We start from the raw sequence: 142,532 nt of genomic DNA, 5'->3' as shown, positions 1-142,532 counted from the left end.
ACATCCTAATACATAACATGGTATCCATGATGCATGAACATGTTTAAAGGTTTGATTGCTTTGAAAATAAAAGAGTTGTGTTCTACTCACCTCTGGCTGATACTCAACTGACTCTGAAGCAGCTAACTCACTGCTAGTCTCCTCGGTTCCTCAGGTCCGATCCTACATAGGTGGACTCAAATAAGGGACCAAACATACTCTATAAAGACTCTAAACATCTCCCCAAAAACCCCCTAAAACATCATAACACATGCATAGAAAACAGGCAAAGGAAGGCTGGGCAGGGGATTTTCAGCGGCAGGTTCGGCGGTCGAAGGTCCCTACAGATCCGAAAGTCAGGCACTTTCGGGGGCAGGTTCGGCTGTAACGACCCGGAAATCCGACCCGTTACCGGCGCTAGGATCCAGATCGGCTTAAGGCCGCCGGGACCCGTAGCAAGCCTACATACCTCCTGTAAACCTGTGGAATCCCATACATAACAACATATACATGATCTGTAAAAATTTTTCTTTCCTCTTATCCAAGCAAAACCTGTGCATGCACAAAATCATACATAAACCCCACACTGGAGTTCTCATCAAATACTCCAATGGGGTATCATCATCATACATATCAGCTTGGATAATCATGGTCATTAACATCATTACTCGTTAAACACTCTGTACATAATGGGGACTCACACACCTCTAGGTCAAGCACTACTATAATCCTCAATACATCATCAAATCATTCATTACATCATGTTCATGTCCACTACTATCTATTACAACATGCATGACTTAACTTCACTCTAGCCGACTTCCCGATCTATCCTGTACCTGCAACTCTGGGGATAAAGGGAGTGGGGTGAGCTACTAGAGCCCAGTGAGCAGAATAATAAAACATCAATTTAAATCATGCTTTCATGTATGCGCCATAACACAAACATTTCACAACAAGGATGAACTTGTCACCATTTAGCCCCTATCTTTCTTACTTATGCATGCCGGGGGCGTAGAGCCGTAGCAGGCACACCCGGACTTCCATAATCTGTCATAGTGCCAGGGGCGTAGAGCCGTAGCAGGCACACCTGGACTCACATAGGCTATCATGACATACAAGGGCTAATGGATCATTCAACATTCATCCACATCAACAACAAAGTATGCAATGCAACATATTCGTGAATTCTAATGCAAACAACCTAATATATCTCATGGCGTTCGTGATGCGTGAATCATGCTAAAACATTTCATAAATTGGCTGTAAAACTTAGAGTTTATTCCACTCACCTCTGGCTAGCTCTGAAGAGACTCTGAAGCAGCTGGCTCACTGCTGGGGGTCTCGGTTCCTCGGGTCCGAACCTACACAGGTGGACTCAAATGAGGGACCAAACATTCATGAATATGACTCTAAAATACTCCCCAAAAAACCCCCTAAAACATCCTGAAAACATCACATGAAAACATGCAAGAAATGGCTGAACAGGGCACTTTCGGCGGCAGGTTCGGCGGCCGAAGGTCCCTCTGCAGCCGAAAGTCATGCAGGTTCGGCGGCACTTTCGGCGGCCGAACCTCCCAGACAGAGACGAAACTTAAGTTTCGGGGGCAGGCTTCGGCAGCCGAAACTGCCTCCACAAGGGGGTTCGGCGGCCGAAAGTCACTTCGGCGGCCGAACCTGAGTTTCTGCCGAAGGGCAGAAACTTGGCTCCCTTGTGTCCACAGCCTCCAAAACGCCTCAAAACATGCATAAACTTGTTTCTACACATGCATACACATCATACATCACACCTAGGGGTCTCAAACTATAATATACCCCAACTACAACACTTCAAACAACACATTTCCAACATACATTGTTCAAATCACAACATAAACCCATAAACCTAACAACAAGCCTAAACATGCATTCTACCCCATCAACTTGCATAAAACTTTCATAAAACATAAAAGAAGCATAGATCGAAGCTTACCTCTTGAAGATCGAGAGGAAGAACGACCCTAGCTCGGAAAATGGAGGGATTTAGCTCCAAGACTTCCAAGCTCCAAACTTGCTTAAAAACACTCAAAAACTTTTGTGGAACCTTAAAACTCAAAGAAAATGGTGGGGATTGAAGGAAAAACACAAGATTTGGGAGAGGGAGGTCGGAAGCTTGCTGTGGCTGAAAATGGGAGAAAACTCTCCCATTTCGGCTAAGTGCCCCTTTTATAGGTGGCTGGCCAGGCCACGTTCGGGGGCCGAAAGTGCCTCCGCATGCATGCAAGGTTCGGCGGCCGAACTTGGAGTTCGGCGGCCGAACCTGCATTTCCCTCACTCAAAATTTTCGGGCGCCTAAAGTCCCTCCGAAAGCATGCATGTTCGGCGGCCGAACCTCAAAGTTCGGCGGCCGAACCTGGGTTTTCCTCCAAGGATTTTTCATGTAAAAACTCATTTAATTTCTTACTTAAAAACATGAAATACATGAAAACATTTCATAAAATCATAGTTTTACCCTTCTAGAGGTTTCCGACATCCGAGGTCCCACCGGACGGTAGGGATTCCGATACCGGAGTCTAGCCGGGTATTACATTCTCCCCCCCTTAAGAACATTCGTCCCCGAATGTTCCTCAACTAACATACAAAGCATGGCATCAATCATAACATACAACATATTATACATGCAACACATAGAACAACTAACACTCACCTCAAAACAGATGGGGGTACTGCTGGAGCATGGACTCCCGTGTCTCCCAGGTGCATTCTTCAATATTGTGGTGGTTCCAAAGGACTTTCACCATCGGGATTTCCTTGTTCCTCAGCTTTCTGATCTGAGTGTCTAGGATCCGCACTGGCTGTTCTACATAGGTGAGATCCTCATGGATCTCCATATCAGGCTCACTAAGAACCTTTCCAGGATCCGACACGTACTTCCGTAACAGAGAAACATGGAAAACCGGATGGATTCTCTCCATCGAAGCAGGCAAGTCTAGCTTGTACGACACATTACCGACCCTCTGAAGCACCTCGAAAGGACCGATGTACCGTGGAGCTAACTTACCCTTCTTCCCGAACCGAACCACTCCTTTCATAGGAGACACCTTGAGCAAAACCAAATCCCCCTCCTGAAACTTTAGCTGTCTTCTGCGGATATCTGCATAACTCTTCTGCCGACTAGCAGCAGTCTTGATCCTCTCTCTGATTATGGGTACCACCCTGCTGGTAAGCTCTACTAACTCCGGACCCGCAAGAGTCCTCTCTCCTACTTCCTCCCAGCAGATAGGTGATCTGCACTTCCTCCCATACAAAGCTTCATATGGAGCCATCCCTATGCTAGCATGATAGCTATTATTGTAGGCAAACTCCACCAAAGGTAGATGCTGCCTCCAAGAACCGCCAAAATCTAGCACACACATTCTGAGCATATCCTCTATTGTCTGGATGGTCCTCTCTGACTGTCCGTCTGTCTGTGGGTGGAAGGCAGTACTGAAGTCTAATCTGGTACCCATAGCGTTCTGCAGACTTCGCCAAAACCTGGAGGTGAACTGGGGCCCTCTATCTGACACTATAGATACCGGGACCCCATGCAGTCTGACAATCTCATCTACGTACACCTGCGCCAACTTGTCCACAGAGTAACCACTCCTGACAGGGATGAAGTGAGCAGATTTGGTGAGTCTGTCCACAATCACCCATATGGAGTCCAATCTGTTGGACGTCGCCGGTAACCCCACTACGAAGTCCATAGCTATATTCTCCCATTTCCACTCTGGAATCGGTAGTGGATTTAACATTCCAGCCGGCTTCTGATGCTCTAGTTTCACCCTCTGACACACATCGCAGGCTGACACGAACAGTGCCACGTCCTTCTTCATAGCTGGCCACCAATACACTCTCTTCAGATCCTGATACATCTTGGTGGCTCCAGGGTGAACACTATACCTGGTATTATGGGCTTCCCCCATAATATCTCCCTTCAGACCAATGTCATCTGGCACACATAATCTGTTCCCGTAGCGGAGGATCCCCTTATCATCAAACTTGAACTCATTACTCTGGCCTGACTGAACCGTTCTGGCTATCCTGACCAACTCTGGGTCCTCATGCTGTTTCTGAGCTACCTGCTCCAGAAACACGGGTGTCACTCTCATCTGAGCCACTAAGGCACCTGTGCCAGACAACTCCAACTGTAATCCCTCACTCATAAGTCTGTGGAACTCCTTCACCACCGGCCTCCTCTCTGCTGAAATGTGGGATAGACTGCCGAGTGATTTCCGGCTTAGGGCGTCTGCCACAACATTCGCCTTACCCGGATGGTACTGAATCTTGCAATCATAGTCACTCAACAGCTCTACCCATCTCCTCTGCCTCAAGTTCAGTTCTCTCTGACTCAGGATGTACTGCAGGCTCTTATGATCTGTGAAGATCTCACACTTTACCCCATAAAGGTAATGCCTCCACATCTTGAGTGCAAAGATCACTGCTGCCATCTCTAGGTCATGTGTGGGGTAATTCAGCTCATGCTTCTTCAGCTGTCTAGAAGCATAAGCGATCACCCTCTCATTTTGCATTAGCACACAACCCAGTCCCACACGGGACGCATCACAATATACTGAGAAGTCATCATCACTTTTTGGCAGAGCTAACACCGGTGCCGAAGTCAACCTCCTCTTAAGCTCCTCAAAGCTTTCCTCACACTGATCGGTCCATATGAACTTCTGATTCTTCTTTGTCAATTTGGTCATAGGAGCAGCAATCTTTGAGAAGTCTTGAACGAACCTCCTGTAGTAACCTGCTAAACCCAGAAAACTCTTGATCTCGGTCACTGTGGTGGGTCTAGGCCAGTTAGCTACAGCCTCTACCTTCTTGGGGTCTACTTCAATACCCTGTTCTGACACAATGTGCCCCAAGAATGAAATGCTCCTAAGCCAAAACTCACACTTGGAGAACTTGGCATACAAGCCATGCTCTCTCAAGGTCTGTAAAACTGTCCTCAGGTGATGGGCATGCTCCTCTGCATTTCTGGAATACACTAAGATATCGTCTATGAAGACAATAACGAAGTGATCCAGATACTGACTGAATACTCTGTTCATGAGGTCCATGAATGCTGCAGGGGCGTTGGTCAACCCAAACGGCATCACAAGGAACTCATAGTGCCCATACCTGGTCCTGAAAGCTGTCTTCGGTACATCTTCATTCCTTATCCTCAACTGGTGGTACCCTGATCTCAGATCTATTTTGGAGAAACAACCTGCTCCTGCTAGCTGGTCGAATAGATCGTCGATCCTCGGCAAAGGGTACTTGTTCTTGGTAGTGACCTTGTTCAACTGTCTGTAGTCGATACAAAGTCTGAGGGATCCATCCTTTTTCCTCACAAACAAAACCGGAGCACCCCAAGGTGAAGTACTCGGTCGGATGAAACCCTTATCTACCAGCTCTTGCAACTGTTCCTTCAGTTCTTTCAATTCAGCTGGTGCCATCCTGTAGGGAGGGATAGAGATCGGTCTGGTACCGGGCATTAACTCAATCTCGAACTCTATCTCCCTAGCAGGTGGTAACCCTGGCAGCTCGTCTGGGAAAACATCTAAGAACTCACTCACCACAGGCACTGAGGCGGGCTCTCTGACATGACTATCTAACTCCCTCACATGAGCTAGAAACCCCTGACATCCCCTCCTAAGCAACCTACGAGCCTGAAGAGCTGAGATCAGACCTCTAGGTGTACCCCTCTTGTCTCCTCTGAAGACGACCTCTGACCCATCCTGATCTCTGAATCTGACTACCTTGTCTCTACAGTCCAAGGTAGCACCATGGGTCGATAACCAATCCATCCCTAGAATGACGTCAAAATCTGTCAAATCTAGAACCACAAGGTCGGCGGAAAGGCATCTTCCCTCTATGAAAACTGGACTACATTGGCAGACTGCCTCTGCCACTGACGGGTCACACTTGGGTCCACTGACCCATAGGGGACACTCTAACCCAGAGACCATCAATCCTACCCTCTCCACGACTCTCGGAGCAATAAAAGAATGAGATGCACCCGGGTCCATTAAGGCATACACATCAGAATAACCAATGATGAGATTACCTGCCACCACAGTGTTGGATGTGTTGGCCTCCTGCTGAGTCATAGTGAAGATCCGTGCCGGAGCTGATGGACCTTCACCTCTGTATCCTGCTGATGAAGAGGCTGACCCTCTCCCTCTGCCTCTGCCACTGGCCTGTGTTGCGGCTGGAGCTACTGGCTGCACCACACTGCCGGAGGCTGTCTGCTGAGACGGTGCTGCAAAGGCTGCTCTAGGACAGTCTCGAGCCAAATGACCCGCCTGTCCGCATCTGAAACATGTGTTTGTCCCTGCCAGACATACTCCCTTGTGTGGTCTCCCACATCTCATACATGCTGTAATCTCTGCGCCAGAGCTTGAGCCACTGCCTAAACCCAGACCTGACTTGATCTTGTTCCCTCCAGATGAGGTAGGTTTGGGTACTTGTATTTCCGGGACAGTAGGTACTGGTGGTGGTGGAGGTGCAACATCCCCTGGGATAGGGTTTGCTGTACCTTGATAGGGAGGTGGAGGTGGGTACATGGGGTACTGAGAGTATGGTGGGTATGGCGTATGTGGAGGATAAGGGCTAAAACTGGGGTAATCCGATGTACCTCCCATCGAATACCCTGGATGGTGTGAATAGGGTGGGTAGTGATGTGGCTGGACATAACTCGAGGCTTGAGTGCCTCCTTCTGATTCTCCCATGCCCTCTTCCGGCATGCTCACACCGAGACTGCCATCCCTCCTCTGATCTACTACCATATCCTCAGACATTCCTCCCTGCACTGTTCCCCTTACTGATCTGCTTCTTCCCAGATCCAAAGACCTTCTAGGGTCTCTAGCTACTCTGTCTCTGTTGGACCTACTGGACATTGCCCTAGGCAATGCTGGAGGACGGGCATCAGTGCCCTCGTCCTGACGTGGCACTCCAGTCAATCGTGCAGATCGACGAGTTCCTCTCATTCTATCTTCTGAAAAACAGCACATAGTACAAGCAATCATTAGCATCATATGGTTCATGTGGAAACACATGAACCCTCATCATATACATAACATCACATCATAGCATTTATGCACATGCATATCATCATGGCATATCATATCATCATATAGACAGGACTCTACATCCTATCCTAGTGGACATGATTTTCCTAGTGTGCTTGACCTTCTAGAACATCTATGAGCCCGACACTCTAGGTCCGACCATATGAACCTAGGGCTCTGATACCACTCTGTAACGACCCGGAAATCCGACCCGTTACCGGCGCTAGGATCCAGATCGGCTTAAGGCCGCCGGGACCCGTAGCAAGCCTACATACCTCCTGTAAACCTGTGGAATCCCATACATAACAACATATACATGATCTGTAAAAATTTTTCTTTCCTCTTATCCAAGCAAAACCTGTGCATGCACAAAATCATACATAAACCCCACACTGGAGTTCTCATCAAATACTCCAATGGGGTATCATCATCATACATATCAGCTTGGATAATCATGGTCATTAACATCATTACTCGTTAAACACTCTGTACATAATGGGGACTCACACACCTCTAGGTCAAGCACTACTATAATCCTCAATACATCATCAAATCATTCATTACATCATGTTCATGTCCACTACTATCTATTACAACATGCATGACTTAACTTCACTCTAGCCGACTTCCCGATCTATCTTGTACCTGCAACTCTGGGGATAAAGGGAGTGGGGTGAGCTACTAGAGCCCAGTGAGCAGAATAATAAAACATCAATTTAAATCATGCTTTCATGTATGCGCCATAACACAAACATTTCACAACAAGGATGAACTTGTCACCATTTAGCCCCTATCTTTCTTACTTATGCATGCCGGGGGCGTAGAGCCGTAGCAGGCACACCCGGACTTCCATAATCTGTCATAGTGCCAGGGGCGTAGAGCCGTAGCAGGCACACCTGGACTCACATAGGCTATCATGACATACAAGGGCTAATGGATCATTCAACATTCATCCACATCAACAACAAAGTATGCAATGCAACATATTCGTGAATTCTAATGCAAACAACCTAATATATCTCATGGCGTTCGTGATGCGTGAATCATGCTAAAACATTTCATAAATTGGCTGTAAAACTTAGAGTTTATTCCACTCACCTCTGGCTAGCTCTGAAGAGACTCTGAAGCAGCTGGCTCACTGCTGGGGGTCTCGGTTCCTCGGGTCCGAACCTACACAGGTGGACTCAAATGAGGGACCAAACATTCATGAATATGACTCTAAAATACTCCCCAAAAAACCCCCTAAAACATCCTGAAAACATCACATGAAAACATGCAAGAAATGGCTGAACAGGGCACTTTCGGCGGCAGGTTCGGCGGCCGAAGGTCCCTCTGCAGCCGAAAGTCATGCAGGTTCGGCGGCACTTTCGGCGGCCGAACCTCCCAGACAGAGACGAAACTTAAGTTTTGGGGGCAGGCTTCGGCAGCCGAAACTGCCTCCACAAGGGGGTTCGGCGGCCGAAAGTCACTTCTGCGGTCGAACCTGAGTTTCTGCCGAAGGGCAGAAACTTGGCTCCCTTGTGTCCACAGCCTCCAAAACGCCTCAAAACATGCATAAACTTGTTTCTACACATGCATACACATCATACATCACACCTAGGGGTCTCAAACTATAATATACCCCAACTACAACACTTCAAACAACACATTTCCAACATACATTGTTCAAATCACAACATAAACCCATAAACCTAACAACAAGCCTAAACATGCATTCTACCCCATCAACTTGCATAAAACTTTCATAAAACATAAAAGAAGCATAGATCGAAGCTTACCTCTTGAAGATCGAGAGGAAGAACGACCCTAGCTCGGAAAATGGAGGGATTTAGCTCCAAGACTTCCAAGCTCCAAACTTGCTTAAAAACACTCAAAAACTTTTGTGGAACCTTAAAACTCAAAGAAAATGGTGGGGATTGAAGGAAAAACACAAGATTTGGGAGAGGGAGGTCGGAAGCTTGCTGTGGCTGAAAATGGGAGAAAACTCTCCCATTTCGGCTAAGTGCCCCTTTTATAGGTGGCTGGCCAGGCCACGTTCGGGGGCCGAAAGTGCCTCCGCATGCATGCAAGGTTCGGCGGCCGAACTTGGAGTTCGGCGGCCGAACCTGCATTTCCCTCACTCAAAATTTTCGGGCGCCTAAAGTCCCTCTGAAAGCATGCATGTTCGGCGGCCGAACCTCAAAGTTCGGCGGCCGAACCTGGGTTTTCCTCCAAGGATTTTTCATGTAAAAACTCATTTAATTTCTTACTTAAAAACATGAAATACATGAAAACATTTCATAAAATCATAGTTTTACCCTTCTAGAGGTTTCCGACATCCGAGGTCCCACCGGACGGTAGGGATTCCGATACCGGAGTCTAGCCGGGTATTACATCGGCGGCCGAAGGTCTTCACAAATTCGAAAGTCACTAACCTTCAGGGGCAGGTTCGGCGGCCAAAACTCCCCCACAGATCCAAAAGTCCAACTTTTGGGAGCGAGTTTAGGCGGCCTAAAGCTGCCTCCACAGGCAGGTTCAGCGGTCGAACCTTGCTTCGACGACCGAACCTGGGTTCTCCAGATTGGCAGAACCCGATTCTGCCTTACTCATCCAGCCACCAAAACTTTCCAAAACACACATCCAGCTATTCTACAACATGCATATATATTTCAACACGCAATAGGGGTATAAAACTAACCTAAACCCCAACAAACAACAACATAAACATACATTAAGCATAAAGCTAATATAAACCTTATCATTCTAGATCTAACCAACACATGTATTAAAACTCTTAAAAACTTCATAAAAACTTGATTAAAACACAAAAGGAACAAGGATCTAGGCTTACCTCTTGGAAATCTAAGGGTCTTATCAACCTAATTTGAAGGAGAGGGAGAAAACGATCTCCAGAGGTCTCCAAACTTTAGAACCTTGATCGAAGCTTAAAAATCTTCAAAACGAAGTAAAAGCTTATCAAAAACTTGAAAGATTTGAAGGAAATCATAAAATTAACCATGGAAGGGCAAGAACTCACCTATGCCCGAAAATGGAGGAAAAACTCGCCCATTTTCGAACAGGGAGCCTTTTATAGGTGGCTGGCCAGACCACTTTCGGGAGCCAAAGGTGCTGCCACAAGAACACCATGTTCGACGGCCGAACCTAGGCTTTCCTTCCAAGGCTTTTTTCTTTCAAAAATCAATTTTCTTTCTTCATTAAAACCATAAAACATATGAAAACATTTTGTGAAAACCTTATTTTCACCCTTCTAAGGGATTTCGACCTCGGGATTCCGGATTCCAACGGAGATTTCGCCGAAAAGTTGAAATTCCGATGTCGAAGCTTAGCCGGGTATTATATTGATTACCATTTCATCCATGAGAAGATTCAAGAAAATTTAATTTTCACGTTATATGAAGACAGGAGAGCAACTAGGTGATCTACTCACCAAAGCATTATATGGGTCTCGAATATAATATCTTTCTAGCAAGTTGGCCAGGATAAACATTTATACTCCAAATTGAGTAAGAGTGTTAGAGTGTGAACATAATCTGTACATAATCAAAGGATATTACATAATCATAGGCTAATTGATATTAATTGATTAATAAAAGATTTTTAGGAGTTGCCTTAATAAGGTCTTATAATCTGTATATAAATGTACTTACTTCAATAGAAAAGACACACAATATTGCCTAACTATTCCTTGTATTGTTACAAAAATAAAACCAAACTAATAATCAGAAGACAAATAGACATCACCCGAACCCCTTGATCACTGCCCAACTGTAATACCCGGCTAGACTCCGGTATCGGAATTCCTACCGTCCGGTGGAATCTCGGATGTCGGAGACCTCTAGAAGGGTAGAATCATGTTTTATAAAAATATTTTCATGTTTTAATGATTTTAAGTATGAAATTAAATGAGTTTTTGCATGAAAAGTCTTTGGAGGAAAACCCAGGTTCGGCCGCCGAAAGTCAAGTTCGGCCGCCGAACATTGCATGGATGCGGAGGCACATTCGGCCCCCGAACGTGGCCTGGCCAGCCACCTATAAAAGGGGCACTTAGCCGAAATGGGCGAGCTTTCTCCCATTTTCGGCCACAGCAAGCTTCCGACCTTCCCTTTGCAACTCTTGTATTCTTCTTCCAAATCTCTTCCATTTTTCTTGAGTTTTAAGCTTGCATTGAAGATTTTGAACTTTTGAAACAAGTTTTGGAGCTTTGGGAACTCAGGAGCTCATTTTCGTGGATCTCTAAGTTTAGGTCGTTTTCCTCTCGATCTTCAAGAGGTAAGGGCCGATCTTAAGCTCCTTATATGTTTTAATTAAGTTTTATGCAAGATCTATGGTGTAATACCCGGCTAGAATCCGGCACCGGAATTCCTATTGTCTGATGGAATCCGGGGTGTTGGGATTCTATATAAGGGTAGGAGTTACGCTTTCTCAGTATTATGAGGTGTTTTCTGGTTTTACAGTTCTTTAGTTTTGAGTTTTGAGTTGAAATGAATCAAGGCAGAGGAGCCAAGTTCGGCCGCCGAAGATAAGTTCGGCCGCCGAAAGTGCCCAATGTTCGGCTTCCGAAGTTCAGGTTCGGCCCCCGAATGTGGCATGGTTTTGCATGCGATTCGGCAGCCGAAGCTGAGTTGCTTAGCCAGCAGGTTTGTATCCCTGAGTCAGCCTTTTGGACAGGTGTGATCACCAGATCATGTCCAGAAGTTGGCCACGTCTCCTATGCTGTATTTGCTGAGTTTGAGCAGCTCATGCAGAGTGTTTTGAGCATTCACAAGGGGTTTGACTGTTTTGAAGCAAAAGTGAGTTTGAGAGAGTTTGAGAGTTTGAGAAGAGTTGGTTCGTTTTCCTTAGTTCAGAGTGTTCAGCTTCTTACTACAGGAGGTAAGTGATGTTCTTGAATATGTTTTCTGAAGGTTTTAGGGGGATTTGTGGAAGGAGATGCATGTTTAGGTTCTTAATGATAGTTTTGATGAGTTATGCATGTATACATGTTTATGTGTTATGTTTGATTTGTTGTTTGGGGTTATTAGATAGTTTTGGACCCCTGTGGACATATACATGAGTATATGTGAGTTGAGTAGAGGAGGTAGGCATGTTTGGAGAGCTTGAAGGGAAGGAGGAGATGGTTTGCCGTTGAAGCTGAGTTCTGAATGAACTCAGGTTCGGCAGCCGAAGGATCATTCGGCCGCCGAACCTCTTGCATGGTAGCTTAGGCTGCCACAGCTTGCCCCCGCGAGTTGTGCATGTTCGGCTCTGTTTGGGGGATTCGGCCGCCGAAGGTGCCGCCGAAGGTGCTTGAGTTTCGTCTCTGGAGAGGACTTTCGGCCGCCGAACCTGCCGCCGAAAGTGTTCTGTCCAGCTTTCCTTTGCATGCTTTGCATGAATATTAGAGTGAGTGTAAGGGGATTCTTGGGGAGTTTAATAGAGTTGGTCATAAGCTTGTTTGGTCCCTCATTTGAGTCCATCTGTATAGGTACAGACCAGAGGAACCAGAGAGAGCAGCAGTGAGTACTGCTCCAGAGGTTCAGAACCTGCAAAGTCAGTCAGTCCAGATAGCCAGAGGTGAGTGGAACTAAACTTATGACTTTTAATTGAACTACAAACTGCTTTTAGCATATCTCATGCATCATGTTTATGCCATAGGCTGATTGCATTAGTATACACGAATATGTTGCATTGCATTGTTATTTGGTGATGTGAGTGAATGCTGAATGATCCAATAGTCTCAGACAGGAAGTCCAGGAGCCTTTGACTACGCCCTGGCAGGTATAGCAAAGTCCAGGAGCCTTTGACTACGCCCTGGCAGGTATAGCAAAGTCCAGGAGCCTTTGACTACGCCCTGGCAATGGTAAGTACAGAAGTGTTATATACACATATACATATATGACAGGAAGACCAGGTGCTCGATTCTACGCCCTGGCACAGAGTTACTGGGACTATGTGGTGACAGGTTTACTCTTGATGTGGCTTGTCTGTGATATGGTGCATTCCATGAGACCATATTTTACTGAGATGTTTTACTGTTCTACTCACTGGGCTATAGAGCTCATCCCACTCCCTTAACCCCAGTTTTGCAGGTTCAGTGTACAGTGTACAGGGACAGTCCAGCAGAGTACAGGAAGAGTGAAGAGATCTGTAATAGCTTAGAGTGGACATGTAATATTAAAGAGATGTAATAGTTGTTGCTTGACCTAGACCTAGTGATGTATGTTGTGTACATGATCTGTATATGTATATATGTTTTCCTGTATGTGAAAACCAGGCTTAACAGGTATGAGTTAACCCATCTAGAGCAAGCTCTAGTCAGGGATACAGAGTACAGAGTACATGAGTACAGAGTACAGAGATAGTGCATGCACAGGTTGAGCCTTGGTTCAGAAAAGAGTTTTATTTTCACATAAAATGTATGATCATGTATGAGGTTTACAGGTACACAGAGAATATAGCAGGCTTGCTACGGGTTCTGGCGGCCTTAAGCCGACCTGAATCCTAGCGCCGGTGACGGTCCATTTTGGGGTCGTTACAGATTGGTATCAAAGCCCTAGGTTCACATGATCGGACCTATAGAGACAGTGTTGGGCTCAGACAGGTTAGAAGTGGTCAAGCACAATAGGAAATCATGTCCACTAGGATAGGGTCTTGAGTCCTATCTGCTATGATATGCCATGAGTATTGTATGTGTATGATATGTGATGTTTAAGTGGTATGTTATATGTTGTGTTTCCAGAGTAAAGATGCGAGGAACTCGTCGATCAGCTCGATTGACTGGAGTCCCACCAGAGAGTGAGAGACCAGCTGCTCGTCCTCCTGCATTGCCAAGGGCAAGGTCGCAGAGATCTAGCAGGGAAGGCATGTCAATAGACCCTAGAAGGTCTGTAGACGAGAGCAGAAGAGGAGTAGTTAGAGGAGGAAGATCAGAGGAAGAGAGGGAGGCTATGGAGACTGATCCGTCTATGGATGAAGGTATGGGCGATTCCGAGGGAGGCGTTCAGGCCTCAGGTTATGGCTATCCATCCTTGTTTCAGGAGCCAGAGTATCCTATGGAGGGTATGTCGGAATACTCTCGTTTTGACCCATATCCTACATACATGCCATATATGCCATATCCTCACTACTATCCACCATATCCTATGTATCCATCTTCCCCTACCCGTCCAAGTGCAGCACACCTAGAGCTAAATGACCCAGTATTACCACCAGAACCAGTAGCCCCTGTTGTTGATAGACATGAACCTAGCTCATCTGGAGGTAAAGTCCAAATGACGGAGTACTTGAAATTGGATGCTCCTAAATACAACACGGGAGATGATCCATTTGATTACCTCAGAGCAGTTAGGATGATCACCAGTGAATTGGGAGCAGATGATAGGAGAGCCATTGAGATGGCAGGTTTCACATTAAAGTGTAGGAAAGCCAGAGAATGGTTTAAGAATTATGTGGAGCCGAGAATGGACAGCATGTCATGGGGAGAGTTCGCCAATGAGTTTGCAGGGTGGGCTTTTCCTGATAGTTCGAGGGAGATGAAGATAATTGAGTTTGAACAGTTGAGACAAACAGATGAGATGACTGTTGATGAATTCACAGATAAGTTCCTAGATCTGCTTCAGTACGTGGGTCAGGCCTATGATACTGATCAGAAGAAGGCGAGGAGATATACCATGAGACTTCATCCCAGGTATTCTTCTTTGATCCTTCCAGCAGAAAAGGAGAGTTTTCACTCTATTATAGATGCAGCCAAAAAAATGGAAGCTAGTGCCAATATTCAGAAACAGTCACAGGCACAGGCTTCGGGTTCTAAAGCCCCCACACCAAGCAGTAAAAGATGGGATAGAGCAAAAGGAACAAAGAGTAAGTTCTGGAGTAAAGTCAAGTCAGGTCTGGGAATAGGTAGTGGCTCAAGCTCTGGCACAGCTCCAGTCTGCAGACGATGCGGAAAACCACATGGAGGAGTTTGTCGGTTGGGATCTACAGCTTGTTTTCGATGTGGACAGGAAGGGCATATTGCTCGGGATTGTCCGCAGATGACTTTTGCACCATCCCAGCAGATGAGTTCAGGCAGTGTGGTACAGCCAGTTGTACGGCCAGTAGCTCCAGTCATGCCTCAGACTAGTGGCAGAGGTAGAGGGAGAGGGGTAGCCTCTACTTCAGCAGCAGGTTCCCGAGGTGGAAATCCGGTAGCCCCAGCACGGATTTTCACAGTGACACAGGAGGAGGCTAACACGTCGAACACAGTGGTGTCAGGTAATCTCATCATTGGGTGTTCAGATGTGTATGCTTTGATGGACCCCGGTGCTTCTCATTCCTTTATTGCTTCGAGAGCCATAGAGAGGTTGGGTTTGATCAGTTCTGAGTTAGAGTATCCTCTCTGGGTCAGTGGACCTAGATGTGACCCATCAGTGGCAGTGTCAGTCTGTCGTTTCAGTCCAGTATTCATAGAGGGTAGATACCTTCCAGCTGACCTTGTGGTTCTAGACTTGACAGATTTTGATGTCATTCTAGGGATGGATTGGTTATCTACATATAGTGCTACGTTGGACTGTCGAGAGAAGCTAGTGAGTCTCAGAGACCAGGATGGGTCAGAGTGTGTCTTCAGAGGAGACAGGAGAGGTACACCCAGAGGTATGATTTCAGCCCTTCAGGCTCGTCGTTTGCTTAGGAGGGGTTGTCAGGGGTTTCTAGCTCATGTGAGAGAGCTAGACAGTCAGGTTAGGGAACCAGCCACAGTACCAGTAGTCCGAGAGTTTCTCGATGTGTTCCCAGACGATTTGCCAGGACTACCACCTGATAGGGAGATAGGGTTTGAAATTGAATTATTGCCAGGTACCAGACCTATCTCTATACCTCCCTACAGGATGGCGCCAGCTGAGTTAACAGAGTTGAAAGAACAGTTGCAGGACTTGGTAGATAAGGGTTTCATCCGCCCTAGTACCTCACCTTGGGGTGCTCCAGTACTCTTTGTCAGAAAGAAGGATGGATCCCTCAGACTTTGTATCGACTACAGACAGTTGAACAAGGTCACTATCAAGAATAGGTATCCCTTACCTCGGATTGATGATCTATTTGACCAGCTAGCTGGAGCAGGTTGTTTCTCGAAAATAGATCTGAGATCTGGGTATCATCAGTTGAGAGTCAGAGAGGCAGATGTGCCTAAGACAGCTTTCCGGACCAGATATGGGCATTATGAGTTCTTAGTGATGCCGTTCGGGTTGACTAACGCCCCTGCAGCATTTATGGATCTCATGAACAGGGTATTTAGTGAGTTTCTGGATCACTTTGTCATTGTGTTTATCGATGATATCTTAGTGTATTCCAGAGATGCAGAGGAGCATGCCCAGCATCTGAGAGTCATTCTGCAGACACTGAGAGAGCATGGTTTATATGCCAAGTTCTCAAAGTGTGAGTTTTGGTTACGGAGCATTGCCTTCTTGGGACATGTGGTATCAGCAGAGGGTATTGAGGTAGATCCCAAGAAGATAGAGGCTGTAGCTAACTGGCCCAGACCCACGACAGTAACTGAGATTAAAAGCTTTCTGGGACTGGCAGGTTACTACAGGAGGTTCGTTCAGAACTTCTCAAAGATAGCAGCTCCTATGACCAAATTGACTCAGAAGAACCAGAAGTTTATCTGGTCAGACCTGTGTGAAGAGAGCTTTGAGGAGCTCAAGAGGAGACTGACTACAGCACCAGTGCTAGCTCTGCCTGTTAGTGACAAGGATTTCACAGTGTTCTGTGATGCATCTCGAGTGGGATTGGGTTGTGTATTGATGCAGAGTGATAGAGTAATAGCTTATGCTTCTAGACAGTTGAAGAAGCACGAGTTGAATTACCCTACCCATGACCTAGAGATGGCAGCAGTTATCTTTGCACTTAAGATGTGGCGGCATTACCTCTACGGGGTTAAATGCGAGATCTTCACTGATCACAAGAGTTTACAGTACATCTTGAGTCAGAGAGAGCTGAATTTGAGGCAGCGGAGATGGGTAGAATTGCTCAGTGATTATGATTGTAAAATCCAGTATCATCCGGGTAAGGCGAATGTTGTCGCAGACGCCCTAAGCCGGAAGTCACTAGGCAGTTTATCTCATATAGCAGCAGAGCGGAGACCGGTTGTGATGGAGCTTTATAAGCTCTTTGACGAGGGATTACAGCTAGAGTTGTCTGGTACAGGTGCGTTGATAGCACAGATGAGAGTGACACCTGTGTTTCTGGAACAGATAGCTCAGAAACAGCACGAGGACCCTGAATTGATGAAAATTGCCAGGACTGTTCAGTCAGGCAACAATGCAGAGTTCAGATTTGACAGCAAAGGGATCCTTCGCTATGAGAGTCGACTTTGTGTACCAGATAGGGGCAGTGTGAAGGAAGACATTATGAGGGAAGCTCATAATGCGAGGTATAGTGTTCACCCAGGAGCTACCAAGATGTATCAGGATCTGAAAAGGATCTATTGGTGGCCAGCCATGAAGAAGGAAGTGGCGCAGTTCGTGACAGCCTGTGAGGTTTGTCAGAGGGTGAAATTAGAGCATCAGAAACCAGCAGGAATGCTTAACCCATTACCGATTCCAGAGTGGAAATGGGAGAACATAGCCATGGATTTTGTAGTGGGTTTACCAGTAGCATCCAACAGGATAGACTCGATATGGGTGATTGTGGACAGACTCACGAAATCTGCTCATTTTCTTCCAGTACGGAGTAACTATTCTGTGGATAAGTTGGCACAGGTCTATCTGGATGAGATAGTGAGATTACATGGAGTTCCAGTATCTATAGTTTCAGACAGAGGACCTCAGTTTACCTCTCGCTTTTGGCGGAGTCTGCAAAGTGCAATGGGCACGAGATTGGATTTTAGTACTGCTTTCCACCCACAGACTGATGGACAGTCAGAAAGGACCATCCAGACCATAGAGGATATGCTTCGACTATGTGTGTTAGACTTTGGCGGTTCTTGGAGGCAGCATCTACCTTTGGTGGAGTTTGCCTACAATAACAGTCATCATGCTAGCATTGGGATGGCTCCTTATGAAGCTTTATATGGGAGGAAGTGCAGATCCCCTGTTTGCTGGGAAGAGGTAGGAGAGAAGGCTCTTGCAGGGCCAGAGTTAGTAGACATTACCAGTAGAATGGTGCCCATGATCAGAGAGAGAATCAGAACAGCTCAGAGTAGACAGAAAAGTTATGCAGACGTTCGCAGAAAGCAGTTAGAGTTTCAAGAGGGTAATTGGGTATTGCTAAAAGTGTCTCCAATGAAAGGAGTGGTTCGTTTTGGAAAGAAAGGTAAATTGGCTCCACGGTACATTGGACCCTTTGAGGTGTTGCAGAGGATCAGAAATGTGTCGTATAAGCTAGATTTACCTGCTTCTATGGAGAGAATTCACCCGGTATTTCATGTTTCTATGCTACGACAGTTTGTGTCAGATCCGAATCAGGTTCTGAGTGAGCCTGAGGTGGAGATTCATACAGATCTCACCTATATCGAGCAGCCAGTGCGGATTCTGGACACGCAGATCAGACAACTAAGGAACAAGGAGATTCCGATGGTGAAAGTCCTATGGAACCACCATAACCTAGAAGAGTGCACGTGGGAGACGCGGGAGTCTATGCTCCAGCAGTATCCATATCTGTTTTGAGGTTAGTTTCCTCCTTGTGTTTTGTTTTTGTGTGTTTTAGGAACATCCGAGGACGAATGTTCTTAAGGAGGGGAGAATGTAATACCCGGCTAGAATCCGGCACCGGAATTCCTATTGTCTGATGGAATCCGGGGTGTTGGGATTCTATATAAGGGTAGGAGTTATGCTTTCTCAGTATTATGAGGTGTTTTCTGGTTTTACAGTTCTTTAGTTTTGAGTTTTGAGTTGAAATGAATCAAGGCAGAGGAGCCAAGTTCGGCCGCCGAAGATAAGTTCGGCCGCCGAAAGTGCCCAATGTTCGGCTTCCGAAGTTCAGGTTCGGCCCCCGAATGTGGCATGGTTTTGCATGCGATTCGGCAGCCGAAGCTGAGTTGCTTAGCCAGCAGGTTTGTATCCCTGAGTCAGCCTTTTGGACAGGTGTGATCACCAGATCATGTCCAGAAGTTGGCCACGTCTCCTATGCTGTATTTGCTGAGTTTGAGCAGCTCATGCAGAGTGTTTTGAGCTTTCACAAGGGGTTTGACTGTTTTGAAGCAAAAAGTGAGTTTGAGAGAGTTTGAGAGTTTGAGAAGAGTTGGTTCGTTTTCCTTAGTTCAGAGTGTTCAGCTTCTTACTACAGGAGGTAAGTGATGTTCTTGAATATGTTTTCTGAAGGTTTTAGGGGGATTTGTGGAAGGAGATGCATGTTTAGGTTCTTAATGATAGTTTTGATGAGTTATGCATGTATACATGTTTATGTGTTATGTTTGATTTGTTGTTTGGGGTTATTAGATAGTTTTGGACCCCTGTGGACATATACATGAGTATATGTGAGTTGAGTAGAGGAGGTAGGCATGTTTGGAGAGCTTGAAGGGAAGGAGGAGATGGTTTGCCGTTGAAGCTGAGTTCTGAATGAACTCAGGTTCGGCAGCCGAAGGATCATTCGGCCGCCGAACCTCTTGCATGGTAGCTTAGGCTGCCACAGCTTGCCCCCGCGAGTTGTGCATGTTCGGCTCTGTTTGGGGGATTCGGCCGCCGAAGGTGCCGCCGAAGGTGCTTGAGTTTCGTCTCTGGAGAGGACTTTCGGCCGCCGAACCTGCCGCCGAAAGTGTTCTGTCCAGCTTTCCTTTGCATGCTTTGCATGGATATTAGAGTGAGTGTAAGGGGATTCTTGGGGAGTTTAATAGAGTTGGTCATAAGCTTGTTTGGTCCCTCATTTGAGTCTTTATGTGCTTATACAGACCAGAGGAACCAGAGAGAGCAGCAGTGAGTACTGCTCCAGAGGTTCAGAACCTGCAAAGTCAGTCAGTCCAGATAGCCAGAGGTGAGTGGAACTAAACTGATGACTTTTAATTGAACCACAAACTGATTTTAGCATATCTCATGCATCATGTTTATGCCATAGGTTGATTGCATTAGTATTCACGAATATGTCGCATTGCATCGTTATTTGATGATGTGAGTAAATGCTGAATGATCCAATAGTCTCAGACAGGAAGTCCAGGAGCCTTTGACTACGCCCTGGCAGGTATAGCGAAGTCCAGGAGCCTTTGACTACGCCCTGGCAGGTATATAGTAAAGTCCAGGAGCCTTTGACTACGCCCTGGCAATGGTAAGTACAATGGTGTTATATACACATATACATATATGACAGGAAGTCCAGGAGCCTTTGACTACGCCCTGGCACAGAGTTACTGGGATTATGTGGTGACAGGTTTACTCTTGATGTGGCTTGTCTGTGATATGGTGCATTCCATGAGATCATATTTTACTAAGATGTTTTACTGTTCTACTCACTGGGCTATAGAGCTCATCCCACTCCCTTAACCCCAGTTTTGCAGGTTCAGTGTACAGTGTACAGGGACAGTCCAGCAGAGTACAGGAAGAGTGAAGAGATCTGTAATAGCTTAGAGTGGACATGTAATATTAAAGAGATGTAATAGTTGTTGCATGACCTAGACCTAGTGATGTATGTTGTGTACATGATCTGTATATGTATATATGTTTTCCTGTATGTGAAAACCAGGCTTAACAGGTATGAGTTAACCCATCTAGAGCAAGCTCTAGTCAGGGATACAGAGTACAGAGTACATGAGTACAGAGTACAGAGATAGTGCATGCACAGGTTGAGCCTTGGTTCAGAAAAGAGTTTTATTTTCACATAAAATGTATGATCATGTATGAGGTTTACAGGTACACAGAGAATATAGCAGGCTTGCTACGGGTTCTGGCGGCCTTAAGCCGACCTGAATCCTAGCGCCGGTGACGGTCCATTTTGGGGTCGTTACATATGGGTAGAAATGCATGTTAGGTTATATGTGGAGTTATGGGTTAATCTTGATGTTTTGAACAATGTGTGTTGTTTGGGTGTATTTGAAGTGTTGTAGTTGGGGTATATGCTTGTTGAGGCCCCTAGGAATATGTATGCATGGTTTAGAACAAGTTTATGCATGATTGGTGAGTTTGGAGGCAAAAATGCACAAAGGAGCCAAGTTTCTGCCCTTTGGCAGAAACCAGGTTCGGCAGCCGAAGGCACTTTCGGCCGCCGAACATGGCTGGTGAGGCAAGCCTTTCGGCTGCCGAAGTTGCCTCCGAAAGGAGACTTTCGTCTCTGTCTGGGACTTTCGGCCGCCGAAGGTGCCGCCGAACATGCATGAGTTTCGCCTCTGTCTGGGAGTTTCGGCCGCCGAAGGTGCCGCCGAACCTGCCTGACTTTCGGCTCTGGAGGGACTTTCGGCCGCCGAACCTGCCGCCGAAAGTGCCCTGTTCAGCCATTTCTTGCATGTTTTTATGTGATTGTTTATGATGTTTTAGGGGGTTTTTGGGGAGTATATTAGAGTCATGTTTATGTATGTTTGGTCCCTCATTGGAGTCCACCTGTGTAGGTTCGGACCCGAGGAACCGAGGACCCCAGCAGTGAGCCAGCTGCTACAGAGTTTGTCAGAGCTAGCCAGAGGTGAGTGGAATAAACCTTAAGTTTTAAATTAAATGAAATATGAATTTTGAGCATGATCCATGCATCATGAATGCCATGAGATATAATAGGTTGATGCATTAGTATTCACGAATATGTTGCATTGCATTTATGATTTTGACGTTGATGTGGATTGGTTATTGGATGACCCTTTAGTCCTCATATGATATGATGATGTTATGGCATGATATGGTATGGAAGTCCAGGTTGTACCCATTCTACGTCCCTGGCACAGTTGGTCCATATGATATGTTATGATAAGGGAAAGACCGGTTGACCCATTCTACGTCCCGGCACAGTTGGACCTATGTAGAGGACTATTGGTGACAATACCATCCGAGATGTGATTTGTTGTGATGTGTTGCATTCCATGAAAGCATGAAATTTTAATATATTATTTTCTACTATTCTGCTCACTGGGCTTTGTAGCTCACCCCTCTCCCCTAACCCCAGATGTGCAGGTACCGGGTAGACCAGAAGGTTAGCCAGAGTTTATTGAAGTATGTTGATGTAATAGTTAGATTGTGGACATGACAAATGTATTATGATGTAATGTAAGAGATTACAGTATGTTGTGTATTGAGATATATATATATTTTTGAGGTTATAGATGTGCTTGACCCTATGAGTATTGTAATCCCTTTTGATACATAATCTATAGAAATGTTTTATAATGTTTATGTTTAAGCCAACTCATCTCATGTAGTATCGCCCGTTGGGGCATTGAAGAGATCCCACAGAGGGATCATGATTATGATCAAGACTATGTACATGTATGTTCAGGTTGAGTTGGATGTTAAAAGAAAAGTTTAAATTTTTATGCATATTGTTGATCATGTATGGGATTATACAGGTTTACAGAATGTATGTTTGGCTTGCTACGGGTCCCGGCGGCCTTAAGTCGACCCGGATCCTAGCGCCGGTAGCGGTCCGATTTTCGGGTCGTTACACCAACCATCCACCACCAGCAAACATGCATCCCGTCCAGCACAAAATCAAGGACTACACAGGCCAACAATGGAACCCACAAAGATGATGACAAGAAAGTAGAAAACGACAACATGCAAACACAATCAGCCTCAAGAATAATACTTGCATTTCGATCTACTCCGATAGGGAGAGATGCGACAGAGCGTAGCCGGTATTGTAACAGCCCGGAAATCCGGACCGCTACCGGCGCTAGGATCCAGATCGGCGTAAGGCCGCCGGGACCCGTAGCAAGCCTGACATATAACCTGTAAACCTGTAAATCCCATACATGATCAACCAAACTCAAAAGAATCTGTAAGCATACTCATATCTCAACCAAGCTCAACCTGTACATTACATAAGCATAAACATAACTATACATTAATCCTCTAGGGATCCCATCAATGCCCCAATGGGCAACATACATGTGTTGAGCTGGTTTACATTCACATCAGGAAACATCTGAGATCATGTAATAAAAGGGATAACAACTCATATGGTCAAGCACAATCTCTAATCCTCCATACATAATACATAACATTACACCATAATACAATTTGTCATGTCCACACTTTATCTATTACATAAGCATAACTTTACTCTTCTTGACTCCTCTGTCTACCCTGTACCTGCAAGCCTAGGGTTAGGGGAGAGGGGTGAGCTACAAAGCCCAGTGAGCAGAATAGAGAAAAACGTATATTAAAATTTATTTCATGCTTCCATGTAATGCAACACATCACAAACAAGTCACATAAGGATGGTATTGTCACCTATAGCCCTCAACATAGTCCAATCGTGCCAGGGGCGTAGAATGGGCCTCACTGGTCTTTCTCTTACTATATCTGTAACATAACATTCCAATATGCCAGGGGCGTAGAATGGGCCTCACTGGTCTTTCTCTACCATAACCACATCATATCATAACATAAGAGGACTAAAGGATCATCCAATAATCAATCCACATCATCATCAAATATGCAATGCAACATATTCGTGAATACTAATGCAAACACCCTAAAATATCTCATGGCATATATGATGCATGAACATGCTCAAAAATTTATATTTCATTTATTTAAACTTAAAAGTGTATTCCACTCACCTCTGGCTGAAGCTCTAAAGACTCTGACAACTCTGTAGCAGCTGGCTCACTGCTGGGGTCCTCGGTTCCTCGGGTCCGAACCTATACAGGTGGACTCCAATGAGGGACCAAACATCATAAACATAACTCTAGAAACATCCCCCAAAAACCCCCTAAAACACCTCAAAACAATCATGCAAAAACATGCAAAGGAAGGCTGAACAGGGCAGGTTCGGCGGCACCTTCGGCGGCCGAAAGTCCCTCCAGAGCCGAAACCCAAGCAGGTTCGGCGGCACCTTCAGCGGCCGAAAGTCCCAGACAGAGACGAAAGTCTCTTTTCGGGGGCAACTTCGGCAGCCGAAAGGCCTGCCTCCCCAGCCATGTTCGGCGGCCGAAAGTCCTTCGGCTGTCGAACCTGGTTTCTGCCAGACGGCAGAAACTTGGCTCCTCTATGCACATACGCCTCCCAAACTTTCCAAACATGCAAAAGCTCATTTAAATCATGCAAACAAGCTCCTAGGGGTCTCAAAATACCTTAAACCCCAACTACAACACATCATCAACACACATTCAAGCCACATTGTTCAAAAACATAACATTAAACCCATAAACACAACCTAAGCTTACTCATGCATTCTACCCCATAGATCTTACATAAAACTTACTTAAAATACATAATGAGCTCAAGATCGGCTCTTACCTCTTGAAGATCGAGAGGAAAACGACCTTAGCTCGGGAATGGGAGAGAGAGAGTTCCTTGAACCTCCAAGCTCCAAAACTTGCTCAAAAGTTCAAAAACTTCAAAACAAAGGTAAAAAGCTTGTTAAAATATGAAATATTTGAAGGAAAATACTCAAGATCGGTGAGGGGCGGCGGAGAGCCCACCTTGGCCGAAAATGGGGAGAAAACTCGCCCGTTTTCGGCTAAGGGATCCTTTTATAGGTGGCTGGCCAGGCCACATTCGGGGGCCGAATGTGCCTCCGCATGCATGCCATGTTCGGCGGCCGAAGGTTAAGTTCGGCGGCCGAACCTGGACTTCCCTCGCTCATGCTTTCGGGGGCCTAACGTGCCTCCACAACGCATGCATGTTCGGCGGCCGAACTTGACTTTCGGCGGCCGAACCTGGGTTTTCCTCCAAAGATTTTTCATGTAAAAACTCATTTAATTTCATACTTAAAAACATTAAAACACATGAAAACATTTCATAAAAACATGATGTTACCCTTCTAGAGGTTTCCGACATCCAAATCCCACCGGACGGTAGGAATTTCGATACCGGAGTCTAGCCGGGTATTACATTCTCCCCCCCTTAAGAACATTCGTCCCCGAATGTTCCTCAACTAGTACAAGCATAACTCAAAACATAACATTCATGCTAAACACATAGATACTAACCTCTAAAAGAGATGGGGATATTGCTGGAGCATGGACTCCCGTGTCTCCCAGGTACACTCTTCGATGTTGTGGTGATTCCAAAGGACTTTCACCATCGGGATTTCCTTGTTCCTCAACTTTCTGATCTGTGTGTCAAGAATCCACACTGGCTGCTCTACATAAGTGAGATCCTCTTGGATCTCCACATCAGGCTCAATAAGAACCTTGCTCGGATCTGACACGAACTTCCTTAACATGGAAACATGGAAAACCGGATGGATTCTTTCCATAGATGCTGGCAAGTCCAGCTTATACGATACATTCCCAATCTTTTGCAAGACTTCAAAGGGTCCGATGTATCGTGGAGCTAGCTTACCCTTCTTACCAAACCGAACCACCCCTTTCAATGGAGACACCTTGAGCAATACTAGATCCCCCTCCTGAAACTCCACCTGTTTCCTGCGAAGATCTGCATAACTCTTCTGCCTGCTTGTAGCAGTCTTGATCCTTTCTCTGATCATGGGCACCACCCTGCTGGTGATCTCTACTAACTCAGGCCCTGCCAAGGCCTTCTCCCCTACTTCTTCCCAACAGACGGGCGATCTGCACTTCCTCCCATACAAAGCTTCATATGGAGCCATCCCTATGCTGGCATGATAGCTGTTATTGTAGGCGAACTCCACCAAGGGTAGATGTTGCCTCCAAGAACCGCCAAAATCCAGCGCACACATTCTGAGCATATCCTTTATTGTCTGGATGGTCCTCTCTGACTGTCCATCAGTCTGGGGATGGAAGGCAGTACTGAATTCCAACCTGGTACCCATAGCACTTTGCAAACTCCGCCAAAACCTGGACGTGAACTGGGGCCCTCTATCTGACACTATAGACACTGGGACCCCATGCAATCTGACAATCTCATCAACATACACCTGCGCTAACTTATCCACAGAGTAGTTGCTCCTAACTGGAATGAAGTGAGCAGATTTAGTGAGTCTGTCCACAATCACCCATATGGAGTCTAATCTGTTGGATGTTGCCGGTAACCCCACTACGAAATCCATAGCTATATTTTCCCATTTCCACTCTGGAATAGGTAGCGGGTTAAGCATTCCAGCCGGCTTCTGATGTTCCAGCTTCACCCTCTGACATATTTCGCAGGCTGACACAAACTGTGCCACTTCCCTCTTCATAGCTGGCCACCAATACACTCTCTTTAGATCTTGATACATCTTGGTGGCTCCAGGGTGAACACTGTACCTGGCATTATGAGCCTCTCTCATAATGTCTCCTTTTAGCCCTATGTCATCTGGTACAAATAATCTGTTCCCATAGCGGAGGATCCCCTTACTGTCGAATCTGAACTCACTATCTTTGCCTGACTGAACAGTCCTGGCAATCTTCACTAACTCTGGGTCCTCATGCTGTTTTTGAGCGACCTGCTCCAGAAACACGGGTGCCACTCTCATCTGTGCAATCAAAGCACCTGTACCAGACAACTCCAACTGTAGACCTTCACTCATGAGCTTATAAAACTCCTTCACCACCGGTCTCCTCTCTGCCGTGATGTGGGATAGACTGCCTAGTGATTTCCGGCTTAAGGCGTCCGCTACTACATTAGCCTTACCCGGATGGTACTTGATCTTGCAATCATAGTCACTGAGCAGCTCTACCCATCTCCTCTGTCTCAAATTCAGCTCTCTCTGACTCAAGATGTGCTACAGACTCTTATGATCTGTAAAGATCTCACATTTTACCCCATAGAGGTAGTGCCTCCACATCTTGAGTGCAAAGATAACCGCTGCCATCTCGAGATCGTGTGTGGGGTAATTCAACTCATGCCTCTTTAACTGTCTGGAAGCATAAGCGATTACCTTACCATTCTGCATCAACACACAACCCAAGCCTACTCTGGATGCATCACAAAATACTGTGAAGTCCTCATTGCTGTTTGGCAGAGCTAACACTGGTGCTGAAGTCAACCTCTTCTTAAGCTCCTCAAAACTCTCTTGGCACTGGTCTATCCATACAAACTTCTGATTCTTTCTGGTCAATCTGGTTAGAGGAGCTGCAATCTTTGAGAAGTCTTGAACAAATCTTCTGTAATAACTAGCCAAACCCAAGAAGCTTCTGATCTCTGTCACTGAGGTGGGTTTTGGCCAGTTAGTCACAGCCTCTACTTTCTTGGGGTCTGCCTCTATTCCATTCTCTGACACTACATGCCCCAAGAATGAGATGCTCCTCAACCAGAACTCACACTTGGAGAACTTGGCATACAAGCCATGTTCCCTCAAGGTCTGTAGTACTATCCTCAGATGATGGGCATGCTCCTCTGCATTCCTGGAATACACTAAGATATCATCTATGAAGACAATAACAAAGCGATCCAGGTACTGTCTAAACACTCTGTTCATGAGGTCCATGAATGCTGCAGGGGCGTTGGTTAACCCGAACGGCATCACAAGGAACTCATAGTGCCCATATCTGGTCCTGAAAGCTGTCTTTGGTACATCCTCTTCTCTGATCCTCAGCTGATGGTACCCCGATCTCAGATCTATTTTGGAGAAACAACCTGCTCCTGCTAGCTGGTCAAATAGATCATCGATCCTTGGCAAAGGGTACTTGTTCTTGGTGGTGACTTTGTTCAACTGCCGGTAGTCGATACATAGCCTGAGGGATCCATCCTTTTTCTTCACAAAAAGTACTGGAGCACCCCAAGGTGAGGTACTCGGTCGGATGAAACCCTTGTCCACCAACTCTTGCAACTGTTCCTTTAGCTCTTTCAGTTCTGCTGGTGCCATCCTGTAGGGAGGGATAGAGATAGGCCTAGTTCTAGGCATCAGCTCTATTTCAAACTCTATCTCCCTAGCAGGTGGTAATCCTGGAAGCTCGTCTGGGAAAACATCTAAAAACTCTCTGACCACTGGCACCGAGGCGGGCTCTCTAACCTGACTGTCTAGCCCTCTCACATGAGCCAAATACCCGTGACATCCCCTCCTAAGCAACCTACGAGTCTGAAGAGCTGATATCAAACCTCTAGGTGTACCCCTCCTGTCTCCCCTGAAGACTACCTCTGACCCATCCTGACCTCTGAACCTGACTACCTTGTCCCTGCAGTCCAAGGTAGCACCATGGGTAGATAGCCAGTCCATCCCTAGAATGACGTCAAAATCTGTCAAATCTAGAACCACGAGGTCGGCGGACATGCATCTTCCCTCTATGAAAACTGGACTACACTGGCAGACTGACTCTGCAACTGACGGGTCACACTTGGGTCCACTGACCCATAGGGGACACTCTAACTCAGAGACCATCAACCCTAACCTCTGAACGGCTCTCGGTGCAATAAAAGAATGAGATGCACCCGGGTCCATTAATGCATACACATCAGAACACCCAATGATGAGATTACCTGCCACCACGGTGTTAGATGCGTCTGCCTCCTGCTGTGTCATTGTGAAGATCCTTGCTAGCGCTGACGGACCCTCACCTCTGAACCCTGCTGAAGAAGAGGCTGACCCTCTCCCTCTACCTCTGCCACTGGCCTGCATAGCAGCTGGAGCTACTGGCTGCGCCACACTACCTGATGTTGTCTGCTGAGGCTGTGCTGTATGAACTGCCTTAGGACATTCCCGTGATATATGTCCCTGTTGCCCACATCTGTAGCAGGCTGTCGTCCCAAACTGGCACACTCCCCAGTGTGGCTTACCACACTTAGCACATACAGCATTATCTGCACCAGAGCTTGAGCCACTTCCTAGTCCCAGACCTGATTTGATCTTGCTCCAGAACTTGTTCTTCTTTGATTTCTTGGTGGTACTGCTCCACCTCTTACTGCCTGAACTCAAGGATGAAGGATCCACTTTTCCCCCACCTGGGGTCTTGGAACCAGAAGACTGTGCCACTGACTGTTTGACTTTTCCCTCAATAATAGCACTAGCCTCCATCCTTCTGGCCATATCCACTATGGCGTGGAAACTCTCTCTATCTGCTGACTGTATCAAGGAGGAATACCTGGAATGGAGCCTCATGATATACCTCCTTGACTTCTTCTGATCTGTATCCAGACTTTGCCCTGAAAAAGGCAACAACTCCATAAATCTGTCCGTGTACTCATCTACACTCATATCATCCGTTTGTCTCAACTGCTCGAACTCTATCATCTTCAGCTCTCTGGAGCTTTCAGAGAAAGCCCATCCTGCAAACTCGTTTGCAAACTCCTCCCAAGACATACTGTCCACCCTTGGGTTCACATAGTTCTTGAACCATTCACGTGCCTTTTTGCATTTTAGTGTGAACCCCGCCATCTGAATGGCTCTACTGTCATCCGCCCCTATCTCATCTGTTATTGTAACGCCCCGAAAATCGGACCGCTACCGGCGCTAGGATCCGGGTCGACTTAAGGCCGCCGGGACCCGTAGCAAGCCTGACATGTAACCTGTAAACCTGTTTAATCCCATACATGATCAACAATCATACATAAAAATTTAAACTTTTCCTCATACGTACTGACATCAACTAACTCAACCTGTGCATACCCTGAACATATACATAACATAGTCCCTCTGTGGGATCTCATCATGCCTTAAGGCAAAACAGCCTGTGTTGAGTTAGTTTACATAACCATCATAACATAAGATCATGTATAGACAAAAGGGATTAACAATACATTATGGTCAAGCACAACTCTATCCTCAATAACCTCATTACATAACATTCTGAATATTTTTACATTTCATCAATTGTCATGTCCACATACTAACTATTACATACATAAGACATACTTCAAAACTCTGGCTAACCTTCTGATCTACCCTGTACCTGCACATCTGGGGTTAGGGGAGAGGGGTGAGCTACAAAGCCCAGTGAGCAGAATAGTATAAAACAATATATTAAAATTTTTATGCTTTCATGGAATGCAACACATCACAACAAATCACATCTCGGATGGTAGTGTCACCTATAGTCCTCTACATAGGTCCAACTGTGCCGGGACGTAGAATGGGTCAACCGGTCTTTCCCTTATCATAACATATCATATGGACCAACTGTGCCAGGGACGTAGAATGGGTACAACCTGGACTTTCTCTTACATCGTGCCAGGGACGTAGAATGGGTACAACCTGGACTTCCATACCATATCATGCCATAACATCAATCATATCATATGAGGACTAAAGGATCATCCAATAACCAATCCACATCAACATTAACATCATAAATGCAATGCAACATATTCGTGAATACTAATGCAAGCAACCTATTATATCTCATGGCATTCATGATGCATGGATCATGCTCAAAATTCATATTTCATTTATTTAAAAACTTAAGGTTTATTCCACTCACCTCTGGCTAGCTCTGACAAACTCTGTAGCAGCTGGCTCACTGCTGGGGTCCTCGGTTCCTCGGGTCCGAACCTACACAGGTGGACTCCAATGAGGGACCAAACATAGATAAACATAACTCTAATATACTCCCCAAAAACCCCCCTAAAACATCCTGAAACAATCACATAACAACATGCAAGAAATGGCTGGACAGGGCACTTTCGGCGGCAGGTTCGGCGGCCGAAAGTCCCTCCAGAGCCGAAAGTCAGGCAGGTTCGGCGGCACCTTCGGCGGCCGAAACTCCCAGACAGAGACGAAACTCATGCATGTTCGGCGGCACCTTCGGCGGCCGAAAGTCCCAGACAGAGACGAAAGTCTCCCTTCGGGGGCAACTTCGGCAGCCGAAAGGCCTGCCTCACCAGCCATGTTCGGCGGCCGAAAGTGCCTTCGGCTGCCGAACCTGGTTTCTGCCGAAGGGCAGAAACTTGGCTCCCAAATGCATTTTCGCCTCCAAACTCACCAATCATGCATATACCTCAGTTAAAACATGCATACAAGTTCCTAGGGGCCTCAAAACATCAAATACCCCAACTACAACACTTCAAACACACAAAAACAACATACATTGTCCAAGACATCAAGATTAACCCATAACTCCACATATAACCTAACATGCATTTCTACCCATCGATCTAGCATAAAACTTATTGAAAACACATAAGGAGCTTAAGATCGGCTCTTACCTCTTGAAGATCGAGAGGGAGACGACCTAAACTTGGAGATCCAAGAAGATGAGCTCCTGAGTTCCCAAAGCTCCAAAACTTGTTTCAAAAGTTCAAAACCTTCAATGCAAACTTAAAACTCAAGAAAAATGGTGGGGATTTGGAGGAAGAACACTAGGTTTGAAAAAGGGAAAGTCGGAAGCTTGCTGTGGCCGAAAATGGGAGAAAGCTCGCCCATTTCGGCTAAGTGCCCCTTATATAGTGGCTGGCCAGGCCACGTTCGGGGGCCGAATGTGCCTCCGCATCCATGCAAATGTTCGGCGGCCGAACTTGACTTTCGGCGGCCGAACCTGAACTTCCCTAACTCATGCTTTCGGGGGCCTAACGTGCCTCCAAAACGCATGCATGTTCGGCGGCCGAACTTGACTTTCGGCGGCCGAACCTGGGTTTTCCTCCAATGCTATTTTCATGCAAAAAAACTCATTTAGTTTCATACTTTAAAACATTAAAATACATGAAAACATTTTATAAAACATGTTCTTACCCTTCTAGAGGTCTCCGACATCCGAGATTCCACCGGACGGTAGGAATTCCGATACCGGAGTCTAGCCGGGTATTACATTCTCCCCCCTTAAGAACATTCGTCCCCGAATGTTCCTCAACTAGCACAGGCATAGCAAACAACACAACATATATAAGCACATAAACACATAGGGATCTAACCTTAAAAGAGATGAGGGTATTGCTGGAGCATGGACTCCCGTGTCTCCCAAGTGCATTCTTCCAAGTTGTGGTGGTTCCATAGGACTTTCACCATCGGGATTTCCTTGTTTCTTAACTTTCTGATCTGGGTGTCTATGATCCGCACTGGCTGTTCAACATAGGTGAGATCCTCTTGGACCTCCACATCAGGCTCACTAAGAACCTTGCTCGGATCTGACACCAACTTCCTCAACATTGAAACATGGAAAACCGGATGGATTCTCGCCATTGAAGCAGGTAAATCCAGCTTGTACGACACATTCCCAATCTTTTGCAAGATTTCAAAGGGTCCGATGTATCGTGGGGCTAGTTTACCTTTCTTCCCGAAGCGAACCACTCCCTTCATTGGAGACACCTTGAGCAATACCAACTCCCCCTCCTGAAACTCTAACTGTCTTCTGCGGACGTCTGCATAGCTCTTCTGTCTGCTTGCAGCAGTCTTGATCCTTTCTCTAATTATGGGTACCACCCTGCTGGTAATCTCTACTAGCTCAGGCCCTGCCAAGGCCTTTTCTCCAACTTCCTCCCAGCAAACAGGTGACCTGCACTTCCTCCCATATAAAGCTTCATATGGAGCCATCCCGATGCTAGCATGATGGCTGTTGTTGTAGGCAAACTCCACCAAAGGTAGATGCTGCCTCCAAGAACCGCCAAAGTCCAGTACACACATTCTGAGCATATCCTCGATAGTCTGGATGGTCCTTTCTGACTGTCCGTCGGTCTGGGGGTGGAAGGCAGTACTGAAATCCAACCTAGTACCCATGGCATTCTGCAGACTCCGCCAAAACCTGGAGGTGAACTGGGGCCCTCTATCTGACACTATCGAAACAGGAACCCCATGCAACCTGACGATCTCATCCACATATACCTGCGCCAACTTGTCCACAGAGTAGCCACTCCTGACAGGGATGAAGTGAGCAGATTTGGTGAGTCTGTCCACAATCACCCATATGGAGTCCAATCTGTTGGACGTTGCCGGTAACCCCACTACGAAGTCCATAGCTATATTCTCCCATTTCCACTCTGGAATAGGTAGCGGGTTAAGCATTCCAGCCGGCTTCTGATGTTCCAGCTTCACCCTCTGACACACTTCGCAGGCGGACACAAACTGTGCCACTTCTTTCTTCATCGCTGGCCACCAATAAACTTTCTTCAAATCTTGATACATCTTGGTGGCTCCGGGGTGAATGCTGTATCTCGCATTATGAGCTTCTCTCATAATGTCTCCTTTTAGCCCAATGTCATCTGGTACACATAGTCTGCTCCCATAGCGGAGGATCCCCTTACTGTCGAATCTGAACTCACTATCATTGCCTGACTGAACAGTCCTGGCAATCTTCACTAACTCCGGGTCCTCATGCTGTTTCTGAGCCACCTGCTCTAGAAACACGGGTGCCACTCTCATCTGGGCCACTAAGGCACCTGTACCAGATAACTCCATCTGTAGACCTTCCTCAAAAAGCTTATAGAACTCCTTCACCACTGGCCTCCTCTCTGCCGATATGTGGGATAAACTACCGAGTGATTTCCGGCTTAAGGCGTCTGCCACAACATTCGCCTTACCCGGATGGTACTGAATCTTGCAATCATAGTCACTCAGCAGCTCCACCCATCTCCTCTGTCTCAAATTCAAATCCCTCTGACTCAAGATGTACTGCAGGCTCTTATGATCTGTAAAGATCTCACATTTCACTCCATAGAGGTAATGCCTCCACATCTTGAGTGCAAAGATTACTGCTGCCATCTCAAGGTCGTGTGTGGGGTAATTCAACTCATGCTTCTTCAGCTGCCTAGAAGCATAAGCAATCACCTTCTCATTCTGCATCAGTACACAACCCAGTCCCACACGGGACGCATCACAAAAGACTGTAAAGTCCTCTCCACTAGATGGCAGAGCTAACACTGGTGCTGAAGTCAACTTCTTCTTAAGCTCTTCGAAACTCTCCTCGCACTGGTCGGTCCACAGAAACTTCTGACCCTTCCTGGTTAGTCTGGTTAGAGGAGCTGCTATTTTTGAGAAGTCCTGAACGAACCTCCTGTAGTAACCTGCCAAACCCAAGAAACTTCTAATCTCTGTCACTGAAGTGGGTCTAGGCCAGTTAGCCACAGTTTCTGTCTTCTTGGGATCTACCTCAATACCATTCTCTGACACTACATGCCCCAAGAACGAAATGCTCCTCAGCCAGAACTCACATTTAGAGAACTTGGCATACAAGCCATGTTCCCTCAAAGTCTGCAAGACCAACCGCAGATGATGGGCATGCTCCTCTGCATTCCTGGAATACACTAAGATATCATCTATAAAGACAATAACAAAGTGATCCAGGTATTGATTAAACACTCTGTTCATGAGATCCATGAATGCTGCAGGGGCGTTGGTTAACCCGAACGGCATTACAAGGAACTCAAAATGCCCATATCTGGTCCTGAAGGCTGTCTTCGGCACATCCTCATCCCTTATCCTTAGCTGATGGTACCCCGATCTTAGATCTATTTTGGAGAAACAACCTGCTCCGGCTAGCTGGTCGAATAGATCATCGATCCTTGGCAATGGGTACCTATTCTTGGTAGTGACTTTGTTCAACTGCCTGTAGTCGATACAAAGTCTAAGGGATCCATCCTTCTTCCTCACAAACAAGACCGGAGCACCCCAAGGTGAGGTACTCTGTCGGATGAAACCCTTTTCTACCAGCTCCTGCAATTGCTCTTTTAACTCCTTTAACTCTGCTGGGGCCATCCTGTAGGGAGGGATAGAGATCGGTCTAGCTCCAGGTACCAACTCTATCTCGAACTCTATCTCCCTAGCAGGTGGTAAACCTGGAAGTTCATCAGGAAAGACATCCTGAAACTCTCTGACAACTGGCACCGAGGCTGGCTCCCTGACCTGACTGTCTAGCTCTCTCACATGAGCTAAGTACCCCTGACATCCCTTCCTAAGCAACCTACGAGCCTAAAGAGCTGATATCAGACCTCTAGGTGTACCCTCTTGTCTCCTCTGAAGACGACCTCTGACCCGTCATGATCTCTGAACTTGACTACCTTGTCCCTGCAGTCCAAGGTAGCACCATGGGTAGATAGCCAATCCATCCCTAGAATGACGTCAAAGTCTGTCAAATCTAGAACCACAAGGTCGGCGGAGAGGCATCTTCCCTCTACAAAAACTGGACTGTACTGGCAGACTGACACTGCCACTGACGGGTCACACTTGGGTCCACTGACCCATAGGGGACACTCTAACCCAGAGACTATCAGACCTAACCTCTCAACGGCTCTCGGAGCAATAAATGAATGAGATGCACCCGGGTCCATTAATGCATACACATCAGAACACCCAATGACGAGATTACCTGACACCACGGTGTTGGATGTGTTAGCCTCCTGCTGTGTCATGGTGAAGATCCTGGCTGGAGCTGATGGACCTTCACCTCGGGAACCAGAAGAAGAGGCTGCCCCTCTCCCTCTACCTCTGCCACTGCCCTGAGTTGTGGCTGGAACTGCTGGCTGTGCCACACTACCAGAAGCTGTCTGCTGGGGCTGGCCCATAAAAGGTGCTCTAGGACAATCCCGAGCCATGTGTCCCTCCTGTCCACATCTGAAACATGTGTTAGTCCCAGCTCGACACACTCCCCTGTGCGGTCTTCCACATCTCTGACATTCTGTACCATCTGAGCCTGAGCTCGAGCCACCGCCGAATCCCAAACCGGATTTCAACTTGTTCCAAAACTTATTCTTCTTCGACTTCCTGGTGGTGTTATCCCACCTCTTCTTGCCTGAACTCTGAGAAGAGAACCCTGGTCCTCCTCTGCCTGGGGTCTTAACCCCTGAAGACTGGGTCACTGACTGCTTCACTGACCCCTCAACTATAGCACTTGCCTCCATTCTTCGAGCCATATCCACCACAGTGTGGAAACTTTTTCTCTCAGCTGACTGAACCAACGAGGAGTACCTGGAATGCAGCTTCATAACATATTTCTTGGCTTTCTTCGTATCTGAATCTAGAGCTTGCCCTGAAAAAGGCAATAGCTCCAAGAATTTATCCGTGAACTCCTCTACACTCATGTGCTCTGACTGCCTCAGTTGCTCAAACTCAATCATTTTCAGTTCTCTAGAACTGTCTGGAAAAGCCCATCCAGCGAACTCATTCGCAAATTCTTCCCACGTCATACCGTCTAGTCTCGGGTCCACATAACACTTGAACCATTCCCGTGCCTTCTTACATTTTAAAGTGAACCCTGCCATCTGAATGGCCCTACTGTCACTTGCCCCTAGCTCATCAGTTATCGTCTTCACCACTCTCAGATACTCAAAGGGGTCATCCCCTGACTTGTATTTGGGAGCATCTAACTTGAGGTAGTCTGTCATCTTTACCTTGCTCCCATCAACTGAGCTAGGTCTAGGAGGTTGAGTAACTGGGGCTGCTGGTTCTGTAGGTGGTGGAGGTGGAGGTGCAGCATTCCCCGAGGTGGGGTTTGCCGGGTTTGGATAGAAGGGTGAGGGTGGATAAACTGGGTACTGTGTGTAGGGTGGATAGAAAGGTGGATAAGGCATGTAGGTAGGGTAGGGGTGAAAGCTGGAGTAATCCGATGTACCTCCCATCGGATACCCTGAACCCTGTGGGAAGGGTGGATAATGGGGTGGAAAACCATACCCCGAGGCCTGAACGCCTCCCTGTGACTCCCCTGTCCCTTCTTCCTGCATGCTCACATCCAGGTTCCCATCCCTCCTCTGATCCTCTTCCATAACCTCCCTCACATCTGAAGAACTTCCTCCTCTATCAGTCCCCCTTCTGCTAGCATCAAAAGACCTTCTAGGGTCCCTTGACACTCTTTCTCTGTTGGCTCTACAAGACATTGCCCTAGGCAATGTAGGAGGACGGGCGCTCGTGCCCTCATCCTCAGGTGGCACTCCAGTCAACCGTGCAGATCGACGAGTTCCTCTCATCCTGTTTTCTGAAAACAGTACACAACATACAAACATTAGCATCATATGGTTCATGTGAGCACACATGAACCCTCATCACATACATCACATAGTATATCATATCATTAATGCACATGCATAAAGTCATGGCATTTCACATCATCATGCAAGACAGGACTCAACATCCTATCCTAGTGGACATGACCTTCCTATTGTGCTTGACCTTCTATAACATCTATGAGCCCGACACTCTAGGTCCGACCTTATGAACCTAGGGCTCTGATACCATTCTGTAACGCCCCGAAAATCGGACCGCTACCGGCGCTAGGATCCGGGTCGACTTAAGGCCGCCGGGACCCGTAGCAAGCCTGACATGTAACCTGTAAACCTGTTTAATCCCATACATGATCAACAATCATACATAAAAATTTAAACTTTTCCTCATACGTACTGACATCAACTAACTCAACCTGTGCATACCCTGAACATATACATAACATAGTCCCTCTGTGGGATCTCATCATGCCTTAAGGCAAAACAGCCTGTGTTGAGTTAGTTTACATAACCATCATAACATAAGATCATGTATAGACAAAAGGGATTAACAATACATTATGGTCAAGCACAACTCTATCCTCAATAACCTCATTACATAACATTCTGAATATTTTTACATTTCATCAATTGTCATGTCCACATACTAACTATTACATACATAAGACATACTTCAAAACTCTGGCTAACCTTCTGATCTACCCTGTACCTGCACATCTGGGGTTAGGGGAGAGGGGTGAGCTACAAAGCCCAGTGAGCAGAATAGTATAAAACAATATATTAAAATTTTTATGCTTTCATGGAATGCAACACATCACAACAAATCACATCTCGGATGGTAGTGTCACCTATAGTCCTCTACATAGGTCCAACTGTGCCGGGACGTAGAATGGGTCAACCGGTCTTTCCCTTATCATAACATATCATATGGACCAACTGTGCCAGGGACGTAGAATGGGTACAACCTGGACTTTCTCTTACATCGTGCCAGGGACGTAGAATGGGTACAACCTGGACTTCCATACCATATCATGCCATAACATCAATCATATCATATGAGGACTAAAGGATCATCCAATAACCAATCCACATCAACATTAACATCATAAATGCAATGCAACATATTCGTGAATACTAATGCAAGCAACCTATTATATCTCATGGCATTCATGATGCATGGATCATGCTCAAAATTCATATTTCATTTATTTAAAAACTTAAGGTTTATTCCACTCACCTCTGGCTAGCTCTGACAAACTCTGTAGCAGCTGGCTCACTGCTGGGGTCCTCGGTTCCTCGGGTCCGAACCTACACAGGTGGACTCCAATGAGGGACCAAACATACATAAACATAACTCTAATATACTCCCCAAAAACCCCCCTAAAACATCTTGAAACAATCACATAACAACATGCAAGAAATGGCTGGACAGGGCACTTTCGGCGGCAGGTTCGGCGGCCGAAAGTCCCTCCAGAGCCGAAAGTCAGGCAGGTTCGGCGGCACCTTCGGCGGCCGAAACTCCCAGACAGAGACGAAACTCATGCATGTTCGGCGGCACCTTCGGCGGCCGAAAGTCCCAGACAGAGACGAAAGTCTCCCTTCGGGGGCAACTTCGGCAGCCGAAAGGCCTGCCTCACCAGCCATGTTCGGCGGCCGAAAGTGCCTTCGGCTGCCGAACCTGGTTTCTGCCGAAGGGCAGAAACTTGGCTCCCAAATGCATTTTCGCCTCCAAACTCACCAATCATGCATATACCTCAGTTAAAACATGCATACAAGTTCCTAGGGGCCTCAAAACATCAAATACCCCAACTACAACACTTCAAACACACAAAAACAACATACATTGTCCAAGACATCAAGATTAACCCATAACTCCACATATAACCTAACATGCATTTCTACCCATCGATCTAGCATAAAACTTATTGAAAACACATAAGGAGCTTAAGATCGGCTCTTACCTCTTGAAGATCGAGAGGGAGACGACCTAAACTTGGAGATCCAAGAAGATGAGCTCCTGAGTTCCCAAAGCTCCAAAACTTGTTTCAAAAGTTCAAAACCTTCAATGCAAACTTAAAACTCAAGAAAAATGGTGGGGATTTGGAGGAAGAACACTAGGTTTGAAAAAGGGAAAGTCGGAAGCTTGCTGTGGCCGAAAATGGGAGAAAGCTCGCCCATTTCGGCTAAGTGCCCCTTATATAGTGGCTGGCCAGGCCACGTTCGGGGGCCGAATGTGCCTCCGCATCCATGCAAATGTTCGGCGGCCGAACTTGACTTTCGGCGGCCGAACCTGAACTTCCCTAACTCATGCTTTCGGGGTCCTAACGTGCCTCCAAAACGCATGCATGTTCGGCGGCCGAACTTGACTTTCGGCGGCCGAACCTGGGTTTTCCTCCAATGCTATTTTCATGCAAAAAAACTCATTTAGTTTCATACTTTAAAACATTAAAATACATGAAAACATTTTATAAAACATGTTCTTACCCTTCTAGAGGTCTCCGACATCCGAGATTCCACCGGACGGTAGGAATTCCGATACCGGAGTCTAGCCGGGTATTACAGTTATCACCTTGACTCTCTCAAGGTACACAAAGGGATCATCACCCGTTTCAAACTGTGGAGCACCCAACTTCATGTAGTCGGTCATCTTGACCTTGCTCCCTCCAGATGAGGTAGGTCTAGGTGTTTGGGTTTCTGGGACAGTAGGTGCTGGTGGTGGTGGAGGTGGTGCAACATCCCCTTGGGTAGGGTTTGTTGTACCTGGATAGTATGGTGGAGGTGGGTACATGGGGTACTGTGCATAAGGTGGGTAGAAAGGTAGGTATGGCATGTGTGTGGGATAAGGGCTATAGTTAGGGTAATCCGATGTACCTCCCATCGAATACCCGGGATCTTGTGAGAAGGATGGGTAGAAAGGTTGCTGAACAAAACCCGAGGCCTGAGTGCCTCCTTGGGACTCTCCCATGCCTTCCTCTAACATACTCATTCCCAAACTGCCATCCCTCCTCTGTTCTACATCCATGTCATCTCCCACATCCTCTGACATACCTCCCTGAACTGTTCCTCTAACTGATCTGCTTCTTCCCAGATCTAAAGACCTTCTAGGGTCTCTTACTGCTCGGTCTCTGCTGGACCTACTTGACATCGCCCTAGGCAATGCTGGAGGACGGGTGTAACAGCCCGGAAAACCGAACTGCCACCGGCACTAGGATCCAGATCGACTTAAGGTCGCCGGGACCCGTAGTAAGCCTGCTATCCTGTCTGTATACCTGTGAAATCCCATACATGATCATACATCTGCTGTAAAAACATAAAACTTTTCTTCATTCCAAGGCTTAACCTGTGCATGCACTCTTTCTGTTCTCTACTAATCCCTACTAGAACTCCTCATGGCTCTAGGCGGATCAAACTCATCATGTTAAGCCTGGTTTTGCTCATAAACATACAACAATAAAGAAACATACATAAACTGATCATGTGACTCCACAAAGGGATTACACCTCTTATAAGTCAAACACCATTCTATACACTATATAAATACATTTACATGTCCACACTAGCTATTACACTACTCTGTACTCTTCCTGTACCCTGCTGAGTTGTCTCTGACCCCTGAACCTGCACAACTGGAGTTAGGGGAGAGGGATGAGCTACTATAGCCCAGTGAGTAGAATAGTAATCAAATAACAGGTGATAAAACATGCTCTCATGGAATGCAACACATAAGCACATCACCTCGGCCGGACGGATCAAAATTCCCTCTATCTCATCTGGGGTACCGGAGTACCATGTGCCTGGTCCCCGTAGGGCTATTCCAGGTCTTTGTGTGCCTGGTCCCCGTAGGGCTGTTCCAGGTCTTTCCTCTGAGGGCTAATGAATCCTCACGAAGTCCGTGCCGTCTCATAGAAACAATGTACAAGGAGCAGTGCCAAGTACAAGGATAAATGCAATGCATCATCTTTGTGTACACTAATGCACTCACCCTATAGCATTTTCATGATGCATGAAGCATGATAAAATAGTCAGGTCTCATCTTAAAACATTAAGTTAAATTCCACTCACCTTTAGTTATCTCTGAACTGACTCTGCAGGTTCTGACACTGGACTCACTGCTGACTTCCCTGATTCCTCTGGTCCGTACCTACACAGGTGGACTCAAATGAGGGACTAAACTCACTTAAGAACATCTCTAAGAAACTCCCCAAAACCCCTCTAACCAATCCTAAAACCATCACAGAAAACATGCAAAAGAAAGCTGGACAGGGCACTTTCGGCGGCAGGTTCGGCGGCCGAAACCCCACTCCAGAGACGAAACTCATGCATGTTCGGCGGCACCTTCGGCGGCCGAAGGTCTCGTCCAGAGACGAAACTCACACACTTTCGGCGGCCGAACTCCCTCTTTAGGCGGCCGAAAGTCTCTGTCTAAACCGAAAGCCTAGCTTTCGGGGGCAACCTTTGGCAGCCGAACTGCCTCCACAAGGGGTTCGGCGGCCGAACCTTCCTTCGGCGGCCGAACCTGGTTTTGCCCGAAGGACAGAACCCTGCTCTGTTTCATGCAAACTTTGCCCAAAAACCTACAAACATGCATATCAACTACTCCCAACTAGCATATACACATATATATGCACAAAAGGGTCTAAAACTACCCTAAAACCCCAAACAAACATAGCACATAACACTTAAACATGTTTGAACACCACAAATCACCAAAAACCTCACCTAAACCTAAACATGCATACTACCCATACAAACTTCATAAAACCTTCAAAATCATCAAAGAAGCTCAGGATCTTCACTTACCTCTTAAAGAACTTGAGGATGAAGGATCCTAACGTGGAGATATGAAGAAAAGCTCTTCCAAAGCTCCAAGCTTCAAAACTTGGTTCTTTTGCTCAAAACCTTCATAAGTCACCAAAACTCTTAAAACTCTTGAAAGATTTGATGAAAATCATGGAAAACATGAAAGTCAACGTAGGAGAGGCTGAAACTCACCTCTGGCTGCAAGTGGAGGAGAAATAACCTCCTTCCACCGACCCTTGGCCCTTTTATAGGTGGCTGGCCAGACCACCTTCGGCAGCCGAACGTGAAGCCGCAACCATGCAATGTTCGGCGGCCGAAAGTGACCTTCGGCGGCCGAACCTTTGCATTTCTCCCTTATTGCTTTTCTTTCAAAACTCAAGTCTTTTAACCCTTCAAAACATGAAAACAAGTGAAAATACCTTGGAAAACATATGCATTACCCTTCTCGAGGGTTCCGACACCTGAGATTCCACCGGACGACAGGAATGCCGATGCCGGACTCGAGCCGGGTATTACATTCTCCCCCCTTAAGAACATTCGTCCCCGAATGTCCCTAACACAACATAAAACACATAGAAAAGGGGAAAAACTAACCTCAAAACAAATATGGGTATTGCTGGAGCATGGACTCCCGAGTCTCCCAAGTGCACTCTTCTAGGTTGTGGTGGTTCCACAGAACTTTCACCATTGGTATCTCCTTGTTTCTCAGCTTCCTGATCTGGGTGTCAAGGATCCGCACGGGCTGCTCTACATAGGTGAGATCACTTAAGATTGCCACCTCAGGTTCACTAAGAACCTTCTCTGGATCTGACACAAACTTCCGCAACATAGAAACATGGAATACCGGGTGAATTCTTTCCATAGAAGTCGGTAAATCTAGCTTATACGACACAGGTCCGATCTTCTGCAAGATCTCAAAGGGACCAATGTACCGTGGGGCCAGTTTACCCTTCTTTCCAAACCGAACCACTCCCTTCATCGGAGACACCTTAAGCAATACCATATCCCCCTCCTGGAATTCTATCTGCTTCCTACGGATGTCTGCATAGCTTTTCTGTCTGCTTACAGCTGTTCTGATCCTTTCTCTGATGATAGGCACTAACTTGCTGGTTATCTCAACTAACTCTGGCCCTGCAAGAGTTTTCTCTCCGACCTCTTCCCAGCAAACAGGTGTTCGGCACTTCCTCCCATACAGAGCTTCATAAGGGGCCATCCCTATGCTAGCATGATGGCTGTTGTTGTAGGCAAACTCCACCAGAGGTAGATGCTGCCTCCAAGAACCGCCAAAGTCTAACATACACATTCTCAGCATATCTTCAATGGTCTGGATGGTTCTCTCTGACTGACCGTCTGTCTGTGGATGGAAAGCAGTGCTGAAATCCAACCTTGTGCCCATTTCATTTTGCAGACTCCGCCAAAACCTGGAGGTGAACTGAGGTCCTCGATCTGATACGATCGACACTGGAACTCCATGCAACCTTACTATCTCGTCTACATACACCTGCGCCAATTTGTCCACAGAGTAGTTACTCCTGACTGGAATGAAGTGAGCAGATTTAGTGAGTCTATCCACAATCACCCATATGGAGTCTAATCTGTTAGACGTCGCCGGTAACCCCACTACAAAATCCATAGCTATGTTCTCCCATTTCCATTCTGGAATCGGCAGTGGGTTAAGCATTCCAGCCGGCTTCTGGTGCTCTAGCTTCACCCTTTGACATGTCTCGCAGGCTGACACGAACTGTGCCACTTCTCTCTTCATTGCTGGCCACCAATACACCCTTCTCAGATCTTGATACATCTTGGTGGCTCCCGGGTGAATGCTATACCGCGTATTATGAGCTTCCCTCATAATGTCTGCCTTCAAACTGCTATCATTTGGTACACATAACCTCGTACCGTGCCGAAGAATCCCCTCACCGTCAAATCTGAACTCTGCACTGTTGCCAGACTGAACAGTCCTGGCAATCTTCACTAACTCGGGGTCTTCGTGCTGTTTCAGAGCCACTTGCTCTAGAAACACTGGTGTCACTCTCATCTGTGCGAGCAAAGCACCTATACCAGATAACTGCAACTGTAACCCTTCTTCCACGAGCTTGTAGAAATCCTTCACCACCGGTCTTCTCTCTACTGCAATGTGGGATAAACTGCCAAGTGACTTTCGGCTTAAGGCATCAGCTACAACATTAGCCTTGCCCGGATGATACTGGATCTTACAATCGTAATCACTGAGCAATTCTACCCACCGTCTCTGCCTCAAGTTTAACTCTCTCTGACTTAAGATGTGCTGCAGGCTCTTATGATCCGTATAGATCTCACATTTTACCCCATAGAGGTAATGCCTCCACATCTTAAGTGCAAAGATAACAGCTGCCATCTCAAGATCGTGTGTCGGGTAATTCAGCTCGTGCTTCTTCAGCTGTCTAGAAGCATAAGCTATCACTCGGCCATTTTGCATCAACACACAACCTAATCCCACTCGGGATGCATCACAGAACACTGTGAAATCTTCATCACTGATCGGCAGAGCTAACACCGGTGCTGAAGTTAACCGTCTCTTCAACTTTGCAAAACTCACCTCACATTCCTCTGACCACACAAACTTCTGATTCTTTCTGGTCAGTCTGGTCATAGGAGCAGCTATCTTCGAGAAGTCCTGAACAAACCTCCGATAGTAGCCTGCCAAACCCAGAAAACTCTTGATCTCTGTCACTGTAGTGGGTGTAGGCCAGTTGGCTACTGCCTCTACCTTTTTGGGATCTACTGCTATACTTTCCTCGAATACAACATGTCCCAAAAAGGAAATGCTCCTTAGCCAGAACTCGCACTTGGAGAACTTGGCATACAAGCCATGCTCTCTCAAGGTTTGAAGCACTATCCGCAGATGCTGGGCATGGTCCTCTGCATTCCTGGAGTACACCAAGATATCATCAATAAAGACGATCACAAAACGATCCAAGTACTCCCTGAAAACCCTGTTCATGAGATCCATGAATGCTGCAGGGGCGTTAGTCAACCCGAACGGCATCACAAGGAACTCATAATGCCCATATCTGGTTCTGAAAGCAGTCTTGGATACATCTCCTTCCCTAATCTTCAACTGGTGGTATCCGGATCTCAGATCTATTTTAGAAAAACAACCTGCTCCTGCCAGCTGGTCGAAGAGATCATCGATCCTGGGTAACGGATACTTGTTTTTGATAGTGACTTTGTTCAACTGTCTATAGTCGACACAAAGTCTCAGAGGTCCATCCTTCTTTCTGACAAATAATACTGGAGCACCCCAGGGTGAGGTACTCGGGCGGATGAAACCCTTAGCTACCAACTCCTGTAACTGCTCTTTCAACTCTCGCAACTCTGCTGGTGCCATCCTGTAGGGAGGAATAGAGATCGGTCTGGCATTGGGCATCAACTCAATCTCGAACTCTATTTCCCTATCCGGTGGCAGTCCTGGAAGCTCTTCAGGAAACAAATCTGGGAAGTCTCTAACAACTGGTACTGAGGATGGTTCCCTAACCTGACTGTCTAGCTCTCTCACATAAGCTAGGAACCCCTGACACCCCTTCCTTAACATCCTACGAGCCTGGAGGGCTGATATCAAACCCCTAGGTGTCCCTCTCCTGTCTCCTCTGAAGACACACTCTGACCCATCCTGGTCTCTGACACTGACTACCTTGTCTCTACAGTTCAGGGTAGCATCATACGTAGATAACCAGTCCATCCCTAGAATGACATCAAAATCTGTCAACTCTAGAACCACCAGGTCAGCTGGAAGGTATCTACCCTCTATGCACACTGGACTGAACCGACAGACGGACTCTGCCAAAGATGGATCACATTTGGGTCCACTGACCCATAGAGGACACTCTAACTCAGACACCATCAGACCCAACCTCTTTGCAGCTCTAGAAGAAATGAAAGAGTGAGAAGCACCGGGGTCCATTAAAGCATACACCTCTGAACACCCAATGATGAGATTACCTGACACCACCGTGTTCGACGTGTCTGCCTCCTGCTGAGTCAGGGTGAAAATCCGTGCTGGGGCTGACGGACCTGCACCTCGGGAACCCATCCCTGATGCAGAGGCTGCCCCTCTTCCTCTTCCTCTGCCACTGCTTGGTGGTATGGCTGAAGCTACTGGCTGTACTACACTGCCCGTACTCATCTGCTGGGATGGTGCAACTAAGGTCGCCTGAGGACATTCTCTGTAACGACCCCAAAAAGGACCGTCACCGGCGCTAGGATTCAGGTCGGCTTAAGGCCGCCAGAACCCGTAGCAAGCCTGCTATACTCTCTGTGTTCCTGTAAACCTCATACATGACCAAACATTTTATGTGAAAATAAAGCTCTTTTCTGAACCGAGGCTTAACCTGTGCATGCACTATCTTTGTACTCTGTACTCATGTACTCTGTACTCTGTATCCCTGACTAGAGCTTGCTCTAGATGGGTTAACTCATACCTGTTAAGCCTGGTTTTCACATACAGGAAAACATATATACATATACAGATCATGTACAAAACATATACATCACTAGGTCTAGGTCAAGCAACAACTATTACATCTCTTTAATATTACATGTCCACTCTAGGCTATTACAGATCTCTTCTCTTTTCCTGTACTCTGCTGGACTGTCCCTTCCTGTACACTGTACACTGAATACTGAACCTGCAAAACTGGGGTTAAGGGAGTGGGATGAGCTCTATAGCCCAGTGAGTAGAACAGTAAAACATCTCAGTAAAATATGATCTCATGGAATGCGTCATATCACAGACAAGCCACATCAAGAGTAAACCTGTCACCACATAGTCCCAGTAACTCTGTGCCAGGGCGTAGAATCGAGCACCTGGTCTTCCTGTCATATATGTATATGTGTATATAACACCTGTGAACTTACCATTGCCAGGGCGTAGTCAAAGGCTCCTGGACTTTGCTATATACCTGCCAGGGCGTAGTCAAAGGCTCCTGGTCTTTGCTATACGTGCCAGGGCGTAGTCAAAGGCTCCTGGACTTCCTGTCTGTGACTATTGGATCATTCAGCATTTACTCACATCATCAAATACCAATGCAATGCAACATATTCGTGAATACTAATGCAAGCAACCTATGGCATAAACATGATGCATGAGATATGCTAAAAGCAGCTTGTAGTTCAATTAAAAAAATCATCAGTCTTACGTTTAGTTCCACTCACCTCTGGCTAACTGGACTGACTGACTCTGCAGGTTCTGAATCTCTGGAGCAGTACTCACTGCTGCTCTCTCTGGTTCCTCTGGTCTGTATAAGCACATAAAGACTCAAATGAGGGACCAAACAAGCTTATGACCAACTCTCTTAAACTCCCCAAGAATCCCCTTACACTCACTCTAATAGTCATGCAAAGCAAGCAAAGGAAAGCTGGACAGAACACTTTCGGCGGCAGGTTCGGCGGCCGAATGTCCTCTCCAGAGACGAAACTCAAGCACCTTCGGCGGCCGAATCTCTATGTTCGGCGGCCGAACCCTTTCGGGGGCAAGTTTCGGAGGCCACAAGGCACTCCAGAGACGAAAGTCTCTCACCTTCGGCGGCACTTTTGGCGGCCGAATCCCCCAAACAGAGCCGAACATGCAAAACACTCGGGGGCAAGCTGTGGCAGCCTAAGCCACCATGCAAGAGGTTCGGCGGCCGAATGAACCTTCGGCTGCCGAACCTGAGTTCATCCAGAACTCAGTTTCAATGGCAAACCATCTCCTCCTTCCCTTCAAGCTCTTCATACTTGCATATACCAACTCCTCAACACACATATACATAAGTATATGATCACAGGGGTCCAAAACTATCTAATAACCCCAAACAACAAATCAAACATAACACATAAACATGTATACATGCATAACTCTTTAAAACTACTATTAATACCCTAAGCATGCATCTCCTTCCTTTATCCCCATAAACTCAGAAACATATATACATGTTCAAGTGCATCACTTACCTCCTGTAGCAAGAAGCTAAACACTCTGAACAAGGGAAAACGAATCACCTCTTCTCACACTCTCAAACTCTCTCAAAAACGTAACTTTAGTTTCTCTCAACTCTCAACACTTTTGCAAGCACCTCAAGCTTCTGTATGATCACCCAAAACATGTACAGGTGAGTCATAGAGACGTGGCCATTCCATGGCAAGAATCTGAGGCCAACACTTGTCAAAAACCATGACTCAGCTCACCAGCCAACTCATCGTCGGCTGCCCAATCACATGCAAGACCATGCAATCGTTCGGGGGCCGAACTCACCTTCGGAAGCCGAACACCTTCGGCGGCCGAACTTACCTTCGGCGGCCGAACTTGGCTCAACTGCCTTAGGTCATTTCAACTCAAAACTCACTTCCCTTAACCTTAAAACATTGAAACACATCATAACCCTTAGATAGAATCCCAACACCCCGGATTCCGCCAGATAATAGGAATTCCGGTGCCGGATTCTAGCCGGGTATTACATTCTCCCCTCCTTAAGAACATTCGTCCTCGGATGTTCCTAAAACATACAGAAACAAAACACAAGGAGGAAACTAACCTCAAAACAGATATGGATACTGCTGGAGCATAGACTCCCGCGTCTCCCACGTGCACTCTTCTAGGTTTTGGTGGTTCCATAGGACTTTCACCATCGGAATCTCCTTGTTCCTTAGCTGTCTGATCTGCGTGTCTAGAATCCGCACTGGTTGCTCTATATAGGTGAGATCTGTATGAATCTCCACTTCAGGCTCACTCAGAACCTGATTCGGATCTGACACAAACTGTCGGAGCATAGAAACATGAAATACCGGGTGAATTCTCTCCATAGAAACAGGTAAATCCAGCTTATACGACACAGTTCCGATCCTCTGCAACACCTCAAAGGGTCCAATGTACCGTGGAGCTAATTTACCTTTCTTTCCAAAACGAACCACTCCTTTCATTGGAGACACTTTTAGCAATACCCAATTACCCTCCTGAAACTCTAACTGCTTTCTACGAACATCTGCATAACTTTTCTGTCTACTCTGAGCTGTTCTGATTCTCTCTCTGATCATGGGCACCATTCTACTAGTAATGTCTACTAATTCTGGCCCTGCAAGAGCTTTCTCTCCTACCTCTTCCCAGCAAACAGGGGATCTGCATTTCCTCCCATACAACGCTTCATAAGGAGCCATCCCAATGCTAGCATGATGACTGTTATTGTAGGCAAACTCCACCAAAGGTAGATGCTGCCTCCAAGAACCGCCAAAGTCTAACACACATAGGCGAAGCATATCCTCTATGGTCTGGATGGTCCTTTCTGACTGTCCATCAGTCTGTGGGTGGAAAGCAGTACTAAAATCCAATCTCGTGCCCATCGCACTTTGCAGACTCCGCCAAAAGCGGGAGGTAAACTGAGGTCCTCTGTCTGAAACTATAGACACGGGAACTCCATGTAATCTCACTATCTCATCCAGATAAACCTGTGCCAACTTATCCACAGAATAATTACTCCGTACTGGAAGAAAATGAGCAGATTTCGTGAGTCTGTCCACAATCACCCATATCGAGTCTATCCTGTTGGACGCTACTGGTAAACCCACTACAAAATCCATGGCTATGTTCTCCCATTTCCATTCTGGAATCGGTAATGGGTTAAGCATTCCTGCTGGTTTCTGATGCTCTAATTTCACCCTCTGACAAACCTCACAGGCTGTCACGAACTGCGCCACTTCTTTCTTCATGGCTGGCCACCAATAAACCCTTTTCAGATCCTGATACATCTTGGTGGCTCCTGGGTGAACACTATACCTCGCATTATGAGCTTCCCTCATAATGTCTTCCTTCACACTGCCCCTATCTGGTACACAAAGTCGACTCCCATAACGAAGAATCCCTTTGCTGTCAAATCTGAACTCTGCATTGTTGCCTGACTGAACAGTCCTGGCAATTTTCATCAACTTAGGGTCCTCATGCTGTCTCTGAACTATCTGCTCCAGAAACACAGGTGTCACTCTCATCTGTGCTATCAACGCACCTGTACCAGACAACTCTAACTGTAATCCCTCGTCAAAGAGCTTATAAAGCTCCATCACAACTGGTCTCCGCTCTGCTGCTATATGGGATAAACTGCCTAGTGACTTCCGGCTTAGGGCGTCTGCAACAACATTCGCCTTACCCGGATGATACTGGATCTTACAATCATAATCACTGAGCAATTCGACCCATCGTCTTTGCCTCAAATTCAGCTCTCTCTGACTCAAGATGTACTGTAAACTCTTGTGATCGGTGAAAATCTCGCATTTAACCCCGTAGAGGTAATGCCGCCACATCTTAAGTGCAAAGATAACTGCTGCCATCTCTAGATCATGGGTAGGGTAATTCAACTCGTGCTTCTTCAATTGTCTAGAAGCATAAGCTATTACTCTATCACTCTGCATCAATACACAACCCAATCCCACTCGAGAGGCATCACAGAACACTGTGAAGTCCTCATTACTAACAGGCAGAGCTAACACTGGTGCTGTGGTCAATCTCCTCTTGAGCTCCTCAAAGCTCTCTTCACACTGGTCTGACCAGATAAACTTCTGGTTCTTCTGAGTCAATTTGGTCATAGGAGCTGCTATCTTTGAGAAGTTCTGAACGAACTTCCTGTAGTAACCTGCCAGTCCCAGAAAGCTTTTAATCTCAGTTACTGTCGTGGGTCTGGGCCAGTTAGCTACAGCCTCTATCTTCTTGGGGTCTACCTCAATACCCTCTGCTGATACTACATGTCCCAAGAAGGAAATGCTCCGTAACCAAAACTCACACTTCGAGAACTTGGCATATAAACCATGCTCTCGCAGTGTCTGTAAAACAATCCTCAGATGCTGGGCATGCTCCTCTGCATCTCTGGAATACACTAAGATATCATCGATAAACACAATGACAAAGTGATCCAGAAACTCACTGAATACCCTGTTCATGAGATCCATAAATGCTGCAGGGGCGTTAGTCAACCCAAACGGCATCACTAAGAACTCATAATGCCCATATCTGGTCCGGAAAGCTGTCTTAGGCACATCTGCCTCTCTGACTCTCAACTGATGATACCCAGATCTCAGATCTATTTTCGAGAAACAACCTGCTCCAGCTAGCTAGTCAAATAGATCATCAATCCGAGGTAAGGGATACCTATTCTTGATAGTGACCTTGTTCAACTGTCTGTAGTCGATACAAAGTCTAAGGGATCCATCCTTCTTTCTGACAAAAAGCACTGGAGCACCCCAAGGTGAGGTACTAGGGCGGATGAAACCCTTATCTACCAAGTCCTGCAACTCTTCTTTCAACTCTGTTAACTCAGCTGGTGCCATCCTGTAGGGAGGTATAGAGATAGGTCTGGTACCTGGCAATAATTCAATGTCAAACCCTATCTCCCTATCAGGTGGTAGTCCTGGCAAATCGTCTGGGAACACATCGAGAAACTCTCGGACTACTGGCACTGTGGCTGGTTCCCTCACCTGACTGTCTAGCTCTCTCACATGAGCTAGAAACCCCTGACAACCCCTCCTAAGCAAACGACGAGCCTGAAGGGCTGAAATCATACCTCTGGGTGTACCTCTCCTGTCTCCTCTGAAGACACACTCTGACCCATCCTGGTCTCTGAGACTCACTAGCTTCTCTCGACAGTCCAACGTAGCACTATATGCAGATAGCCAATCCATCCCTAGAATGACATCAAAATCTGTCAAGTCTAGAACCACAAGGTCAGCTGGAAGGCATCTACCCTCTATAAACACTGGACTGAAACGACAGACTGACACTGCCACTGATGGGTCACATCTAGGTCCACTGACCCAGAGAGGATACTCTAACTCAGAACTGATCAAACCCAACCTCTCTATGGCTCTCGAAGCAATAAAGGAATGAGAAGCACCGGGGTCCATCAAAGCATACACATCTGAACACCCAATGATGAGATTACCTGACACCACTGTGTTCGACGTGTTAGCCTCCTCCTGTGTCACTGTGAAAATCCGTGCTGGGGCTACCGGATTTCCACCTCGGGAACCTGCTGCTGAAGTAGAGGCTACCCCTCTCCCTCTACCTCTGCCACTACTCTGAGGCATGACTGGAGCTACTGGCCGTACAACTGGCTGTACCACACTGCCTGAACTCATCTGCTGGGATGGTGCAAAAGTCATCTGCGGACAATCCCGAGCAATATGCCCTTCCTGTCCACATCGAAAACAAGCTGTAGATCCCAACCGACAAACTCCGCCATGTGGTTTTCCGCATCGTCTGCAGACTGGAGCTGTGCCAGAGCTTGAGCCACTACCTATTCCCAGACCTGACTTGACTTTATTCCAGAACCCTTTCCTTGTTCCTCTCGCTCTATCCCATCTTTTACTGCCTGTAGAACCTGAACTGGGGGCTTTAGAACCCGAAGCTTGTGCCCTAGATTGTTTCTGAATATTGGCATTAGCTTCCATTTTCCTGGCTGCATCTATAATAGAGTGAAAACTCTCCTTCTCAGCTGGAAGGATCAAAGAAGAATACCTGGGATGAAGTCTCATGGTATATCTCCTTGCTTTCTTCTGATCAGTATCATAGGCTTGACCCACGTACTGAAGCAAATCCAGGAACTTATCTGTAAATTCATCAACACTCATCTCGTCTGTCTGTCTTAACTGTTCAAATTCAATTATCTTCATCTCCCTTGAACTATCAGGAAAAGCCCACCCTGCAAACTCATTGGCGAACTCTCCCCATGACATACTGTCCATTCTAGGCTCCACATAATTCTTAAACCATTCTCTGGCCTTCCTACACTTTAATGTGAAACCTGCCATCTCAATGGCTCTCCTATCATCTGCTCCCAATTCACTGGTTATCATCCTAACTGCTCTGAGGTAATCAAATGGATCATCTCCCGTATTGTATTTCGGAGCATCCAATTTCAAGTACTCCGTCATTTGAACTTTACCTCCAGATGAGCTAGGTTCATGCCTGTCAACAACAGGGACTACTGGTTCTGGTGGTGGTACTGGTTCATTTGGTTCATTTGGCTCTAGGTGTGCTGCACTTGGATGTATAGGGGAAGATGGATACATAGGATATGGTGGATATGATGGGTAATAGTGAGGATATGGCATATATGGCATGTATGTAGGATATGGGTCAAATCGAGAGTACTCCGACATCCCCTCCATCGGATACTCTTGCTCCTGAAACAAGGATGGATAGCCATAACCTGAGGCCTGAACACCTCCTTCGGAATCGCCCATACCTTCATCCATAGACGGATCAGTCTCCATAGCCTCCCTCTCCTCCTCTGATCTACCTCCCCTTGCTGTACCTCTTCTGCTCTCGTCTACAGACCTTCTAGGGTCTATTGACATACCTTCCCTGCTAGATCTCTGAGACCTTGCCCTTGGCAATGCAGGAGGACGAGCAGCTGGTCTCTCACTCTCTGGTGGGACTCCAGTCAATCGAGCTGATCGACGAGTTCCTCGCATCTTTACTCTGGAAACACAACATATAACATATCGCTTTAGCACATAGCACATAAATATCACATATCACTCATACACATGCAATACTCATGGCATATCATAGCAGATAGGACTCAAGACCCTATCCTAGTGGACATGATTTCCTATTGTGCTTGACCACTTCTAACCTGTCTGAGCCCAACACTGTCTCTATAGGTCCGATCATGTGAACCTAGGGCTCTGATACCAATCTGTAACGACCCCAAAAAGGACCGTCACCGGCGCTAGGATTCAGGTCGGCTTAAGGCCGCCAGAACCCGTAGCAAGCCTGCTATACTCTCTGTGTACCTGTAAACCTCATACATGACCAAACATTTTATGTGAAAATAAAGCTCTTTTCTGAACCGAGGCTTAACCTGTGCATGCACTATCTTTGTACTCTGTACTCATGTACTCTGTACTCTGTATCCCTGACTAGAGCTTGCTCTAGATGGGTTAACTCATACCTGTTAAGCCTGGTTTTCACATACAGGAAAACATATATACATATACAGATCATGTACAAAACATATACATCACTAGGTCTAGGTCAAGCAACAACTATTACATCTCTTTAATATTACATGTCCACTCTAGGCTATTACAGATCTCTTCTCTTTTCCTGTACTCTGCTGGACTGTCCCTTCCTGTACACTGTACACTGAATACTGAACCTGCAAAACTGGGGTTAAGGGAGTGGGATGAGCTCTATAGCCCAGTGAGTAGAACAGTAAAACATCTCAGTAAAATATGATCTCATGGAATGCGTCATATCACAGACAAGCCACATCAAGAGTAAACCTGTCACCACATAGTCCCAGTAACTCTGTGCCAGGGCGTAGAATCGAGCACCTGGTCTTCCTGTCATATATGTATATGTGTATATAACACCTGTGAACTTACCATTGCCAGGGCGTAGTCAAAGGCTCCTGGACTTTGCTATATACCTGCCAGGGCGTAGTCAAAGGCTCCTGGTCTTTGCTATACGTGCCAGGGCGTAGTCAAAGGCTCCTGGACTTCCTGTCTGTGACTATTGGATCATTCAGCATTTACTCACATCATCAAATACCAATGCAATGCAACATATTCGTGAATACTAATGCAAGCAACCTATGGCATAAACATGATGCATGAGATATGCTAAAAGCAGCTTGTAGTTCAATTAAAAAATCATCAGTCTTACGTTTAGTTCCACTCACCTCTGGCTAACTGGACTGACTGACTCTGCAGGTTCTGAATCTCTGGAGCAGTACTCACTGCTGCTCTCTCTGGTTCCTCTGGTCTGTATAAGCACATAAAGACTCAAATGAGGGACCAAACAAGCTTATGACCAACTCTCTTAAACTCCCCAAGAATCCCCTTACACTCACTCTAATAGTCATGCAAAGCAAGCAAAGGAAAGCTGGACAGAACACTTTCGGCGGCAGGTTCGGCGGCCGAATGTCCTCTCCAGAGACGAAACTCAAGCACCTTCGGCGGCCGAATCTCTATGTTCGGCGGCCGAACCCTTTCGGGGGCAAGTTTCGGAGGCCACAAGGCACTCCAGAGACGAAAGTCTCTCACCTTCGGCGGCACTTTTGGCGGCCGAATCCCCCAAACAGAGCCGAACATGCAAAACACTCGGGGGCAAGCTGTGGCAGCCTAAGCCACCATGCAAGAGGTTCGGCGGCCGAATGAACCTTCGGCTGCCGAACCTGAGTTCATCCAGAACTCAGTTTCAATGGCAAACCATCTCCTCCTTCCCTTCAAGCTCTTCATACTTGCATATACCAACTCCTCAACACACATATACATAAGTATATGATCACAGGGGTCCAAAACTATCTAATAACCCCAAACAACAAATCAAACATAACACATAAACATGTATACATGCATAACTCTTTAAAACTACTATTAATACCCTAAGCATGCATCTCCTTCCTTTATCCCCATAAACTCAGAAACATATATACATGTTCAAGTGCATCACTTACCTCCTGTAGCAAGAAGCTAAACACTCTGAACAAGGGAAAACGAATCACCTCTTCTCACACTCTCAAACTCTCTCAAAAACGTAACTTTAGTTTCTCTCAACTCTCAACACTTTTGCAAGCACCTCAAGCTTCTGTATGATCACCCAAAACATGTACAGGTGAGTCATAGAGACGTGGCCATTCCATGGCAAGAATCTGAGGCCAACACTTGTCAAAAACCATGACTCAGCTCACCAGCCAACTCATCGTCGGCTGCCCAATCACATGCAAGACCATGCAATCGTTCGGGGGCCGAACTCACCTTCGGAAGCCGAACACCTTCAGCGGCCGAACTTACCTTCGGCGGCCGAACTTGGCTCAACTGCCTTAGGTCATTTCAACTCAAAACTCACTTCCCTTAACCTTAAAACATTGAAACACATCATAACCCTTAGATAGAATCCCAACACCCCGGATTCCGCCAGATAATAGGAATTCCGGTGCCGGATTCTAGCCGGGTATTACATTCTCGTGCATAATGTCCCTCCTGCCCACATCTATAGCAGGCTGTGGATCCCAACTGACAAGCTCCTCTATGCTGTTTGCCACACCTCTTGCACACTGGAACATCTGCGCCAGAACTGGAGCCACTACTCATTCCCAGACCCGACTTAAGCCTGTTCCAAAACTTGCCTCTCTTTCCTTTGAATTTCTCCCATCTCTTCTTACTTGCACTTGCTGTACTTTGTGAGGAGGAACCTGGTTTAACACCAGAAGACTGTGCCTTGACTACACCTTGACTTATGGCACTGGCCTCCATCTTTCTAGCAGCATCCACAATAGAGTGGAAACTTTCCTTCTCCGCATGAAGAATCAAAGAGAAATACCTGGGATGAAGTCTTGTGGCATATCTCTTTGCCTTCTTCTGATCTGTATCATATGCCTGTCCGACATATGGCAACAATTCCAGGAACTTATCTGTATATTCCTCAACACTCATCTCCTCCGTCTGTCTCAACTGCTCAAACTCCACAACCTTTAGTTCCCTGGAACTGTCAGGAAAAGCCCATCCAGCAAATTCGTTGGCGAACTCTTCCCATGTCATACTCTCAAGTTTCGGGTCTACATAGTTCTTGAACCATTCTCTAGCTTTCTTGCACTTTAAAGTGAACCCTGCCATCTCAATGGCTCTACCGTCATCAGCTCCCAACTCACTTGTTATCATTCTGACTGCACTGAGATACTCAAAGGGATCATCTCCTGGATTGAATTTAGGAGCATCCAACTTTAAGTACTCGGTCATCTTCACCTTACTTCCCCCTGAAGAACTGGGTTGCTGTGCTTCCACAACAGGGGCTACTGGTTCAGGAGGTGGTGGTGGAGGAACTGGTTCCCTCACGTCAGGTTGTACTGGACTTGGATGAACAGGTGGGGGTGGATACATGTGATATGGTGGATAAAAGGAAGGATAGGGCATATAGGGCATGTAGGGTGGATATGGGGCAAAACTGGAGTAATCCGACGTGCCTCCCATCGGATACTATGGGCCCTGAGGAAAGGGTGGATAGCCAAACCTCGAGGCCTGCATGCCTCCCTGGGACTCCCCCATACCTTCTTCTGACCTTCCTACACCCATGCTTACCTCTCTACTCTGATCCTCTTCCATCACACCTCTTTCTTCTACTGACCTTCCCCCTCTGCTTACTCCTCTCCTGCTCTCGTCAGAAGACCTTCTAGGGTCTCGTGAGGTTCCTTCCCTGCTTGACCTGTGAGATCTTGCCCTTGGCAAGGCAGGTGGACGAGCAGCTGTACCCTCACTTACAGGTGGGACTCCAGTCAATCTCGCGGATCGACGAGTTCCTCACATCTTCACTCTCTGGAAAACAACAAATCACATAACACATCAGCAACACATCAAAAACATGCACATACATAACTCAGGGCATTGCACATCAGCAGAACATCCTATCCTCGTGGACATGTTTTCCTATGGTGCTTGACCTGCTAAACCTCTCTATGAGCCCAACTCTCTCTCTATAGGTCCGACCATATGAACCTAGGGCTCTGATACCAATCTGTAACAGCCCGGAAAACCGAACTGCCACCGGCACTAGGATCCAGATCGACTTAAGGTCGCCGGGACCCATAGTAAGCCTGCTATCCTGTCTGTATACCTGTGAAATCCCATACATGATCATACATCTGCTGTAAAAACATAAAACTTTTCTTCATTCCAAGGCTTAATCTGTGCATGCACTCTTTCTGTTCTCTACTAATCCCTACTAGAACTCCTCATGGCTCTAGGCGGATCAAACTCATCATGTTAAGCCTGGTTTTGCTCATAAACATACAACAATAAAGAAACATACATAAACTGATCATGTGACTCCACAAAGGGATTACACCTCTTATAAGTCAAACACCATTCTATACACTATATAAATACATTTACATGTCCACACTAGCTATTACACTACTCTGTACTCTTCCTGTACCCTGCTGAGTTGTCTCTGACCCCTGAACCTGCACAACTGGAGTTAGGGGAGAGGGATGAGCTACTATAGCCCAGTGAGTAGAATAGTAATCAAATAACAGGTGATAAAACATGCTCTCATGGAATGCAACACATAAGCACATCACCTCGGCCGGACGGATCAAAATTCCCTCTATCTCATCTGGGGTACCGGAGTACCATGTGCCTGGTCCCCGTAGGGCTGTTCCAGGTCTTTGTGTGCCTGGTCCCCGTAGGGCTGTTCCAGGTCTTTCCTCTGAGGGCTAATGAATCCTCACGAAGTCCGTGCCGTCTCATAGAAACAATGTACAAGGAGCAGTGCCAAGTACAAGGATAAATGCAATGCATCATCTTTGTGTACACTAATGCACTCACCCTATAGCATTTTCATGATGCATGAAGCATGATAAAATAGTCAGGTCTCATCTTAAAACATTAAGTTAAATTCCACTCACCTTTAGTTATCTCTGAACTGACTCTGCAGGTTCTGACACTGGACTCACTGCTGACTTCCCTGATTCCTCTGGTCCGTACCTACACAGGTGGACTCAAATGAGGGACTAAACTCACTTAAGAACATCTCTAAGAAACTCCCCAAAACCCCTCTAACCAATCCTAAAACCATCACAGAAAACATGCAAAAGAAAGCTGGACAGGGCACTTTCGGCGGCAGGTTCGGCGGCCGAAACCCCACTCCAGAGACGAAATTCATGCATGTTCGGCGGCACCTTCGGCGGCCGAAGGTCTCGTCCAGAGACGAAACTCACACACTTTCGGCGGCCGAACTCCCTCTTTAGGCGGCCGAAAGTCTCTGTCTAAACCGAAAGCCTAGCTTTCGGGGGCAACCTTTGGCAGCCGAACTGCCTCCACAAGGGGTTCGGCGGCCGAACCTGGTTTTGCCCGAAGGACAGAACCCTGCTCTGTTTCATGCAAACTTTGCCCAAAAACCTACAAACATGCATATCAACTACTCCCAACTAGCATATACACATATATATGCACAAAGGGGTCTAAAACTACCCTAAAACCCCAAACAAACATAGCACATAACACTTAAACATGTTTGAACACCACAAATCACCAAAAACCTCACCTAAACCTAAACATGCATACTACCCATACAAACTTCATAAAACCTTCAAAATCATCAAAGAAGCTCAGGATCTTCACTTACCTCTTAAAGAACTTGAGGATGAAGGATCCTAACGTGGAGATATGAAGAAAAGCTCTTCCAAAGCTCCAAGCTTCAAAACTTGGTTCTTTTGCTCAAAACCTTCATAAGTCACCAAAACTCTTAAAACTCTTGAAAGATTTGATGAAAATCATGGAAAACATGAAAGTCAACGTAGGAGAGGCTGAAACTCACCTCTGGCTGCAAGTGGAGGAGAAATAACCTCCTTCCACCGACCCTTGGCCCTTTTATAGGTGGCTGGCCAGACCACCTTCGGCAGCCGAACGTGAAGCCGCAACCATGCAATGTTCGGTGGCCGAAAGTGACCTTCGGCGGCTGAACCTTTGCATTTCTCCCTTATTGCTTTTCTTTCAAAACTCAAGTCTTTTAACCCTTCAAAACATGAAAACAAGTGAAAATACCTTGGAAAACATATGCATTACCCTTTTCGAGGGTTCCGACACCTGAGACTCCACCGGACGACAGGAATGCCGATGCCGGACTCGAGCCGGGTATTACAACGGGCGCTCGTGCCTTCATCCTCTGGTGGTACTCCAGTCAATCGTGCAGATCGACGAGTTCCTCTCATCCTGTTTCTGAAAAGCAGCACACACAAAACTCAAGCATCAGCATCATATGGTTCATGTGGAAACACATGAACCCTCATCACATACATAGCATACAAAGCATATCATTTATGCACATGCATATAATCATGGCATATCACATCATCATTCAAGACAGGACTCTACATCCTATCCTAGTGGACATGACTTTTCCTATTGTGCTTGACCTTCTATAACCTCTATGAGCCCGACACGCTAGGTCCGATCATATGAACCTAGGGCTCTGATACCACTCTGTAACAGCCCGGAAATCCGGACCGCTACCGGCGCTAGGATCCAGATCGGCGTAAGGCCGCCGGGACCCGTAGCAAGCCTGACATATAACCTGTAAACCTGTAAATCCCATACATGATCAACCAAACTCAAAAGAATCTGTAAGCATACTCATATCTCAACCAAGCTCAACCTGTACATTACATAAGCATAAACATAACTATACATTAATCCTCTAGGGATCCCATCAATGCCCCAATGGGCAACATACATGTGTTGAGCTGGTTTACATTCACATCAGGAAACATCTGAGATCATGTAATAAAAGGGATAACAACTCATATGGTCAAGCACAATCTCTAATCCTCCATACATAATACATAACATTACACCATAATACAATTTGTCATGTCCACACTTTATCTATTACATAAGCATAACTTTACTCTTCTTGACTCCTCTGTCTACCCTGTACCTGCAAGCCTGGGGTTAGGGAAGAGGGGTGAGCTACAAAGCCCAGTGAGCAGAATAGAGAAAAACGTATATTAAAATTTATTTCATGCTTCCATGTAATGCAACACATCACAAACAAGTCACATAAGGATGGTATTGTCACCTATAGCCCTCAACATAGTCCAATCGTGCCAGGGGCGTAGAATGGGCCTCACTGGTCTTTCTCTTACTATATCTGTAACATAACATTCCAATATGCCAGGGGCGTAGAATGGGCCTCACTGGTCTTTCTCTTACTCTGTGCCAGGGGCATAGAATGGGCCTCACTGGTCTTTCTCTACCATAACCACATCATATCATAACATAAGAGGACTAAAGGATCATCCAATAACCAATCCACATCATCATCAAATATGCAATGCAACATATTCGTGAATACTAATGCAAACACCCTAAAATATCTCATGGCATATATGATGCATGAACATGCTCAAAAATTTATATTTCATTTATTTAAACTTAAAAGTGTATTCCACTCACCTCTGGCTGAAGCTCTAAAGACTCTGACAACTCTGTAGCAGCTGGCTCACTGCTGGGGTCCTCGGTTCCTCGGGTCCGAACCTACACAGGTGGACTCTAATGAGGGACCAAACATCATAAACATAACTCTAGAAACATCCCCCAAAAACCCCCTAAAACACCTCAAAACAATCATGCAAAAACATGCAAAGGAAGGCTGAACAGGGCAGGTTCGGCGGCACCTTCGGCGGCCGAAAGTCCCTCCAGAGCCGAAACCCAGGCAGGTTCGGCGGCACCTTCGGCGGCCGAAAGTCCCAGACAGAGACGAAAGTCTCTTTTCGGGGGTAACTTCGGCAGCCGAAAGGCCTGCCTCCCCAGCCATGTTCGGCGGCCGAAAGTCCTTCGGCTGCCGAACCTGGTTTCTGCCAGAGGGCAGAAACTTGGCTCCTCTATGCACATACGCCTCCCAAACTTTCCAAACATGCAAAAGCTCATTTAAATCATGCAAACAAGCTCCTAAGGGTCTCAAAATACCTTAAACCCCAACTACAACACATCATCAACACACATTCAAGCCACATTGTTCAAAAACATAACATTAAACCCATAAACACAACCTAAGCTTACTCATGCATTCTACCCCATAGATCTTACATAAAACTTACTTAAAATACATAATGAGCTCAAGATCGGCTCTTACCTCTTGAAGATCGAGAGGAAAACGACCTTAGCTCGGGAATGGGAGAGAGAGAGTTCCTTGAACCTCCAAGCTCCAAAACTTGCTCAAAAGTTCAAAAACTTCAAAACAAAGGTAAAAAGCTTGTTAAAATATGAAATATTTGAAGGAAAATACTCAAGATCAGTGAGGGGCGGCAGAGAGCCCACCTTGGCCGAAAATGGGGAGAAAACTCGCCTGTTTTCGGCTAAGGGACCCTTTTATAGGTGGCTGGCCAGGCCACGTTCGGGGGCCGAATGTGCCTCCGCATGCATGCCATGTTCGGCGGCCGAAGGTTAAGTTCGGCGGCCGAACCTGGACTTCCCTCGCTCATGCTTTCGGGGGCCTAACGTGCCTCCACAACGCATGCATGTTCGGCGGCCGAACCTGGGTTTTCCTCCAAAGATTTTTCATGTAAAAACTCATTTAATTTCATACTTAAAAACATTAAAACACATGAAAACATTTCATAAAAACATGATGTTACCCTTCTAGAGGTTTCCGACATCCAAATCCCACCGGACGGTAGGAATTTCGATACCGGAGTCTAGCCGGGTATTACAGGTATCTACCGGCTGACAATCAGTTTCAATGCACAAAGGAAAGAAATTAAAATTCTTTACCCAGCTCAAAGCCTCTCGAAAACACAATGCTTCTCCAAGTTGAGGATCAGCCATACCTAAAATAACCATTAACTTTCCTGCACAACAAAGGCCATTACCATCTCTCACAATTATGCCCAAACCATAACTGCCATTGTTCAACATAGCCACTTCAACATTACACTTAAAAGAGCCAAAGACTGGTTTTTGCCAAGATACTACTGCCGCTGCAGATATTGAACCAGATTGTAGTCTACTACTGCTAACCTTAGCCATTTTCCACTCCTGCAAAACTGACCTTGCCTGGCTAAGAATCATTGCAGGCTGAGATTGTTCATTTTGCCATACTAGCTCATTTCAAAAACACCACAGGCTCCAACACAGTATGGCAACCTCCTCAGTATGAATCACAGAAGACTAATTAAGCAAAGAAGACAACCAGTTCGCACCAGTTGCTCTTGGATTCTAGCCAACCGAAGACAATAGCCAACATGAATGAGCAAAAGAACAACTATATAACACATGAAATGCAGACTCTTCAGCTGTGGCACAAACTGGACAAGCACAAACTGGACAAGTCGGATCAAGCTCAACATGACGTTTGAGCAAATTACTCTTACAAGGCAAAACCTCACGAAGAACTCATCATAAAAATATTCAAACTTTGGGGGGGAACATCCAACTTCCAGACTTTATCCCATGGATAATTATCTACTGCAAACTCCACATCTGATGCTTCCATCACCATTTGATAACCCTCCTTCACCTTGTAAATACTCGCTTGATTCTTAGTCCATAGCCCATCATCTTCACAACTTGTCAATGATAAAGGAATCTGTAAAATTAAATTCGCATCTCTATCAAAAAATGATTACGAATAAAATCCACATCCCATGTCTGATTAACTAATAAATTAGAAACCTGCAGTAAATTCAAATCCTCTTGAAAATCATATTCAACATATGGATTGGCCTCATCAAACAACCATAGGTCCTTCCAAATATTGATTGAACTACCATCTCCCACCCTTTTTTGATAACCAGTACGCAAAATCAAATGAGATGCACAAATGCTTCTCCAGATTTGAGAACAATTTGGTTTTACTTTGGCTCCTAAAAAATTTGAACTAGCAAAATACTTATCCTTTAGAACTCTAGCAGCCAAAGAATGAGGACTCTTTAAAATTCTCCACTCTTGTTTCGCCAAAAGAGCCTTATTAAAACTGTGCAAATCTCGGTAACCCAAACCACTATACGATTTAGGAGTAGCCAACATCCTCCATTTCATCCATTGCAAACCTCCATCCCCAATATCCCTATTGCCCCAAGAAAAATCGTTCATCAAAATCTCAATATCTTTACAAATTTCAATTGGCAAAAGGAATAAAGATATTATATAATTAGGCATAGCTTGGGCCACTGTACGCAATAAAATATCTTTACTACCCTTCGATAGCAATTTTGCCTTCCATCCCTGGAAACGTTTTGATACCTTCTTCTCAACATATTGAAAAACTGCTCTTTTATTCTTGCCTACAATAGACGGCATGCCCAAATATTTTCCCTGGTTTGCTTCCTCTTGAACACCAAGACTTTAACAAAATCAACTCCCGCCTATCAAAAGGCGTATTTGGAGAAAAAAAATACTAGATTTCAAAAAGTTAATTTGCTGACTAGAGACTAACTCATACTCTTGTAAACAAGACTTCAAAATAACAACTTCATCTATATTAGCTCGATTAAAGAAAAGGGCCGTCATCTGCAAAAAATAAATGGGATATAGGCACAACTTGTCTAGTAACACTAGCTCCATGAACACAGACGGCATGCGCAAATAGTTTCCCTGGTTTGCTACCTCCTGAATACCAAGACTTTGACAAATCAACTCCCGCCTATCAAAAGGCGTATTTGGAGAAAAAGAAACACTAGATTTCAAAAAGTTAATTTGCTTACTAGAGACTAACTCATACTCTTGTAAACAAGACTTCAAAACAAAAACTTCATCTATATTAGCTCGATTAAAGAAAAGGGCGTCATTTGCAAAAAATAAATGGGATATAGGCATAACTTGTCTAGTAACACTAGCTCCATTAATTCAGCCCTGACTCTGAAATTTTTGCAAAATAGCCGACAAACCTTCTGCCCAAATAATGAAGAGATAGGGAGACAATGGATCTCCTTGTCACAAACCACGCTCAGGAATTAAAGGGCCAAATTCCTCATTACCACGCACGAAAAAACAAAAGAAACTGACCAGACAATCTTCATAATTTTTGAAATCCATCTATTTGCAAAACCCAACCTCTCCATCATCGAAGCTAAAAAACCCCATTCAACCTGATCATATGCTTTGCTCATGTCAGTTTTAAGAGTCATCTAGCATCTATTACCTTGAGTTCTAGATTTAAGAGTGTGAAATAACTTATAGGCCACAATAATGTTATCCATAATAAGTCGATTAGGAATGAATGCACTTTGGGTATCAAAAATAATATCAGGTAGAATAACTTTTAACCGGTTGGCTAAAGTTTTGTAAACAATCCTATCAACAACATTACTCAATGAAATAGGCCTCAAATCTGCCACAACCACAGGTACATTTTTTTCGAAATTAAAATCACATTAGTACGATTATTACCTATATATCAACTCTATTATTTAAATAATCCAAACAAGCAGCAGTGACATCACTCCCAACCACATCTTAATAAAGCTGAGAGAAACCAGGATTAAAACCATCTAGTTCAAGGGATTTTTTTGGATGCATTGAAAAAAGTGCCTTCCATATTTCTTCAGTTGTAAACGGTTCTAAGAGATAATTACTGTGCAGTTCAAAAACCTTAGCACCAACCAAATTCAAAATCACAAAAATTATCCTGACAAGAAGTTAACAGATTCCTATAAAAATCCATAATTAGTTGTGGCAAGCCAGAATCCCAATCCACCCAAACACCATTCTCATTTTTTAAGGGAGACACAAAATTCTTTTTGTTCCTGTTAGAAGCCATAACATGAAAAAATTTAGAATTTGCATCTCTCTCCGCTAACTAATGTTGTTTTGACCAGAGAAGATTACTATATTGGTCCTCAACTGTTTGCAAAAAATTAAGATCAACAACTGGTTGTTGTCATAAAAAAGATAAATGCCTCTTAACATAATCAAGTTGATCTTTGAAATCCTTAATGCGAACCTAATCATGTAAAAAATTCGAGCAGTTTTTAATCCTATCACACACCAAAGCAATTCAAATTTGACAAATAATGATAGTAATAAATTCCACCCTAACCTTTGTTCTCCTCTATCTGAATAGCCGTAAAACCATGTTAGTCTCCATGGCCTCAAACCATTGACACAAACTTAAATATCAATATATTGTCTTGAATAGCTGATTAACTTAATCATAGAAGATTCTCTCCAAAACATAGCTAAATCGCCTCCAATCCCTATTAGATCAACCACAAAAGAGCCTTGATAATCCAAAGCCCGCTTCACCTTCAATATCTTCTACTGTTTAACTTTTGTTTCATTAAGAAAAATAAAAGTGGGATGCTTCTTGGACTCAATGTCCGTAAGGGCTCGAACTATACGTAGGTTTTCAAGCCCACGATAGTTCAATATATCTGCGTTTTGTCTCCATAATGATAAGGTTTACTGTTGCATGTAGATCAAAATTCAAATTGTTAACAACCTTTTCAACCTCCTTTTCCAAATTAGAATTTTGAACTGCAGGTTTATTTGCTGCATCCGCCTTCTCTTTTTGCGCTTTGGAATACTCTCCATCCCCAGCCGGACCGCCGTCATCCTCCATCGGAAAATCACGTTCAGAGACTAACCATGGCAATCCCATCTGCATTGAACGATGATACTCAACTCGCATCCATGGCCCATAAGGAAACTTGTCTCTAGGAAAGTTAGGCCAATCAAACAGTTGTGGACAATGCCGATCTGAGTGTCCCAGAATGCCACAAAAATAACAAAACGTGTTCAATCTTTCATATTTAAAATTAAACCATATCCAATCTCCCCCTGGTTTCTTAATATGAATTCGTCATTTCAAAGGCTTCCTAACATCAATGGCCACCTGAACACGCATAAATTCCTTCCACAATGGAGAAAAACTTCGAGGATCTGCTTCAAGAAACGTCCCAACAAAATTTCCAACATCAGTAGCCACCCTTTCTGAAAAAAATCCAGGTATAACATCATGAATCTGCACCCACATTTCGTATTGAGTAAATTCCACAGCCCTAGGATTCTCATTAGCCTACTCTCGAAGTAATAAAGGATGTTGTTGATAATTCTTTGGGCCATCCTTAAAAACATTGTACACATCTTTAGCATGAAAAAACTGAAAAGAATACATTATTTCCAAGTCCTTTAACGTTGACACCCTTTTGCGGCTGCCAAATATTAGCCATAATGGTCTTAAAAGTATTGAAATTGATTGGCCTCTCCTGTAACACGCAACCCACCACACAGTGCTGCCAATCTGAACCCGGAAGAGTTTATTGTGATTCCTCAGACTCAGCAGCATATTCAAGACCACCCCCACTTTCATGCAAAACCAATTGACGATTAAGGTCATCCATGAAATCATCCTCCGTACCTCATTGCTCCATATCAAACAAAGAAGATAAAGGAAGAAAAGCTTGATTTATAAGAAAAAACAAAGAGAAAAGAAATAGCAGAGAAATTAAGAAAAAGAATAGATCACGTACATAAAGCCATTAAAATGACTTTAGGATTCTAGACGTGTTATGCAAAACAAGAGGAAAGACTCTCTACGGAAAGCGAGAAAGAGAGTATAATTTAACAATACCTTTATTTATGTTTATTTCGTTTTTGTCCCTTATTCTTATATTTCGTTTTTATTGCACTCATCGTAGAAATAATTGAGTTTTAAAAATTTTTAACAGAAAAAATATATGAAATAACTATTTTGTTGATGAAAAAAAATTAAAATTTTTTAATAAGTTTTTAGAAATATAAGAATAAAAATATTTTAATAAATTTTTAAAAATATAAGAATTAATAATGAAATATTCAAAAATTAAATAATAAATTTTTTAAAAAAAATTAATAATCAAATAATGGTAATAGTCAAATCCAAAAAAGAATTCCTTAAGAATCAATTAAGGTGTATTTGGAATTCTAAAAATAAAAAAAAAAACTAAGGTGTATTTGGCTGGGAGAAAAACATTTTTTAACATATATAATTATAAAGTACTAAAAATAATTAAAAACAAATTTGATAAACACTACAATAATAAAATGTTTTCCAAACTGTTTTTTCAAAAACAAAACTTTTTCTTTTCCTGACAGTTTTGACCATCAAATCAAGTGGACACTTGAGAACTTATAATAACTTATATTATGAAATTATTTAATTTTTAATGGAGCAATATAATATAATATAACATGTTAGTATAGTAGGTGTATAAATTTACTTTGATGAATGAAAAAAAATACATTTTTTAAGAGTTAATTATTTTACTATATTTGCTGCAGCAATGTGGTAATATTTTTTCAAAATATAAATAAAGTCAAGAAAATTATAGAGGCCAATTCTATAATTTTTCTCAAGGAATTCAAATTGAAATTTTAAAAAAAATATATGAAAGAATATATAAAATTTGAATTACATATTTACAGCCGTTAGATGTATTTTTTTTTCTTTTATAGAAAATTTTTTTTTTTTATCTAGTCGAGTGTGCTTCAAGTTTGAAGATAAAATTTTTTGGATATTTTTTTAGAACAATTTCACTTTGTGCTTATTTAATTTATTTGATTATATAGTTTTTTTCTTTTATAAATTTAATAGCGAATACAAAAATTGTAAAAAAAAATTGAATTTATATTGTTTTGTTTGCTTCTTGTTGTAGATGAAGTGGTTGTTAGAGAACCTTGATGAGGATGTTAAGAGCATATAGTGTCGGTTAATAACACTACATTAGTTAAACGAAATTGAGATGTCATATTATTTATTTTTTTACTACTCTACTCCATGCTATCTTCCCGTTATCAGAGGCTTTTTTCTGGTAATGTTGTTTACGAGTAAAGTGCTTCTCATAGTTCAAGCTTACGGCTTTGCATTTCTTTGTTGAAGGTGTTTTTGGCTACTTGAAGGCAAGATTTGCTTGAATTTGGCAGAGGCAGAGTCTCAGGCTGTGTGTTGCAGACACTTTCTTCCAGTGGCAAGAGCAAGACCGAGTACTTAGGTTAGCAACCTCATGGACTGGGCCATTCTCTGGCTGGCTTGTGCCTTCATCTGGGCTTGTAGGCTAGGCTCTCGAGTAGTAATCTGGTTAAACTCATATTTTTTTTTTCTTTGGGCACTTTAATACAATGAATATTCACATTCTTTTTAAAAAATAAAACATATAATTAGAAATGTTAATGGATAAGGCGTTTCTGAATAGAATTTTAATAGGATTGATTTGGATAGTTATAATCAGATTTAAGATGAATATAAATTTAAAAAAAAATTATTCATTCAAGGTTTAGATCAGGTTTGAATTAAATGTACAGAATATCTATTATTCGAATGTATTTATATAAATAATTAATTTAATATAAAAAATATATTTTATAATAATATTTAAATATTTTTTTATATATTTTTATTTAAAATTAAAATTTAAATATTTTTTAGAAATATTAAATTTTTTAAATAAAAATTATTAATGAAAAATATTTTTTATATAAATTATTAATTAAAATATATAAAATTAAACTGATTCAGATTTTATTTAATAATAATAATTGAGTTTCAAATAAATTTGAATTTAAAAAAATAAAAAAATATATTTTATAATAATATTCATAAATTTTTTTATTTTAAAAAAATAATATTATATAAATATTTGGTCTAATTTATTTATATAAATAATTAATTTAATATAAAAAATATATTTTATAATAATATTTATAATTTTTTAAAAATTAAATATTTTTTAAAAATATTAAATGTTTTAAATAAAAATTATTAATGAAAATATTTTTTATATAAATTATTAATTAAAATATATAAATGTTTTGCCCACATTGAACGCAACCGCGTAGGCAAACAGGGGATGGCCCTCATCTGATATTTCCCTTTAAAAACAAAAATACCCATTCATTCTCAATTTCAATTTGGATACTCCATAATTGAGATAAAAGACCAGACTTGGTGGGTCCTTAAGCATCTCAACTATCTATGGATCCTAATTCCATTCCCATTCCCATTCCAATAGCCATCATTTTGATTTCTGAATAAACCCAAAACTACCAGAAAAGAAAGAAGCCACTTCTAAGAAATTTCAACACCCAAAAGCCCACTTTATTTTCGCAGCAGTAGTCATCAATCATCATTCATCATCTCTCCAAGGGAAGAAAAAGAAAAGCCATGGACAACGAAGATTCATCCTAAGTTACCCACAAAAATTTTTCTTCTTTCTATGGATCTTTCCACAGAAAGTATTGACTATTCATAGAAAAATATTTATATATCTTCAATTGTTGGTATGTGAGCAGGTTTGAGAGTAGCGAGATGCTAGCCTCTTTTCTCACATCCACACCATTGCTATCTGAGTCATGGAGGCTATGCGATCTAGCCAATACGATGCCGTCGCAAGGTTTTGTAGCAGAGCAGACCGGAAGCCTAGGTTATCTGGCCTTTTCTGGTGTTCAGCTGGTGGCAGGGCCCGACCCAACCTCCGCCAGGAATTTGGAACCGCTTCTTACTTCTACAAATGATCTTTTCTCTCCTTTGCAACATCAAATTGATGGAGAAGAAGAAGAAGGGCAGGAGCCCGTCATGGTTCACGCTGGGCTTTTGCGGGTCTTCTTATCTGTCTATAGCAACCCAAGTTTTCAAAACCAGGTCAGTTTTACCATTTCTTTATTACCAATGAGCTCATCATATTGCAGTTTTATTTATTTTATTAAAAATATAAAATTATTCTAAATATTGATTTAATTAATTGGCTAGCATGCGGTAAAATTAAACTCTATAATTAATAAATTAAATATTTTAAACTCTGACAATTTATCACATTATTTTTTGTATATAACAGCTCCAGTAGAGGACTAAACTCAAAAAATCATAAGTTTAAAAATAATTTTAGTACTATTACTGAATTAAAATTGATTAATGGTATTTTTAACACTATTTATGATAATTAAAAACAAAAACAAAGCTATTGAAATAATTATCATTTTGTCTATTACAAAAAATGATGTTTTGTATATAGTTAATAAAATTAAAAAAGTATTATATAAACATGCATTATGCAAAATAATACTATATATATATAAAATGTACAAAACATTAAAATAAAGTCTTATTATGATTAATTTACATTGTAGTTGGCCATCAAGACATTGATACATCATTGACTGGGTTCTTGCATTAAAACACGTCTCTCTCTCTCTCTTTCTTTCTTTTTTTTCTTTTTTAAAAAAAAAAAAAAATCATTAGTTTCAGAATTTTCTTTTTTCTAATTTGGTAGACCATTTTATGAAAAAAAATTTCTGACACTAGTAAAATTTATACATATAAATGGAATAAGAAAAATAAAAGATAATAAATCTTTTTCAATATTGCTAAAACACATGTTTTAATCATAATTTCATACATTTAATGTATTATTATTTTACTATTAAAAGAGAAGAGTGGCGGTCAATTTAGGTTGCGTTGGTGTTCATCTCATCCTGTGGTTGACCCGTTGTTACGCGTGGTGTGATTTGATATATTTTTCTTTCTTTTTTTTTTTTGGTCAATCTTTTTCTTATTGCCTTTTAGTTTGACCTATAATTCGAGCTTTCAGACTGATAAGATGAGATTCGTAGCTTTATTATAAAAGCAAAAATGCGTGTGGGCCCTATAATAACAATAAAAAAACTAAAAGCATCAAAGTTTGAAATCAACTACTATTACACTTTCTCAATTCACTTCAACAACCCTTTTTAATTATTTTTTGGACCTAAACTTCTCAAAGAAACTTTATTATTATTATTATTGTTAAATTATTGATTTTTTTTTTTGAAAATTAATACACAAATCACCTTCTACAAATTATTTATATAGAATTAATTAAATTATGAAATCAGATGCAAATAATTGGCCAATTGTTATTAAACTCATTTTTATACAAGGTTGAGCCTATAATAGCCAAGTACTTCATATGATATTTCATTTAAATTAATTGTGTTGTTCGTAGAAAATATCAAGTAAGGATTTGCAAATGAATTTCATGAAATGTACTCATATGTATAAGCTCTGAAATGCAGATGTTGAAAATACTGGAGAAAAGCAAGTCAATTGTGATATCAGGCCATGGCATAGGAGGAACAACTGCTGGACTCTGTGCTCTTTGGCTACTGTCTTACCTTCAATCAATCTCTTCTACCATCTCAGTGTTATGCATCACTTTTGGTTCTCCGTTGCTGGGTAATGAGTCTCTTTCCCGTGCCATTCTCCGCCAGGGATGGGCCGGCAACTTTTGCCATGTGGTGTCAAAACATGACTTGGTTCCAAGGCTACTCTTTGCTCCTCTTGCTCCCCTAACTCCTCAGCTACATTCCTTGCTTCAATTCTGGCAGTTATCGATGACTTCACCGCACTTTGCATTGCTTGCTGCCAAATTACCTGATGAAAGCAAAGCTGAAATCTTCCACACTGTATTAGCTTCCCTGAATGGTTTGACGCAAGCAGAACAAGGGAAAAAGGTAAATTGCGGCTTTTCGCCATTTGGGAACTATTTCTTCTGTTCTGAAGATGGAGCTATTTGTATTGACAATGCAACATCTATTATCAAGATGATGCACTTGCTGCTGCTGAGCAGTTCGCCAAGCTGTAGCATTGAGGATCACCTTAAGTATGGATACTATGTTCGGAAACTCACTCTGCAGGTTCTGATGAGGACGAGTTTCCCACCTAGGGAGCTTCCTGAATCAAGCTATGAAGCCGGTGTTGCACTGGCTTTGCAGTCCTCAGGAATAGCTTGCCAGGTAGGTGTTTTCTGTTATTCTTTTATAATTGACTTTATCACAAATCTAAGCTACTGTCGTTATTTTTTTATGCCATTAAGATTATGAATTGAATCTGTAGGATGAACATGTTGCTCCACCAGCCAAAGCTTGCCTGAAATTGGAAAGGCGAACAGGACGTACACCAAACCTCAACTGTGCTAATCTAGCAATTAAATTGTCTAAGATAGCACCTTATAGGGCAGAAATAGAATGGTATAAAGCATCCTGCGACCAGTCTGATGATCAAATGGGGTACTATGACTCTTTCAAGCAAAGAGGAGCCTCCAAAAGGGACTCTAAAGTCAATATGAACAGGCTCAAGCTAGCTCGTTTTTGGGATAATGTAATTAATATGCTGGAAAACAATGACCTTCCTCGTGATTTTCGCAGGCGAGCAAAGTGGGTGAATGCATCTCAATTCTATATGCTCCTTGTAGAGCCACTAGATATCGCTGAGTATTATAGAACAGGAATGCACCGTAAGAAAGGTCATTATATTGCGCATGGAAGGGAGAGGAGGTACCACATTTTTGAAAGGTGGTGGAAAGAGAGACCAATTAAAGAGGAAGAGCAGAAAACTAGAAGCAAGTTTGCAAGTTCCACGCAAGACACATGTTTTTGGGCCAGGGTGGAGGAAGCTAAAGAGTGGCTAGATAATGTGAGAGATGAGTCGGATCCAAGAAATCAGGCTCGACTATGGTCCGACCTTGATAACTTCGCAAGATGTGCAAGTGAATTAGTGGAAAGAAAGGAGGTCTCTAAGGATGTAGTAGCAAAGAATTCAAGCTATTGTCTATGGGTGAGAGATTATGAGGAATTGAAATCACAATTTGTAGGTGCACCCCAGTTTCCAAGTATTATGGATAGGGAAGTTGTTTCTTAGCTTCTCGTTTCAAGGATAATGTCGAATATCACCATTTGTAGCTTTTACACTTGGTATATACAATATTGAGCTCTGTCATCAGAGTGATGATTTTTTATCTTGCTCAAAAATTGTGTGAAGCCATTAGCCGGACAAACATTTCCTTTATAAGAGGAGTCATTCAATAGAAAGGTGAAACAATTGACAAAGAAAACAAACTATAGCACTAATTGAAAATCAGTCGAACAGCCTGAAATGGAACTTGGGGGTTCCAATGATAAATGTGTTTGAATTTGCAATTGAAGTTAAACCTTTTCATTTGGAATCTCAATATTCCTAACCGGTCCCTTGAACCATTTTCTCGCATCCAACACCCACCAGAGCATTATCAAACTCAAAACAATTCCCAAAGCCACCGGTGAATAGTTGAAATTATCCCAGGAAATTGGGTAATAAGTTGGCAAAAGAAAGACAGAACAGGTATAACAAATCCACAGAAAGGCAATGAAACAAATTGGCCTTCTTGCTTTGCCCAAATAAAATGGCCCAGGTTTGAAATTCTTCTCAGCCATTACCATTCTAGCGAAAATTGGAACTGCATAGCCACCAACCCATCCAATTGTGCATATGGAAGTTATGGCAGTGAAGACTACATTGACTTTCAAAATGGGTAGTCCTAGCAGAATGCAGACGGCTGCACAGAGCCACACCGCATTTGAGGGAACTTTGTGCTTCGGATGCACTTGTCTCCATACTGATGAAAAAGGAATTCCTTGATCTCTTGATAGAGCATACACCTGAAGCAAAACATAAATATGTTAAAGAAAATAAGTCTGCACTGACTTGGTGCAGCAAAGAGAAAATGTTGTTTTCTTTGAAACTTCTATGTTGGCAATCAAAAAGCAAATATGCTTGAATTTTGCGAAAATAGAGAGAACCTTCATTCTGAAAAGGCAGCTGCAGTAGATGCTGCTAAATAAGTCTTAAGAAGTCCAAAAGCAAGCTAATTAAGCTCCTCTTAAAATCAAATATACTTACCACTCTGGCTGCACTGGTGGTGATTGAAAGCCCACCGAAGAAGAATGAACCCCATATGACAAACAGTAAAATGATTGCTCCAGCAGAATTATGGTACCTCCCATGAAATGCATCATATAGTATTTGAGCCGGCACAAATGCTCCAGCAGTCTCATTGGTTGTATCATATAGGTAGTTGAAGTCCTGAGAAGATTGCAAGTAAAATAATAGATTTGGTATAATCCAACTGGTGCTTAGTTTTTTTTCCTTTTTGAACAGATTAAGATGGCAGTTTATACAAGTTTATTTACATAAAATTTAATTCAGTAGACTCCAAAATGACTAAATACTAAGAAGATGAGTTGAAGCATACCTGAATGCTAAAAGTAAGTGCCAAGATATATGCCCATCCAAATACTGAAATGATGCCAATGCTAGTAAGAATTGATATAGGACCATTTTTATCTGCACCTTTTGTTTCTTCTGTAAGATGAGCTGCTGCATCATATCCATATAGCGAATACTGACTTACAAGAAAAGATAGAACGACTGCATAAGGTTTGCTTGATATTCCTGTTGACTCGGGTGCCATTTCGAAATGTGTAAACACATATGAACCAGATTTTCTAGTCAGTGCCACCAGGGGGAGCATTATAACGATCACCAAACCACCAATAACCTATCATAAGAAATTGCCATCAAAATTACCACTGGAGATATTACCTATAACAAGTTCAGTTCAGCTATTTGCTTAGTCTGAGTAGTTGAAAACTAAAATAGAGATTTGATCAATAAGAAGTTGCATGATGCCCTTTATATATCAGACTTGGAACAGTTAGAACTACTATTAACATTTGATCAATAAGAATCCATATCATAAAATTTCCCCACATTTTTCTTAAGAATCAAACAAAGCATTGATGTCTATAAGTGCCTCTCCACATTGAGGATACGCCATCCAAAGTCTTCTCTAGTTAATTGATAATTTGTGAAGAATTTCAACCATAAAGCACTGCTAGATTTGATAATTGATAACTAATGCAGAATTGACCGTTACTACTAATCCAGATGAATCATCTTTCTGTTTCTCCTTTAATCGTTGACCATACAGAGAATAAATTATTTTATCCAGCTAAGTAGAGTGATTAGATAGCAACACTGCACCCATGAAAATCATAAAAGAAAGCATATAGAAGGCGTACCTGCCACCATATAGAGATTACATCAATGAAAGCAATAACTTCTAATGCGAATGTGTTGAGAACTGCCCATATAACAGTGAGGCCCATGTACATGCACAAGAAGAGCCATTTAGGAGCAAAATATCCACCATCTTTATTTGTGCCTGTGCATAGTAAGATTATACTCTGCAGTGTTTGTGAACCTGCATATGCCTTTCAGACGAATTATGCAAAGGAAAAAAAAAAAAAGAAAAGAAAATAGTGATAATCTGAATTCCATTTCAAAATAGTATCAAGTGGAATTAATCAATGCCCATTTGATTTTTGAAAGAAATCTACCTGAGTACCAATACCAGCAATGAGTCCTATAGTCTCAAGCCAAGCACAACACCATGATGCCAATGGACCCCATCTGGGGCCTGCTAAATGGGCTGCCCAGAAGTATAGAGAGCCAGTGGTCTGTTCATTTTACAACCAAGAGCAAGTTAGCCGCCTAAAGCATAGTTTTCTCAAGACATTTGTGTTGGAATTTAATCACATACCACTCACATGAAAGAAATAAAAACATAGAATAAAGAAGAGGATAGAAGAAAGAAACCCAAGTTCTCCCCAATAATTTCAGATCAATAACGTCAAGGCAAAAGAGACAACACTCTGGAGAGCGAGCTGCCTTTAATAGAAAACCCTCGGGCCTCATCAATATGGAACAATTGCTACAAGTTATGAAAAGATTGGCAAAGATCAGAGAGAACATACTGGGAAAGAGGAACAGATCTCAGCCATTGCAATACCCACAAACCAGGTGAAGAATGAAACAACAACCCAACCCCAGACAAGACTTGCAGGACCTGCATATAAAAGGCTTGAACCGTAAAGGGGAGTAATCCCAGTGAAAAGGGTCATCGTGGAAAATGATATTGCCAGAGTCTTGAACAAAGTCTACAAGCAAAAATGAAAAAGAAAACCCAACTTAGTGACACCAGATGAAACAAAATTACAAGTAAGATAAAAAGATGTATAAAGTAATACCATTTCTCTTCTGAGTTCTTGCCTGTAACCCAGCTCATTGAGGCGCTTCTCCCCGGAATCCATTGCTGAGAATTGTCAGTTGAAGCTGGAGATGAAATCGCGCTAGTTATAAGGGGATGGTTATCTTGTCCATCAAAAAGAAGGGTTTGACTTGATGCATATTTTATTCGTAGATTTGAATGGAGGCAAGCAAGTCAAGTTATACAAGTCTGTGTTTGCTGTGGCGACGTTTGAATTATCGTTAAATGGGTTCCCTCCACGCAAACGGCTCCACTTGGTTTTCAGCAAAGTGAACGAGCTTTTTTGACTTTTAAAAGCTGCTGCTTGTCTTCACACAAATGGAAAATTGAAAATTTTTTTTTCCAATTTATTTTTATACTTTATATATAATTTTTAGTTATTGCCAAATTAAGTCTGGATCTCCACAATCATAAAAAAAAAAAATATTACATACGAAGTAAATATATTCAAATAAATTTGATTGGTTTCAGATTCTATATTTCGATTCTCGATCTCCATTTCAAAAATAAAAAATTCATGTACTTAATTATTTATAATTATAGTATTTTTTATTTGAATTAATTTATTTTTAATGTTTATATAAATAGTTAGTCTAGCTTATATTAAATTTTAATTTGAGATAAAATTTTATAAAAATAATTAAAAGAATTTAGAATTTGTAAAAAGAAATGAACTTCTAGGCAAAAATTAATCAATTTATTTTAAACATTAATCAACAATTAAAATTTTACGTTTTTTCAAAAAAAGCTGATAATATTCTAAAAAATTTAACATTGAAACTCAATTTGTTTTTAATTATATGTTTTATCTTGGCCTATTTTTTTATAGTCTATAATTCATATTCAAGAGGGGAATAAAAAGGTTAATTGAAATACCCATTATAGATATATTTTTTTTATTTATAAAAAAATACTAAATTGAATTATCTGTTAAAATAAATTTATTTTAACTTTATTTATTTAAATTATTTAAAAAGTTTATATATATTTAAAATTCTTAATTCTTTTTATTGTAATTCAACTAAATCTTAAAAAACACGTTACTTACGCCTTATAAAACTGAAAAATTAAAATAATGATTTTCATAAATAATATAGCATCAATTTAAAAATAACTAAAACATTTTTTTTTATTTTAAATCTATTTATATAATAATTAATTAATAAATAAATAAAAAAATTACTTTTACTCTATAAAATTAAAAAATTTAAAAAAAATACTATTTAATTTTTATAATATAAAAAATCTCATTAGTAGCCCCTTTTATTTTAAAAAATATATTAAAATATTATGATATTTTAAAAAATTTATTAATTAATCTTTTTATTAATTTTAACTATTAAATATTGTAAAAAATTTTAAAATGTTGTTGATAAATTAATTGGTAGATTTTGAGAAATCAATTAATAAATTTTTTAAAATTATAAAAATTAAATAATAAAATATTTAAAATATTAAAATATTAAAAATATTTTAATATATTTTTTAAAATAAGAGACTTGTTAATGAATTTTTTCCTATTATAAATTAGATTTGATTTTTTAAATTCAAGCTTAAATAAAAATATAATAAAAAATATTATAACATTTGATTCGATTTGTTGATGTGACTTAAAAATAAAAAAAATTTTTGTTTGCCTATTAAACTTAAAACTTAAATAATGTATTTTGGATACCAATATTGATATAAAAAATCTAAAATTTTTTAGCTATTTTTATTTTTTATAGTAATTTTTAATTTACCACTAATTTCAATAAAAATTACAATTAATTTTAATAAAAATTATAACTAAATTTTATATTTATTAATTTTTTATTTTCTAAATACTTTATTGGGTATTTATAATAATAAATTATATCATATTTATTATAAAAAAATAATTACATAATAAATAAAAAATAAAAATTATAGTCTTACTTTTTATAATTGTGCTATTAATATTCTATTATAACTTAATAGTATAAGTTACGTTTCCAAGTAGAAATATTGTTAAAATATTGTATTAAGAGTATACATAATTAAAATTTAAAAAAAAAAGAGAATTATAACTAAAAAATAGAAAAAAAATTCTATTATAGTTTTTTTTACCAAACAGTAAGACATGAAAAAATTAAAAATTTGGAGTTCTACCTTTTATTTAAGGCGTGTTTGCATGAAAAAGTTCAAATTTTTTTGCTATTTTATAATTTAATTTAAAATTTTAAAATTATAAATTTTTATTGTAATTATATTTAAGTTAAATTACATTAATTTTTAAAATTTTAAATTTTTTTACCAATAGCTATTTACATAGCATATGAATAGCAAAAACTTAAAATATTAAAATGAAATTATTCTCAGGTACTACATCACAGAAAGATAGTTTACTATAAACGAAAAGAAAAATGTACAAATAAGAAGACATGTAGATTCAACCTATAAAATTCTTAGTTCATGATAGACCAATTCAAGGAAGAAAAACCTTCCGTACAAGTATTAAAAGCTTAAAACATCAGGCACGCAGAGCTTGCAATGCCGGAAAATGAGAAATATCTATGGATTAATGTTTCAACTTTCTTTTTCTTTCCTCCTTTATGGGCTGTGCTGCTACTACACGCCAACTTCCAACAAAATCTTCAGAATTCAGGCAGACAGATTTTCAATTACACAACAAAATTTTAGTAGTAGCTGGATTGGTTCCAACTTCTGAAGGCATTAGCCAGAATCTTGCTGATTTATGTAGATGGAGGAAAAACAAAAGGAATGTAACAAGAAATGGGAGAAAAGAACAGAAAGCCAACATACCTATAAAATTTCAATAAAATAGAAACATTGTTCTGAATGAATTTTGCACTTCTCTAGGATTGTTGCTTATATTTACATTGTCATATGAGTGTATAGGTTAGAATCTGCCAGACAACCATGAAGCCTTATCTTCACAAGAATGCTAAGGGACTATCAATTCCTTGCTATCCAGCCAGTCTTTGCATCACATTATAATCTTAGGGCGTAACTATATGCATCAGTCATAATTTTACTTTAAAAGGTATATATTTAAACCAAGATGAAATGGCAAGCTGAGATGTCAAAATAACATTTTTACAACAGGATTGCTGTGGAAGATCACAATTCACTTATCACCTTATTTATTTCAAATGCCTATGATGACATTCTTGGACATCCTACGTGAATATACCTTGCATGCACAAACAGCCAGCAAATAAAACATACAGTGCAGACTTACACGTCAGCTAGCAGATGCTGGAATATGCAAACTCAAACAAAACCCTTTCTATTTTACCATTTATGAATTGGAGAGAAACAACTATAGCCTATAAAAACTCTGACATGATACATGAACGAAAAAAAAAGAATCTATTCATATTATATAAGTTTCATTGCAACTTGATATAAAGTTATTATGGGATAAGCACATAGGTTACCTTTGTCTTCTCAGGCAGAAGTGTACATTATCAAGCAGACTGTCTTGAAAGCAGCTGCTATGAATGCATTATGCTGTGTTAAATGAATGAAGCACTTCTTCCAACATCATTCTTGTTTGAGTATCAAGAGGATTCTCTGGTTTGTCTGCATGTGATATGTTTAGCAGGTAAAGCTTCTTAGAGGTCACAAATGCAGCTGAGAAGATTCTCTTCATCCCTCCCCTTGTGCTATCAACTTTATACTCAAATTCATATACTTGTAGACTTCCATGGCCTGTTCTCTCAGCTACTCGAATGACTTCTGCTTCTTTTGTACTTTCCTGTAGAAGACAACATATTTTTTATACAGCTTCCTTCCATAAAGTATAAGTCCGCATCATTCGTTAAATATATTTAAAAAAAATTATTAAAGTAAAAATTTTCCCCATTCAGAATTTCAATTAATCTGTTTCCTGAAAGCAGCAGGGAAGACCAGAAAACAGCAATGTGGAGGGGCCACAAGACCTTTTGAGTTCCTTCATTCATCCCTACAAGGATGTACCCCCAGCATCAAGCGTAAACATGCACAAAAAAAAAATGCAAAAATGCACCAGCCCCCTACACTACTCCCTCCCCATCACCATTTGATCCTTTAATAAGTTGGTTCAAGAATCCAAAACTTGCACATCCAGAAGCAAAGTTGCACTGCACGAGTTCAGGGAAGAGGTCAAGGATGGATTTCTCATCCCTGTGCTTGCTGTGCTAGTAAAAGACAAATAGTGGTGAACACAACCATTGGCTGAGAGGTCCTATTCCATAAATGTTCAAGCGCATTAGAGTTACATAATCAAGTCCCCAAGTTCGCAACTCTCTCATAAATAAAGAACTTTTGTTGTCTTAGACTTCTAGTTGTTGGGTGAGATGAACTGAGAGGAGTCAGATTTACAATACTCCTCATTGAGCAATCCAGGATGAAGAGACATGCCACTAGATGTCCATCTCTGAGGTACAAGTATTTGTTGTTCTATAGGGTGCTATACTTTATTTCATACTAACATAAATTCCTACAAAGCATCTAGTGTAATGGCTCAAATATCTGAGGTGAGAACCAGGTAAACTGTCAGAAGATCACTGATTTTGAACTAATTCATCAATATTTCTTGTCAACTTAATATTGAATACTGAGTTTGATGTTAAATGACAAGGAAGTGGAGAAATACATAATTTATAGTAAAGAAGCTTTATCTAAAATTTGAAGGTAATATTGTCTCAAGCAGTCAATACCTTATTTTCTGTGATTTAGCACCTACTAAATGAAACTTGATGAAGTCCTACATTTTCTTCAAGCATGCACCAAAGATATCTCAAACTTTATTTCGTTTTCTTTTAAAGTCCCTAAACAGTGATTCAAATTGAACCATCCAACAAGTTCGCAGGTCAGTATAGAGACAGAAGACAGAGACTGTACAATGTAGATTTAAAGTTGCCTAAATCAACCAATAGAAGACATAAGTTCAATCAATTCATTTCAAGAAAACAAAATCTAAATCTCCAAAATCAACAGGAGAAGCACATTTTTTTTTTTAATGAAACGAAAAGCATAAAGTTCAACGATTACCCCTGCATTAAAAGCATTAAAGAACCTTGTGGGAGTTTTCACCATTATGATGAGAGCTATGAAAGGGAAGGGAACCTATCAATGCAGCTAATCATTGCTCCTAACCGAGAAGAAGAAGAGCTCAACGATTGCCAAACGGAATATCGTGAATAGACGATACCCATCATTTTTCTTGGTCGCGTTGAACTAAACACTTACCTTACGCTTTTCAGCTTGAATAAGCTTGTCAGCCACAAACTGAGGAGTCCCAAATTCACCAAGGCTGGTGAGACGAACTGGGCTCACCACAACCCCAACATTGTTACTTGCCTTGTTTATCTCCTCAAACAACACAGTTGCTCCTGCTTTATCCACCTTAGCATAAGAAGAGGGTACGAGGAGAGTGAATCCTTCCTTGGGATCCGTGTACCTCTGCAGCTGCTCCAATTCCACAGCCAAAATGGTCTTGGAAGTGTTGGGTAAAGACTCAGTAATGATTAGAGCAAGAATTGCAAGATTTAGCTTTCTCTTGCTTGAGCAAAATGACAATGGCCGTGGGTCGTCGTTTCCCGTAAATAGCGAAGCTTTGGGCAATGAAATTGAAAGTAAGGTTTTGGGGAAACAGGATATTGGGCCGTTGCTTTGATGGTAGGGAGCTTGAGTCGAGAGGGCGAAGCAAGTCTGCAAAGCCATTGATACAGAAAGAAATTAAATTGCCTCGGTACAAGTGTGGTGAGACTAAGAAACCCCACAATTCGAGGAAAAATGAGCTGAGAAGGTCGCGGGCCGCACGCTTGGGTGGTTTTCGAGGTTAAAATCACCGTACATGTGACATATGTCATCGGCTAGACAAGTCGAGGTTAATTTTTCATAGATTTTTTTATATTTCTTCCATTCTTCTTTTTATTTTTTTTAAGGGGAAAACGTTATTTTTTTTCTTCATCATCATTCTTTTTATTTTTATTTATTTTTTTTTCATTCATCATTATTATTTTTTAATTTTTTAATTTTTTTTAAAATAGAAGGAAGTTGGACTATTTTATTAAAAAAATAATGAAAATATTTTAATAAATATAAAAAAATAAAAATATTTTAATAATTTTTTAAAAATATAAGGACGTATAATATTTAAAGATTAAATAAAAAATTTATTTGAGGGCGTTTGACACATGAATGTTTATGTAATGAACACTTTTGAGTGCTTGTGAATGGTGTGCCACATGGGTACTTTCCGGCTTATCGAGGGCTGCGACAAACCTAGCCTGTTGATTTTAGCTGAAAAGTACCAAGCCGGGGCCTAAGGAGTTGGCCTGTTGATTTTAGCTGAAGAAGTACTAAGCCAGGGCCTACAGGAGTTGGTATCATTCAAAATGATACCAACGTATCATGCTTTGAGATCCTGCTCAACACTCTCCCAGACTTGTTAATAATGACTAGCTTTGGAAATTTCTCTTCTCTGCCAAAGTCCGACCAGATTGCTTCCGCTTCTTCTCATCAGTCATCACTATGCTTCTCCATTTACCTTTCTATACACCCTTCTCTTAAGTGTTCCTCCCCCTCTTCCTCGAAAATAAAATGATTGTGTGTTGTGTTCTTGGGTTTTGATTTCTGTATTCTTCTTGCAGTTGAAATTTAATATGCAGGCATACACAAGTGGAAATTTTCTGGGGATTTTCATTAGAGGCAAGTTGGATGAATTCATTTTAATCTTTGATGGATTTTAGCATCACATCATGATTGACATAATCTCTTTTCTTCTAAAATCTTATGGGATTAAAGATTTTGTTCAATCGTCGAGCAGCGGAAGATGGACAATTCCTTTTCGACCTTATGTAAACTTTGTACGAAGGAAATGCCGTATCTCAGTTCCTGGGAATGAAAAAAATGGGCCTTCAAGCTACTTGAGGGACAAGAAGATAGTTCCTTATTCAGACCCTCCCAGCAATACGGATGTTAATCTTTTGTATCAATTTTTTGATCGTAGGTAGTATCTTATATATCTAGCTTCCCGTTGCAATGTCCATGAGCTTGCTCCTTATGTAATTTTAACTATCGATTTTCCTTTTTTTTTTTTTAATTGTGTAGCACTAACCTTGTGGTATTGACTGGAGCTGGAATTAGTACAGAGTGTGGAATTCCTGATTACAGAAGGTTTGGTATCTTCTCTGCAAACTGTCCGTTAGCTTTCTAATGTTTATTGTTATGAGGTCCAGTTTATTTGATGCTCTTTTAAACTATATCATAGGTTTGAATTAGTAAGATGGATAATTTTAACAAAATGATTTTTGAAGTTTTGCTCAAGTTGCTATTTAATCACTTGCTCACAGTTTTACATGCTTCTAGTTTATCTTTTTTATGTCTACTATCATCTAGAAGGGTATTGTTTTCCTGACACTGTCTTCAGTAACAGTAAGCGATTTTTGAAACTGTATTTTATTATCTTCTCAGCTTGTGCTTAGTGTGTGCCAATGACCAGCATTTTCGTGTTATGAGGGCAACTGTGGATGTGGCTAGGTTTTCTTGGTTGTTTGATTGATCTAACGAATCCCTCATTTTATATGTTTAATTTCACCATTACCCTGTTATCCCATTATTGTACCTGTCTTGGATATGAGTAAAAAAATTTGTTCATCTTCTTCTCCCTTCTCCCTCCCAGTCCTAGAGTTGTTATTGCAGTTAAACCTTTTTATGCACTCAATAATCCTCTTCTGATTGTTTCTCAATGCATACAAAGTGGAATTTAACTCTGCTGAATAAAAAATATCCATATGCACTCAATTTATCACATTCTTATTTTGTTGCAGCCCAAATGGAGCTTACAGTTCTGGTTTCAAACCAATTAATCATAAGGTGATCTGAAGGCATGTGCACACTATCCAACTCTTTCAGCGTTGTTCACCGTTGATAAGGGTTCAACGAAAACAGATGTTAAAGATGGAGGACTGGAATTAGAGAACTGATAACATGAGAGAACTGCTAGGATAGTTTTCTGCAATAGACACTAAGCAAAACTTAAATTCTTCAGGAATTTAATGAAAATTTCTTTGATTTGACAATGGTTGGATATCATCTATCTAAACCAAAATGCTTAGAAACTTGCTATATTTTGATTAATCAGAAGTAACTTCCTATATGTGTTTTATGCCTTCATGAATAATTTACCATTATCAACACAAATGAACTAAAACGTTATCCTTAACTAGTTGTGTTTAGGGAATAATGTGGATAGATAATGCAGCATAGATGACATTATAATCATAATAGTTAACAGGAAATTTCCGGGGTAAACATTTCCTTTTCTATGCTTTTCCTTTCCTTGTAACTTTCCATGAGCAGGAATTTCTTCGTTCAAGTCGGGCCCGCAGGCGGTATTGGGCTAGGAGCTATGCTGGATGGAGACGGTTTACTGCTGCACAGCCTGGTGCAGCTCATTTTGCTTTAGCAGCACTAGAAAAAGCTGGCCGGATCAATTTTATGGTCACTCAAAATGTTGATAGGTAAATAGCTGTGTATAGCTGGTCTCTTCTCTGTGAAGGGTATAATGTGCAAGCCTACTGGGGCTAACTTTTGTAATTGATCAATATCCTGTTTCAGACTACACCGTCGTGCTGGGAGTAATCCACTTGAATTACATGGAACTGTCTATTCGGTCATTTGTCTAGACTGTGGTTCTTCCTTTAGTCGGAGCTTATTTCAGGGCCAGCTGAAGGCCCTTAACCCAAAGGTTGGTTTTCTGCAATTTTTCTTTTGTAGAGCGAATGCTATTTGGACTTCTCATATATATGGGTAAATTGCTATTTGTCCCAATATTTTTTACCGACAAATTTCCCGACCTGATGTGACATTATTTTGTTATAGTCTCTTTTGAAATTTGAAAAGTGTATTGTTTCCTTAAATTTAAGGTCTAATTTATTGTAGTGGTACAATCAGTGGTATAATAAGTGGGTATGAAAAGTGGCAGTGAAAATAGTCATGCTCATGTATGTGCACAACCTTCGGATCAAAGCTTAAAAAGTAAATTTATCAACGACTCTTATTTCATAGTGATCATCATCATAGGCTTTGTATTTTTTTCTTTTTTGTTTTGATGAACAGGACTTTGCACTTTTGGGCTTAACTTTTGCATTAGATTAATGTCATCTTGTAAGGCGGTCATTGTTTGTAGGATGTGGACCATTGGAATTAAGACAGAGTTGAGGTACTGCTTGAAAAGCTCACATGCAATAATTTTTTAAATTGAACATTGTGTTTTAACATTAGATTTGAGGACAAGGATTAATTATAAGCTTGGCAGGGTTTATAATTAAACCCTCAATTAACGGGAAGGTTGGGGATATTTGGCTTTTGATTTAGAGTAGGGCTCTTCAAGGTCGGCTTACATCCCTCCACCCTTGCCAATGGGAGCTACATGCAGCCTGTAACTGTGTATACTTTGAAGATATTTGTACCTAATTTCATCTCTTATAAGCACTCTATTCATCTGTAGTAATGAAATTTAGTGCTAGTCTCCTTACAGCTCATCTAAGTTCTCCTTATTTATTACATTTATCATACTTTCATCTAACTTTTATCTACCAAACCTAATCATTTCATTTATCACATTCATCTACCTAGGTGTCTGCAAATTCATATTTTGGTCATGTTACTTTAATGAGTTGTTTGTAAAAGGCTTACTAGCAAATTACTACAACTGCAGTGGGCTGCAGCAACTGAAAGCTTGGGTTATGGAAGTCCTGGATCAGACAAAAGCTTTGGCATGAAGCAGAGGCCAGATGGCGATATAGAGATTGATGAGAAATTCTGGGAGGAAGATTTTCACATACCTAACTGCCAAAAGTGCAATGGAATGCTAAAACCTGATGTAATGATTGTCTCATAAATTAAAATTATCAGCTTGGTATATGTCTGGGGTGCTTCTATTTTTTGGATATTCCAGTGCAAAATCATTACTCATTTTGCATTAACTGTGATTATGATAAAGGAGATGCATAACTGAGAGCCCGAATTTTTACTAACAATCTTCTTGGCTATCTCAAAGGGTAATCTGCTGGTACCTACCAACTTTTGTATACAAACAATCTGGGTTGAGCTTTGAGAGCTTAGGTTCCGCTCCTTAGATTTTCACAAAGCTTGATCTTTGCTTATTTAGAGTTTGTTAGGCTTTCGCTAGGCTCAAGCTTGGCTAAGATTTAGCTCATTTATTGAGCTTATGAGTTTGGTTCCCTTTTAGTTTGTTTATTCAAGTTTGTGAATATATATATATATATAGGGGTTATTGTTATTGTTATTATTATCATCTAAACCTTATGGCTGTAAATGGAGAAATGTTATTGTGGGCTGCTTATGGTAGCTTACATGGATTCATTTTAAATTATTTGATTAACAAGTGATGGAATTAGTCACTCATATGAACAAGTTTGTAATAAAGGTTCTAATATTTTATTCGTTGATATAAGTTTAGCTTTGTACTTGCAGACAAACAATATGCTTCCATTCATGTTCCATGTGTGTTTTTATGATCTCTCTTCTTTTACTTGTGAATTATACATGTGACAAATATTTGAAACATTTAACTGATTTTTTCAACCGTTGAAGGTTGTTTTCTGTGGTGATAATGTTCCAAAGGATAGAGCAGACAAGGCAATGGAGGCTGCAAAAGGATGTGATGCATTCCTTGTTCTGGGATCATCTCTAATGACCATGTCTGCATTTCGACTTGTTAGGTAGATATGTATATTGCTTCATTTCCTCGTAGGATCAGGCTATAAAAAATAAATTAAAAATTTCCGAGTATCAAACAACTTTGTTCACAGAAGAATCCATTTTACGGTCTTTATTGCATAACTGTTATGGGCAAATAGATTAGGAAACTTAATTTGCTATGTTATATTAATTCTTGAATGATAACAGTTGCAAGTGTACAAGCAAAAAGAGAAATTAATAACATATTTTACCACTAGGTGGGATTAACTGAATATGCATCATGCATTCTGCAATAGTGCGGTTAATTTTTTTTTTTTTTTCAATTTTTAATCTCAAAGCAATTTACATTCATCAAAAGCTGTTGCTGATGAGAGCTTTATTGCACTAGTGCCTAGATTCTGATGTGGAATCCTTAATAGTTATTTCCATCTGTTTTATTATTAGTTTAACTAACAAACAGTGACGAGACTAAAGCATGTTGTTTTCATTTATGCAAGTTAAAGGTGATGAAGCTTTTGAAATTGAATGTCACAGGGCTGCTCAAGAGGCAGGTGCTGCTACGGCAATTGTAAATGTAGGAGTGAGTAGAGCTGACAATTTAGTGCCGTTGAGAATTAATGCCCGGTTGGGGGAGGTAAGGTCCTTGGAAACCAACTTGGGAGCTAGATTTGTGCAAGTTTTTGTTGATCCTCAGCATTTTGTTTTAATAACTATGGATTTTTCGTAGATACTGCCTAGAGTGATTGATATCGGATCCCTCAGCATCCCTGCCCTCTAGATATGATATTAGAAACCAGGTAATAACGACTAATTCATTTTCTTCCATTGTTTTCTATCCTCAAAATAGTTCAGTAAATGATAAAAATTGTCTAAGTGCAAGGAATTGAATGGTTCATGTTTTTCTCTGTTTCTAGATGAGGATTTCAAATGAAGGATGCAACTGTATCCATTACACAGTAATTGCGTTTCCTTCCTGTTATAATTATGAAAGCTGAAAAGCATACTAAAGCGATTGACCATTTCTAATTGTATGATTGGATTTTTTTGCTCCCCCCCCTCCCCCCTTCCCAATTTGTTGCCTGTTTAGAGTTGATTAACCAATTATATACAGACATACAGGCTCTGTTAAGAATTATATATAAACTAGATATCAAAATATTTTATATTATTATTTTATAAAATAAATTTATATTATTTTATAAAATAATATGTTTTTTTAGCCTGAATTCAATCCGCAAAATATTTTCACTTTTATATATCACTGGACATAACTAAATCTAGTACTGCTAGGTTTCATAATTGATAACTAATGCAGAATTGACCGTTACTACTAATCCAGATGAATCATCTTTCTGTTTCTCCTTTAATCGTTGACCATACAGAGAATAAATTATTTTATGCAGCTAAGTAGAGTGATTAGATAGCAACACTGCACCCATGAAAATCATAAAAGAAAGCATATAGAAGGCGTACCTGCCACCATATAGAGATTACATCAATGAAAGCAATAACTTCTAAGGCGAATGTGTTGAGAACTGCCCATACATGTACATGCACAAGAAGAGCCATTTAGGAGCAAAATATCCACCATCTTTATTTGTGCCTGTGGATAGTAAGATTATACTCTGCAGTGTTTGTGAACCTGCATATGCCTTTCAGACGAATTATGCAAAGGAAAAAAAAAAAAGAAAAGAAAATAGTGATAATCTGAATTCCATTTCAAAATAGTATCAAGTGGAATTAATCAATGCCCATTTGATTTTTGAAAGAAATCTACCTGAGTACCAATACCAGCAATGAGTCCTATAGTCTCAAGCCAAGCACAACACCATGATGCCAATGGACCCCATCTGGGGCCTGCTAAATGGGCTGCTACAGAGAGCCAGTGGTCTGTTCATTTTACAACCAAGAGCAAGTTAGCCGCCTAAAGCATAGTTTTCTCAAGACATTTGTGTTGGAATTTAATCACATACCACACTACTCCCTCCCCATCACCATTTGATCCTTTAATAATCTGATGGTTGGTTCAAGAATCCACAATTCCACATCCAGAAGCAAAGTTGCACTGCACAAGTTCAGGGAAGAGGTCAAGGATGGATTTCTCATCCCTGTGCTTGCTGTGCTAGTAAAAGACAAATAGTGGTGAACACAACCATTGGCTGAGAGGTCCTATTCCATAAATGTTCAAGCGCATTAGAGTTACATAATCAAGTCCCCAAGTTGGAAACTCTCTCATAAATAAAGAACTTTTGTTGTCTTAGACTTCTAGTTGTTGGGTGAGATGAACTGAGAGGAGTCAGATTTACAATACTCCTCATTGAGCAATCCAGGATGAAGAGACATGCCACTAGATGTCCATCTCTGAGGTACAAATATTTGTTGTTCTATAGGGTGCTATACTTTATTTCATACTAACATAAATTCCTACAAAGCATCTAGTGTAATGGCTCAAATATCTGAGGTGAGAACCAGGTAAACTGTCATAAGATCACTGATTTTGAACTAATTCATCAATATTTCTTGTCAACTTAATATTGAATACTGAGTTTGAAGTTAAACGACAAGGAAGTGGAGAAATGCATAATTTATAGTGAAGAAGCTTTATCTAAAATTTGAAGGTAATATTGTCTCAAACAGTTAATACCTTATTTTCTGTGATTTAGCACCTACTAAATGAAACTTGATGAAGTCCTACATTTTCTTCAAGCATGCACCAAAGATATCTCAAACTTTATTTCGTTTTCTTTTAAAGTCCCTAAACAGTGATTCAAATTGAACCATCCAACAAGTTCGCAGGTCAGTATAGAGACAGAAGACAGAGACTGTACAATGTAGATTTAAAGTTGCCTAAATCAACCAATAGAAGACATAAGTTCAATCAATTCACTTCAAGAAAACAAAATCTAAATCTCCAAAATCAACAGGAAAAGCACACTTTTTTTAATGAAACGAAAAGCATAAAGTTCAACAATTACCCCTGCATTAAAAGCATTAAAGAACCTTGTGGGAGTTTTCACCATTATGATGAGAGCTATGAATGGGAAGGGAACCTATCAATGCAGCTAATTATTGCTCCTAACCGAGAAGAAGAAGAGCTCAACGATTGCCAAACGGAATATAGTGAATAGACGATACCCATCATTTTTCTTGGTCGCGTTGAACTAAACACTTACCTTACGCTTTTCAGCTTGAATAAGCTTGTCAGCCACAAACTGAGGAGTCCCAAATTCACCAAGGCTGGTGACCACAACCCCAACATTGTTACTTGCCTTGTTTATCTCCTCAAACAACACAGTTGCTCCTGCTTTATCCACCTTAGCATAAGAAGAGGGTACGAGGAGAGTGAATCCTTCCTTGGGATCCGTGTACCTCTGCAGCTGCTCCAATTCCACAGCCAAAATGGTCTTGGAAGTGTTGGGTAAAGACTCAGTAATGATTAGAGCAAGAATTGCAAGATTTAGCTTTCTCTTGCTTGAGCAAAATGACAATGGCCGTGGGTCGTCGTTTCCCGTAAATAGCGAAGCTTTGGGGCAATGAAATTGAAAGTAAGGTTTTGGGGAAACAGGATATTGGGCCGTTGCTTTGATGGTAGGGAGCTTGAGTCGAGAGGGCGAAGCAAGTCTGCCAAGCCATTGATACAGAAAGAAATTAAATTGCTTCGGTACAAGTGTGGTGAGACTAAGAAACCCCACAATTCGAGAAAAAATGAGCTGAGAAGGTTGCCGGCCGCACGCTTGGGTGGTTTTCGAGGTTAAAATCACCGTACATGTGACATATTTCATCCGCTAGACAAGTCGACAGTAATGGCTTTATTAGCTGATTTGAAGGGAATTATGTGAAATTAATGAAAATGATCAATTGCAAAAAGTTAAATTAAAGTGAAAAAAAAAACACGACTTTATTTTAATTAAGAAAAAGGCTGTTTTTATAAAATTAGGATCGGGTGAATATAATTTTATCGGTTTAGAGTCGGTTAAAATTTATTTATTGATTTAGGGATCGCCTGCTACATGGCAAGCGAAAAGAGGACCTGGCGTCTATTTGACAGGCGCAGGTCCAACCGAATTTAATTTTTTATTTTTAATTATTAATATATTATAATTAAATATTTATATTATATTAATTTAAAAATATTATATTTTTATAATAATAATTTTTTTATATAATTTTAATATTGTAATATTTAATAAATTTTATTATTATTTTTTAAATAAAAAATTATTGATATTATATAATTTTAAAGTTTAATTTTATTGTAATTAGATGTATAAAAATAATTTAATTGTAATTGAATGTATAAAAATAATTTATCGTATAATATATATTTATATAGTGATAAATTTTTTTATTATTTTAATAAATTAATATATTAATACTGTGATTAAATAGTATGAATAATCTTGTATACGTTTAATCACATGATAATATTATTTAATAACTCTCCAAAGTATTAAGATAAATTAAAAATAATTATTATATTTTATAAAAATATTTTAATATATAAGAGTTTAATAATAAAAGACTGAACCTAAAAAATATTTACAATATAATATTATTGTATACAAGATCACTTTATTAAATTTTTTATAGTATATATTTATAAAATAATAAAATTTTTTTAATAGATTAATACAATAATTCTGTAATTAAATAGTACCGATAATTTTATACACATTTAATATTATTTTATAATTCTGCAAAGTAATAAAACCATTTATAAATAGTTATTATATTTTATAAAAATATTTTTAATATATAAAAATATTATAAAAGTTAATAATAAAGAAATACACATAAAAATATTTAGAATTATAATATTAATATGCTATTAAATTTATACAAAATTATTTAATTGAATTAATTATTTAATTTATTTATTTTTTTAATAAATTATAAATAATTTATATAAAATATTTAAAATTATTATATTATTTTGCTTTTAAAATATTTAATTAAATTTATTATTTTTAATAAATTATAAATAATTAAGTGATCACATATAATATTTAATCACAATATAATTTTATTCTATAATTCTAAATAACAGTTTAATAAAAAGTAAATTTAATTTTTATAATTTTAAATATTCATATTAATTAGTTTAGTTATTTATTTTTAATTAATTATTTAAATTATAGTATAATTTTATTTTATAATTTTAAATAAAAGTATAATAAAAATAAATTTAATTTTTATAATTTTAAATATTCATATTAATTAATTAATTAATTAATTTTTTTATTAATTATTTAATTTAATACTTTTATATATATTTAATTATTAAATTAATATAATATAAATATTTAAAGTCGCGCCAGAACACAATTGAAAAAAAACAAAAGAAAATAAACTTCCCGAGATGCCAGGCGTCTCTTGAAAAGCGGTCAAATTTGGCAGCTCCAAATCGATAAATAAATTTTAATCAGCAAAATTATATTCCGCCGACCCTAATTTTGTAAAAAGCCCGAAAAGGAGAGTGACAGTCCTCTCCATGCCAGTGGTCTTACCAACGGCACAGGAGACAGAAACGTGGAACAACGGAAACAGCTAACTGCTGTGCTGTGCTCCCCTTGGTTCCTCCAATTCTGAGGCCAACCACCTCCAAAGCAAGCTTTGGTGATTCAAAAAAAAAAAAAAGCAAGCTTTGGAAATTTCTCTTCTCTGCCAAAGTCTGACAAGATTGCTTCCGCTTCCTCTCATCAGTATCACTATGCTTCTCCATTTACCTTCCTATACACCCTTCTCTGTGAGTATTCCTCCCCCTCTTCCTCGAAAATAAAATGATTGTGTGTTGTGTTCTTAGGTTTTGATTTCTGTATTCTTTTTGCAGTTGAAATTTAATATGCAGGCATACACAAGTGGAAGAAATTTTCTGGGGATTTTCATTAGGGGCAAGTTGGATGAATTCATTTTAATCTTTTATCGATTTTAGCATCACATCATGATTGACATAATCTCTTTTCTTCTAAAATCTTCTGGGATTAAAGATTTTGTTCAATCGCCGAGCAGAGGAAGATGGATAATTCCTTTTCGACCTTATGTAAAGTTTGTACGAACGAAATGCCGTATCTCAGTTCCTGGGAATGAAAAAAATGAGCCTTCAAGCTGCTTGAGGGACAAGAAGATGGTTCCTTATTCAGACCCTCCCACCAATACGGATGTGAATCTTTTGTATCAATTTTTTGATCGTAGGTAGTATCTTATATATCTAGCTTCGCGTTGCAATGTCCATGAGCTTGCTCCTTATGTAATTTTAACTATCGATTTTCCTTTTTTTTTTTAATTGTGTAGCACTAACCTTGTGGTATTGACTGGAGCTGGAATTAGTACAGAGTGTGGAATTCCTGATTACAGAAGGTTTGGTATCTTCTCTGCAAACTGTCTGTTAGCTTTCTAATGTTTATTGTTATGAGGTCCAGTTTATTTGATGCTCTTTTAAACTATATCATAGGTTTAAATTAGTAAGATGGATATTTATAACAAAATGATTTTTGAAATTTTGCTCAAGTTGCTATTTAATCACTTGCTCACAGTTTTACATGCCTCTAGTTTATCTTTTTTATGTCTACTATCATCTAGAAGGGCATTGTTTTCCTGACACTGTCTTCAGTAACAGTAAGTGATTTTTGAAACTGTATTTTATTATCTTCTCAGCTTGTGCTTAGTATGTGCCAATGACCAGCATTTTCGTGTTATGAGGGCAACTGTGGATGTGGCTAGGTTTTCTTGGTTGTTTGATTGATCTAACGAATCCCTCATTTTATATGTTTAATTTCTCCATTACCCTGTTATCCCATTATTGTACCTGTCTTGGATATGAGTAAAAAAATTTGTTCATCTTCTTCTCCCTTCTCCCTCCCAGTCCTAGAGTTGTTATTGCAGTTAAACCTTTTTATGCACTCAATAATCCTCTTCTGATTGTTTCTCAATGCATACAAAGTGGAATTTAACTCTGCTGAATAAAAAAAATCCATATGCACTCAATATATCACATTCTTATTTTGTTGCAGCCCAAATGGAGCTTACAGTTCTGGTTTCAAACCAATTACTCATCAGGTGATCTGAAGGCATGTGCACACTATCCAACTCTTTTACCGTTGTTCACCATTGATAAGGGTTCAACAAAAACTCATGTTAAAGATGGAGGACTGGAAGTAGAGAAATGATAACATGAGAGAACTGCTAGGATAGTTTTCTGCAATAGACACTAAGCAAAACTTAAATTCTTCAGGAATTTAATAAAAAATTCTTTGATTTGACAGTGGTTGGATATCATCTATCTAAACCAAAATGCTTAGAAACTTGCTATATTTTGATTAATGAGAAGTAACTTCCTATATGTGTTTTATGCCTTCAACTGATTTCAGTGATCATGAATAATTTACCATTATCAACACAAATGAACTAAAACCTTATCCTTAACTAGTTGTGTTTAGGGAATAGTGTGGATAGATAATGCAGCATGGATGCATTATAATCATAATAGTTAACAAGAAATTTCTGGGGTAAACATTTCCTTTTCTATGCTTTTCCTTTCCTTGTAACTTTCCATGAGCAGGAATTTCTTCGTTCAAGTCGGGCCCGCAGGCGGTATTGGGCTAGGAGCTATGCTGGATGGAGACGGTTTACTGCTGCACAGCCTGGTGCAGCTCATTTTGCTTTAGCATCACTAGAAAAAGCTGGCCGGATCAATTTTATGGTCACTCAAAATGTTGATAGGTAAATAGCAGTGTATAGCTGGTCCCTTCTCTGTGAAAGCTTTAAGGGTATAATATGCAAGTCTACTGGGGCTAACTTTTGTAATTGATCAATATCCTGTTTCAGACTACATCATCGTGCTGGGAGTAATCCACTTGAATTACATGGAACTGTCTATTCTGTCATTTGTCTAGACTGTGGTTCTTCCTTTAGTCGGAGCTTATTTCAGGACCAGCTGAAGGCCCTTAATCCAAAGGTTGGTTTTCTGCAATTTTTCTTTTGTAGAGGGAATCCTATTTGGACTTCTCATATATATGAGTAAATTGCTATTTGTCCCAATATTTTTTACTGACTAATTTCCTGACCTGATGTGACATTATTTTGTTATAGTCTGTTTTGAAATTTGAAAAGTGTATTGTTTCCTTAAATTTAAGGTGTAATTTATTGTAGTGGTACAATCAGTGGTATAATAAGTGGGTATGAAAAGTGGCAGTGAAAATAGCCATGCTCATGTATGTGCACAACCTTCTGATCAAAGCTTAAAAAGTAAATTTATCATTGACTCTTATTTCATAGTGATCATCATCATAGGCTTTGTATTTTTTTCTTTTTTGTTTTGATGAACAGGACTTTGCACTTTTGGGTTTAACTTTTGCTTTAGATTAATGTCATCTTGTAAGACGGTCATTGTTTGTAGGATGTGGACCATTGGAATTAAGACAGAGTTGAGATACTGCTTGAAAAGCTCACAGGCAATAATTTTTTAAATTGAACATTGTGTTTTAACATTAGATTTGGGGACAAGGATTAATTATAAGCTTGGCAGGGTTTATAATTAAACCCTCAATTAATGGGAAGGTTGGGGATATTTGGCTTTTGATTTAGAGTAGGGCTCTTCAAGGTCGGCTTACATCCCTCCACCCTTGCCAATGGGAGCTACATGCAGTCTGTAACTGTGTATACTTTGAAGATATTTTTACCTAATTTCATCTCTTATAAGTACTCTATTCATCTGTAGTAATGAAATTTAGTGCTAGTCTCCTTACAGCTCATCTAAGTTCTCCTTATTTATCACATTTATCATATTTTCATCTAACTTTTATCTACCAAACCTAATCATTTCATTTATCACATTCATCTACCTAGTTGTCTGCAAATTCATATTTTGGTCATGTTACTTTAATGAGTTGTTTGTAAAAGGCTTACTAGCAAATTACTACTACTGCAGTGGGCTGCAGCAATTGAAAGCTTGGGTTATGGAAGTCCTGGATCAGACAAAAGCTTTGGCATGAAGCAGAGGCCAGATGGCGATATAGAGATTGATGAGAAATTCTGGGCGGAAGATTTCCACATACCTACCTGCCAAAAGTGCAATGGAATGCTAAAACCTGATGTAATGATTATCTCCTAAATTAAAATTATCAGCTTGGTATATGTCTGGGGTGCTTCTATTTTTTGGATATTCCAGTGCAAAATCATTACTCATTTTGCATTAATTGTGATTACGATGAAGGAGATGCATAACTGAGAGCCCGAATTTTTACTAACAATCTTCTTGGCTATCTCAAAGGGTAATCTGCAGGTATCTACCAACTTTTGTACACAAACAATCTGGGTTGAGCTTTGAGAGCTTGGGTTCCGCTCCTTAGATTTTCACAGAGCTTGATCTTGGCTTATTTAGAGTTTGTTAGGCTTTCGCCAGGCTCAAGCTTGGCTAAGATTTAGCTCATTTATTGAGCTTATGAGTTTGGTTCCTTTTTAGTTTGTTTATTCAAGTTTGTGAATATATATATATATATATAGGGGTTATTGTTATTGTTATTATTGTCATCTAAAGCTTATGGCTGTAAATGGAGAAATGTTATTGTGGGCTGCTTATGGTAGCTTACATGGATTCATTTTTAATTATTTGATTAACGAGTGATGGAATTAGTCACTCATATGAACAAGCTTGTAATAAGGGTTCTAATATTTTATTCGTTGATATAAGTTTAGCTTTGTACTTGCAGACAAACAATACGCTTCCATTCATGTTCCATGTGTGTTTTTATGATCTCTCTTCTTTTACTTGTGAATTATACATGTGACAAATATTTGAAACATTTAACTGATTTTTTTCAACCGTTGAAGGTTGTTTTCTTTGGTGATAATGTTCCAAAGGATAGAGCAGACAAGGCAATGGAGGCTGCAAAAGGATGTGATGCATTCCTTGTTCTGGGATCATCTCTAATGACCATGTCTGCATTTCGACTTGTTAGGTAGATATATACATTGCTTCATTTCCTCGTAGGATCAGGCTATAAAAAAAAAATTAAAAATTTCTGAGTATCAGACAACTTTGTTCACAGAAGAATCCATTTTACGGTCTTTATTGCCTAACTGTTATGGGCAAATAGATTAGGAAACTTAATTTGCTATGTTATATTAATTCTTGAATGATAACAGTTGCAAGTGTACAAGCAAAAAGAGAAATTAATAACATATTTTACCACTAGGTGGGATTAACTGAATATGCATCATGCATCCTGCAATAGTGCGGTTAATTTTTTTTTTTTTTTTTCAATTTTTAATCTCAAAGCAATTTACATTCATCAAAAGCTGTTGGTGATGAGAGCTTTATTGCACTAGTGCCTAGATTCTGATGTGGAATCCTTAATAGTTATTTCCATCTGTTTTATTATTAGTTTAACTAACAAACAGTGACGAGACTAAAGCATGTTGTTTTCATTTATGCAAGTTAAAGGTGATGAAGCTTTTGAAATTGAATGTCACAGGGCTGCTCAAGAGGCAGGTGCTGCTACGGCAATTGTAAATGTAGGAGTGAGTAGAGCTGACAATTTAGTGCCGTTGAGAATTAATGCCCGGTTGGGGGAGGTAAGGTCCTTGGAAACCAACTTGGGAGCTAGATTTGTGCAAGTTTTTGTTGATCCTCAGCATTTTGTTTTAATAACTATGGATTTTTCGTAGATACTGCCTAGAGTGATTGATATCGGATCCCTCAGCATCCCTGCCCTCTAGATATGATATTAGAAACCAGGTAATAACGACTAATTCATTTTCTTCCATTGTTTTCTATCCTCAAAATAGTTCAGTAAATGATAAAAATTGTCTAAGTGCAAGGAATTGAATGGTTCATGTTTTTCTCTGTTTCTAGATGAGGATTTCAAATGAAGGATGCAACTGTAGCCATTACACAGTAATTGCGTTTCTTTCATGTTATATTTATGAAAGCTGAAAAGCGTACTAAAGCGATTGACCATTTTTAAATGTATGATCTGATTTTTTTTCCCTCAATTTGTTGCCTGTTTAGACTTGATTAACCAATTATAGACAGACATACGGGCTCTGTTAAGAATTATATTTAAACTAGTCGTTGTTCAGATATCAAAATATTTTATATTATTATTTTATAAAATAATATGTTTTTTTAGCATGAATTCACTCTACAGAAGCAAAATATTTTCTCTTTTATATCCATATTTCAAACTTTAAATTATTGATTATTGATTGATAGAAAATAGATCAATATCTTATTTTATCTTTTGAAATTCAAAATAATATAAGAAAAAATAATTTTTTATAGAAAAATATTTAATTTTATTAATATATCTTATTTTATATATTAATTAAATACATAATCTATTGAAAAAAAAAACTATAGAGGAAAATTAGAAATCTAATTAATATGTATAATTTTTCATTTTAGAGTAAGAAATTTAAAGATTTCAAATATTAATCAGATATAAAATTATGTATCATCAAATTTAATTATATTAAAAAGAAAATTAAAAATTTTAATATTTACTATTATATATTATTAATATTCAATAATAAATTTCATTCGAGTAATTATATTTTTAGTAAGCGTTGGAGGCTGGTGATAATAATAAATATAATAAATAACATTTATTATGGACATATTAATTAGATATATTATTAAATATCAAAGTATAATTTAAAAATTAAAATAAAACTTAAACATAACTTTTTCATGACTTATTTTAAATTTAGTTCAGTTGGCTGCAATAAAAGACAAAATATCGTCCATAGCGTTTTGAGGGTCTGTGATCACTCGAACATGCTTTATCCCTGATAATTTAGCTACTGAATTGGCCTTGTCTTTACAAGATGCACAACCACCAGCACGAGATTTTTTAGGTTGTGCAAAATTAATACAATTAAATGAATTTAATTTAATACAAGATTCCTATAATGTTATTATTACTTTTTTTTTTTTTTTGCTTAAAAAGAAATGAAATCGAGCCTCAATGCTCACCGTGGTTCCAAGTTCCAATAGGTTATTCGCAGTTCCTGCATGGGGCATTTCATTGCATTTTATGTTAATTTCTGAGAAGTGGCTGCTGGAAACTTTGGGCGCTGGGGTAGACGACTAGTATCCAGAGACACATCAACCATATCAAGGCAAAAACACTGATAAGTAATTAATAACACAACTAGGCTATACGTTAGTCAAATGGTATTCTGACATGCCACTACATGATTAATAGCCTAAGCAAAACGTAATTGTCAACTTCAAGCAAATACAGAAAGGACATCTGCCTACTATATCCCACATCCTTGCAAACAAAACAAAAAGAACCTAAATCCTTGGAACTACAACCTACCGCCATCGCCAACGATCCTAAGAATCCGCAAGTGCCCTGTCAATTTCTTCAACGTGATCCCTGAGTACATTCCACTATACAAGAAGAAAACCAAATCAAAACAACTATCTGGCAAAAAAAATCAAAACAACTATTTTAAAACTAGAATCATTCAGAAAAAGCATCAAATTTGATTGATTGTACCTGATCCACACTTAACGATATACCTGGATCAAAATACAAACATGTCTGCGTGTCAGAATGTTGAAGGCATGGTATAAAGAAAGGAAATAAAAATAATAACCAAAAAAATGATGAGATTTCTTTCTTCCCCTTTTCTTATCTACCTCAACCCAAATGTGCAAATCATTTTCACTGCCCAGGCTTCCAAAGCAAAAAAAGCACTTAATGGCTAACCTAATGATGCTGGAATTCCCCAACATGTAGACCTTCAGATGAGATTATTAAACCAAGGAATATAAACTACTAACTTGCACATATAACTGCAAGAGAAAATTTAGCTTCTTAAACAAACTGTATAGGTTACGGCTGAGTTCAGCTATGAAAGGACCTAATAAGAAATGGGCTGTGCCTAAATCACCTCCAAAAACTAGCTTCAGAGGTGGGGGGAATTTAACAGAACTCAAGGTCTTGTTGATGAAAAGCAAGGAACTAAGACACAGTTGTCGAATTGAGAATCAAAAATTCAAAATTATAATTTTTTGATCAAGAATCGAGAATTGAATGAAATTGTAAGCTTTAGACAACTTTTGAAAAATCATCTGAAAGTAATATACACATAGGCATTTCCTATGAGCTTTACTAAAAGGTAATAAACATTTAATACTTCCAGATTTAGTTCATGCAATTCTTTTATGATTCTTAGCTACTCCTGATTCACAACTCATATCACTAGACTAATGAATTGACAGTCATACGAATCTAACAACACTGCTAAGACAGACAGTAGGCAGGCCCTGATGCCAATATGTAGGCCTTTGGCTTCATCATATTAGTGGTAATGAAATGCTTTAGCAATAGCATATTTCACAGCTAGAATCAATAACCTGACCTTTCTCAAGCATGATGAAGAAAACTAAATTACTGGGTTTGGTTAAAGAAGCCAATAAAAATTTTTTAAACATCAATCATCAACCAAAGCCTTCGACAAAGAAATGAGCTCCCTGTAACAGAACCCAACATTTCTCTGTTCCATGCTTTATAAAAGAACCTCCATCCCCTCATATATGATCAACTTGCATGCAATACAGATGTACTTCAGCTCTTCTGTACTAGCAGTAAGAAATCTTCCCTTTGTCATTAAACTGAAGATTGCGAAAAGGGATACATAACAAAGTACAAGGATAAAAGCATGTAATCTTAGTGAGTGTCCTCAAGGGTATATGGCCTTTCATATCCTGCTAGCCTCTTCCCCAATGTTTCCATTGTAAGGACCTATACAGATTTTTCCCTGACTGATGTAAAGGAAGATCTAGATAAGTCAAAAGAAACAACTTTACCATGCAACCCAATGCTCTCACCAAAATAATTTCATCAATGCCTTCACCACTAGAATCAACTCTTTTTCCAAATTCACCTTAAGATCACCTTGGTAAAATGTACCTCATCAAATTAATTACTCTAACATCTTGGGCATCTCTTTAGATAAAAATTAAATGGAATCATGTTTTGCCTTCATTCAGTTCAGTCACAATCCAATTCACAATTATAGACAAATTCATAAAACATACAGGACTAAGAATTCAAAGATTTACATTAGCACATATTGCACACATGGAAAAGAACATTCCATTAGATAAACCCTAAATATATTGTCTTATTGCCTTATTCTCAATCTTAGTCCACATGTTAGTGCACTGAACAGAGAATCATCAAAAGTTAAATCATAACATCTTCGGTTTCCATAGTTTAATTGAAGTTGAACTTTGAAAAGATAAATTTGAAGGACCCTTCTTTTCCTTCTTAAAACTTGTAAGTATAATAAAACTATATTAGCAACTATGTTTAAACGTATGACTTCAACTATGATTAACTAAAATTGCTAAATCGTATGGAATATTGAGATGAAACCTCCATAAGTAACTGAGACACCCGGTAGATTACATTATACAAATCAATATTCAGTTAAAACGTCAGTAAAAGTCTTATCGAATTCGAAACATAAGTTGCCACCAGTTTATGCTCAGCATCACCAGGAACATCCCTAGCCATAAGTCTGATTTAGATTAAAATATTATTAAAACCCTAAAGAAAAAAGGGAGATAAAAGAGGTACCCTTTTTGCCAGGCAATTGTTTGCCATCTTTGATATAGAACTCGCGAATGTCTATCCAGACCTTTCCTTGCCAGTTCCTCACTGTCACTCTTCTGTTCTTTGATATCTAGAAACCAAGAAAAATAATCATAGACCCTAGATTCACCCCATGGCGTGCATAAATAGAGGAATAACAAAAGAAACTCGCACCTCGCAAACGACTATGTCGTCAGAGTCGTCAGCAGACTCAGTCTTAGAAGATTTCTTGGGAGGAGCGTGGCCCTCCGAGTTATCATCCGATGCACACTCGTCATCCTTCCGCTTTCCTCTGCCAGACATTGCTAATGATCTCTCTTGTTTCTCTCTTTTGTCCGTCTAGTCTAGTCTCCGCTCTTTAACAGCATTTTGGTAAACATTTTGGAGCTAAACCCCACACCCGAAAAAAAAAAAGCCTGACGGGCCAAACTCAAAACCCGACTCAAAATGTAAAAAAATTGAAACACGCGGCGGTGCGTCGTTTAAAGGCCTAGGTGTTTTTTTAAGTAATAATAATAATAGTAATAATAATAATAATAATAATAATAATTATAAATCTGAGTTGTTTAACCAGTATGTTTTTTGTTCGTTTTTCATCGTGAAATTTTTAGATATAAATTTAATTAAACTAATGAGTTAAAAAGAAAACAGTATATTCTATTTTATAATTTCATGAAAAATAAAATACATTTATTACAATTTTATTTTTCTTTTTTTACTATTATACGAACAAGTTAAAACTCATTAGTTATTTATTATTTTTTAGCTTAAATAAATTATTAATACTCCTAATTACTTAGAAAAGCTTTTTAAATTCCTATAATTTTAAAATACTTAAATATTTATCATTTCCCCCTTCAATTTCCCTACTTTACTAATTTCTAAACTTAATTTAAATTTAATAAATTGAAAAAATGAAAGTCGAGTGCTTGATTAAGTAGAATTTTATTTAACAAAGTAACCACATAGGTATTCTGATGTCATACTCTCTACATTTGGCACAACATCCGAAATCCTTTGATACAACTTCAAAGGCCTTTTGACACAATTCTTTGCTCACACCATAAGATCTTATAAATTTTACTGGTGATTTTGTCTCAAACGGGGCACCGACACCTGGGTATCCGAGTGTATTATAGAAGAACCCTTTTACACTCTCCTACCTTATTCACAGCCCCGTTGTGTTTACACATTTCAATCACAAATCTGAATGCAACAACTTATCATCAGAAAAGGAGCTCATTAAGTTGGATGACCTTGAGGATCCCTCGCCGAAATGTCTGGACAGGATGAGTCGTGCTACATTCTCAGCTGCCACGGCACTTGTTTCCATGGTGCTAGCTGCATTCTCAAAGGCATTCGCATAGTACAACTGCTTACCATCCAAAATAAAAGGGGCAAATACTTCAGGAGCTTTATAATGAGGGTAAGCAGCCCAGTTTATTCTTATAGTCTCCTTCCTCACACTGTAAGCAGCAACAGTAAATTATCAGTACATAACAGTTAAAACAGGTTTTCTATAGGTAGTTTAACAAGGGTGTTCTATCCTTGGCCCTAGGTGCAGTCTAGAGGTGACTATAGACTGGGTTTAGAGGACAAAAAGCTTAAATGCAAAGTCTTTTAAATTTGTTTTCTCCTTCTGCAAGGATAAACCAAAAATTTAAAACTGCATCATGTTGAATACATCTTTGCCAGGGATGCCTTGGGTCTTAAGCAAGGCCTAAAGCTTAGAAGCCATGAAGTGAAATTGAATCCCCACTGTGATAATGGCACCAGAAGTCCTAAATGTATACCCCTTTTAAAATTAAGTCCTAATAAGTTTTCTTGTAAGACTTCTAGTGTCATTATCACAGATCCTCCCAGATTACAAGCTATATTGATTTTACTAGAAGTGCGTTAGTAGTGGAATAATAAGCATATTCTGCAATGGCATAAAACAACTTCTGGAAACTGAAAACGCTATTTATGCAATTTCAAGGAACTTTTTAATGTTTCATCTCCACTATGTTGAAAACGCTACCTAAAAATGCTCTCAAGTAATGAATCAGGCATTGCTTTCCGAGAGAATATTTTGTAAGTCATATCAGTCTCATTGTGTTGCTTGAGAACAGAAATGCTTGAGAATGGAAGGTCAGGCTCCTCAATGGTGCCCACCAGTTCTGGAATTTCTGATACAGTTTGCAGGCCAAAGTATCCCTTCGTACACAGTAGAACATCAGAATTTGTAATAAAGGAAATAGGATCTATTAAAGCATGCAGAGAAATGCTGTAGGTGAAACAACAATAAAAAAATATTAGGCATTTCTTTAATGGAAAGTTTCAATGGTACTATAATATTCATAATTGAGAGGATACTTACAGGGTTTAGGAGGCCCCGCACAAAAGTTGCATGTGTGTGTTGTAAATGACGCTCAGGAATTGATATTGGAGGTGTAAATTGAATATTCAACTCATCTAGTGGTGTAGCAATAGCTGTGACTTCACACATGTAACTCCTTCCCTTAGTAGAGCTCAGCTCATAATATTCCCCCAGATTAAAGATGGAATATATTTCTTCATGGAGGTGCAATTCAACATCTGATCTATTAATTAGCCCACTAGCCATTTGCCGGTTCCCTCCTTCAATGGACCACAAACCTCCACCAGACCCTGCCAAGGAAACTGCTCCGGCAAGTCCACTGATATAAACACTTTGACCATAATTAATTCTTGTAATGACCTGCACATAATTCAACAAAATATCAAATTGTAATAACATTTTTGTCAACAAAACTATTCCACTTCTGATCAATTTCCAAATTTTGGCATAATGTCAATAAGTTTCAACAACATTCTCAGTTTTCAGAGTGCACAAGAACCAGTATTCTACTTCATTGCTGCATGTGCTTCTGCCTTGACAAGTTCAATAAAAGAACAACTCGAGAAACAAAGAGGTCAGCAAAATTTCAGTTTTAACATAATATTACATGCCAGTGTGGAACTGTTTGCTAAGAGGACACAGATACCGTTGCCTACCTGCAATAAATGATATTTGTCTTGTTCTTATCTTTGAACCAAAACAGACTCTCCAGACAATGAAAAAAGAATTCAAACAAAAGGGAGTCTCTCTAGTTGAGAAAATATGATGTTTATTGGTTCCATTTTTGGCCAAAAATTGAAAACATGCATAAAAATACAGTTTGAAAGTGAAAAATGACCAACCCAGAAAAACAGTTATCATGTATGCCACATTCTTTCAAAGACAAGAAGAAGATATACTTATTGTAAAAAATTAAATCTGTCCTCTCCTTGCTGCTGACAAACAAGCTGAGAACAACAGTATCTTTTTTCCCCTTTTCTGCTGTTTTCTTTTCCTTTTTCCTTATATACTGTTATACTAACAAATACAAGAACTGATAGAGTCCAGCAATTTATCTTCCTTTTTTTAAATTTATGCTAATGAAAAAGTAATAGGACAACTAAATTCCAACGATTGAGTTACCCGTAATCATAAATCATAGAATTTTTCAATTGTTAAAGCATATCCTATGGGCTATGTCTTGGTGCAATCACAACATATGTTCAAATTGACAATAATTTGAAAATCCACATGGAAATTTTTACAAAAAAATTCCTAAATGCCTTCATAACCATGTGACAATGCCATGCACTAGCTAGGTGTTTATTAACAATATCAAATAGGAAAATTGATGCAATATTCATCCTCTCAAAGCCTCTGAAGAGTGTTGCCCCTTTTTTTTAATCAAATACTTTTTGAATGGGTTTTTTCTGCTCATTAATGCTGCTGTGATGGCATCTGGCAACAGAGAAGGAACATAGCCTTCTATGAGAAGCAATTGTAAATTCCAAAACAAGGTTAAAACATTAAAAAGAAGAAGAAAAGGAAGAAAATGTGAATTTGGGTTACAAATATAGCAAATATAAATGGTAAATTCCATTTGTTAAAAATTTAAAAGAAGAAGAGAAGGAAGAAAAAGCAAGTTTGGGTATTACAATATAGCCAATATGTAAAATAGTCATTATTTAAAAAAAATGTCCTGACATGTAACCATAGACATATCTTTTGAAATAATTTAAAATGTCTAAGCAAATATAACTTTTTATATGCACACCATATTATGCTCCAAAGAATGCCACATATTACTAAAAAAAAAAGCAAGTGAATACTTCCTTCTTATCAAAGCCTTCAAACCAAACCAACTAAAAATTTCTTACATTAAGAAACCTCTTGATCACCAACTATGACCAAAAGCCTATTCAACACATCCCATATCACAAAATAAATAAGGATCTTGTTCCAGAAGCTCCAAGCATATACTGTACTTCACTCTATTTCAGTTTGATAATGAAACTCCAATCCGTGTTGATTGGCTAACAAAAATTTTTGATCAGTTGCAACTGAATCACTGCACACAAATCTGAAAAGTGGGCACCAAAAAATCTTACAATATCCAACACGAATGAGTATAGCTTTAAGCAGGTTCTAAGACAAACAATGTTATGCACAAAGAAATCATGCTGTATTAAGAACAACAACTGAGGTCCCAGTGTCGATTACAAACACAAAAAAACAAAAAAAACAAAAACAAAAACAAAAACAAAAAAACAAAAAAGAAGCTGGTGCTTTTGAATTGACAACAGGACAAGTAAGAATCTGTACGCTCTGAAGTTTATTAAAAATTAATTGGTTGCAAAAGATTGGAACTTTAACAGAAAATTCCACCAGCAAATGTATGGAGAGGCATCCCCACATTCAAGGAAAAATTAAACAGAAATTACTTTTTTCTTTATACTCATTTCTAATTTTATGAGCTGAGCTAACACCCATATAAGTTTTGACTTTTGGAAAGATGACCTTCTCGCTTGTCCAATTGCCTCACCATGATCATAGCATGGCTGATCATCACACCATCTCGACTGTCAACAATGCTTCAGCCCTTTATCTAGGAGGTTAGAAATATGACCCCCCAAGCTACCGAGGCAAACAATTACTTTATATAAAAAACAGAATCTGATTCACGTCCATTTTCTTTAGTTCCTTTCTCCTTTCTTCCATTTGGAGCATCTTCCCAATTCCCATCCTCATCAGTTCAACTCTCATTTCCCAAAGACCCTAACCTATAATTAGATCCTTCCACTATTAGATAACGTGTATTCAGGCTTCTCAAGTACAACGAAAGCAGCGGTTCTAATAATTTGCTGGATTTTTTTTTCCTTTTCTCCATCTCAAGATCGTGAAAGAAATACAAGTTCAAAATTTTCTTTATTTGATTTTATGACCCAAGGCTTTCTATTACTTTAGAATCGAAGTGACTTTTATAGGAATGAGGAAAGAAAATAAAATATGAATCAAAAGAGCGTTATAACTAAGAAAATGCCAGGCTAATTTGAAGGAAACAACGTTGCGATGCTTACGGTAACAAGTTCTTGAACCAATAGAGGAGTCAATGCAACATTCACCAATTCATCGTGTAAAGTGCAAGTAGTTAGATTGTACAAACCAGCCCACTTAAGCATCTCATCTACAGTCTCGAAAGTGGGTCTCGTTTCAAAGCTCTGGTAATACTTCAAAAACTTATTCACAGTAACCTGCATCACAAACAACAATGACCTATAGCTTGTTTTTTATTTACAAAAGAAACGAAAATAAACTCATCATTAGTACAAATAACCTCAACGAAGCTGTTCATTTTGAAAAGCGAGAAGCCGTAGCGCAATAACATGTAAAGAGAATTAGCAAAGGAGACTATCTTCTGCACAAACGGATTCTTAGAATGAGAAGTAACTGTTTTGAACACAAACTTGCTACCATTCCAAATACCCAGAGACAAAGAGCTCTCAGAAGTGGGAGGTGTCCTTGGTTTCAAATTAAGCAATCTAGTGAAATTGGAGGCGTGATAATTCAATGGATGAAGAATGGAGGCACCGGCCTCGAAGGTCTCACCGGAGATTGTGACAGTGGCCATGCGGCCTCCGACGATGTCGTTTCGCTCGAAAAGGAGTATACGAGCGGCGGAAGACGGAGAGTTGGGAGGGGAGTAACTGCGGAGAAAGTGAGCAAGGGAGGAGCCAGCGATGCCGCTGCCGATGATGCATATGGTGGGGGAAGAAATGGATTGGGATTGGGATTGGGATTGGGATTGGGAGTGGGAGTGGGTGAAGAGAGCAAATAGATAGATGATGATTGGGAGTATGGAAGACATATTTGGTGCTAGACGAAGAATAGGGGAACAACTAAAATCATCGTTTAAATTTAATTTCCAATTTAAGCCGAGCAGCGTGACTCGTGGTTTAACATGGAGTCTTGACTTTGACAAATAAATAATGGTTGTGCTGCGCATTGCACAACTCAGTAGCAACAGCAAGTTTTTTTTTATTATTATTATTTTTTAAAAATGATTTTCTTAAACACAATAAATAATTATCAGCAGCAGCAACATCCCTTTCTGTTCCAGAGCTTCCATCTACTTAGGCACAGTAAGATGAACAGTTAGTTATTAGTGAGCATCTCTTGTTTGATCTTAATAACTAAGCGTTGGTGAAATATTTTTTAGTTACATAATAAAAAATCATAGCAGAGAATACGGGAACAAATATAAAAAGATAATCTTCTTTTTTTAAAATAAATTAAAAATAAAAATTCATTTTGCTTGGTCGATCCTCGGAGGATTGTTTTGTAATAAGTGCACAATGTCCTCTGAGATATAAGGCCTCCCTACTGTAACAGCAGGCTATCCAAAAGAATTCCCCATCCTTCCTCTATACCAATTCCAACATCTTTGATCAAACTGGAATAAATGAACTCACTAACAAAATCACCAAAATCAAAATACGTACAAATATTAAAAATAGAAATTACACACGCTAACATACGTATATATAAAAACATGTACAGGACTTTGGTAACCAAAATTTATAAATTTCCTTAAATTAGTTTTTTCTTTAAAATGAAGACCATTTATAAAAAAAAAAATTATTTGATTTTGTTTTCATTCGCTATTTATAATCATCTTGCTTTCTGCAATCGCTATTTATAAACATCTGCGATCTCATCCCATCTCAGAAAGAAAGGCAAGGAAGTTTACTTGTCAATCAGTTGTGTAGAAAAATCCATTAGCAAGCAACCTTTACCACCCACCATTTTGTAGCAACTTTTAGCATAATAGTAGCTACTCACATCACACCAATCATACCAATACATTTGAGATGCTGAGCCTGCAACATTGTCTTCCTTTGTTTTTTTTTTTTCAACCAAACGAGTGAAAAAACAATTAACATTCTGGATGAATACAAAAATCAAGCCAGAAAGTCTAAATCAGGAGGGGGAATGTATGATCAAAGTTTTCATCTTTGGTCAGCGTAGCTCATCTACTCCACTTCTCAATGCCATTTCAAAGTTTTTGCTGACAACGGTAACTAACTAATTATTTATTCACATTAGAAATCAGTCATGTTTAAATGGTTCTATCAACTTAAATCATACAATTTGAAATAACAACAAAACCAAATCCAACATGAAAAAGCGCTGACAATCTCAAGTGCCCTTTGGACATGATAAACTACTTAACAAATGAGGTTTACAGTGCCATATTGAACTCCATCACTCATCTCTTCTAATATCATACTGAGCTTTGGATAACAGTTGTTAGCAATCTAATCATAGGCATCGCTCCACTTGCATTATAACCATACATAACAATAAAATACAACTCCCAATAGAATTATTCCAGAAACTGTCAACTTCCCTATTTATCATAAGAATCTTTGGCATTAATAAAGCTAGAGACACATGAGAAATCCTGCAAAAGGAATTTCAAGAAAATGAAAACCAAAAGTTAGAGATTTCTACTCAAAATCAAGGGCCAAAATCTTAGTAAAAAAATTTTCATAACCAAAGTCAGAGACCAAAGAGGGTGAGTGTCACAAAGGAGAGCATATCATGGAAGAGCTAGGCCCAAGAAAGGGGAAGAAGTCATAAGTTCTAACAAAATACGGCATATCTCATTCTCAAAACCTCATTTGATAAAAATTGAACACATCAAAGACTGTAATTTTAAATGCAATAAATGCAAATTACAGATAACTACTAATGAAATTTCAAGTTTCAAAATAAGAAAGAAAACAGTGAAGCCAGTGTCAACAAAGGAGAAGATGCAGTGAATGAGAATTTTACACAAACTAAAGAATTTATGCATCTTTTTTTTTAAATAATAATAATAATAAAGCAGGGTACTTGTAAACCCCAAATTTTGCTATCCCCGGGAACTTACATATCCGAGGTAGTGAAAAGTCCGATGATGAAAATTTAAGATGATTCTGAAGCATATAAAAGCAATGCAAAGATGATATGAGATGTTCTATGTAATAAAAATAAATAAAAAATATGAAATGAATAATTTCAGTGTCGGCAGGCGTAGTGAGCCCCACTTGAGACATGGAGACCCATTGCTTCGTTAGGGCTTAATCTTAAATATGTTCTGTCCATTTTGTATCTAAAAACGTTTGCGGTTGAGATAAATCAAGACAAGATCCATTAAACTCTCTTTTTTATGCCGATTCAGCCATTGTCCATTTTAGGTGGATTGACTTCCCATTGAATGCCAATATCAATTTGTTGAATTAAGCTAAACCGTTACGAGCAAGCTGTATTCAAATTAAAGCCATTATGGGTAATCTAAACCTCTGAACAAACATCAAATCAATTTTGCTAAATTAATAAAAGATTCAGGAAGAAAATCTTTTGTTAAGGAATCCAAAATCCTAAACATTTCCAAATATTAGAAAGCTAATATTGACCAACACAATTAATATCAACAGTAATCAATATCCCAATACTTGTTTTGTTAAAAGAAATCATTTCAATACTTACAAAGAAAAATGCAATCAACCAGCCACTGAATTCAAATTGCCACAATTGCCCTTGGAAGAACAGGCGCCATCAGATTTGTGATCATGATTATGATCATCATCATCATCGCTGTAATCTTCATCAAAGGGCTTTTCCTTATGGAAGATGCAACATTTTTTGGAGCTCTTCTTCTTCATGAACTCATTGTCAACAGTGCCCTCTTTCCAAGTGACCTTCTTCTTCTTCCGAATTACTCCCCCCTTACCCTTACTTCCTCCTTCCTCACTCCCATCCGAACAGACATTTAGCCGCAAAACCAGAGATTGAGGTTGTTGTTGCTGCTGTTGTTGGCCAGGATTTTCCATGGTGACAGTGGTGGTGATAGTGGAAGAAGACGATGATGTTTGTCTCATTATGGCAGTGCAGGTTGTGGTGCTGCTCATGGGCTGAACCATCATGCAATTGGGAAATTGTGCAAAGCCTCAAAAGCAGAAATAATAGGAGCTATGGAGCAAAACAAGTACTAGTAGACAATACCTAACAAATATGAGAGCAAGAAATCATCAATTCAGCATAAGATTATTACATGACATGAAGAACTAATAATCACATTTACCCCATTCCATTCAACATCAGAAACTTTTAAATCATCATGAAAATCCAGCAAAACTTATCATTGATCCATCCAATTAACGCTAGGGTTCAATAAGAAGGGCCAGTAAGCAAAGATAGGTTTTTCTTTAAAAAAAATCAATTAATTGATTAAGCAAATGAATAGCATCCATTACCATAGCTAGAAAAAGAAAATACAGTCGCAAACAGCTATAAGCCTAAAGATTCGCCCATGCCTAGCTAGACAAACATACAAATACCTTGTGGGCAGGACAACTTCTTCTCTTTCCTAGGTATCCCCACCTTGTAAAACCCAATTCTTCTTCACTGCAAAAGAAACAGAACACAGACCCCGTGCCAACAAATCATAAGAAAACAGGATTCACAATCAGAAGTCTCCGTATAATATTAGAAAATATATAAAAGAAAGCCCAAAGCAAGAGAACTCAACCATTAATTTATAACTTAGGCCAGCAATAAGCATAGATGGAGGAGATGAGGGATTGAGTGAAGAACCTGGCTGTGGATTGAGATGATGAATGCAGCAAACGAAGGAAAGCAAAAACCTATAAGAAATTGGTATATGTGGTGAGAAAGGAAGCAAACCCAGTCCTCTGTAAGAAACAACTAATTAACAGGTAATCTATTCATTTTATCAACATTAACGCAAAGTTATCAATGGATTCTATAATTAGGAATCGAAGAATTAAAAAATAAAAATGAAGTCTCAAATAAAATTGGCAAAAAAATTCAAGAAGTTGCACAATCCCATGCAATCATAGTCATTACACATGGTCTTCTCTTATTATATTAATAGCAAGAAACAAAAGCCAATTATAATTTAAACGGATTCATTCTCTCCCATGAGAAATGCAGAAAACAGACAATACATCAAAATGGAGTGCAAAGTAAAGCAGTTGCATAAAAATGAAAAGGCATAAACAATGAAACAATCAACTCAAGACAACCCATAAAATTTGGGATGGGGGCAAAGGGGGACAGATGGGTGGGATTAAGTTTACCTACAGAATTAGGGTAAGATTAATGAAGAACTGCACGCTGACAATTTTGAGATGTATCTGTGCATTTGCGCAAGATGGACAATTGAGCTTTACCTTATATAAAAGTCCGCTGCTCTAAGGAAGGTGAAGACGAATTGCAGAGTCGCTTTCTCGAAGGGGACGCAAAAATTTACGTTTGAAGAACAAAAACTGGCAACTTTACACACACATATATATAATCAAATGGACGTTCTCCAAAAACAAAAAAAAAAAAAAAAAAATTAATGTAAACGGGTAAATGAAAAATATTAGGTTTAAAAAAATAAATTTCGGAATTTTTAATTAATTTGTTTTATAAAAATCAATGAATTTAAAGAAAAAAAAAGCTCTTTTTTATAAAAAAACAAGGGATTTAATTCGAATTTAAAACTTTTTAAAATATATTTATCATCAAATGAAGCTTATACAAAAAAAAACTCTTTTCTAAATCAATTTATTCTTTGTATAATTCTATAATTCATGTGAATAATAAACTCAATTAATTTTAATTATTTACCGTAAATGATAAATTATTATAGATACATTTAACAATTGCATTAGACTTTAATTATTTTCACTTTTATATATACAAAAAATTTCTCCCAATTAAAAGCCTTATTTTTCTTTATCAAAACAATAGCATTACTTACCCATTACTTCTAAAAACCTTTTTTATAAACCATTGTATTTATAGAAGAAAAGATTAAATTAATAGCATTTACGGTTCAAAAGATTTTACTATCTCACTTTAAAAATAAATTTTAAAAATAATTACCAAACAGCAAAACTAGAGAATAAGATTTTTAAAATTTAAATTCAAATAAATAATATATAGAGAAAAAAATATACCAAAAAAAAAAAAGCAAATATAATTGGTAAAGGACATAACTCATATTCCCTATCACACAAACGTTTTATTATTTTTGTTTTATAATTATAGTAGGCCTCAAAATTCTCTTGATAATATACTTAACAATATATGTAGGCATATTTTTTATTTTTTATTTATTTTTATTTAAAAATGATATTATCATATTAAAATATCTAAATATTTTTATTTAATAATCGAGCGAAAGCTAGGAGTTGAGAGTGGTCAAAAAGAGGAAAAGATTATAAATAAAGCAAAATTACCATAGCTGCAATGTATTCAACAAATCACCATTTGTGATAAAAACCAATTACAATTCAGGTACAATACACCATTAATTACCTCAAACAAAAGGAGGTTTTTGTTCCCTATTTTAATTTCAAATGCATTTCATTTTTAGATACTTTTATCTTTCTCACTTTTACCAGGAAAACATCTACTTTCACCTTATACCTAACGTTTATTTGTCATAAAAATAATCTAATTCTCATGTGGGATACTTAGTAATCACCATGACCCTTGTCATTCAAGAGAACAAGGGTTCTTTAGAGAAATGAGCGGCATTCAAGAGCATTTTGATCATCAGTCACCAATAAAGGAAGTGGATCATTAGCACCAATCAAGAATGCTGAAACTTGCATGACCAACCAAATCAATGGTGCTAAAACCTTTTCATCTTTGTGCTCCGGTTTGGACATCCATGAATGTTCTGCTAATGCCTTTGCCTGTCAGACAACAAACAAATCTCAGAAGCTCATCAACTACATGTTTACAGTAATTGCTGTACAATCCCTAGACATTGCAAACTATCATTCTAGATTTTAACCCCCCCCCCCCCTCCCCAAAAAAAAAAAAAAAAAGAATGTAGAATCAATTAAATGGCTATAAAAGGTTATATAGAAACGCATTATCAGGAATGAAGCATGCAAAATTAATTGTGATGAAACAATACTGAAAAGTATCACTTCTTTTGCTACCTTATGCGTGTATATATGGAAGCCAACAAAATTTTACTGTTTTTTGTGTTTCAAAGACAGAAATATTAGTTCTGCAAAAACAAAGTAATGTAAAAAGAAAAATAACTCCTCCTACTGCTATGGCATGCGACACCTTCCCAAATCCCATGGACTTTTCACAAACCAAACAGTAAAATCGTAAATGTTGATATGCCCATTGCATTATGAACTCATTTTGATGTTAAGGTGATAACAGCAAAAATAATCCATATTCAATTCCTAAGTATTATAAACAAAAATCTAATACAATTAGAAATTCTAGACATTTATACAAAAATTCATAATTCTATCTGCATGCCCCCACCTCTCTCTCTCTCTCTCTGTGTGTGTGTGTATAGCAACACAAAAAAAGAAAACTATTTTAAACTATTTATTTTTGAGAAATTAAGGGTTGTATGTGTTAATTTTGATATAATCCAAGTATTAAAGCATACTGTATATTTAAGGGTATTTTGGTTAGTTCAAAGATGATTAACAAAAAATTTAAACAGAGACTTCCAATTTGAAGGAATCAAAATACAAAGATTAAATAGTTGAGTTTTAAAAAATAGAGGAAGATAAGTGTTAATTTAACATACCTTAGGGATGTAAAATAATTTTAAAAAGAAGTAAGAAATAACTAGAAAAAACAGAAGGTCCTGCATATCTTAACTGGTGCAACACACAATCAGACAAAATTCATATCTTTTTATTTGATCATTCTCACTAGTCGATAACTCATGGTATTCCATTCTCTCTTCCATGGTAAGAGCAATAGCAATGAAAGCCTCTTCCCAGTCTCCAATCAAATCAAACCCTAAATTTACAATCATTCTCCAAGAGACAAAACACCAGCAACCACACAAATCAAAAGCCAAAAAAACATATTTATTCTAAGAATCGTGAGATAGAGACTCTCTCCTTTTTGAGTCTTAAGGTGTTACAAGCTCCTTCTGAGGAGCTCCTTTCTTATCAATCATCCCATGACGCAATCCGCAACGTGGGACCATAACAACTATGTTATAGTTATGGATAGGCCAAATCCATAACAAACATATTTTATTTATTTAATAGTTTTTTCTCAGATTTTTCATTATCTTATCTTACCATATTTTTTATTATCTTATCCTAGATCTAATGGTTACTAGTATTAGACTTCTACTTTAATTAGGAGTATTAGAACCGCCACTATAAAAGGGGTTTATTTTATTTAATAATACAAGCATATTTATTCTAAGAATTATAAAATTGAGACTCCTTTTTTAGTCTTTGAGGTGTTAAGAGCTCCCTCTAATGAGCTCTTTTCCTATCAATCATCCCATGACACAATCCGCAATCTAGGACCATAATAATTTAGTATCAGAGCATCACAGGTATTTCAATAAATCTAGAAGATAAGTTGAATTCTTTCATGCAACAATTTGATGGACGTTTGAATGACTTAATGACTTAACTCAGCAGATTTCTGAACTAGTCTGAACCTTCAATAGGAGGTTGAACCAAAATCCAAAATCAAGATAAATCGAGCTGCAACCAATCAAATTTTGGCCAATAAGCGAATGAGAAGATAGAAGTACCTACGGTGCTCCGAAATGACAAACTCAACTTTTCATCGTGTGACGGCACAAATGGTACATTATCATCCTACATTCTGAAACTTACAAGAGTAGACGTAGTAGATCATGTTTCAAATGAACTTGATTTAGTTTCAAGTGAAGTTACCTTTGATCCAGACACCCGAATTTAAAAAATATTAGTTAGTTGATAATGTTGTCTTGAATTTGAAACTACAAGAGAGTCTATCAATTATTTTATTTTATTTTCATGTTGCATATCTCACATTTGAGCTTGATGATGTTATAAATAATGGATAGACAAAATCCATAACAAACAGATTTTATTTAGGGAGATTTACTATTTAGTCCCTGGGTATTGCCATTATTAACAAATCAGTCCCTACATTTTCAGAAACCTATTAAAACGTCCTTATCTTTTCTCTCCATCAACAAAATAGTCATTCCGTCTATTTCTACAGTTAAAAATATAGCAAAAGATCAAATTACCCCTCTTCTTCTCCTCCTCCTCCTCCTTCTTCTTCTTCTGCATCGATTCTTCCTCTTCATCGATTCTTCCTCCTCTTCTTCTTCTTCTTCATCGATTCTTCCTCCTCTTCTTCTTCTTCTTTGATTCTTCTTTTTCTTCTTCTTCTTCTTTGATTCTTCTTCGATTTTTCTTTTTATTCTTCTTCTTTAAGGAGAAGGAGGAGGAGGAGGCGATTCTTTTTCTTCTTCTTCTTCATCATCATCATCTTCTTCTTCTTTTTCTTCTTCTTTTTCTTCTTTTTCTCCTTCATCATCATCATCTTCTTCTTCTTCTTTTTTCTTCTTTTTTGAGGAGGAGGAAGAGAAGGGACTATTTCGTTGACGGAAAGAAACGATAAGGACATTTTAATAGATATAAGAAAAGATAAGGACGTTTTAATATATTTCTGAAAATATAGAGACTGACTTGTTAATAATAGCAATATCCAAGGACTAAATAAGGGATTTTATTTGAGAGCAAAATTAGATTTTAAAAATTTTCTCTCTCATCCTTTATCTATTTTTAACGGAAAAGAGGATATAATGACTATTTCAATGACGGAGAGAAAATATAAAGATGTTTTAATAGATTTTTAAAAATATAGAGACTGATTTGTTAATAATGGCAATACTCAGAGACTAACTAGTAAATCTCCTTTTTATTTATCTAGTAGTTTCTTTTCAGATTTCCCATTATCTTATCTTATCATATTTTCTATTTATTTTATCCTAAATCTATTTTATTCAATAAAACTAGTATATTTATTCTAAGAATTGTGAGATTGAGACTCTCTCCTTTTCGAGTCTTGAGGTGTTAAAAGCTCCCTCCAACGAGCTCCTTTTCTATCAATCATGGGTCATCCCATGACACAATCCGCAACCTGGGACCATAACAGTCTCTTCCCAGTCTCCAATCAAATCAAACGCTAAATTTACAATCATTCTCCAAGAGACAAAACAGCAGCAACCACACAAATCAAAAGCCAAAAAAGCCATTTTAAGAGAGTAAACCAAAAACTACACAGGAGAAACTACAGTCTTTTTGGGTGAGATCGTCCATCTTAATGATTACCTGGTTGTTAAGAGTGAATTTTCAACAAAATTAGTAATATCAAGAGTGAAAGAGCAGCAAACAATTGAGTTTGGAATTAGTGAACTTATGGTGGATTTGAAAATTTCACTAGGAAAGAAGCAAGGAAAAATAAGACGCAGAAAAGACACTGTAAGTAATCCAAATATAAACTTCTTGTTTCTTTTCTTTTAAATGCCATTTCAATTTTAAATTCAAACATGATTATCAAAATGGTTAAATTAAAATAATAATAATAAGAAGAAAAGGTTCAACAAATTTGGGTTATTTTATGGAAAATAGAACACTGCATTATTGTGGTGCTAACAAGTGCATCATCAGAATTTATAATATTCTATCAGCAAAACTAGGTTGGAGACTTCCATTTTTCATTCATTAAGGCTCCTAACTAATAAAAAATTATTAGCCAACAGAGAACTTGTTACTACACAACATTTCTCTCTCTTTCTCTCTCTTTCTCTCTCTCTCTCTCTCTCTCTCTCTGCTTTTCTTGTAAAACCTTGTGTGGCATAATACAATAGAAGATTTTAAATGCAATAACAGTTCCAAATTTACATCCACTCTCAAGCACAAGAGCATATAACAATTAGCAAATTGAAACAGCCAATAAGCAACAAATTGCACTATGAATATAAGAGCAGAATTTATAATAGTACCATATCATTTTCATGGGCACTGAGAATATTACATATCAGGTCATGACTGTATGGTTCATCATTTCCAGAAGTAAAAAAGAAACAGTAGTAGGCTAGTAGCTGTCATAAAAGATAACCAACAACTAGACTCTACTTGCATCTCAGAAACTAAACATCCAATTACAACTAATAACATTATATTTAAACAAAATATTGGCAGCATAAACTCTGTAAAATTACAAGAGAAACAAGTATATTCAATTTCACCACCAATACCCCTAGTTATTTACATAGTACCCAGATAAAGTAGTATAAATTGGACTCAATATCTTTGCATTATAACAGTAGTGGCCGAACAGTTGACTCGATCTAAAAGACACACAGGGGAAGTCTCTGCATAAGTGAGTTGTCTACTAAATTTTTCATTACATTCATAGTTAATTTCAATCCTAGAAAAAAAAAAATGTAATGAAATCATGGCTTTCAGTTAGAAACATCAGCAATGACCCTGAAGTTAATCTTGAAACCTGTTTGCTGTTTCTCTACGATCTTGCAGCAACAGTTAATCTCTTATTAATTCAGGAACTGAACCATATTTTATATCATCATTTCACTTCCCATATACTAATATTGGTTCAGCCCTATCCTCTATTAGGACATTTGATTTTTTTTTATAAATTCCATAAATATGTCAAGGCCTTTTACACTGACTAAGATATCCATATCACATCAGCATGAAGAAAGAGCTGTCAATGACAAAAAGGTCTAATGAATAGGAGATGACAGGAACATTAGATAAATTAAAATGAACTTGGCATAAGGGCTTTCAATAACTGACCAAACAGAAAAAAGAAAAAGAAAAGCAGTATATACAATTTTTTTAAAGACTAAAGAAGGCAAACCTTGGTGAAGACAAACAAGTTGAGGCATTTGAGAAGCCAGCAAACACATTTGAGTAGGACTTGGTCAAATACGAAAAGTTGGCTGTTGGAGGTAGAGCAGGCACCCGTTCACCTTTCTTCAGAAGCTCTTGCAAGTTCAGTCTCTGCATGGTCAAGACAGCTCTAGATTCCTTCCAGATGAAGGCCAGAAGACCATTTTGAATTACAAAAAGGGAACCGGGCTTTGAGCCAGGATATCGGAAACCATACCCATTTGCAATACCCTCACCAGCAAATGCATGTCTTACGCTCACAGGAATGGAATCTGCATCAACATCCCAAGGAAATGGATCCTCTGAAGGTTCATCAATATTCACCATAAACATTGCTGAGCCATTTGGATGGAGAACATAGTGGGTTCCTTCCAATATTTTGGTAGCAATAAGTTGTCTTTGCCCCTCAGATTCATCATAAGAGATCAAAAGAAAGAACAAAGCCTTTCCAGGCTTATCTTCAGTAGGCTTCCCAGGAGGCCAACCAAAAGTCCCACCCCATAGACCAGCATACTCTTGGTCAGCTCTTGGAGCCCGCATCGGTAGCTTGTATAATGCAAACCGAGTGTCATGCATATTTGGCCATGCTCGATAAGAAGATAACTTAACAGTAGAGGCATGCAATGTCAATCCTATTGTATCACCTGCTCTTAAAAATTCATGAAGCTGTGCATGCTTGGACTCGCTGCTAGAAGAACTATTCTTTGAAAGTGTGCGGCTACCATTAGAGGGAGACTTCCCCCATATTTGTCTAAGGCTAGCCCTAAAGTACCCACTAAGAGTCTTCTTCATGATAGGTTTTGTTTGACCATCCCCATTTAGAGAATTATGAAATCCACTTGAGCGATCAAGGCTTTTCTTAATCTCACTCAACTGCAGTTGAGTAGGATCAGAAGGCAGTTCCGGAGCTACCTTCCAATCAAAACAACTTCCACGAAGCTTATAATTTTGAAGAAGCAGGGATCTCCTTTCAAATAATAGCAGAATATCTTTCTGAAAGTTGTCTGCATCGCTCCTCAACCGAGGAAATAGTGGCCCATTTACTGAATCAGGTACAGTTTGATGAACTTGGCTCGTAACAATCTCAATCAATTTTCTTCTGTCACAAAAAGCCAAGCGGCTAAAAGGAACCTTAGCATCCCACTGTCCAAGCATCCTGTGTGACCTTGACAATCCACTATTTGATCTAGAAATCTTTCTTGATGTCTCCTTGTCTGAATTGTAAGCAAAGCTCTTACTATGCAATAATGCATTCACATTCTTTTGCAGCCTAGGCTCAACCTCCAGCAATAGTACATTGCAATTCTGTTCAACAGACTTGACTGAACCAGGATAAATATAGTCATTTCCTTTTTCTCTTCCATGTAAAAAAAATAAAATAGAACCATCAAGGTCTCCTATTATTTCAAACACTGGCGCCCAGAGTATGGGGCCATCTTCAATTCCTAGAGGGCCAAGCTCTTGTGGTATTATCCGACATCCAACAACAGACACAAAACCAGGCATGACATATACCACATTACCTAGCTCAGGGTTTTGATGAACCCAAATTCCAATTAACGGCTTAACACTAACAAGGAAGCGACAAAGTGCCTTATAAGATGAAACACCCTTTCTCCACTCAATAAGGTCCCGATGAGGAACAATACCCACTAAGTCACATTGGGTTAGCCAAACCTTTTCAGAGGCCACGAGAGCAGATAAACTCCGGCAGCAAAGACTGAGATTACAGATATCCCTAGGCGAAAGTGAACGAGATATAATCGCAAACACATCATCCGGCAGAGCTAGGAGCAAGCTTGAACCACAGAGCTCAGGCAGCATACTAGCTTAACTGATTATTTACGAATCTATCCAGCAGTTCAAAATTAAGTGATGAGCATGAATAATAATTTCCCTGCGTACAACAACCACGGCATACTTAAGCAAAGCGATCCAAATACCAAGATAATCCTCTTTCTCGAACAGAAAAAGCGAAGCAAACAGATGCAAACCTGGAATTGAAATGGCTGTCTAAGATTCTTCAGTTGTAGTAGCTTCTAATTACACAGCACAAAAAGAGAGAGAGAAAAAATCAACCAGGAACTCGTTGCAGATTCTCCAAAATTGAACAACCCCTGCCTCAGATTCACAGAGACAGAATTGGGTTTGTTTCAGATTAATGATGAGAATTAGAGCTTACATGAAACAGGCAATGAAGAAAGAAAGGTAATTGGATATAAAGCAAGGAAGAAGAAATTGAAGAGAACCTAGGATTGGGGTGAGGTCATCATCACCAACTGTACCCAAGTCCACCCTCAAGGCCTCAATTTTCCTCTCAAAGCAAAGAGAATCAATCATGCAGGATGAGAGAGAGGATTTAGAATTGCAATTAAAATCTGATTTTCCAAAAAAAATTTTAAAAAAAATTATGGGGCATGTGGGCAAGGCAGCCAACCAATTTTGAATTATTAGTCTGAAAAGTCCAAAGACTGAAAACATTATTCTCAAAGCACCACAGCCCAATTGGTTCTTTTGCTTCACAGTCCATACTCTGGAATATGGTGCTTGCCCTGTTACTTGTTTGGTGGGACATTCTGTTTCTTTATTATTGAGCTTCTCATAATGGAGGTTTTTTTTTTTTAGATAATTATATTTATACTTAAATTCGACTATTTTTTTCTATTTATGATTATAAAAATAAATTTGAATGGGCTAAATAATATATTTGTAATAAAAATATATATAAATCTGAAATTTTCATGTTAAATTTGTTGGTTTTTTTTAAGTATTTCAATACTTATAATTGTTTGAATATAGTAAAAAAATTTATTAATTAATTATGTAAACAAAAATATTTTTTTATTAATCAATGAAAAGTATTTTGCCCTTGTATTATATTTTTACGGAGCTATCTATTCAACATAATAAAATTGATAAATTTTCAATATATATCAAAGAAGAGACAAAGAGAGAAAAGCAGCATGGAAAACATTGATGTTTGAGAATGAGATTACTAAGTGGGTGGCTGTGCATTTTTTACCTTTTTTTTAAATAATTAAAAAAAAAAAAAGCATAAGACCCAATACATTAAATATCCAAATCCAGATCTAACAACAGCAGACCATAGCTCAAACAATCATAAACTAAGCCCATAGAAGAGGAACCCTAAGCAACAAGGCAAATTTCTCATGAGCAGTTGGCTCCGCCACTCCTCTTGAGAAAAACACACAGCCATCAAGGCAAGGCTTCGGTCTTGCATGCAACACTCAAAATGAAGAAACAATGAAAGCGCAAGAAATATAGGTTGAAGGATCAGGAACCTGAGTTAAGAATCAAATAAAAATTTAAAAATTTTAGAGAAATCCATAAATTTTTTTAACATCGAAGATAAAAATAATAAGACTCTCGATAAGAAATAAGACTAATTTACGGTAAAAAAAAAAGCAGAAACATGGGTCTAAAAAATGAGAAAAAAGATTTTTTCTCCGAAAGAGAAACAGTTATATACATTTAGATTTAGAGTTTAAAAAAAAAAAAAGTTGTTTTAGAGCAGCACTGAAATAAGAAAGATAGATTTGATTTGAAGGGGTAGATGAAATGGAACCCACTAATATTAATAGTATTTGAGTGTTATTAGTAAAAACAACAAAATAGGAATTAGTGAATATGAACACATTGGTCCACATAAATCAGGCAAACCCCACATGCTCACACATGATTTGATTCCCTTCCAATTATTCCACAACCCAATTTTATGATTTATTTGTATTTTTTTAATTTCATTTTGAAATTCATAGTTTATTAATTAAAAATATTTATTCTTATTATATTTTATAATAAGGGAGAATTACCATTTAGTTATTAAAATATTATTATTAACAAGTCAGTCTCCACATTTTTAAAAACCTGTTAAAATGTTTGTTTTTTTTCTCTCCATTAATAAAATAGTCATTCTGTCCTATTTTCTGTTAAAAATAGATAAAAGATTAGAGAAAAAATTTTTAAAATCTAATTTTGCTTTCAAATAAAACTTCTTATTTAATTATTGAATATTGCTATTATTAACAAGTGAGTTATTATATTTTCAGAGATCTATTAAAATGACCTTATCTTTTTTCATATCTATTAAAATATTCTTATCGTTTTTTTTTAACAATGAAATAGTCCCTCATCCTTCTAAAACAAAGAAAAAAAAAGAAGCAGAAAAAGAGAAAAAAAAGAAAAAGAAGAAAAAGAAAAAGGAGAAGAAGAAGATGAAGAAAAAGGAGAAGAATCGTTTCCTTCTCTCCTTAAAGAAGAAAAATAAAAAAAAATTGAAAAAAAATCAAAGAAAAATAAGAAGAAAAATAAAAATCAAAGAAGAAGAAAAAGATGAAGAAAAATCGATAAAAAAATAAAAAAATAAAAAAAAATAAGGAAAATAATGGAATAATTTGGTATTTTTACTATATTTTTAATGGTATAAATAGATGGAAAAATTATTTTATTGATGAAGGAAAAATATAAGGAGATTTAAATAGAATTCTGAAAATGTAAGAACTGATTTATTAATAATAATAATATCTAACGACTAAATTGTAAATTTTTTTAATAATAATAATAAATAAAATAAAAACTTATATTTATTAATAAATGCTAAATTTGAGCTCTCTATTTCATAACGCACCAAACTTTTTTTGCTCTGTCACACAGGCATGAATTTTATGATTACCATAAAAAACTATACTTCCATTCATTATGTGTTTTCTTGTTACAAAAGTTACGTCTAAATACGTAAATTAATTTATGTATTTAATCCATAATTTACCATTTTAATTAGAATTTATAACTTTTTAAATAAATTTTTTTATAATTTTAAATATAAAAATAAGCTTTTCATTACATATTTATATAAAAATTTTACGTACATTTCAATAATGATTAATTTATTATCATATAAAAATTAAATTGATATTAGATTTTTTTATTTAGAGAAAGAAAAATATGCTTTTAAAAAGTTTTATGACAATCACTTTCTGATTTTTTTTCTAAAATAAAAAAAAAAAATCTAAACCTCACTAATTACATCCATTAGATCACTAAGATATTTGTGGGTCCATTGTCATCAAACAAATGGATTTTGTTCAACTTTCATATTAAAAGATTTGACAAATATATGTAACCAAATGAATTTGACAAAAAAGAACAATTAATTCTCCTTTTGTCACATCTTAAACACTATTTCTTTCTCATGTCTTTGCTATTCTTTTTAAAAAAAAAAAAATAAACAAACGCAAAAGTATAAGTTTTTTTAATAATATTATAACTATTTCACTTATTATTCATAGAGCTTTTAATTTGTTTATTATGTATTTTAATTTTAAATAATTTATTGATATAAAAATTTAATTAATAAATTTTAAAAAATAATATTATTTAAATAAAAAATACAGTCAAATACAACCAATATTTTAATTTTAATGATTTTTTGATATGAGTAATGAAGATTTATGGTTTCTTAATTAATTAATATTTATGTGCTATTAATCCCCCGCAACAAATCTATAAGGATAAAGAAGAGAAATGATTCACCTACTTTATTACAGAAGGAAAAAAATTTAATTAGTCATCATAATTCATAAATGACGATAATAATTATCTTTTTGCACAAAAAAATCTCACTAGAGAAAAAATAATAATTTTATTTTTTTCTCAAAATGATAAATGTATTTAGAGAAAATGCAAAATAAATATATTAATATTTTTTAGTTGACATCAAAAGTATTAGTGAATCACATGTTAATTGTTTTAGAATATAGAAAATGAATGAAAGAATCACATTTTAGTGGGACTTTTTTGTAATTTAGATTAAAAAAAAACACAATAAATGAGAAGCTTCAAATTGAGTAGCGTAGTGGTCTAAGTTTATTCTCCTCGTTTGGGCATGCGTGTTTTGTCCTCTATCAGCTCCTGTCCTGCAATGCATGTGGAATCCAAAACGCAGCATCTCGACACATCGAATCAAAATCAGAAGCGCGAAAGGCATCCAATGGCTGAGACTGTAACAAGCATGATAGAGCTGGTAACAGCATAATATTTCCATGAAACAGTTAAAAAGAGGAAATGAATGAAATATTAGTCGCTGTGGGTAATGTACGATCGCTAGGAATGATTCGATTTCTCGCTTCCCCATATGCACAAAAGCCACTAACTCAGACCCAACCCTGCCAATGAAACAACGCATCTCTGTCCCTTTTTCGCTTTAGAGAGACAGAGAAAGAGAGAGATGAAGCTTATCAGAGAAAGGACGGTCGGTGCGGCGGTGGCTATGGCAGGCGACGGTGAGGAGGGAGGAGAAGTGCTGGTGGTAGGGGTCAAGTTCGATGCGGAGAGCAGAGAATTGCTTACGTGGGCGCTAATGAAAGAGGCAAAGCCAGGTGACCATGTCATTGCTGTTCACGTTCTCGAATCTATTACTGGTACGGTTACCGGCTTCATCGTCACTCGCATTTACCTCTCTATCTCTCGTTTTTTTTTTCAATGAACAAATAATTTTGTTATGTGGATTTTTCTTGTAGATTTTGTAGGAGGCACAACATCGCTTCTGTCTCTAGTAAAGACATTTGATTCTTTGTTGGCAGTGTATGAAGGTTTCTGCAACTTGAAGCAGGTTTCTCTCTCCAGCTCTTGTTTGATTCCTGAGAAAATGATGGGATGTAGACCAATTTCATGATTATAATCTTAAGTTGACCACAGCTTTTTTCCTCGCCAAATTTATCTTTTAAGATTTAATTCATCCTGTTATTGTGATCGTTTTCCTTATTTTAGCCCTTCTCTCCCATTATTTATAACCAGTAAATAGAGGGAAAGTATCTTTCATCTTTTTTGCATATGCATTTTTAGTTATGGAAGAAGGAAGTAGGAGTGGCATGATTGAATTGTATTAATCGTTACAGGTAGATTTGAAGCTAAAAGTGTGCAGAGGTTCATCAGCGAAGAAAATTCTGGTAAGAGAAGCAAAATCAAGTGGTGCAGCTAAGATTGTCGTGGGAACTTCTAAGACCCATCACAAAATCAGTTCCTCAACTTCAGTAGCTAAGTATTGCGCCAGAAATTTGTCAAAGAGTTTCTCGGTCTATGCTGTTAGTAATGGCAAAATCATATTCCGAAGAGAAGCAACCCCTCATTTACAAGGTTGATTTGATCTGTCCTGTTTCTTTATTTATTTATTTTTTTCTTATTTTTTTTATGGTTTTTGTTTTCATCCAAGAACAAAGCTCATTTTATGATCGGTTCTGTCATGTGATTTCATATATATGCTAAGTTTTGTTGTTTTGTGCTTGAATGAATTGTTTTTCCCATATATTAGAGCAATAGTATAGTAGTTTTAACAAATGCATCTGATTTTGTGGTGGCAGATAAATTAAAGCAAGAAAGTCAAAGTCGTTCGCAAAGATCCAACAACTTGCCTGATGCTTCTGGAACTGATTTACTTGATGAGTCACATAATGATGGTGATGTTGATAATTCATTGGCCTTGGTACCAGTTCAAACAAGAAAGGGTGTGTCAAATTTTGACTCTACACTGGAGAGTAAACAGGGTTGGTCATTTCTTCGCTGGATATTTCTACCCAAGCATCGACACACAGAGAAATCTAGAGTAAAAAAGAATTCTGTGGTTAAAAGTGTATTGAAATTGCCAAGCTGGAATTCTTCATCAGTAGTGTATCCTGATAAAAAGCAGACTGTTCTGAGCATTACAGAAGACCACTCTTCCAATTTGGAAGGGGAGAATGGTGCAATTGTGCCAATGGTGGGCCATAAGGTTGCATGGTCGCCCGTCTCACCATGCCATGGTTCAAATGGCCTTCCTGAAGAGTTGAAAGGTCTACATGAGAAGTATTCATCATCATGTAGACTGTTCAGCTATGAGGAACTTTGTTTAGCCACTTCTAACTTCTTGCCTGGTTTGCTTTCTTGATCCAAATTTCATGGCATTAATTTTGATTTTGGCAGATTTTTTTTCAATTTCACTAATTTGCTATTGAATTATAATTTTCAGAAAATATGGTTGGCAAAGGCGGTAGTAGTCATGTTTACAAAGGTTGTCTTCCTGATGGCAAAGAATTGGCAGTGAAAATTTTGAAGCCATCTGAAGATGCGTTAAAAGAGTTTGTTGCAGAAATTGAGATCATTACACAATTGCATCATAAGAACATAATCTCTTTATTTGGTTTCTGTTTTGAGCACAACAATTTACTCTTGGTTTATGATTTTTTGTCAAGAGGAAGCCTAGAAGAGAACCTTCACGGTAAATGACTTTTTCTGTCTTCGATTTGATGAAATTTTTGTTTTCTCATTCTTTAGGGTTGATTCCTAATTTCTAACTGCTACTTTCTAATTTAGGTAATAAGAAGGGCAGAAATGCTTTTGGCTGGCAAGAGCGATATAAGGTGGCTGTGGGTGTAGCTGAGGCACTTGACTACCTACACAATCTCTATGATCAGCCTGTGATCCACAGGGATGTGAAATCTTCAAACATACTTCTGTCTGATGATTTTGAGCCACAGGTGCAACCTCTTGAGGTTATTTAAAACTTTGTTTATTTATTTGTTGCTTCTGATGCTCATATTTTCCTTTCTCCAGCTATCAGATTTTGGATTAGCAAGCTGGGTTTCAACATCTTGCACTGATGTTGCAGGAACATTTGGGTGAGTAATTTGCTTGTTTTTCATAGCTCTACCTATTTTCTCAGTCACTTGTATATTTAATAGTTCTCTCTTTTACGCAGTTACTTGGCTCCTGAGTATATCATGCATGGCAAAATGAGTGACAAAGTTGATGTCTTTGCATTTGGTGTTGTGCTTCTTGAGCTTCTTACTGGTAGGATGCCAATTGATGACGAAAATCCAAAGGGCCAGGGGAGTCTTGTTATGTGGGTAATATTTTCTACTTCCACCTTTCAATTTCTCCTTTCTGAATTATGGCATGATGTGCAAATTCTCAGTAGAATGGTTTGTTTTATTTAGTTACCTATCTATTTATTTTTCTTACAATGAATTGAGCTTGAAAAACTCTTTTCTAGTGTCAAGAAGAATTTGGATAATTGAGTTTTTGAACCCATGTTAGAGAACATAGGGAAGTCATGAGTTCTCCATCACTTGTTTAGGACATGTCAGGAACATCTTTCTCCTTCCACTAATTGTGAGATTCTGTTGCTGTCATTGTTTGAGGAATTCTAGCTGAAAGTTCTGGAAGTCTACTACTCATATAGATTTTATTTATTTCTTTAATATGGGATTGTTCTGGGATACAGGCAAGGCCGATTCTAGAGGGTGGTAAAGTTTCCCAATTACTTGATCCGAATATAAGAACAGAGTATGATGATGATCAGATTGCGAGAATGGTTTTAGCTGCAACCCTCTGCATCAGTTGTTCTCCCATATTTCGGCCACAAATCAGCCTTGTGAGTTCTATTTTACCGAGTTTCTCATAGTAGTTTTTATGTTTTTGTGTTTATTGTAGGTTTGATATTTCACTTTTCTATAGACTGACATGATTTCCTCTGGATTTGTTTTGGTTGTCCGCAGGTTTTAAAGCTTCTTCAAGGTGATGAGGAAGTAACAGATTGGGCGAGACAACAAGTTAGTGCATCAGAAGAAGTTGATACTGAGGATGGGGAAGCATTTCCTACTAATATCCAAACCCATCTTAATCTTGCGTTGCTAGATTTAGATGATGATTCTCTTTCCATGAGCAGCACTGAACAAGGTGTCTCAATAGAGGATTACTTACAGGGGAGATGGAGCCGCACGTCAAGCTTTGACTAACCATCATCTACGTTGGAATGCAATGTAGAGGTGTGAAGATATCTCCTGTTTATTTGTTTCTGTATATTCCTTCTTATTTTTTATTTTTTTTTTAGTTCATTTGGTTGGTTAGGTCTTGGAAGTGAGGTTGTTTGCAAGAGGTTTACCCCCTCCTTGACTCAGAAATATTTTTCAGAAAGTTTGTTGGGAAGATTGTGGAAAGCGCATGTGAGCCAAAGTGGCAGTATGAATATCCATTCACCTAAGTAACCTATTTCTTCTACAAGTTGTACCTATGTTGAATATTACCATTAGCCTAGTTAAAATTTCTACTTTTGACAAACAATGTCATAGGGATAGCAGTTTCATTTATTTGCCTTGATATACAAAGATGCCGTATTCCTTCCCGCTGCCTGAAGCATAGAGTTGAGTGTACTCTGTGTTGCTAATTTGGAAGGTATTCCCTTTTCCCCTATTCGTTCTTTCATTTCTTGCGGATAAAGATTGGAACTTCCATTCAAAACTGAACTTGCTATTGGGAGGGAGGAAAAGCTTTAGGAAAAAGAAAATTCATTTTAAATATTTAAATATTGTACTTATTCTAGACGAAAAAGTCTAGACATTTATGTTAGATTTTTTTTTTTGATACAGAGGTTATTACTCTATATGGTGTTTTCTATGATAAAATTGGTCAATCCATTGGTTATTTTATTCGCTTCACAATAATAATATCTTTTTTCAGTCTGTTAAAGTCAAAAAATTATATTTGAGAGATTAAACTTAAAATACGTGATATTGATGTTAAATTAACTTTAATCTGAACTCGCGGACTATTATACATTCAAGCCATACATTCAAGCCATACGCAAATTGCAACGCATTATTATGTGTCTAAGCTATATGCAAATTGCAATGAATTACAAAACTTCAGTTTGATCGTAAATCTATCTAACAAAAAATATTTGCTATCACATAAAACAACACCACCACCTACATAACTCGGATTATTTTTAAAAGCACTATCAATATTTAATTTCATCCAATCCTCCTTTGAAAAACTTCATGATATCGATATAGTCTAATAATTCTTAACAATAAATCACTCATCTCAAGTCGCATTATTCAAACACAAATAACTCTTAATTTAACCAAATTTATTATTCAAAAATAAGATTGAACCATTAAAAGTCCAATCATTTCTCCATTTTCACAATAACTATAAAGTTAGACATGATTTCACAATAAATATAAAATACACATAAGACTTGTTGGAGGAAGAGATCAAATTTTGGAAGAAGAGATCAAATTTGGTTATGAACATAAATCTGATGCACCAGTATTCAGTCCTTTATCGATCTAGTATATAGAAATTGCAAGGAATCGAATCCCAGAATAGACCTCATATCTATCTGGCTTTATGATAATATTTGAAAAGATGGTTTATGTCTTCCATAACCCCAACACACAATGAGAGTAGAATCTTTATGTCGTCTTTCACAATTAATCATTGACTTGCCAAGTTGTATAAGCTTAGCAACTTTAACTTTTCAAATACAGTCTCATACCTTGACTGTCTAAATAAGTCACTCAATTCTTTGCGCGTGAAAAGCAGACTTTATGAGAAATTGTTTGGAAGAAGTGCCTTTTCATGATACGTGATTATTATCCTCTAAATATGGACTGCTATCATAGTTTCCAACGGTAAATAGAGAGCGTGAAGAAGAAAAAGATTAATAAACTATCAATCCCACAACATATCCTCGTCACATTTATGCGATGGAAAATTGCAACTAATATGTTGATTTTTTATAATTAAAATTTTAAACTATTGAATAATAAAATTAAATTCTTGCAATTTATGCACTCCAAGGCTTAGTCTGGTGGAAAGTGCATCCTGTAGCCTTGAAAGGTCTAAGGTTCGACTCCCCCAACCCCTATTTCAAGAAAAAAAAAATTCTTGCAATTTATTACAAATATAGTATGAGGAATAAATTGAATTAAAAAACTTAAGTGATGTATTATAATAAAGATTCTAAAGTTTTCTTTTTATTAATAAATTTATAACCTTTTAATTCTAAAAATGAACAATTTTATTTTCTAGATAACATTTAAAATATAATTACATGATCTATTAATTTATAAAATTTTTAAATAATAAAATATTTAATTAATTGAATATTAAATAAAATATTATAATCTTTAAAGTTTTTAATATTTGAAATTTTTATAGTGCAAATGACTAAAAAAATATGTTGAAATAAAAACATTTATTTAAAGAATTTTTTTAATAATTAAATAAAATTTTGAAGACTACATTATAATATATCGTTAATTTTTTTAAATACAATTTAATTTGTTGGCTGTAACAAATTGTAAAATCTTCATCATTAAAGATTTAGAAAAAAATTTCTTATAATTATAAATTAACCCAAACATTTAAAATTGTTTTTCCTGAAATAGAACTTTTAACTAATAATATTTAAGAAACAGATTTATGTAAAGATTGAAATCATTATTGAAATATTTTAATCTTGCACATGGACAACTCAGCAGTCATATGGGAAACAATTCTTTCTTGTGCTTCATGGCAGACAGATTTAGAGGTTCGATCTTTAAGTAAATGTTAACTTTTTTATATTAAGCCCATTTCTCACGAAAGTACAGGAACAACACAAGCAAAAGAAAATGCTGCGTTTCACTTCTACGGATTCTTTATTCCTTTTTGATCGGCCCCTTTCCTTCTCAATGGTCATCCTATTCCTGTTGATTTCAGGAGGTGATCTCTTAAATCTCAATTTCTAGTGCTATATGCTAAAACCAGTGTCATGCCTGGCTGTTGGAATTCTTAGTATTTATTTTACCTTATGTAGTAATTTTTTAGCACATCTGAAGGCATAGCCATACTGCACTCCAACTGTTTGATTTTATCTCTCACTGAAACCTGTTTTTTTCCCTCCAACATGCATAGAACATCCATTTTTTCTTGCTTCCATCAATCTTCGAAATCCTTTCTTTTATACAAAAAAGATGTCTCTGCATTCCCATTTCCATTTCAAAAATCAAGTGCAATGTTGATATCACTGAAGCAAAAATCAAGTGGAGGAAGAAGACCCAAAAAGAAGATATACCATAGAGTCCATGAGCTTGATCGAGTCATGGACTTACAGAAGAAGCCATCTCTTATCTTACACCTTAAAGCCATTATTCAATCACAAAAACACCAACATCTCCTCCTACGAAACCTTGAGAAGCAAGTTGGCTTTGTCCAGAAATGGAACTTTATGGCTGTCATTGAGAAGTATCCTTCAATATTCCATGTTGGTGCTGATAGTCGTGCGCCTCCTTTTGTTACACTCACTGAGAAGGCTAGGAAGGTTGCCAACGAGGAAGCTGAAGCTAGGGAGTTAATGGAACCCATTCTGGTTAAGAACTTGAGGAAGTTGTTAATGATGGCAGTTGATTGTAGGTTGCCACTAGAAAAGATTGAATTCATTGAGAATGAATTAGGTTTGCCCCAAGATTTCAAGAAATCATTGATTCCAAAGTACCCAGAATTTTTTTCAGTGAAAGATGTCAGTGGGAAAGCTTATCTTCATTTGGAGAACTGGGATTCTACGTTAGCAGTCACTGTTCGCGAGGAAAGATTAACAAGTGAAGGAGTTACTCTCTCCAATCCGCCCAAGAAGAAGGTTAGAATATCAAAGGATGGTAATTTCTTGGGTCCATTTGCCTTTAAAATGTGTTTTCCTACTGGTTTTAGGCCAAATGCGAATTATCTTGATGAACTAGAGAGGTGGCATAGACTGGAATTCCCTTCTCCATATCTGAATGCAAGGAGATTTGAAGTTGCTGATCCAAAGGCACGAAAACGTGTTGTGGCTGTGCTTCATGAACTTCTTAGCTTAACTATGGAAAAGAGGTTGAATTCTATACAATTGGATGCATTTCATTCCGAGTATTTGTTACCATCTAGATTACTGCTTTGTTTGATAAAGCATCATGGCATATTTTATATGACCAACAAAGGTGCTAGAAGTACTGTGTTCCTCAAGGAAGCCTATGATGGTTCACATTTAATTGATAAATGTCCTTTATTGTTGTTTAGGGATAAATTTGTAGGACTTAGTGGTCGTAGGGAGATCAATCCGTGTAATGAGGTTGCTTCTTCACCTTTCTCGTTTTAATAACCAATTAAATTTATTTATTTATTATAATAAAATTAAACTATAATGGGTAGTTTTGATAATTTTATTGTTCCCTCCTTTCTACTTTCATATGTGTGGGATATTATTTTTATTTGTTATATATATTTTTATTGAATATTTTTATATATAGTTTTCTATTAACTTTCATATTTTTAATTTTAAAGCATCTTATTTTTTAAAAATATATTAGTTTCTAACTGCTAATTAATATTAGTTTCTAATTGTTAATTAAATTAAGTACTTAATTAACTAACGTTTCTTCAACAAAATATCTTAATTTATTTCATTTCATAAAATATATAGTTGTTCTTATTGAATGATTTAATATTAAATCCTTAATTTTAACAAAATCCAGAGAGTTGATTGTAAATTATTGGTAATCAATGAGAATAGCAAAAGATAAAACTTACTTTAAATATCTTAGAATTAAAATATAATTTCTTAATTTTATGTTGTCTATGAATATACAACTCTAGTTATAGAACGATTCATATATTTTACTAGATAAATTTATAGTAGATTTGTATTTTTTAGATAAATAGCAATAACCAAAAATAAATTTTTTTGGTAAGTAATTTAATGTTTTCTGAATAGGAGGCATTTAATTTATAATATATCTAGTTAATAGTTATTCAAAGAAAAAAAAAGGGATTATTCAGTGCTATTAGATATTTTCTTATACTTCTGCAAAGCAATCTGCAATACCATCTGCAAAACTGTGAGGTTACTTCCATTGCCATTGAGACTTGACAACAGAAACAGCTGAAACACACAAGGAACTGAACTATAATTATATTCATTTCCACAGTTTGCCAAAAGAACACCTCCAAAGACATTGCCATCTCTATTGCAAATGGCAATTGCTCACTGTTATTAGCTTGAAATAAATGCTGAATACAACCTTAGTGTCTCAAGAAACAAGCCAAGACTTTTTGTTTCTTTCTTTCTTTTTTCTTTTTCTTTTTCTTTTTCTTTTTTATGTAGCTAATTCAAGATACAACCTGGTAATTGGTTTCTTCGTGCTTTAAGATGTGATGCTCAATGCGGCTATCACCAGCTCATGCACGAAACTTGCTGGCTGATATGTGGAAGAAATGTATGAGCAATGATTTAATGCATCATTCTAGCTACGTGGTATCAGAGCTGTTACATATTTTCCTTAACCACGTATCTCTATCATAACTTTTTGTAGCGATGCACAAGTCCCTCCCTCATTACTAAACTCATTTGCTCTAAACATTCTCTACTTGAATAACATGTAGGATCTTCAATAATTCCCTCGCTTATAGAGATTTCCTCAGTTGCCGAAATATTCCTTAATCTATCAACACAAAATCCTGGATTTTGGGATGAACTACTTATCTTTTGAGATTATCGTTAAACACATTGGACCTGGCTGGTGACCAAGCAAAATCCACCTATTCTGGCTATGGAGAGAGGCAGCAGGAAGCTGGAGAATTCTCTGCATTTTGCTCATACCTTCTTCCAGATAAAAGTTGTAACGTATTGCCACCTTATAGGTCTTGCTTTACTTCACGGTATTAACACATTAACCAAGCGTACCTATGAAGTATCATTTTCACTATTGGAAAAGAAGGCTTGATCTTCAATATGTTGCTTAAATTAAAAGTAATTGGAAATGATATTTTATTATCAAAAAAATAAAAATGTCGATCCAAGTAGAAAAATAGCTTCTAAACATTTTTACAATAAAAAGAAAAAAAATAAAACAAAATTAATGCAAAATCATCATTTCATTGTTTTTAGTAGACATAAATACAGACAGGTACTGTTCTTTTTTCTCTTTTTTTCCACCTTGAATTTCCCAAGAAGTCGACAAATCACAGTCCAAACACAATGATGAAGCTGAACATATAAAGGAAAGGAGGTCACACAACAAATTCACAATAATACTCTAACAGTCGCTGGCAGTTTTAAGCCAAAACAAAGAACATGGCGGATTTAATACCAAGGAGAATCACTGTGGATTATATTACCTGTAAATCGCATCTCCTTCGCACCTTGAAAGCATTTGATCATTTTAAAGAGGAGTGTTAAAGAAGAAATGTGCTCGATAAACACAACCATCAACCAACAACAATCCAGCACTCGTACAAGATCCCAGCCTTGGATAATCTTCCACAAATCAAACTGTTACCATCATCCTGGAAGCAAGAAAACTTGGGATTTGGTGTAGCATAACTTTTAAGTGAATCAATATATCTTTGCTGCTTTGCAATATAATGCACGCCCCAAAGCATTGGTATTCAAGTGGCTAACTATGCTTGAAGTACATTGAAAGATTCAAAGTGTTTCATGGTATGGCAACTGAGAAGCAAAGATGCTCAGCCATGGAAGAGGTATTCATGCATAGGAGAAAAAGGGATAACTCTGGTTATTGTAAGCTTTCCATACAGGCTTCTGAATTTGATGTGTGTTTTCTGTGCCCTAAAGAAGCAAAAAATGAATCGAGTCAAAGAGCTCCTTTTCTTCATGAATATAGCAACACAGATACACTGCCAAGCTCCACTAGAACCCGAAAGCTAATATATAGATAACAAGGACATGGAACTTAACAAATGGAAATTATTTATGCGGCTTTGGACATGAGCACAGGCAGAACTTGACTTGGCATATATTTAATGAGGTAAGGTATATGCTCATGTCTCAAACCAAAGGATACATCATATATTTAATTAGGTAGCTGCTGTTAAACTTCAGCTAGTCAACTTTTAGATTTGTTGAAGCTCTCCACTATCCTAGTTCTCAAATTAATGATGAATTTCATGTTAGACAATTTCTTTGTTTGTTGGCATGACTAGGACAGTTTAAGTTATGTGATTTGTTTGTGATATGAAATTGGCATATCAATGATCATGCTTAAGAAGGGCTTACCCGACTTCTTCTTAGATGAGGTGTTTCTAGATTTCTTGAGGCATCCTTTCTCTGTTTCTTGGAAAAGATAATTATACTTTTGCAGTGCACGCTTTTTTTCTTCGAGCATACCTAGCATCATGTATGCATCTGCCACTTTCTGGATAATTGATTTTTCTGGAGGTTTGCGATCAAAAGCTTCCAGGCTCTTGAAAAGCTATGAAATCCAAGTGACAAGACAACAAAAGTTAGTACAGTGCAACAGAATTTCAACTTATCATTTTATCAGGAAATAAGAAGTGAATAACTCCAACTTCAACTTATGGTAGTAACTTAATAAAAGGTTTCAAACCATTAAAAATTACAATTATATGTATATCACATGCAGCTGTCCACAATAACAGCCCTAAAAGACCTAAACACTGCAAATTCAGCTACAATAAGATTAACCTTCCTCTATTACATGCAACTTTTGAACAAAAAACGAATATCGTGAGGACAAAAATTTGTATGCTTATACATGTACATCAATTGTTGTTTCTGTAACAAAATCATCATATTGGATAATCCTAGCATTGTATTGAAACTATTTTTTCGATTTTATTAAATACTAAATATTATGTTTCATTTTGACAAAATGGCTAAACTTTGCAACCAATTTCTCAAATTAATACAACATTATAAAATTATTACCAAATCTTCTTATTTCAGATTTGGAATTTATTAGTAGTCCTCATACTTTGGGATTCTTTACATAGATTCCCCACAACTTGCTAAGGGAAAGATTTTCACGAAAAGCATGTCAAGAAATGAATTATTTTTATTACTCAGTTTTACCATTGAAAATCAACAAGAAATTATGCTCCAGCATTTTGGGCACATTAGAGGAAAATTAATCTAATCTTTCCTCCATTCAAGGAGAGCATAAGAATTTTTGAACCTAGGACTCTATTATAAACTTGGTTTAGGATATTCCCTAAACAACTGTATCCTACACAAAAGGATAACCCTTGGTGCACGATCTTTTCCAATAATGTAATGCTGTTAAGACTTGAGACAAGAATTGAGGTTAACTGGATGTTGGAGTGACAAAGGACCGTCCTAGAGCCTGAAAGTTTTGAGATCAATATAATCAAAACAGACTACATGCACTGCAAATATCAGCAATATATGAAAAAGTTGACAAAAAACCAAATTCAGTCTAGATTTTAAAAGCTTTCTAAAACTATGGTTAGAAAGTTAGCAATAAAGTAACCTTAGTCAAATTAGATCCCAAAGGTAAGACCATACCATTATAGATGTATACACCCCAAAAGTAAAATTGGATTCACATAGAATGATAGAACAGCTTGCAGATTGGTACTAGGAACCACACCCATCAAAAATAGATGAAAATAAATAAAGAATTTTGCTTCACAAGAGTTGCATCATCCAACTCAAGAAGCAAACTTTACAAGAATTTTCATTGATTGAAAAAATTGAACAAGCATTATAAACTAGGTATTTATAGACTAAAAGATCATCCTAAATCAAGACATTGGGCTCCAAAACTAACTCTTAAGGATTTTGATTTTAACATCACACTGATCAAATGAAGATGGGAATTCCATAAATAAAATTTGCTTGTGAATGGATTCTTTTATACAGTTTCCTAATTTTGTTTGTGAATGGATTCTTATATACAGTTTCCTAATTATTAAATATATATTGTCAGGATTTGGCTTAAATATAACCAATTCCATGTAATTAATGATGTAAAAATTCCGAATGGAATTTTTTAAAAACCAAACATTTTAAGTGTAGATTTTAAATAAATTCCATAAAATTTTGTGGAATTAATGTAATCAAACAAGCTTTCAGAAAGCTCATGAGAGTTTAAATAATACATGATATTAAAAATAAAGACCTCTAAAGAATAAAGTATTCAATTCTAAAAGGAAAAATAAATTGATCCTAAATTAGGAATTATGATAGGTATAAATAAAATGGATTAGCATCTAAGCAATAGAACTAAATCACAATATGATAATCCATTTCAACTTACACAAAGCATGGGAAACATACCTTTATGAGGCTCTCTAGCATGTTGTTTCTATAGTATATGGATATCATGCGCTTGCATAACTGCCAAGGGACCGAGTGAAGATCTGTACCAACTTTCTTCAACCAAAACATGTGTGCTTCTTCAGCTCTATGGTCCTTATCTAAGGCTTGCAATAACTGCCCATATGTTCCCATTGTATTTCCCTGCCCCTTGCTTAGCATCCATTTAATTACCTAGAGGACATTAATAAACAGCCACAAATAAGAAAAAAATTACAAAACAACAACAACATCCAGTGGGCATAGTATAACAAAAGGGACTGCATTATGTTATCTTAAACTGCCATTCTGTAAGTTATTTTACTGTTTTTTATGTGATACATGGATAATGTTTACATTGTTAGGTCAATATCATCAAATTTTATTCAGATAATTGAAGCTGTCTATTTATAATTTCTCTTTGGGATTAGCCCTTTTAAGAAGTTATTTTCATAGTTATTTTTGTTATTATGTTATACAGCTGATGTTCATATCGTTATTTTTGTTATTATGTTATGTAACTGATGTTAATATCGTTATGTCACTATAATTATCAATATCATCAGATTTATTTCAGAAAATTGAAGCTTTCCATTTAGAAATTTTCTTACTTTGGGATTAGTCATTAACCCCCCTCTCTCTCTAATATATATGTAAATATATATATATATATAATGCATTAGGCTTTAAATGCTTTTGTTTCTTTTTGGTTTTCTCTTTAAAAAGAAAGTTTCATGGTAGAAAAGATGCTGAAGATAGGAGGAACGCATGAATGAAACAACTTTTGTCTTTTAATCTACTGTAGAACAAGGTGTTTCTCAGTGGAGTGCCTCTGGCATTATTCAGCTTGACTGGAAGATCAGGCTTGCTGCTCTTTTTTTTTTTTTTGAAAGGGGAGTGAAGAGGAAGAGAAAGAGAGACCTGAACAACTCTGTGCCACTGCTGTTCCTTTTCAAGTGTAAGCAAAACGCTCTTAAGGGACACAATAGGGAATGTTCGCTCCCACGCAACCCAGGCATCAAGAGTACCATAAACAGCCTCTCTACTATTGTCAAGATCAAGAAGCTGCACAGATAAAGTTCTCATCAGCTTACCCAATCAGTCGGATTTGTATGGGAAAAGAAATACCAAGATCAATCTTTTGGCTCCCATTGTAGGGAAAAGACACTAAAAATTCCAGGTAAATGTTCATATATTAAATTGTAAGTCAGAAGTAATCTTACAATTGAACCAGTCAATGCCTCATTATACAAATAATACAAGGGTACAAAGAGCTCATTGAATCCAAAAACCTAGCATATACTTTGCATCACCCAATTTCATCTATAAGATAATAATGCACACACACAACCTATTTGAGTTAGATCAGCACATCATGTATATATTACTATGTAGAGTGAAAAATGAAATGTCAGTGACAAAAACAATATGCATGAAAATCAAATGCACACACCCATGAAAATCACAAAAGGCAACCACAAATAGATTTTATAAATTTTGAGGGGTCTTTCAAGTTAAATAGAAGACTTTAGGCAGACTTGTTTCCTATGAAGAATGAGAAAGAACAAAGTTGAATTTTATCCAAATGCCAATGTCACAGAGGAACTCTAAAACTTGGTATATTTTCTGATACCTAAGGTAAGCTAAATGTTGAGATACTTTCTATAAATAGCCTTGATTTGTAGTGATTGTGTGCACAATTAGAGATATGATTGTGTGATATGATAGGTATATGATTAGGAAATTAATTTATTCTTGCAAGTAATATATATACCCTAATTGGTTTAAGAGACATAATCAAGTATATTTCTCTCAAAATCTCTTTCTCTCTTTCTTTTAATCATCACTGTTTCATGGTATCAGAGCCAAGCATCTTGGCCTATCTGTGAGTGGCAGATCTGCCACCTTCATTTGGAGGTTTTCTGGAAGTCAGTTAACCTCACCACCCAGGCACCAGCCTGGCCGGTTTTCGATCGGCACCTCCTTGAAGTGCCGTCACCAGAAATGCCGCCACAAATGATGTATTCATTTACAATAAGCATATTACATGGGGAGAGCATGAATAGCTTAAGGGCGTAAAGATTAATTTCCTAGAAGAATGTGACTGCTTTCCCACAAAATGATGTATTCATTTACAATAAGCATATTACATTCAAACGACTGCATAAAGTCATACCACAGAATTGAAGAGTAACGGGAGCTGAAATGCTAAAACAATTATTAGCACTCTGCTTACACAAATTATTTTCCAAACACGCCATTTTCAGTAGATAAGGACACTATGAAACTTCACATATGCATACCGTGTTTACAAGAAATTTGATCTTATCATTCCTGGAAACATTCTCCCCAATCTGAAATTTCTGCACTCGTCCAGCTTTCTGGTCTGCAATCTCACATGCAGCTTTGCGATCATATTGATTCTAGAATGTTACAACCAAATCAATAACATAAATTACGCATTTATAATGTGATTTTTCTTACCCAATTTCACTTAAGAATTGAAATTCATGCACGCTATGCATTGGAACAAACATCAAGTCATTTACTTGAAAACCATATTTAGAAAAGAAAAAAAAAAAGGAAAAGAACATGATTGTCCCTAGTAATATTCAATGTGGTTAGGAAAACTGTGCTGATGCTGATGAGTATCCTCAGGTTGATTCTTGGAGAAGACTTCAAGATCTCCATTTGACTTCAGCATGGAAGACACCAATAAGAAGAAGATGCTTTACACCAAAAATTCTTTGTACTCTCTAACTTGGAACTTGCAAGGAAAGCTAAAAAGCTCATTCCTAGCTATTTCTCACAGGGAGTCAAAAGTATCATATTTAACTTCCAAAAATTGGGCTTTCTATGTAATAGTTAAAATGCAAGAACACTCGCAGATTTGCATTAAAATGTCTGTTTATCAAACTGCCAAAGTACATAGAGATCAAATGACTACTATAAAATCTACAACATATTCTTCTATAACCCTTTGTGCATGCGAGCTCCAAGGTTGCAATGAAATCACTATAAGTGGATCTCATGATATTCTATCACATACCAAATTTTGACTTCAACATAATCCCATTAACTTTCCAACACGCTGTTATTTTATGTCAAATTTAATAACCAAACAATAAGGTAGTTTAGTGATGCATTTGTTAAAGCACCTCTAATATTGAAGTAGATCTTATTGCATTTATATTAGAAATTTGAGCTTGCACCGCTGTATTGTAGCTGCAATTAGGACTCCTTATCCAAGCATCACCTGCTCGAGCTAATTGGCCAACCTGTAAAATCATCAACTAGCTCAAATTCAGTATCAGAAATTAAACTCCAACTATACAACTAAACATACAATAATCGAGAGAGAGAGAGAGAGAGAGAGAGAGAGAGACTTACAAGAGAAGAAATGGCTGGTGATCTCCACATGGCCTGAAATCAGACCAGACAAAATATAATCTAAATATCCATCGCAATCAAAAACTAAAACAAATAATAAGCAAAAATGTGTTTTATTTTATTTATAGGAGATTTACTATTTCGTCCTAAGTATTGCCATTATTAAATCTTTTCTCTGTGTCAAAGAACCGTTAAAAATAGGTGAAGAATGAGAGATAAATCCAATTTTACCCTCAAATAAAACCTCTTATTTAGTCCCTGTATATTAACATTATTAACAAGTCAGTCTAACACAACTTGATTGTGGTCTTTCTTATGACTTATCAGTTCTTCAAGCATAGTAATCAAAACAAAATCAATTTTAATGATTCCTAAATAACAATATTTAATATCAAACTATCATACTCAACCTGCTTTCTCAGAGCAGCTCAAACAACAAACATACTCACTATATCATGAGATCCTAACAAAAGCTAAAATGAAAAAGCACGCAGACATAATTTTCATCAATAGATGTGCTAAAAATTTATTAGCAATAGTCATGGACAAAAATGCAATATTTCCCCTATTATAACGAGAACTAACAATTCACTTGTTAAATTGTCCATTAATACTCTTTAATCTCCAGGCATTGGTGGGTTATTAAATCCTAGGTTTTGGAAAGGGGAGAACCTGCTGTTAGAGATTAAGGTGCAGATGGCGGTGGTAGTGACAGTCTTCGTCGTCGTCGCCGTCGCCGTCTTCAGGAGATGTTGGTGATGAAGAGAGGGAGAAGGAGTTAGGCTGCTGCTACTTCGGCGTTAGAGGCGGTCCACACCGTACAAGGGTAGTAGCGCAATGGCTGTTTTCCTAATCCCTTCACCATTTATATTAGCAATATTAAAAATTAATTTAAATTATTTAAATTTATAATTATTATTTAAATAAATTTGAATCAGTTTAATTTTATATATATTAATTAATAATTTATATAAAACATATTTTTTATTAATAATTTTTATTTAAAAAATTTAATATTTTTAAAAAATATTTAAATTTTAATTTTTTAAATAAAAATACATAAAAAAATTTATAAATATTATTATAAAATATATTTTCTTATATTAAATTAATTATTTTTATAAAATAATTTAAATAGTAAATACATAAAAGTTAAACTCACAATAAATATTATTTTTTTAAATTTAAATTCATCCTATATTCTATTATAATTATCAAAATTAATATATAAAATGTGCTCCCTTAAGATAAAGACACGCATATGAGGTACTAACTACAAACTAACAATTTAAACCTTTCAATATGTACTATCTTTGGAGGTCCTAATCAAATATCAGCCATTGAATCTCTTGCTAGATAAGTATCCAGCCACTGAGCTACTAGTTTAGGGATGTAAACGAGTAGATAACTATAAAAATTAAATTATTTAAATTTAAATTTAATTTATATTAATAATATTTAAATTTAAATTTAATTAAAAATTAATTTAAATTATTTATTTGATATCCGGCCTGGCACGGGAACAGAGTCTTACGCTTAACGGGGAAATGTTCTTGTTGGATGCAGGACTAATGTGAAGACATTGAAAAAAGGAGTTCGGCGCAATTCATTTTAAATTTAATTATTATTATTCGAATAAATTTAAATTTATTTAATTTTATATATTTTAATTAATAATTTATAAAAAAAAATTTTTATTAATAATTTTTATTTAAAAAATATTTAAATTTTAATTTTTTAAATAAAAATATATAAAAAATTATAAATATTATTATAAAATATAT

At 38.7% G+C, this 142,532-nt stretch overlaps 12 protein-coding genes and 1 long non-coding RNA gene across 25 annotated transcripts; 5 read left to right on the top strand and 8 right to left on the bottom strand.

Moving 5' to 3' along the window:
- The first annotated feature begins 69,023 nt into the window (after positions 1-69,023).
- LOC110628137 (lipase-like PAD4) lies at positions 69,024-72,895 on the top strand. The gene is made up of 4 exons (XM_043962270.1): positions 69,024-69,295; positions 69,404-69,752; positions 71,162-71,881; positions 71,982-72,895. Exons 1-4 carry the CDS (start codon positions 69,276-69,278, stop codon positions 72,783-72,785), a joined length of 1,893 nt encoding a protein of 630 aa, XP_043818205.1. The 5' UTR covers positions 69,024-69,275; the 3' UTR covers positions 72,786-72,895.
- Positions 72,896-73,055: 160 nt separating this feature from the next.
- Positions 73,056-76,244, bottom strand: LOC110628138 (amino-acid permease BAT1 homolog). Its single transcript, XM_021774647.2, has 7 exons — positions 75,992-76,244; positions 75,719-75,901; positions 75,302-75,421; positions 74,984-75,175; positions 74,155-74,460; positions 73,803-73,985; positions 73,056-73,561 (listed from the first exon to the last, which is right to left on the bottom strand). The coding sequence occupies exons 1-7, from the start codon at positions 76,052-76,054 to the stop codon at positions 73,070-73,072; spliced, it is 1,539 nt and encodes a 512-aa protein (XP_021630339.1). The 5' UTR covers positions 76,055-76,244; the 3' UTR covers positions 73,056-73,069.
- A 2,154-nt stretch (positions 76,245-78,398) lies between these two features.
- LOC110627303 (psbP domain-containing protein 2, chloroplastic) lies at positions 78,399-89,869 on the bottom strand. 4 transcript variants are annotated; one of them, XR_006352719.1, is made up of 4 exons: positions 88,686-89,869; positions 88,490-88,602; positions 88,186-88,364; positions 79,617-79,753 (listed from the first exon to the last, which is right to left on the bottom strand). XR_006352719.1 is itself a non-coding variant. In XM_021773566.2 (2 exons), the coding sequence occupies exons 1-2, from the start codon at positions 81,700-81,702 to the stop codon at positions 79,502-79,504; spliced, it is 726 nt and encodes a 241-aa protein (XP_021629258.1). In that variant the 5' UTR covers positions 81,703-81,914; the 3' UTR covers positions 79,261-79,501. The 4 variants fall into 4 exon arrangements, 1 of the variants encoding a protein (XP_021629258.1); XR_006352718.1 differs by lacking the exon at positions 79,617-79,753 and adding an exon at positions 86,252-86,771; XR_002489869.2 differs by lacking the exons at positions 88,186-88,364; positions 88,490-88,602; positions 88,686-89,869 and adding exons at positions 78,399-78,624; positions 81,229-81,915 and having other exon boundaries at positions 79,434-79,753.
- LOC110628262 (NAD-dependent protein deacylase SRT2) lies at positions 82,438-86,736 on the top strand. Its single transcript, XM_043962272.1, has 8 exons — positions 82,438-82,554; positions 82,635-82,993; positions 83,095-83,160; positions 83,814-83,859; positions 84,346-84,506; positions 84,604-84,733; positions 85,706-85,870; positions 86,605-86,736. The coding sequence occupies exons 2-8, from the start codon at positions 82,743-82,745 to the stop codon at positions 86,734-86,736; spliced, it is 951 nt and encodes a 316-aa protein (XP_043818207.1). The 5' UTR covers positions 82,438-82,554; positions 82,635-82,742.
- On the top strand, positions 82,467-97,843 carry LOC110628620 (NAD-dependent protein deacylase SRT2). 3 transcript variants are annotated; one of them, XM_043962271.1, is made up of 12 exons: positions 82,467-82,551; positions 92,543-92,603; positions 92,700-92,904; positions 93,004-93,069; positions 93,723-93,768; positions 94,271-94,431; positions 94,537-94,666; positions 95,639-95,803; positions 96,541-96,668; positions 97,185-97,284; positions 97,378-97,447; positions 97,565-97,843. In XM_043962271.1, the coding sequence occupies exons 1-11, from the start codon at positions 82,516-82,518 to the stop codon at positions 97,426-97,428; spliced, it is 1,149 nt and encodes a 382-aa protein (XP_043818206.1). In that variant the 5' UTR covers positions 82,467-82,515; the 3' UTR covers positions 97,429-97,447; positions 97,565-97,843. The 3 variants fall into 3 exon arrangements, 2 of the variants coding, with proteins under 2 accessions (XP_043818206.1, XP_021631084.2); XR_006352717.1 differs by lacking the exon at positions 82,467-82,551 and adding an exon at positions 92,139-92,458 and having other exon boundaries at positions 97,148-97,284; XM_021775392.2 differs by lacking the exon at positions 82,467-82,551 and adding an exon at positions 92,141-92,458.
- A 984-nt stretch (positions 97,844-98,827) lies between these two features.
- Positions 98,828-101,724, bottom strand: LOC110628261 (RNA polymerase II transcriptional coactivator KIWI). The gene is made up of 4 exons (XM_021774837.2): positions 101,499-101,724; positions 101,310-101,415; positions 99,219-99,241; positions 98,828-99,109 (listed from the first exon to the last, which is right to left on the bottom strand). Exons 1-4 carry the CDS (start codon positions 101,625-101,627, stop codon positions 99,053-99,055), a joined length of 315 nt encoding a protein of 104 aa, XP_021630529.1. The 5' UTR covers positions 101,628-101,724; the 3' UTR covers positions 98,828-99,052.
- A 529-nt stretch (positions 101,725-102,253) lies between these two features.
- Positions 102,254-107,680, bottom strand: LOC110628401 (farnesylcysteine lyase). Its single transcript, XM_021775045.2, has 5 exons — positions 106,997-107,680; positions 106,740-106,913; positions 103,684-104,043; positions 103,345-103,520; positions 102,254-102,790 (listed from the first exon to the last, which is right to left on the bottom strand). Exons 1-5 carry the CDS (start codon positions 107,663-107,665, stop codon positions 102,523-102,525), a joined length of 1,647 nt encoding a protein of 548 aa, XP_021630737.2. The 5' UTR covers positions 107,666-107,680; the 3' UTR covers positions 102,254-102,522.
- Positions 107,681-110,207: 2,527 nt separating this feature from the next.
- LOC110627676 (protein phosphatase 1 regulatory subunit INH3) lies at positions 110,208-110,585 on the bottom strand. Its single transcript, XM_021774019.1, has one exon. It carries the CDS (start codon positions 110,583-110,585, stop codon positions 110,208-110,210), a length of 378 nt encoding a protein of 125 aa, XP_021629711.1.
- Positions 110,586-110,626: 41 nt separating this feature from the next.
- On the bottom strand, positions 110,627-112,033 carry LOC110627344. 2 transcript variants are annotated; one of them, XR_002489875.2, is made up of 4 exons: positions 111,900-112,033; positions 111,301-111,350; positions 111,045-111,111; positions 110,627-110,709 (listed from the first exon to the last, which is right to left on the bottom strand). It is a non-coding gene; the product is annotated as an uncharacterized LOC110627344 (long non-coding RNA). The 2 variants fall into 2 exon arrangements; XR_006347983.1 differs by lacking the exon at positions 110,627-110,709 and adding an exon at positions 110,716-110,867 and having other exon boundaries at positions 110,961-111,111.
- A 908-nt stretch (positions 112,034-112,941) lies between these two features.
- On the bottom strand, positions 112,942-120,955 carry LOC110628015 (F-box protein At5g39450). 2 transcript variants are annotated; one of them, XM_043948759.1, is made up of 4 exons: positions 120,677-120,955; positions 120,422-120,544; positions 118,396-120,324; positions 113,550-115,214 (listed from the first exon to the last, which is right to left on the bottom strand). In XM_043948759.1, the coding sequence occupies exons 3-4, from the start codon at positions 120,249-120,251 to the stop codon at positions 115,142-115,144; spliced, it is 1,929 nt and encodes a 642-aa protein (XP_043804694.1). In that variant the 5' UTR covers positions 120,252-120,324; positions 120,422-120,544; positions 120,677-120,955; the 3' UTR covers positions 113,550-115,141. The 2 variants fall into 2 exon arrangements, with proteins under 2 accessions (XP_043804695.1, XP_043804694.1); XM_043948760.1 differs by lacking the exon at positions 113,550-115,214 and adding an exon at positions 112,942-113,417 and having other exon boundaries at positions 120,422-120,944.
- A 3,386-nt stretch (positions 120,956-124,341) lies between these two features.
- Positions 124,342-128,604, top strand: LOC110628371 (probable receptor-like serine/threonine-protein kinase At5g57670). Of its 2 annotated transcripts, XM_021775013.2 has the most exons (11): positions 124,342-124,867; positions 124,967-125,058; positions 125,345-125,582; positions 125,807-126,355; positions 126,451-126,699; positions 126,795-126,958; positions 127,035-127,099; positions 127,180-127,327; positions 127,705-127,854; positions 127,979-128,248; positions 128,331-128,604. In XM_021775013.2, exons 1-10 carry the CDS (start codon positions 124,675-124,677, stop codon positions 128,216-128,218), a joined length of 2,088 nt encoding a protein of 695 aa, XP_021630705.1. In that variant the 5' UTR covers positions 124,342-124,674; the 3' UTR covers positions 128,219-128,248; positions 128,331-128,604. The 2 variants fall into 2 exon arrangements, with proteins under 2 accessions (XP_021630705.1, XP_021630704.1); XM_021775012.2 differs by having other exon boundaries at positions 127,979-128,604.
- A 2,116-nt stretch (positions 128,605-130,720) lies between these two features.
- LOC110627867 (protein WHAT'S THIS FACTOR 1 homolog, chloroplastic) lies at positions 130,721-132,440 on the top strand. Its single transcript, XM_021774241.2, has one exon. It carries the CDS (start codon positions 131,158-131,160, stop codon positions 132,379-132,381), a length of 1,224 nt encoding a protein of 407 aa, XP_021629933.1. The 5' UTR covers positions 130,721-131,157; the 3' UTR covers positions 132,382-132,440.
- A 1,697-nt stretch (positions 132,441-134,137) lies between these two features.
- On the bottom strand, positions 134,138-141,594 carry LOC110628653 (pentatricopeptide repeat-containing protein At4g18975, chloroplastic). Of its 5 annotated transcripts, XR_002490090.2 has the most exons (10): positions 141,421-141,592; positions 140,749-140,781; positions 140,517-140,636; positions 139,662-139,781; positions 138,280-138,423; positions 137,341-137,553; positions 135,298-135,493; positions 134,683-134,850; positions 134,400-134,567; positions 134,138-134,268 (listed from the first exon to the last, which is right to left on the bottom strand). XR_002490090.2 is itself a non-coding variant. In XM_021775437.2 (8 exons), exons 2-8 carry the CDS (start codon positions 140,776-140,778, stop codon positions 134,798-134,800), a joined length of 876 nt encoding a protein of 291 aa, XP_021631129.1. In that variant the 5' UTR covers positions 140,779-140,781; positions 141,421-141,592; the 3' UTR covers positions 134,138-134,797. The 5 variants fall into 5 exon arrangements, 1 of the variants encoding a protein (XP_021631129.1); XR_002490091.2 differs by lacking the exon at positions 134,683-134,850 and having other exon boundaries at positions 141,421-141,593; XR_002490089.2 differs by having other exon boundaries at positions 134,400-134,850.
- Positions 141,595-142,532: the final 938 nt, after the last annotated feature.

The sequence above is a fragment of the Manihot esculenta genome, chromosome 12 (genome assembly GCF_001659605.2).
Source record: "Manihot esculenta cultivar AM560-2 chromosome 12, M.esculenta_v8, whole genome shotgun sequence".
NCBI classification, from domain to species: domain Eukaryota; kingdom Viridiplantae; phylum Streptophyta; class Magnoliopsida; order Malpighiales; family Euphorbiaceae; genus Manihot; species Manihot esculenta.
The sequence above is the reverse complement of the archived record's forward strand: the minus strand, read 5'-3'. Positions and strand labels throughout refer to the sequence as shown.

Bases quoted from the DNA above. Each gene is read 5' to 3' on its own strand.
- LOC110628653 (XM_021775437.2), bottom strand. From the start codon at position 140,778: ATGTGGAGATCACCAGCCATTTCTTCTCTT. The intron at 140,637-140,748 runs GTAAGTCTCTCT...ATGATTTTACAG, and splicing joins CACCAGCCATTTCTTCTCTT to GTTGGCCAATTAGCTCGAGC. The intron at 138,424-139,661 runs GTATGCATATGT...TTATCTGTGCAG, and splicing joins TCAAATTTCTTGTAAACACG to CTTCTTGATCTTGACAATAG.
- LOC110628401 (XM_021775045.2), bottom strand. From the start codon at position 107,665: ATGCGCAGCACAACCATTATTTATTTGTCAAAGTCAAGACTCCATGTT. The intron at 104,044-106,739 runs GTAAGCATCGCA...AATTATGTGCAG, and splicing joins TGGTTCAAGAACTTGTTACC to GTCATTACAAGAATTAATTA. The intron at 102,791-103,344 runs GTAGCGTTTTCA...TGCTGCTTACAG, and splicing joins TTACTTGAGAGCATTTTTAG to TGTGAGGAAGGAGACTATAA.
- LOC110628015 (XM_043948759.1), bottom strand. From the start codon at position 120,251: ATGCTGCCTGAGCTCTGTGGTTCAAGCTTGCTCCTAGCTCTGCCGGAT. The intron at 115,215-118,395 runs GTTTGCCTTCTT...GATTGGTTGCAG, and splicing joins ACTTGTTTGTCTTCACCAAG to CTCGATTTATCTTGATTTTG.
- LOC110628371 (XM_021775013.2), top strand. From the start codon at position 124,675: ATGAAGCTTATCAGAGAAAGGACGGTCGGTGCGGCGGTGGCTATGGCA. The intron at 126,700-126,794 runs GTAAATGACTTT...TTTCTAATTTAG, and splicing joins CCTAGAAGAGAACCTTCACG to GTAATAAGAAGGGCAGAAAT. The intron at 127,328-127,704 runs GTAATATTTTCT...TCTGGGATACAG, and splicing joins AGGGGAGTCTTGTTATGTGG to GCAAGGCCGATTCTAGAGGG.
- LOC110627676 (XM_021774019.1), bottom strand. From the start codon at position 110,585: ATGAGACAAACATCATCGTCTTCTTCCACTATCACCACCACTGTCACC.
- LOC110628138 (XM_021774647.2), bottom strand. From the start codon at position 76,054: ATGGATTCCGGGGAGAAGCGCCTCAATGAGCTGGGTTACAGGCAAGAA. The intron at 74,461-74,983 runs GTACGCCTTCTA...TTCTTATGATAG, and splicing joins TAATCTCTATATGGTGGCAG to GTTATTGGTGGTTTGGTGAT. The intron at 73,986-74,154 runs GTATGCTTCAAC...CAATCTTCTCAG, and splicing joins CACTTACTTTTAGCATTCAG to GACTTCAACTACCTATATGA.
- LOC110628620 (XM_043962271.1), top strand. From the start codon at position 82,516: ATGCTTCTCCATTTACCTTTCTATACACCCTTCTCT. The intron at 82,552-92,542 runs TAAGTGTTCCTC...TTCTTTTTGCAG, and splicing joins CTTTCTATACACCCTTCTCT to TTGAAATTTAATATGCAGGC. The intron at 94,432-94,536 runs GTAAATAGCAGT...ATCCTGTTTCAG, and splicing joins GTCACTCAAAATGTTGATAG to ACTACATCATCGTGCTGGGA.
- LOC110628137 (XM_043962270.1), top strand. From the start codon at position 69,276: ATGGACAACGAAGATTCATC. The intron at 69,296-69,403 runs CTAAGTTACCCA...GTATGTGAGCAG, and splicing joins ATGGACAACGAAGATTCATC to GTTTGAGAGTAGCGAGATGC. The intron at 69,753-71,161 runs GTCAGTTTTACC...TCTGAAATGCAG, and splicing joins ACCCAAGTTTTCAAAACCAG to ATGTTGAAAATACTGGAGAA.
- LOC110627867 (XM_021774241.2), top strand. From the start codon at position 131,158: ATGCATAGAACATCCATTTTTTCTTGCTTCCATCAATCTTCGAAATCC.
- LOC110628261 (XM_021774837.2), bottom strand. From the start codon at position 101,627: ATGTCTGGCAGAGGAAAGCGGAAGGATGACGAGTGTGCATCGGATGAT. The intron at 101,416-101,498 runs GTGCGAGTTTCT...CTTGGTTTCTAG, and splicing joins ACGACATAGTCGTTTGCGAG to ATATCAAAGAACAGAAGAGT. The intron at 99,110-99,218 runs GTACAATCAATC...CTTCTTGTATAG, and splicing joins TATCGTTAAGTGTGGATCAG to TGGAATGTACTCAGGGATCA.
- LOC110627303 (XM_021773566.2), bottom strand. From the start codon at position 81,702: ATGGCTTTGCAGACTTGCTTCGCCCTCTCGACTCAAGCTCCCTACCAT. The intron at 79,754-81,228 runs GTAAGTGTTTAG...TGTCTTCTACAG, and splicing joins TTCAAGCTGAAAAGCGTAAG to GAAAGTACAAAAGAAGCAGA.
- LOC110628262 (XM_043962272.1), top strand. From the start codon at position 82,743: ATGATTGACATAATCTCTTTTCTTCTAAAATCTTATGGGATTAAAGAT. The intron at 83,860-84,345 runs GTGATCTGAAGG...TTCCATGAGCAG, and splicing joins TCAAACCAATTAATCATAAG to GAATTTCTTCGTTCAAGTCG. The intron at 84,507-84,603 runs GTAAATAGCTGT...ATCCTGTTTCAG, and splicing joins GTCACTCAAAATGTTGATAG to ACTACACCGTCGTGCTGGGA.